Below are 135,620 nucleotides of genomic sequence, written 5' to 3' on the forward strand. Positions count from 1 at the left end.
CCCTGTGCTGCAAGCCCCACCCCTTCCTGGAGCACCGTCTGCCCTTTAACCACTCCAATTTGGGGGTGTCTGCCTTGCACCCCCCACCGTGCACCCCAGGCCCCGCCCTGGAAACGAGCATGGGGGTGGTTTTCCTTTTTGTCACTTGGGTGGGTTTGGGAGCCCTGCTGACCACTTCTGGCTGGATGGACGTGGCCCTATTGACACGGCCAGGCCCTGCTCGCCTCTTCAGCGCCCCCCTGGGTTCCAGCCTTTTCGTGGGGCCTTCTAAGGGCCCACTCAGCTCCTAAAATTCGGTCGCTCTAAGCTATTGGTTCTTGATTGGGGCCATTTGCCCATAAGGGACACTGGGTGATGTCTGGGGACATTTGTGGTTGTCACACTGGGGGTGCTTCTGGAATCAAGTGGGGCCAGAGATGCTGCTCTACACCCCACAGCACCCAGGAGGGCCCCCCACAGAGAGTGATCGGCCCCAAATGTCAGTAGGGCTGAGGTGGGGAAACTCCACTCTCAGTGTAATCATTTTCAGAAATATTTCTTGACCCACCTCCTAACGCCGGGCCATTTGGGGGGATGTAACAGTGAGCAAAACTGACCTAATACCAGTCCTCAGAACTTAGAATGAAGGGAGCAGATCAAACCAGACTATTCATTACAATTATGGTATTTTTTGGTTAATAACGGCTTTATTAAGATATAATTCACATACCATACAATTCACCCATCTAAGGTGTGCAATTCAATGGTTTTTAGTATATTCACAGAGTTGTGCAACCATCACCACTATCTAATTCCAGAACATTTTCATCACCCCAAGAAGAAACCCACTACCCATTAACAGTCCCCAATTCCGCCCCAGCCTCCCAGCCCCTGGCAATCACTAGTCTGCTTTCTGTCTCTATGGATCTGCCTGTTCTGGACACTTCATATAAATGGAACACTACTTAGCAATAAAAAGCGATAAACTCTCATACACACACCAACTTGGTTGAAGCTCTACAGAATTATGCTGAGTGGAAAAAGCCAACGGCAGAAGGCTACATACTCTTATGATTCCATTTATGTAAAACTCTTGAAAGGTCAAAATTATAGAAATGGAGAGCCTATTTGTGATTTCCAGCGGTTGAGGACAAGGGGAGTGGGGAATGGGCAGTGGAAGTGGCTAGAAAATGGCACCATGTGGGAGCCTGTGGTGATGGAAGTGTTCTGTATCTTGAGGTATCAAAAGGAATGATGATATTGTGCTATAATTTAGTAAGATGTTACCACTGCGTAATATGGGGAAAGGTACGTGGGGCCTCTCTGTGTTATTTCTTACGACCTCATGTGAATCTACAATTATTTTAAATTTTAAAAAAGGCAAAAAAAAAAAAAAAGTACGTTTACGGGCCGTGGTGGGGTGGTGTTCTTTTGCCCCTTATTTAAGTAGGCACAGGGCTAATTAATTCTTGGATAGAAACCGGGGCAAGCCCAGGGTGCCAAAGAAAGCCGTATGTGTGATTTAGCAGATGGCATCCTTCCTTTCGTGTCTTTATGACCATGTGTCGCCACGAGGAACAATCTAGTGGCCGCTCTCCCGCCATGCCCTGGCTAGAGTCCAGCGTGGCAATTACACATGGTCCCCCTCCAATTCCCTCAGCTCTCACTAGATAAGAAAGGCTGAATGCTTTATGCAGAAGCAGATCTGTCTTAGTGTTTTCTCTGGATTACGTAATATCTTCTTTCCTGTTATTTACTACAAGCGTTGTGCTAAATGCTTTACATGCACGCTCTTATCTAGTCCTCGCAACAGTCCTGGGGAGCAGTACAATTGATTCTCGTTATGGGCAGCAGTTCTGTTCCGTAACGTCACCACCAACACTGGAATAGCGAATACTCGACCACTGCTTCTAGTGGGAATACAGGACTAGCTTCCTGTGAGCCTCTGATCACATTTTCACCAATGGATCAGCACATAACCTTGTGTTGTGTGTGTATCTGTTTAAAGATACCTTATTGGATATACACTATCTATTCATTAACACTGAACTCACAACCAACAGCACTATAATTCAGCCTGAATGAACTCTAATGCACGTATTTTCTCTGTAAGGTGGATCAGAGCCTTCTTGTGCTTAGAAACAGCACTCCAGCACCAGGCATGAGGACCATTATAAACAACAAAATCACCCACATAAAGCACAAAAATGCAAAAACACTTCACTAAATTGACCCTGGAAAGGGTGCTCGTTTACAGCCTGGACTGGAATAAGAGAGCAGAGCAGCGCCTTGTTCAACCTCAGCTGGGAATATGCACATCCAGCGCTCAAATTTTTCACCGATCTGTGTTGGCTGCAAATGACCCTGAAAGCACTGTGAATGTTGATTTTGGGGTTACAAGTGTTACGAATAAATTCCAGCCAGTAGACAAATTTACAAACAGAGAAACCACACATAACGAGGATCGAATGTACTTGTATCAATCCCCTTTGCAAATCAGGAAAATGAGATTCGAGCAGGTTTAGCAATTTCATTGCCTCAACAAATTTCACTGAGAACTGACTATATTCCAGGCATTTTTCTAAGGCAGGTTTTCTCAACACCTGCACCATTGGTTCTTGGGGACAGATAATTCTCTACTGTGGGAGGCTGTCCTGTGCATTGTAGGGTGTTGAGAAGCATCTCTGGTCTTGACCCACTCAATGCCAGTATCACTCTCATCCTCTAAATTGTCATAACCAATATCTGCAGACATCACCAAATGTCCACTGGGGAGCAGAGTCCTTCCCAAGTGACAACCGCTGGTCCAGGGATTAGAGCAACAGCAATAACAAAATGCAACATCTCTGATCTCATTACATTATGCGGGAATGGGAAAGTGGAGTTAGTGTTTAATGGGGACAGAGTTTCAGTTTGGGAAGATGAGAAAGTTCTAGAGACGGATGGTGGTGATGGCTGTACATTGTGAATGCAATTCATGCCACTGAACTTTACACTTAAAAATGATTAGAGTGGCAAATTTTACGTCATGGATCGTTTAACCACAATTAAAAATAAACCAGGCAAGCGCCAAGCTTGGGTCCCCCAGCCGCTCTCTGGCGGTGGCTGCAGCACCACGGACAGCTCCCCGCGCGCGCTCATGGCGGAGAGGCCGGGACGGTGGCTGCAGCACCACGGACAGCTCCCCGCGCGCGCTCACGGCGGAGAGGCCGGGACGGTGGCTGCAGCACCACGGACAGCTCCCCCGCGCGCGCTCACGGCGGAGAGGCCGGGACGGTGGCTGCAGCACCACGGACAGCTCCCCCGCGCGCGCTCACGTCGGAGAGGCCGGGACGGTGGCTGCAGCACCACGGACAGCTCCCCCGCGCGCGCTCACGTCGGAGAGGCCGGGACGGTGGCTGCAGCACCACGGACAGCTCCCGTGCGCTCCCCTCGGGCCAGGCCGCCCCTCTGTCTCGAACACCTTTCTCCAGCTTCTTCATCCATCCAACTCCTACTCACGCCTCAGGGCCCAACTCGCATCGTCACCACCCCTGTCCCCACCCAGGAAATCTTCCCATGTGCCCCCCAAGCCACTCCACTCCAAAGATGTCTCTAAATCAGCCCAGACTCTTTGCCCATCTGTTTCTCAGACTGAGCTCTATGAGAGCAAAGCCTTCTGCACCTTTGGGCCCCCAGTGCCCAGCACCCACACTCGCTTGGATTTTCCGTTCAGTTAACGCCAGTGTCTCTTCCCAGAGCTCCACTTCCTCCAGGCAGGAGGTGCAAAGTCCAGATCTTGTGCTGGAGTTCCGGGCTCTCCTCCCCCTGCTGTGGGGCGGTTGCCTTAATGCCTTTATGCCCCTTGGAGGGGAACCAACCCTGATGCAGTGAGTGAGGCAGCCACGTGGGTAGAGTGTCGTCTGGCATCCACGAAGGGAGCCAGCATTCACGCATTCTACCTGCGTTTCCCAAGCATCTCCTTTGTGCCAGGTGCTGTCACGTCTGTGGAGAACATTGCGGTAAACAAAATCAACTAAGTCTCTTTTCTCTTGCTTCTAATAACGGAGTCTGAGAATAAACAAGGGAACAAGAAAATAATTTCAAATAGTGGTAAACGCTGTGAAAAAAAACCCACATCAGTTTCCTCAATAAGTGAAACATAGAATTATTGTATAACCCAGCAATTCCACTCCCAGGTACCTACCCAAGAGAATTGAAAACAGGGGCTCAAATAAGTCTGTGCACACCCATGTCCATAGCATCACTACTCACAATAGCCAGAAAGTAGAAACAGCCCAAATGTCCATCCACTGGTGAGTGGATAAACACAATGTGGTCCATTCACACACTAGAATATTATGCAGCCGTGAAGAGGAGCGAGGCCCTGACACAGCCGCACATGGACGGACCTGAACACATGATGCTCAGGGAGGGAAGCAGACACAGAAGGACACACGGTGTGTGACCCCATTGACGAGAAACAGCCAGAACAGGCAGATCCACAGACAGTGAACGGGCTCGTGGGAGCCAGGGGCTGGGGAGGGAAGAATGCGAGACTACTTAATGGATATGGGATTTCCATTTAGGGTGATGAGAAAGTTCTGGAACTAGATAGTGGGATAGTTTGGACAACATCGTGAATGTACTTCATCCCACTGAACTGTACACTTTCAAATGGCTAAAATGGTAAGTTTTATATTGTGTGTACTTTACCACAATTTTTAGAAAATTATACTAAAAAGAAATCTGACTGGGCCATGGGATGGAGGGTGATGGAATGCGAGGCAAGGTAGGATGTGATCAGGGAAGGCCCCTCTGAGGAGAAGACTTCTGAGCTGATACCTGAATAATGTGACTACCTAGGGGCAGAGCACTTCCTGGCAGAAGGAACAGCATGTGCAAAGGCCCTGTGGTGGAATGAAGTTGATGTGTTCACAGAACAGGTTAAAAACCATCGCAGTGAATAAGAGAGGCAGAAGAGAACATCAGACATCAGTTTCTACTTGGGGGTCATGTGTTAGTGTCCTGTGGCTGCCATAACAAAGTATCACAGACTAGGTGGCTCAAGACAACAGAAATTTATTCTCTCAGAGTTTGGTGGGAGCCAGAAGTCTGAAATCAAGGTACCGGCAGGGTTGGCTCCTTCTGGAGGCTGTGAGGGAGAATCCATTCCAGGCCCCTCTCCTAACTTCTGGCGACCGCTGGCAATCCTTGATGTCCTCTGGCTTGTAGATGCATCACCCCGACTTCTGCCCGCATCGTCATTTGGCTGTCCCCTCTCAGATGGCTTCATCTCTCCTCTCCTCTTATAAAGACACTTGTCATTGGATTTAGGACTCATCCTAAATCCAGGATGATCTCTTCTTGAGATTCTTAACAATTCCATCTGCAAAGACCCTCGTTCCAAATAAGGTCACATTCACACATTCCAGGGTTAGGACACGGACATATCTTTGCGGGGGGGGGGGGGGCATTCAACCTGCTACAGATCTAAAAAATAAAAACAGCCTCAGCAAGAAACACGGATAGTCTTTCTCATGCACCAGCACGGTCCCGAGGGCTCTCCCTGCATCCTCTCCTTCAATGCTGAAACGCCAGGACCATAAGGTTTCCATTTCACAGATAAGGAAACTGAGGCCCAGCAGGTAAGATCCCGGTGAACTGGCAGGCCAGGATTCAAACCCACTTCTGGTCTGATTTCAGAGGCTATGCTCTCACCTCTCTATCCTTCCACTGTCTTCCTGAGATCCTCCGGTGGAGGGCGGGGAGGGGCATGCCCTGCACAACTGCAGGGGGCGCCTTTCCCTTGGCGGGCCCCCAGCAAACGTGCCCGAGAAGATCGTGCTTCCCCAGCATGCAGCCCGGCCTCTGACACACGCCTCCACGGAGAGCGAGCGGCCCGCTGAGGGACCCAAGAAACGGGGCCCTGAGGATGCTATTCCCGCCCCCATCTAAGGAATGAGGCCATCGCCGCTGTTTATTTATTTATTTATGTCTTGTTTTTTTTTTTTTTTAAATCTCTGATGCGCCATCAGGAACTCATTTCCGCTCCTGCCTCTGGGGAGGCTGTCGGAGATGCTCTTCGCTCAGCCAATGGAGAGCCCCGGATTCTGGCGAGGGGGCTGTGCTTTTCGGTCGGCCCTGCCCCCACCCACCCAGCCACCCACCCAGCCACCCATCCACCCTGCACACAAAAGCAGCATCTTTCACTGTCTGAAGGAAGCCGAGCCTCCGCCAGCTGCGGAGCTGGAAGGAAGAAAATACCTCGGAGGCACGGGAAGCGGCGACGACAAGGGCGCGCAGCCGCAGCGGTGCGCCACGGGGAGCTGACCGCGGACCGCCGGCCCTTCCCCGGCCCCCCGGACACAAGCGCCCACCTGCACCGGCCACGTTGCTGCGGGTGACCTTCCGTGGATGCGGAGTCCGCCCCTGCGCGCGTCAGCCTCGGATGCTCTGAAGGCCCGGGGAGCGCGCTCCGGAGGCGAGAGATGCTCGGCTGCATCCGCGCGGGGCTCGCCTTTGTTTGCGCCTAACGAGGAGGAAAAGGAGGAGGAGGAGAGGCCGCGGAGGCAACCGGGACTCAGCGTGGAGGTGAGTCCACCTTCCTTCCACCCCCCTACCCCCCCGCCCTGCCGGGAAGGTCTGTCCGGAGGCATCTGCCGCCGCAAACCCCCTTCTGGCAGGCGGGGAGGGTGGGAGCGGAGAAGCACGGTCTCGTGATGCTTGGGGTGGTACCATCCATTTTTCCCCGGGCCGAGGAAAACCATCCTCCCGGCACACACACCCCGCCCCCCAGGGCACCTTCCGTGCCCACCGTTCCCTCGGAAGACAGAGGGCTGCACCATTTTCAAGACCCGCTTGGAGGTTAAGCGGATTAAACCCTCAGCCCCTCTGTCGGGGATGCTTCCTAAGAGACTGACATGTCCAGGTCCCACCTCTGCGCGTTTCCTATTTATAACCCCCTGAGCGGATTTGGAAGAAGGACCCGAGAGATGTTGCGGGTAAAGGCCCGCCTGCGGGGTGGGGAGGAAGGGAGACCGTGCAAGACAGATTCCGCCTTCCTTCTCGGAATTTGTACCTGATGTGCTGGTCATTCGCCAGCGCGGAGCAAAGGGACACTTTCCAGTGGTCCCTCACTTTATTTTATTTGCCATCCTTGAATATAAGTGAGCATCCGAGAGAGGGTGTCCAGGGCCCCTTGGGGACCCACCCACACCCCGCGTTTAGAGGATGGTGGAGCCAACATATGTGGCTGCAGAGTCTGCGCTGTGGGTGGGTGGGGGGCTGGGTGGTCCTTCCCCGGGACTGAGGTCACCGCCCCCCCCCCGACTTGGGATGAGGAAAACAGACCCAAAGACCACTCCTTTCAGATAGGAGACGAATTTCCGCTGACGTGAGCTTTCCCTGGCCGTCAGCTTCTGGGCGGCTGTCGCCCGTAGCATCGTGAAGAGATTTTTTTTCCCTTTCCGGACTGCGTCTTGCTGTCCCTCCTCCGTAAATGAATGACGACATTCAGGACGGTGACAAGAATTGAGTGAGAAACTCTCACCCGGGGGGAGTGGGGGCGTCTAATTTTAGCCATCGCCTGCCTGGTCCCCAGAGGGCCCAGCCTCCCTCTGGGTCCTCGCTCCCTGAGCTACAGTCCCAAATGCAGACCCAGCGTCTCCAGGGACCCAGGCCCAGCAAGGGGCTTCGAATGACACGCCCACACTGGCAGCCGTGCACCAGCTCTCCGGAGGGGCAGCCGCAGCTTCGGGCGGGGGGGGTGGGGGACCTTAGACGCTGGTGAGTGAGGATGACAACACAGGAGCTGTTGGGAGGATGTGATACGATGACACCCTGGGCTCTCCTTAACGACTGCCAAACCCGGGCCTACAATCCTTGCACAAGCGTGTGGATTAAAACAGAGTTTCTCAATCTCAGATGTATAGACATTTGAGGCCGGGTCATTCCTGGTCGTGGGGGGGGCCGTCCTGGGCACTGTGGGGGGTTGAGCAGCATCCCTGGCCCCACCCACTCCATGCCAGGAGCACCTCCCCCCCCAGTTGTGACAGCCGCAAATGCCTCCCAACATGGCCACGTGTCCCCCACGGGCGGGGGGCAGAATCGCCCCCCTCCCCGTTGAGAACCACTGATTTAAAAGCACAGATGCTATGGTGTTGATTGAGTGATAAGATCCTGGAATGCTGCAGCCAGAAGGACCACAGAGATCATTTCTAGCCCAATTTTTTCATCTACAGACAGGGAAGCTGAGGCTGGGAGAGCGAGTGGCTTGGGAGTCTGCCGTGCCCCAGGGTGGACCCGATAGCAATCTCACTCAGTTCTACTTTCGCTCTCGATGGCCCAGCACTTAAGTCACGGCCTAGAATGCTGCCCCCCTGCCCCACGCCTGCTGCCAGCTGGCTCCTCAGAACAATAAAAACAAAACTGGCATTTTGTGGTTGGTAGTAACTAAGATCCTGACTTCCAACCCCGGTCTCTTTCCACCCTGCCTTCGTTAGTCCTGGGGTCAGCAGATTGTCAGGACTTGTTTCTTTGTGGGGTGACAGAGAGGCAGGGCAGGTAGCCTGGAGCAGATGGAGGTAGGTTGGGGTTGACCAGGTCCTGTTTGAATGTGTCAATCCTAGCAAGGAAGCTTAAGTATATCAGTCATTAACACTTTAGTATAAATGACTTTAATTGATTTATTGCTTCCCAGTTGAAGTCCAAGGTGAGGGAGGAATGATAAGCCCTGGGAAGGGTGGATTTCAGAGCTTCAAAGGGAGCGGGGCTTGTGGCTGGAGGTTCAGCCCCTCATGTGGTTCAAACTCCAGACCCACATGAATGTTCTCAACTCTCCACGCCTCTGTTTTCTCACCTGTGAAATGAGAAAGTCTCATGGGACTGGGGAATGATTCAAGACCGTGGACGTGAGAGCTGTTTGCAGATCACTGTGAAGTGCTGTGTGTGTGTGTGTGTGTGTGTGTGTGGTGGGGGGTTGATATCATGATGGTCGTCCAGTAATGCCTCCATCCGTGGCTCTCCTTCAGGTTTGTCTCTGCTTCGGGTCGGCGCCTCTTCCCGGCTCCCATGGGGACCACCGAGGCCACGCTCAGGATGGAAAATGTGGATGTGAAGGAAGAGTGGCAGGGCGAAGCGCTTCCCAGGTGTGGCTTCCAGGTCTCGGGGTCGGCGGAGGGAGCGGGCCCCCTCGCTTCTCCGGGGGGGGTGGTGGTGCAGAGACCCCTCCCTAGTTGACCGGGCACATAATGAATATTTCCTGAATTACTTCAGATTGATTCTCCCCCAACCCCCTCCAAAGAGCCAAAAAAGCTCCCATTCCCACACTGTTTTAAGAATTCTCAACATTTTTCTAAAACCGTCTCACGACTATTGCAATATTTTCGCCTGGGTTCCCATGCATTCAGGGGATGGCGTATTTTTACCTGCAGCAGCCAGAGAGACCTTGTACCCTGCTTCAAACCCCTGGGACAGGGAGCTGACCCCGTGGCCAAGTAGTTAAGTTCAAACGCTCCATTTCGGCGGCCCAGGGTTTCACCGGTTCGGATCCTGGGTGCAGACATGGCACCGCTCGTCAGGCCACGCTGAGCGTCCCACATAGCACAGCCAGAGGGACCTACAACCAGAATATACAACTATGTCCTGGAGGGCTTTGGGGAGAAAAGAGAAAAGAAGAGGAAGATGAGCAACAAATGTTAGCTTAGGGCCAATCTTCCTCACCAAAAAAAAAAAAAAAAAAAAGCCTGCTCAATATAACTGTAAAAAAAAAAAACCCTGGGGTAAATGCCCATCCCACAGAAAATCTGGGGTTCAGCCTCCCCCTTCATCTTTGACCTCACCTCCCATCACTCCCGTCCCCTTCATGCCCCGTTAGCGTCTCCCTTCCTGTTCCTTCGATGTGCCCAGCTGGCTCTGACTTTCAGACTCCCCGCGCGCTGGCCGTTCCCTCCGCCTGGAACACCCTGGCTCCCTCACCCCCTTCAGTCTCTGCCCACAGGCCACCTTCTCAAAGAGGACCTCCTGGCCCCCTCACTCCCCCCTCCCCCGTTCCTGAATTGTTTCCTCACTGAGTAACGTCCCCCCAAAATATCCACGCCTTAATCCCCGGGACCTGAGAATGTTTCCTTCCATCGCAAACGGGACTTTGCACACATGATTGGACCAGCTCTGCCCACCCCTTGATGTCAGTCCGGTGACACTGATTTCAGGCTCGCTTCTGGCGTCTACAATCACAAGGGAGTACATGTGTGTTGTTTTAAGCCACTGTGTTCACGGTCATTTGTGACGGCAGCCCTGGGTGACTCAGACAGTCTGATAGGCGAAAGATTTTACATCCTTCTCTTGTTTATAGACTGTTTCCGCGCCACGGAACCCCGAGAGAGCAGGGACCTTTGGTTCCCTGCCTGCTGTATGCCAGCACGAGGACGGAGCCTGGTATACAGCCGGCGCTCAATAGATACCGTGCGAGCGGGTGACGGTCACCGTAGGAATAAATCGCGGAGGAAGGGAGCTGTGTGTGTTCGCTTCTGAGATGCACGAGCCGCCAGGCCTGCCTCTCTCTCTCTATTTTCTCCTCCCGGAGAGGCGCTGGGTGAGAAAAAACACTGTCACCGCAGGGTCCCCCTGAGCCTGGATCAACTGCTCGTCGCCTGCGTCTTTGAAGGCAAGGCTTTTACCCGCGGGAGACGATGCCCCAGGGTTATCGCATAAGCATCTGGGAAGCGAGAGTCGAAGGGACCAAGCGTGTTGACCCTGGAAAAGAGTGTCTGAAGATCAGCGGTCCCAGAATATCTCCGTCGCAGAGGGTCCCCAGGGCAGAACTAGGCTGATGAACAGGCATCAAAGGGACCCAGATTTGAGTCCAATATAGAATAAACGGGCTCAAATGGTCCAATATACGCTTTATACGACCGGTCCCTCAAAACGGGCACAGACTGACGGGGGCGGTCGGAGCCCCGTGTCCACTGTGCCCGGTAGCAGCCGCGACGTCGGGGGCATCACCACCCATTTGAATCTGAATTTACCCCGCACCCCGAATCCAGTTGCATTTGCTCTCTGCGTTTCGCACGCCGTGCACTGCGGTTCTCTAGCCAGAGGCGCCCGTGCTCAGAACAGCCGAGAATCTCGTCCGCCCGGCGCTGTCGTCCGCAGGAGTTTGTCTTCGAAAATACAAGTATTTCGGGACAGCGGTGGCCCATTCCTTGCTACTGACCTCCCGCCCTTTCCCCTTTAGCATTTTCTCTCCGGGTCACAGTCCTTCTCTTCAAGTCAACATAAGGATGCTGACGTCCGGCTGCGTGGAAAGGGATCTCCCGACGCCCGGATGGGGTCGTTTGGGCAAATGAAGGCCCGTTTCTGAGCAAGGAAGTCCTGACGTGGGTGGGAATGCTCTGAATTTATTTTATTGCACAGCGGGATTAAAAGGGCGCGACCTTGGGAACCGGACCACGGCCGTGGGCTCCGATCCCGGTTCCCCGACAGGCTCGCTCGGCCGCCTCGGCAACCTTCCAGCATCTCGATGCCTCAGTTTCCCTCTCTTAAAATGGAGACCACCGTCCGTCGCTCGCGAAGCTGTCGTGAGAACTCGACGGGGCGCGTGGGGCGAGACGGCTAAAGCAGGCTGTGTAGACGATGACAGCTACCCACATAGACAGCCCCCTCGGGGCTGGTCTTATTAACTTATGTCTTGGGCCTCCAGTTCCTTTTTTCGGCCCCTCCCCACATTTTACAAAGATTTCTCCTCTCCCAAGCCCGGTGGGGACAAAGACGGGGCTGGTGGCAGCTGCGCGGGTGGATTTCGGGGGCGTGTCCCCCAGCTGCGGAGCGTCCCCGGCCATCTCAGTGGGGCAGTGTCTGCGGGATAGAGGCCTCGCTGTGCAGCCCCGGGGGTGAGCCAGCGCCGAGCCATGGCCTCTGTCTTCCTCCTTCTGGAAGAAGTGAGTCCAGCTGCCTCTGCACATAACCAGCTCTGTCTGGGGCCGGACAACGCGCGATTCTGTTCCTTCCAGCTCGCTGGTCCCTTCCCGGGGCGTCTTCGAGCTTCCCCGGGGGGTCAGAGGACCCCCCCGCTGGGCCCCAGGCCCACAGCCCCCGCTCCCGCGGCCACTGTCTTGCGGCCTCTCCCTCCTGCCCTTCTGCGGATCCCTCTGGAGCCAGAGCTGAGGGCAGCCTGGGGAGGATTTCTGTGGCTGCCCCACTTTCTCCATTCGTTCTTTCTCATGATATGCGCCGACTGTATGCCAGGCCCTGAGCGAGACGCTGAGGACACGTGGAGAAGAGCAAGACGGCTGCCCTGGGCTCCGCTCTCAGTCTGGGGCAGAGACAGGTGTCCCCTTATGACCTCACGCACAACCCAGTGTGAAATCGCAGCTGGGTTTTTGGCGCCTGGAGAGTGCTGGGTGGGATCTGACTGGGTCCGGGAGGTTGGGGGTGGTGCTGACCCTGTGCTGTGAAGGATGAAGGAGGATGAACAGGAGATGGAGGCTGGGGGTAGAGGCTGAGCATTCCAAGCACAGAGAACAGCACATGCAAAGGTCCTGAGGCCAGCAGAAGCAAGTTGAGAGACTGAAGGGAAACCGAGTGGGGACACTGAGGACCAGGGCAGGGAAGGGCTTGGCCAGGGTCTCACAGCTAAGGAGAGGCAGGTGCAGGGCGAGATCTCTGCCTGCTGCCTCGGCCCGCTCGTCCTTTCACAGCCCAGTGGGCTGTGGGTTTGGTTTATTTGTAGCTTTTTATTCTGTTGTCGTCCCAAACTTAGCAGAATATCTATAAACCTTCACCCAGATTCGCCAATTGTTACCATTTTACTCCCTTCACTTTGTCAATCGTCCTCTCTCACTCCCTTCCTGCCCTCCTCTGTCTCTCCCCTCGGTCTCTCTGTCTCTGTCTCTCTCCGTATATATATATATACTCGGCTCCTGTTTGCGTCTGTCTGTCCCTGCCAGGGCAGGCCAGTGCCCTCTCTCTCCCCCAGCCGAGTGCACACACAGAGACGATTTTGTGTTGCACAACTTAGCAATCCCAAAAAACATTGTGCACGAGCCATGGGCTCGGGACAAGCAGGGACGGAAGGGCCTGACCATCCTCAGCGTCTCCTCCGTCCTCAGCTCCAGCCACCCTGGGTTCGTCCCCTCTTGTCCCCTCCTCCGTTAGCTCAGCGGCCACACAGCCTCGCCCAGACGGGCGGCTTCATCAACATGCCCTTCTCCTCTCCCGGTTCTGGAGGCTCGAAGTGCAAGCTCAGGGCCCGGCGAGGCCTCTCCTCTGCGCTCGCCGGCAGAGACACAGAGATCTCTCGGGTCTCTCCCTCTCCTTTTTAAGTTATTTTATCGAGGTCGTAACGGTTTATAACATTGTGAAATTTCAGGTGTACACTATTTATCCATTTCTGTGTAGACCTCCGCGTGCTCACCACCAATAGTCTAAGCGTCATCTGTCACCATATGTCTGTGCCGCTTTACCCCGTTCGCCCAGCCCCCAACCTCCTTCCCCTCCGTTCTCTTTGTCCATGTGTTTGTTTATCTTCCACATGTAAGTGAGATCATGCACGGGGGCCGGCCCGGTGGCGCAGCGGTTAAGTTCACACGTTCCGCTTCTCGGCGGCCCCGGGTTCGCCGGTTCGGATCCCGGGTGCAGACATGGCACCGCTTGGCAAGCCATGCTGTGGTAGGCGTCCCACATATAAAGTAGAGGAAGATGGGCACAGATGTGAGCTCAGGGCCAGTCTTCCTCAGCAAAAAGAGGAGGATTGGCAGCAGATGTTAGCTCAGGGCTAATCTTCCTCAAAAAAAAAACCCAAAGGACCACAACCTGGGTGGCCCAAAATGACAGAACTGTATTGTTTCCCCTTCTGGAGGCTGGGAGTCCAGACTCGAGTACCCTCCTTGCCTCCTCCAGCCTCTGGTTGTGGCCGGCCGTCCTTGGCCCTCCGTGGCTCGCAGACGCGTCACTCCGGGCTCCGCCTCCCCGTGCGCATGGCCGTCCCCCTGTGCATCTGTGTCCACATTTCCTCCTCCTTATAGACACACCCCTCTCTGCACGTAGGGCCCCCCTTAATCCAGGATGACGTCATCTTAACTTCCTTACGTCTGCAGCCACCCTATTTCCAAGGAGGTCCCCTTCCCAGGGCGTGGGGGTTAGGACTTGAGTTCTCTTTTGGGGGGGGGGCCACAACTCAACCCACCACCAAAGGATAAAGCCACACCGTCCGCCTTGCCTATTAGGGGGACCCCCACTTTGGACGTGGGTTGCCTGTCACAGACGGGAGCCAGCACCGCGGGGAGCCATCTCGATCCACGGTGAGGTCGTGGAGGGGCTTTGGTGCAGCAGAATCTGGGGTCTCCCCGGGACTTGGGGGAGCAGCTAGGTGTCCCCTGGCCTTGGAAGCCACAGCCCTGTGGATGGGCAGGGCGGCCGTGTGCTCGGCCCGCGTCAGGAAGCGGCGGGCGCCTCCTCCAGGGAGCCTGCTGAATCGGCTCCTCCGGGTCAGCATGGTCTGGAAGTTATGGAACATTCGTGGTGTCCTGGGGGGTTGGGGTCTGTGCCCGGTGCCTCCTGCTCCCACGACATCTCCTCCCCTGGCCCCACCTCCCCCAACCCTCCTCCTCCACCCCTCCCGCTCCCCGATTCCTCTCTCCTCCCCTGCCCCCCACCCTCTGTCCCGTCTCTTCCTATAGCTCGGCAGGCTCATTCCTGCCCCAGGCCCTTTGCCCCTGCTGTGCCTCCATCTGGAACGACCTCCCCGCAGCCAACCTCTTGCTTTCAAGTCTCCGCCCAAAGGTCACCTCCTCAGGGAGGCCTTCCCTGACCACCCTGTCCTCGCGCCCCCTCCCGCTCCCTCATCTTGTTGATTTTCTTTGTTGCCAGCGTCACCATCTGCTCTGCTCATCTGTTTCCTTCATTGTTATATTTCCTCCCTCGTGTGGCACTCAGGGCTCCTCAAAGAAACAGAAGCAGTAGGTTTCCATTATATACGTAACATATATAATGTATATTTGTATTATTGTATATAATATTATTATATATACATTCATACAGCCACCCTGTTTCCGTCCCTATTGGGGTCGGTGCACGTGCACTGGCCGGGCACAAGGGGGCAGTAGCGGGCAGTGACGGGGATCCGATCTGCCGCCGGACCGGTTCAACACCCCCAGCATGAGGGGGAGGCATCCCCTAGCCCAGCCTCAGTTTCCCCGTCTGTGAAATGGGCTTCTCCCTGCCTCCTAGGGTTGCCGCGAGGAGCAAATAAGATGGCACGGTGAACATGCCACCCTGGCTCAGAGCGAGTGCCCCACCCACGGGGCGAGTCCTGATTCTGGCTGATTCCAGAACAGCGGAAATTGCAGCCTCAGGCTGACGGGCCCCCGGGAGGCACCCCAAAGGAGAGAAGGAGCCGGAAGGAAATCCCGACACCCAGGGGGAGCAGGAGTGGCCGATAATCAGCTCCTGGGGGTTGTCACCACTCACGAAGGGCAGAGCCGATTCAAGAAGAGATGGAAATCTAGACGTTTTGTGTCCCAGCTCTGACCTCGCAGCAAATTAAAAATGTTCTTAAATGCTGTGTGGGCAGAACCAGAACTAGGGGTGAGGCGTCCGCTGTCAGTCTGCAATTCGGGGTCACCTTGCCGTCGGGCGGTGAGCTCCCTGTGCCCCAGGACCCTGGGCTTATGAGTCACCAGGCCCGACCGTGTGGGGAGCAGGAGGGGCGGCAGCTACAGACGAGAGGGACAGGGCGGCGAGGACACCAAACGGGCCTCTAAGAGGACGCTTCAGCCCCGCCTGCCTCTTTAAAACCTTCTTCCGAATTTATTTAAAGCTCGCTTTTTTTTCAATTGAGAGGCAATCCGCATAAGATAAAATTAGCCATTTTAAATGCACGATTTAGTGGCATTTGGCAAAGTCACAATGTTATGTGGGCATCACTTCTATCTAGTCCGGGAAACATTTCCATCTCCCCAAAAGGAAGCGCGGTCCCCATCAGCATCACCCCCACCCCCTCCCCAGCCCCTGGCCCCCATGAGCCCGCTCTCTGTGGATCTGCCTGTTCTGGACGTTTCCCGTCCATGGGGTCACACGCCATGTGTCCTTCTGTGTCTGCTTCTCTCCCTGAGCGTCATGGGTTCAGTTCCGTCCACGTGCAGCCGTGTCGGGGCCTTGCTCCTCTTCACGGCTGCATAATACTCCGGTGTGTGGACGGACCACGCGTCTTGTTCATCCATTCATCGGTTGATGGACATCTGGGCTGTTTCCACGTTTTGGCTACTGCGACTCCTGCCGCTATGAACATTGAGTATGAGTTTTCGAGTGGACGTACGTCTTCATTTCCTTTGGGCCTCCGCTCTATTTTGACTTTTGACCTCTGGTTCATCCTGTCCTTCCAAGACCCCCCAGTGTCCTGAGAGGTGGTCGTTACTCAAAGAACGTTCGATGCACGGTGTGCGGGAGAAGGACGGGAGGGTGGCCAAGGCAGCAGCGTGGGGAGATTTGACCCTGCACAGGGGGCCAGCTCGCGCCCTCGGAGGAACAGAGGCGAGGGAATAAGTCATTCTGGAAAAGGAAAGGAAAAAGCGTTCTATGTCCGTCGCTGTCTACACAGCCCCCTTTCCGCTGGGATGAGTGGCAGCGCATCCCCGAGTCAGCAGGCCCTGCGGCGGGAGCCTGGGACAGCCCGGGCCCTCGGCAGGACGTTCTGCCCGGAGCCGAACTTCCCCCAGGGAGCAGAGGAGCCGGGGCGCCTGGGTCAGACCCGGGCAGCAAGAGCCAGTGCTCCACAAAGCAGTGCGGGCATTGCCCCAGAAAAAGGCCTGCTTTTGCAGATCTGTGCCCACAGCCAGGCGTTAAAGAGGCACCAATGCATAGCTGGCTGCATTTCTTTAAAAAAACTGGGGCCGGCCCGGTGGCACAGCAGTTAAGTGCGCATGTTCCTATTTGGTGGCCCAGGGTTCGCCGGTTCGGATCCCGGGTGCGGACATGGCACCGCTCGGCAAGCCATGCTGTGGCAGGCGTCCCACATATAAAGTAGAGGAAGATGGGTACAGATGTGAGCTTGGGGCCAGTCTTCCTCAGCAAAAAAAGAGGAGGATTGGCAGCAGATGTTAGCTCAGGGCTAATCTTCCTCAACAAAAAAAAAAGAAGAAGGTGGGGAGGGACGTTATGGTGCAGACAGCCGATCACACATCTCAGCCAGGGGACCAAGTTGACATCACAGGGGTCAGTCTCGGTGGTGGCAGGACCTTGGGATGATGGGGCGAAGAGGGCCCTTCAGTCCGGGGCCCTCCCAGAACCCACCGCCCCAGCCGACCATGAGGAAACCCAGACAAACCCCGGCTCACATCACATCTTCCTCTACTTTATATGTGGGACGCCTACCCCAGCATGGCGTGCCAAGCAGTGCCATGTCTGCACCCGGGATCCGAACCGGCGAACCCCGGGCCACTGAGAATCAGAATGGCGCACTTAACCGCTGCACCCCGGGCGGCCCCCGTGGTGTCCCTCTGACAGCTCGTTGCTGCGTTTCACCCGAGCGTCTCGTCGAGACCCCACTCTGCGGGGTCCCCTCCACGTGAAGCCGTGTCTGGGCTTTGCTTTCCCCTCCAAAAAAAGAAAAGGCGTAGCATTCGTTAGGTGACGGGAAGGCCGCCAGCCCGCGCTGGTGTCTGAGGATTTTCTGAGCCAATGACGGGGTGTCCGTGGTCCCAGCGATTCCTCTAACTAAACGCATTTCTCGCTGTTTTCTCGGATCTCCTCCCGCGGCTGGATTCGCGGCGCCTGGTGGCTGACTGACGCTCGCTCCGGCTGGTCCACAGGCCGCTCCCGGAAGAGACGGGATCAGACTCCCCCGGCAGCCCCGAGGCCGACGCGTCCTGTAAGTTCCCCTGAGCGCAGAAGTGGGCGCGCTCTTGCCAGGTCCTTAGAAATTTCCGGAGAAATGTTGGAGGCCCTGCCTCTGGGGCGGACATCGGGGGCGGGGGCTGGCTCCTCTGCTCCGAGGCCTACAGGGGAAGCAGCCACGGTGGCTGACAGATGCTGGGACACCGTCATGACGTTCTCATGCAGTGTGGCTGTGTGTCCTCAAGCTGGTTGCTCAGCTTCTCTGTGCTTCCAATTCCTCATCTCTGAAATACATGGAGTGAGCCTCCTGCAGGAGGGGCATGCGAGGATTAAACAAGGTGGTACGTGTAAAGTGGGCAGGGGGTGCCAGGCACAAAGTCAGCCCTGGGCACTCAGGGGGGCTCATGGCTCTGAGGTTCCAAAGCCCCAGACTTCGGGGACAGGCAGTCCCAGGCGGCCAGAGGAGGAAATGCCTTGATGGCCTCTCCTCGCCGAGCCCCGCTGAGGGCCCCTGCTCTGCCTGCATCTCCTCCGTGCAGCTCATTGCTGTGCCCACCCTACAGGGGAAAGACTGACCAGAGAGGGACAGCCACGTCCCTGAGGTCACACAGCAGTGCATCCGGGACTGCCCACCCCTGCCCCACACTGTGCCCGTGGACCAGGGAGGGGGGCCAGCTGGTCCCAGACGGTTGATCACCTAGAGTGCCAGCCCTTCTTCAGGCCTGAGTGCATGGGCTCTGCCTGGGATTGTCACATCCCCGCAGGGTGACCTGGAGGAGTCCCTTCTCCGCTCTGGGCCTCCATATCCTATTTCTGAAAAATGAGGTGTATGTAGGAACTGTACCCTGCTTCCTGGGTGTGGCTGGCTCAATAACAGCCCCCAAAGATCCTGATCCTGGTTCCTGGAGCCTGTGACTGTCCCCTCACGTGGCAAGAGGGACCTTGAGATGGTTACTTTTTTGCGTCCACTTGGCTGGGCCACGGTACCCAGCTATGTGGTCAAACGCTATTCTAGATGTTTCTGCTGAGGGCATTTTTTATACGACATTTACATTCAAATCGGTGGACTCTGGGTAAAGCAGAGGGCCCACTGTAATGCGGGTGGGCCTCATCTAATCAGTCGAAGGCCTTCAGAGAAAAACGTCTCAGGTGTGATTTGTCCTGTCCAGCTGTGAACCTGTGAGACACAGACAAGCTATCTGCTTCCAAAATACATAGGTGGGACAGGCATAGGGGAGATATTCTCATTCCAGAAGGGAGAAATTGGAAGGAAGAAAGGATCTGAGCGAGTCTGAAAGTCGGCAGGACAAACTCCATTGGATTTTTTTTTTTTTTTAAGGGCAAATTCCATTCGATTTTAAGGCTGGAGAATAATCCTCTTTCGCTCCATGCTGTGTCCCCCAGGTCCGCATGGTGACATTACTGACGCCTTGCTTCCCCACTAACGAGAAGTGTCACATCGACACTTTGTCTAACTGTCACCGTGCTGTGACAGTAACAGAGGAAGAGAGCTCAATGTTATGATCGTCTCTGACCCGCTGCTCTGGGACAGGGAAATTCAAAGAAAAGGAAATATGAGGAGCTAGTACATTTAATTGTCGATCAATGAACATCTTCCCGGGAGAGAGGGGCGGGACTGTCCTCCTGGTGTCTATTTTGTCCTCACTGGCTGTGGAGTGGGAGGCCGGCCTCTGGCCCTGGCGCTGGCTTTGGGGAGATGATGGCTTTCCCCTGACGTGACCCCGAGGGGCCACCCTGGGAGGAGAAACCGCCTTTTTCTGGGAAACGAGAGTCCAGGCTAAGAGTCTTACGAGGAAACAGTCACGACCACAGGGGGTCCCACCCCACGCAGCTCCAGAGCCACCTGGAGGGTCCTCTTCCCTCTGTGCCTCCGTTTGCACATCCGGTAAAGCGGACAATCTCGGAACTCGCCACTGTGGGATGTCGTACGGTGGGGACATCAGAAGCCCCGGGGAGGCCTGGCCCGGGTTCCGTGATCCGTACATTTTATTAAAGACTCGAAGGTCCCAGAAATGGAAAAAGTAGGACGTGGGTGGGTGTTCTCTGCCAGCCGCGCCCGGAGGCGACAGTAACCGCAGACACCGGCCAGAGTGGGGCCGGCGCCCGGGGTCTAGCGGGCGGGTCGTCCATGCGACCTTGACCCGGCTCACCTCCCGCGAGCCCCTTTTGCAGATGGGGAAACTGAGTCAAGCTCAGAGGCGCGAGGGGGCTCTGGACGAGCGGACGGTGACGGCGTGAATGTCCAGCACAAGAGGACGTCGCGTGGCGGCCGGGGCGGGAAGTGGGGAGTGGGAAAAAGAAAGAAAAGTCACCCCGTTTTGTCTGATTTTGCTGTTTTTTTTTTTTTTTCCCCACAGCCCCTCCCAACACGTTGACCTTCAACGGGGCCCATCGGAAGCGCAAGACGCTGGTGGCGCCCGAGATCAACCTGTCCCTGGACCAGAGCGAGGGCTCGCTGCTGTCCGACGACTTCCTGGACACGCCCGATGACCTGGACATCAACGTGGACGACATCGAGACCCCCGACGAGACCGACTCGCTCGAGTTTCTGGGCAACGGCAACGAGCTGGAGTGGGAAGGTGAGGCCGAGGTCGCCCACGGGAGCCACCCGGAGCCTCCGGCCCCTCTGGCTCGGGGACGCGTGGGTTTTTCCCCGGGGACTTGGCTTTCTGAGACCGGAAGGGTGTGTCTCCAGCCGATTTGCCCAGAGTCGGCGGGGCGTCCACTCCGGGTGTCCACTGAGGGTCTGGGGGGTCTGGGGGGGATGGGCCGGGAAGAGACGGGGCCCACGGCACACGTGGCACAAAGACGGTGCTGGAAACCAGAGACGCGCCAGGGTCCCAGCAGCTGCGCGTGGATGCTGGGAGCCAAAGGAGGAGGCGAGGGGACAGGGCAGGGTTGGGGGGGTCACCTTTTATTCCCAGTCTGGTGGGAAACTGCCGGGGGACCGACCGGATTGGGGTTCCCATCCTCGTTCCCTAGTGTAGCCTGGCGAAAGCGGGTGGCGGTGGCGGGGATCGGAGGCAGGGAGACCCCAGAGGAGGAGGCGGCGGTGGCCTCGGGGATGGAAGGAACAGAGAGGGAACAGAAGGCGACCGGGATGCCTGCTCTGGGGCTCTGAGCAGCCGGGATGTGGCCGCACCGTTTCCTGAGGCGGGAAGACTGCAGGAAGGAAGGTGGGCAAGACGGGGACATTTTGAGTAGTTAAAAACCTGAGAAGCCCAGAGAGGGACAGAATGCCCAAAAGGCCACACAGCGAGTCATTGGCAGAAACGGGGTCTACCCAGGTCGACCGCCTGACGTCCCCCGCGAGCACTTTCCTGTGTTCTGAAGTTTGAAAAAGACCCGAGTTGTGATTTAGGCGTGATTTTTTGACTCCCAGAGCCGCCGTTTCCCCCAGCAGCACCCCCAGCCCCGCCACACGCCGTCAGTCGGCAAAGCGGAGGACAAAAGGGAGGTGCGGCCACGCGGCCACGGGCAGCGGAAGGAGGCGGGAGGCCGGGACGAGATGCCCGACTCAGGCATCCCCTCTGTCACACCCCCCACCCCGCCTGCTCCCAGATGACACGCCCGTGGCTGCCGCCAAGAACATGCCGGGGGACAGCGCGGATCTGTTCGGGGACGGCGCGGCCGAGGATGGCAGCGCGGCCAACGGACGGCTGTGGCGGACGGTGATCATCGGAGAGCAAGAACACCGCATCGACCTGCACATGATCCGGCCCTACATGAGGGTGGTGACCCACGGAGGTGAGACCGCGCCCCTGGCCCCCTCCCGGCACCAGCTGGAGGCCGGTCAGTGGCCCTCTCTGAACCTCGCTCTCTTCTTCTGAGCCTCAGGGATGTTAAGCCCTGGTCTCGGGGAGGGCAGGGGGTGGGGTGAAACTTGCACGGGGCTGAGGCGTGGACCAGCGGGCACCGACGGGGTGGCCGGCGTCCCGGCTCTCTGCCCGTCTCTGCCTGGGGCCACCCACGGCCGCCTCTGTGCAGGGTACTACGGCGAGGGTCTCAATGCCATCATCGTCTTCGCCGCCTGCTTCCTCCCGGACAGCAGCTCCCCCGACTACCACTACATCATGGAGAACCTCTTCCTGTAAGTGGCTGTTCTCCGTCCCCGCTGGGCGGGCTGGCCCGCCGGCCGACCTCCATCCGGGTCCCCTGGTCACCACTATCAATTTCGGGGCCTTTACTATATGGCAGCCACGAGGCTGGGCGCTCCCCACCCTCCCCGGGACCCCACGGGGGAGGTGCCGTTGCCTCCCATTCTACAGTGCAGAGCCCGAGGCACAGAGAGGTTGGGTCACTTGCCCAAGGACACACAGGCACAGATGGGGAACTCGAGGCTGAGAACGAGGGGCAGGATTTTTCTGGAGTCGCTCAGGAAGAGGCGGGGGACCGTCCGCCATGGGTGCCTGTTTGGGGCCGGGGACACGGGTGCTCAGGCGTGAGAGCTGGGGCTCCCTGACGCTGGGCCCCGCCGGCCGGGTCCCCTGTCCTCCGGGCCCGGTGACCAGGTACGTCATCAGCAGTCTGGAGCTCCTGGTGGCCGAGGATTACATGATCGTGTACCTGAATGGGGCCACCCCGCGGCGGAGGATGCCCGGCATCGGCTGGCTGAAGAAGTGTTACCAGATGATTGACAGGAGGTGAGCCCGGCGGCGGGGACCAGGGACCCCGAGCGCCGAGGTCGCTCTGAATGGTGGCGTGGCCGCAGCAAAGCCCCACGGACATTTATCCTTCCCCGTTTCTGGGAGCCAGAGTCCAAGATCGAGGGGTCAGCAGGGCCGGGGCCGAGGGGGCCGAGAGGGGGAATCTGCCCCATGTCACCCCCAGCTTCGGGGCGCCGCTGGCCGTCCTCGGCTCGTAGAAGTGTCACCCCGGCCTCTACCTCCGTCTTCGCGTGGCCTTCTCCCTGCGTGTCTGTGTCTAAAGGTCCCCTTTTATAAGGACGCCAGTCACATTGGTTTAGGGCCACCCCCCCTCACCCCGGTGTGACCTCGCCTGAACTAATTTCTCCTGCATGGACCCTCTTCCCGAATAAGGTCCCATCCTGAGACCCTGGGGGTTGGGACCTGAACGTATGAATTCGGGGCGGGGGGGACATATGAATTCAACATGACCGTAAGCGATACCCAGAACCGGGGCGCCCAGAAAAGCTTCCAGGACGGGACGGCGGTGTGGCCACGCGGTCGACAGCTCAGACTCTGGATTAAGACTCGGGCGGGACCGGCCGTCAGCTCCCACGACCCTGCGAAGGCGCCCAGCTTTGCGGAGGCTGCACGGCCGCCCCGGAAAACCGGGAGGAGCCTGGAGCCACTGGGAGCTCATCTTTCTTCCTGTGCCCCCCACGCAGATTGCGGAAGAACCTGAAGTCCCTGATCATCGTCCACCCGTCCTGGTTCATTCGCACCGTGCTGGCCATCTCCCGGCCTTTCATCAGGTGAGTGTCTAGAGCCCGTATCTGGACACCCACGGGAGTTGTTGTGTCTTTTTTTTTTTTTTTTTTTGAGGAAGATTAGCCCTGAGCTAACATCTGCTGCCAATCCTCCTTTTTTTCTTTTTCTTTTCTTTTCTTTTTTTTTTTGCTGAGGAAGACTGGCCCTGAGTTGAGATCCGTGCCCATCTTCCTCTACTTTATATGTGGGACGCCTACCACAGCATGGCGTGCCGAGCGGTGCCATGTCCACACCCGGGATCCAAACCAGCAAACCCCAGGCTGCCAAAGTGGAACGTGCACACTTAACCGCTGTGCCACCGGGCCGGCCCCTCTACCTGACTTTTTTTTTACTGTGACTTGATTATTTTATTATTTATCGGGCCGTTATATTCTCTTGGCCTTATAGTTCTCATCCTTAGGGGAATTGATTTGACCTTGAGAAAAGTTGATTTTATGTATCACCAAAATTAGGTTGAAGTTGGTTTTTTTGGAATAACCGTGGGGCCGGTTCTGCTCTGTCCAGCCCCCAGGGGCGCGGGGTGGAGGCTGGCATCGGGCAGGGCAAAAAGCTGGAGGGAAGATGCTCGGGGCGCCCTGGAATAGGGCGCGTGTGCGTTGCCCTGTGCCGTCTCTCCGTGTGGCTTGGGTGCCGCCCGCGGGCTGCGTCTCTGACGCCTGCCTCCTCCCCATCCTGCCAGCGTCAAGTTTATCAACAAGATCCAGTACGTGCACAGCTTGGAAGGCCTGGAGCAGCTCATCCCCATGGAACACGTGCAGATCCCGGACTGCGTGCTCCAGTAGGTGTCCCTGTGCCGTGGGAGCGCCACCCCCTCCGTCCCTAACGCCCCCCGCGCTCCTCACGTCCCCGCTCAGCTAAACATGGCTGCCCGGGAACCAGGCGCGTTGGGAAAACAGCAGAACGGAAGCAAAAACAGGCGTATGTGAGATTAGAGAAGGCAGCGGCCCTGGGCATCTCGGGGGCCAGCGAGCCCCGGCCCCCGGCTCGGTTTTATAAATAAAGTTTTATCGGCACACAGCCACGCGCACCCATTGATGCGTCATCAGTGGCTGCTTTTGAGTTACAACTGAATTGAGTCGCGATGACCGAGACTGGCCTGCCAAGCCGGAAACATCCCCTCTTCGGCCCTTTACAGAAAAACTGGCCTGATGGAAGGGTGTGTAGACCCGCCCACGTGGATGCGGGCCTTGCTTTATCAGGGCACGGTTCCATCGCTGATGCTGAACCGGCAAAAAGGGTCTGCTGAGTCATGTCTACACCCGATGCTGGAATATGCCAACCAAGCAGGGGGCTTGTAAAGCGGCTGCAGGGAACATAAAAGAGAATGGCGGGCTGTCCTGTTGCCTCCACAGCCTGGCGTGTGTTCAGATGTGACGATGAGGTCGTGTCTGTTCCAGAGGGAAGGGAATTCCGGGCACGGGGAGAGGAGGGCTGCGCCCGACGTGCTTTTCCTTCTCCCTTCCAGGTACGAAGAGGAGCGGCTCAAGGCCAGGAGAGAGAGGTCAGTGCAGGGGCTTCGTCAGGGCCGGGTCGGGGCTGGCGCTGAGCTGGGCCCAAATCCGGGGGGGCGACCGGCGGCTTCGGCTCAGCAGGGACCCATGTCATGCAAGCACACGGCTCAAGCCCCTGCCCTTCCCTAGAGGGCTTGGCGTCCGACCCGGGTTCGAATCCAGGCTCCTCCATTTACCGACAGGTGACATTAGGCAAGTAAAAAGTTCATAGCCACCTTGGGCGTCATTGTGAGATCTCAGGAGCAATGGCAGCCATTGTGCCACTTGGGGAAAATGGTGGCTCCGTAAAGACTAATGACGGTAACCAGGATAATATTAATAATAATATCTCCCTTTACAGAGGGGACACAAGCTCCTTACTCTCCCCTGGGAGACCCAGAAACACCCCTTTGCTATCTAATTGGCTCATTTTTCATTAGTGGCGTAACCATGAGAATCCAAGGCTCAGAGAGGGCAAGCCATCCCCCAAGGCCACACAGCAAGTCGGTGAGAGAGTTGGGGCTTTCGGTGGGTCAAAAGCCTGTGTCGTTGCCAGGCCCTGGGCCAGCCTCGTGGGAAACAGAGGTGAATAAGATGGAGTCCTGGTCCAGAAGGTTCTTCAAGTGGTGAAGGAGAGGCACGCCTCACCGAGCGAGGAAAATGGGTCCTGGAGCAGGGAGGGTGATAGCGGCAGATGAGACGCGTAATGAGCAAAAGCATGGCGGCTTCACAGAGTCATTTAATAGTGACAGAGGCCGGACGAGCCGTGGGCCACCAGGGGAGAGAGGCTGGAGGCGGGCGGGACTCACCATCCCGTGCCATTCGGGGACTTTTCCTCCTTCTCTTCCTCTCTCTTCCTTCCTTCCTTCCTTCCATCCTGTCTTTTTTTAAGAAAAAAATTTTATCCTAGTAGAATACACATAATGTAAAATTCACCCTCTTAATCAATTTTAAGCGCACAGCTCAGCGGCATGAAGCACACTCACACGGTTGTGCCACTATCCCCTCCATCCGTCTCCAGAACCTTCCATCTCCCCAAACTGCAGCTCTGTCCCCATGAAACACAGACTCCCACCCCTCCCCCAGCCCCTGGCCCCCCATCCACTTTCTGTCTCTGTGGATGTGGCTCCTCTGGGGACCTCCTGTGAGTGGACCACACAGTCTGTGTCCCTCTGTGTCTGGCTCACGTCCCTGAGCATCACGTCCTCCAGGTCCGTCCACGTTGGAGCAGGCGTCAGGATCTCCTTCTTTTCGTGGCTGCGTAATATTCCAGGCTGTGGCTGGACCACGTTGTGTGTGTCTATCCTCCATCACTAGACACTCGCCTTGCTTCCATCTTTTGGCTGCTGCGAATCACGCTGCTCTGAACACGGCTGTGCAAACATCCCTCCGTTCTTTGGGGTGTAGCCCCAGAAGTGGGATTCTGGATCACATGCCGGTTCTACTTTCAATCTGTCCAGGAACCGCTGGAGTGTTTTCCTCAGCAGCTGCTCCATTTTCCACTCCCACCGACAGTGCACGAGGGTTCCAATTCCTCCACGTCCTCGCCACCCTTGTCATTGTCTGTTTTCATGATAGTCGCCCTCCTGGCGCCTGTGAGGGGGTCAGGTCTGTCTGTCTTGCTCCTTTTTCTCCCTTCCTTCCTCCCCTCTCTCTGTCTGTCTGTCTCTGTCTCTCTGTCTTTATCTCTCTCTCTCCCTGGGTTACTCCCCTCCCCGTCCCAAGCCTGCGCTGGGGACAGGAATAGAGGGATAAACAACACCGGCAGGGTCCACCCTTTGGGGACCATGGCACTGGTGGGGCGACAGCGTCCAGGGAACAAGAGGGCAGATGCCTCTCGGTGACCAGCTGAGAAATGGCTCAGGGCCTGCCCTCCCCGGCCCGCTCGCACCCCCTTCCTCCAGCCGCCTCGTCTTCATTCACCCCGGTGACAGACACCTCCCTCCGTCCTCCGGGCCCCGCGCTTCCCGGGGGACAGCAAAGCAGTCTGCAGACCGCTCTCGGTGACCGGGGAGAGACCCCGCGGTCCACGCCGGCTTGTCATCCTCGTCACCTCTCTCTGTCCCCAGCGCCAGGCCGCAGCCCGAGTTCGTCCTGCCCCGGTCTGAAGAGAAGCCAGAGGCGGCGCCGGCAGACGACAGGTAAACGGGCAGGTGACCGCGGGCGACAGCGGACACCCCCAGGGGCTGCCGAGCCCCCTTGGAAGTTCCGATCGGAGCCATCGTGATGTCACCGCGTTTTCATGACCCCGATGTCGTCGTGACGAGGAAATGAGAACACGGGGGTCATCCGGTGCCCTCTCCATCGTCGATGCTCAGCGTTGGGGTCCTCCCCCTCCCCCTCTGAGCTGCCCCCAACGGGGGCCCCTCGCAGAGGCCGCGATTTCAATTTAAACTAATCAACGGCAAATAAAATTTGCAACTTGGCTCCTCGGCCCCCCTTGCCACGTGGCGGGGGCTCGGCGCTCCCGTGCTGACAGCCTGGACACGGGACGCGTGTGCCATCGGAGCAACTTCCACGGACAGCATGTCCCCGGGCCCCCTTTCCTCCTGCTCCTGAGCCTCCTCACTCATTTATTATTTTGTTGTTGTTGAGGTGACATTCACAGAAGGTGCAATGAAGCATTTTAAAGTGCTCGATTTGGTGGCATTTCGCGCATTCGCAATGCTGTGCAACAACCTTCCTTCTAGTTCTGGAACATTCCGTCACCCCAAAAAGAGACCCTGAACCCGTTAAGCGGTTGCTCCTGTTCGACCCCTCCCCTCTTCTTTTTTTTCAGTCCAGCAAATGTCTACTGAAAGTCTTTAGTGCCTGGGCCCGGGATGTGCAGATGGACACAGCACGGCTCGGGCCCTCTCTCTCGCCTTCAGACCTGTGCTCTCTTCCCGTGGGGTCTGCCTCCTGCCTTTGACCCTTGTCATCCCCTCCTTGCCCTGCCCTTGAGCTCCCTGAGGGCAGTGGCTGCCTCTGGGGACCGTCCCCTCCTTCTCCTCCTCCTTGCAGCCAGCACAGGCCACGCACAGGGACCTCGGGCCACTAATGCGTCCGACAGACCAAGGTCTGCTCTCAGATGAAGGTTCCAGCTGGTGACCTTTGTGCAAGTTCCTGTAGGTGGGTCAGTGTCCCTGGGCTTAGGGGACGCCGAGCAACATTAGTGGTTTTGTTTTGCGTCAGTGAAGGGCCTCGGCCTGTCTCCTCGTGCCAGCCTGTCCTGGCTCATTTGTCACACAGCAGGCACGCGCTGACGCCTGCCTGGTACCTGATGAAGACGAAGCCACGTCAGCCCTCCTGGGGCTCACGGCCAAGGTGCCAAAAATAGGCCAATAATGCTGAGTCTCCTTTGCTCTCCCACAGGTCTGCTCTGGGCGCGGAGGACCAGGAAACGAGGTGGGTGGGAAGCAGGATGAGCTTGCTCCTTATTTTGGAAATGTTCTCAGTGGAGCCCACCCAGGGACAGGTGCCCCATGATTTATCATCAGTGATGGAGATACGGCCCCAGGGAGTCAGGGAGACAGCGGTTCCCACGACAACAGGGCCTCCGCTGTGAATGGTTGGATGGATGGATGAACAGACAGATGGCTGGGTGGATGGGTGGTTGGGTTGTTGGATGGATGGATGGGTGTGTGGATGGTGGATGGATGGATGGATGGTGGATGGATGGGTGGATGGGAGGGTGGATGGGTGGATGGGAGGGTGGATGGATGGTGGATGGATGGATGGTGGATGGATGGGTGGATGGATGGGTGGATGGGAGGGTGGATGGGTGGATGGGAGGGTGGATGGATGGGTGGATGGATGGATGGTGGATGGATGGGTGGATGGATGGGTGGATGGATGGGTGGATGGATGGATGGATGGATGGGTGGATGGTTGGATGGGTGGGTGAGTTGTTGGGTGGACACAAGGCCCCAGAGCTGAGCAGCATGGTCGCCCACCTGGAGCCAGGCCCCCGCAAGCCTGGGACATAGCTCAGCAAAGGGTGCACCATCCACCCAGGGCCTGTCGCGTTCTCTCTGCCTGGTTCCAGATGCCAGGAAAGGCCTCGCCGTGTGTCAGGATCCAGGAGACCCTCCTCGGGTTCAGTGGTTTGCCAGAAGGACTCACAGAATGCAGCAGAGCTGTTATGCTCACGGTTATGGTTTATTACAGCAGAAGGATGGACCCAGAGGAAAATCAGCAACAGGATGGCCCTTAATTCTCCCAACAGCAATGTGGGCAAAGTGCAGGAGGTGTGGCCAACCAGGGATGCTCACCCGAGCTGTGGTGTCCATGGTGTTTACTAGGGGTCAGTCACATATGCGTGGCTGGCCTTAGCCTCCAGTCCCTCTAAATTGCATTGTTAGCATGGACCATGGGGCATGACCCAAGGTCCCCAGGTCAAGACAGGACGTTCCCAGGACTCAGAGGTGACCTCCCAGGAGCCAGGTAAGGGCCAGACCTTTCTTTGGAACTTGCAGGTTGACCCTTGATCACACATTCTCTTCCCATCTGTAACATGGCCTGGACGCCCACTGTAATGCCACCCATGTGACCCAGGGAGCCCCAAGCTGAGAAATAAACAACAAAAAGGATCTGGAGGGGCCAGCCTGGTGGCACAGAGGTTAAGTGCCCACATTCCACTTTGGCAGCCCGGGGTTCGCTGGTTCGGATCGTGGGTGCGGACATGGCATCACTTGGCGTGCCATGCTGTGGTAGGCGTCCCACATATAAAGTAGAGGAAGACGGGCACGGATGTGCGCTCAGGGCCAGTCTTCCTCAGCAAAAAAAAAAAAAAAAGAGGATTGGCAGCAGATGTTAGCTTAGGGCTAATCTTCCTCCAAAAAAAAAAAAGGATCTTGAACCAGAGATGCCTCAGGGACACTGAGTAGCAGCAAGTTCTCGGTGCGTTTCTGACAAGACCATCTCAATCCACGCCTTCTGGAGAGGTGTTCACACCCACAGACACAGAACACGTGAGGAAGTCATCCACCGTAAGGGAAAGTCAGCAGATACAACACACAGCAGAATCAGACTCCCTCCCAGGAATCCCCGGGGAGAGATGATAACAGAAGCGTGTTTAATGATTAGAGACACAAAAAAGGGATTGTGGGAGCAATGGAGGGATGGACACAGATGAGTGGATGTGTGGGTGTATAGATGGATGGATAGGGTGGGTGGGTGAACGGATTGGTGGATTGGTGGGTGGATGGATAAGTGGATGGGTGGATGGTGGATGGATGGTGGACGGATGGATGGATGGTGGATGGATGGATGGTGGATGGATGGTGGATGGATGGTGGATGGATGGATGGTGGATGGATGGTGGACGGATGGATGGATGGTGGACGGATGGATGGATGGATGATGGATGGTGGATGGATGGGTGGATGGATGGATGGATGGATGATGGATGGTGGATGGATGGGTGGGTGGTGGATGGATGGATGTTGGATGGATGGTGGATGGATGAATGGGTGGATGGATGGATGGGTGGGTGGGTTGTTGGATGGATGGATGGATGAATGAACAGACGGATGGATGGATGGGTGAACAGACAGATGGATGGGTGGCTGGGTTGTTGGGTGGATGAACAGATGGGTGGGTGGATGGTGGGTGAATGGTTGGACGGATGGATGAACAGACGGACGGATGGGTGGATGGGTGGATGGGTGAGTGGATGGGTGAGTTGAAGTCTCCCTCTTGTCTGACTGAGGGCACCGGCCCAGGGCCTGTTCTTAGGCTGGACCAAAAGAGAGGTCCTCTTCAGAACCCCATCTGGAAGGTCAGTGGCAGGTGACCGACCCCAAAGGGCAGGTGCCTTTCTTGCTACCAAGGGTGCACCAAAGCCAGATTAGGTCATTCTTTTGGATTCCATGCACCTGCAACAGCATTTTCCACTTTCTTTAAAAACAATAGTAACTTGGCTGTGTTTTACTCTCTTCAGCATGTCCTGAGGTGACGTGAGGACAGAGAAGGACACGAAGAAGATTCCAGACGCCAAGAAACCTCTGTCAGACGCCCTCTGGCCCCGGATCTCGCCCCCGCCTCCTCCTGAGTCCCATCTTCAGAGGGTTCTAGTCTCCATCCATCTCTGAAGCCCAGCATCCTTTTTAGCTGCTTGGAAACATTTTTTTTTAACGATGCGGTACTAGCACGTTCTGGAAAAGGACCCGGTTCTCAGCCCTCCGTCCTTCCACACTCATGAAGTCCCGGCCGAGAAGAGTGAGCAGCACAGGGCGTGGCCAGTGTGTCCTCGGTGGCCTCGGGCCCCTCCCACTGTACAAAGTCCTGGTTCGAGACCCTTCTCTTGCTCGTCACCTGTCCCAGGTTGGAGCCACAGACGCCCACTCCCCAGCCGGGTCTGGATTTGTTCTCGTGCCTTCCTCCCAGAACGGCCCCCGCAGCCCTGGGCATCTGACTGGGGAGCTCAGCCCCCCGCAGGGCGGGGCCCCGGGCACCTCCCGGCCTTCGACCTCGTGGCTTTTCATTGTCCTCCAGTCTCAGAAATACACTCCCGTCTCCATCCAGAACATTCTCAAGCCCCTTTAACTCAGATGCCACACCACAGGGCGACCCCGATCTGTAACGTACCTCCTCCCGAGGGAATGAGCCGTCCCCACTTCCCCGATCCCCCCTGAAAATGGGGTTGGGATGAGCCCCCTGGGGCTCCCACCAAGAGCGGAGGCTGAGAAACCATCTCTAATGTAGGCTTGTGCCGGAAATACAGACCGAGAAAAAGGAAGAGACAGGGTATGGGATTTCGCAGCGTTGCGAAGGTCACTCAGGAAAAGAAATCCTGGTGGCCTGGACACAATGGCCACCTGCGTTCAAAGGAGGCAAATCTCTCTTGGACGGAAGATAAACTTTTTCTAATGCGGTCCAAACACCAGTCAAGTGGCCTCTCGAGGTAGTGAGCTCCCCGTCTCTGGGGGCATTTAAAGAAACGGCTGAATGGCGCTTGCAGAAAGCGGTCGTCTGCGGTCCCCTCCAATCCTGAGTCTTTATTTCTGTGACTCTGAGCGGAATCGAGCTGGCACGCTGTGGGGTCCCTCCAGCTGGCTTTTTAGCGGGTGTCGTCGAGGCTCAGTTGGCCTGCGTTTCTGGGCCTCGGTGGGAATGTCAAGTGCTGCCTGGTCCTGGACATCGAAGAGGGTGTGTTTGGGGCCATGCCATGGCAGGAGGGAGCTGGTGGCGTGAGTGCCGCCGGAAGGGGACGCCCAACTTTGCCATGTGGGAGGGGGTCCTGCCCATTGAGGAATTGCCCCAACGCCATGAAAAATGCCAGGCCTCCCAGCGAGCTTGGGCCAGGCATCTTCCAGGTCCCAGCACAGCCCCCGTGGGGCCAGGGCGTTTGGGGGCCTGACGGGGTTTTTAAATTTGTGTTTCTGCTGTTTCCCAGATGTCAGATGAAGGGCAGGGGCGGTGTTCTGAGCCCAAGTGTGGCCCCCGGAGCCTCACGCAGCAGAGGCTGGCAGACGGGCCCCTCCAGGCTGCCCTCCATCGGGACCCTCCCTCCGGGGCCCTAAACTCTGGGTTCAGGTGGTCAGTGCAGCCCCTCGGAGACCCACGCACGGTCCGGAGGGCCCCAGACGGCCACCCGCAGGAAGGCGGTGACTCCTGGAAGTCTGGGGGCTCACTCCAAGCTCACAGAAGGAGCCGGGATGGAACTCATGCGTTCTCCCCAATCCCGCCACAACTGAGTGCCTGCAGAGGTGACAGATGACACAAACGGGGAGATTTCGGGGCCCCCTCGAGGGGCCTGCAGACTCATCATTCCAACAGGGCCCACCGGGCCCACCCAGCGCCCCTCCGGACCACCAGCAGCCACAGACGACGGGCAAGTGGAACCGAGGACCCCGCTTGGCCACAGCAGCCCCTCCAGGATAGAGAGAGACCCCCAGGGAGCTGGGTCCCCAGGCCTGCCGCCTGTCCTCAGGCGTGAGACCAAATGGGGCCACCATGTCCAGGCAGGCTGCCCCCCGCGTCCCTCCCCCCGCGGGGTCGTCTTTGCGGTAGATTCGTATCCGAGGGCGGTTCCAGCCAAGATGCAGCAGACACCCGGCCCTCGGCGACTCAGGCGGGCGTTGGGCTTTCCTCGTGGGCCCCGTGGGACGTGTCGTCATAAATCCCCCCCACCAAACTCGTAGTTCACACGCCCCCTCCCCCACCCCTGACAGCGAGTTTTGCGGTTTTTAAAAAACGAAAACAGTTGGTTATGCGGACCGTCGTGAGGTTCAGATGCCATTTCCACAAGCTTTGGGGGATTCTTATGTGAAATAAATGTCACTGAGAATGGAGGTCTGTGCTCTTGTCTGTTTCCAGGGAAATCTTTTACGGGGGGCGGGGGGGGGCTGCCCCATGCCGTGCGACCTTGGGTGACCTTGAGCGACCTTGGATGACCTCAGGCTGTCTTCTCCTGCTTCCGTCTCCCGTCCGCAGAACGGGTGGCCGGCTCCATTATTCCCATGACCCTCTGGCCCTGCCGCTCTGTGATTGACATTCATTTCCTGCCCTGATCCTCTCTGGGGTCAAACCTATTTGGCGATTAATAATAATAAGTTAAGGGGGACCCCACAGGTTCAGGGCTCAGATGCCACGTGCACGTAGGGAGTCCCAGGTCACCCGCACTTGTGTCTGATGTGCCTACAAATCAGGGGTCCCCCCCCACTTCAGGTTCCACGGTGGCTCACGGAACTGAGGGGACCAGCACTTGCGAGATCACCTGTGTATTCATAAGGAACACAGGCCAGGATCAGCCAGATGGAAGAGACGCACGGAGCCAGGCATGGGGAAGGGACTCAGGGCATCCACGCCCTCCCCGGGGGCCACTGTCCCGGCACCTCCCGTCTTCACCCCCCCGGGAGCTCCCCGGACCCCTTCATTTAAGGTCCCCTGGGGCGTAGTCACCACTGGTTAAATCGTTGGCCGTTGGTGACGGACTCAACCCCCGGCCCCTCTCCCCTCCCCGGAGGTCAGGGTGAGGCTGAGAGCTCGGGCCCCTTGACCCCATGGTTGGGTCCCCTGGCCTCCAGCCCCGTCCTGTGCTTCTAGGGTCTTCCCAAAACCGCCTCATTAGCATAAACCCGGGTGTGGCTGACGGGCATCTCACAATAGCGAAAGATGCTTCTTTCCCCTCGATGCTCTGGGGCCGTTCCAGGACCAGATGTCATGAGGAAAGATGCACCTTCCGCTCACGCAGGCGGGTCAAGGGTTTTAGGAGCTGGCTGCTGAGAGCTGGGACTGAAACCAAATACAGGTCTTATTACAAATCACAATTATGACGACACTACTGAATAATAGTCTGTCTGACCTGGCACAGCCCCCGTGTTACCAAGGGGGAGACTGAGGCACAGAGAGGTGACGTGGCTTGCCCAGGGTCCCATGGACAGTGAGGGATGGGTCCGCGGCCTGGCCCAGTTCCCCGTCCCTACTGGCCGCCCCATGGCACGGCTGGGGACCGGCGGCCCTCGGCCAGCACAGGAGGGGCCCTCTCCCACGGTCCACGCCCGGGACTTTGGGACCTACTTGTGGCACGGATGCCAGCGTGGGCGTGACGTTCACGCCAGGTCACCATCAGCTTGGTGGCTCTGCCATCCTGGCCCTGTGATGTCAGGTGAGGTGTCCTTCCTGGAGGAGGTGTCTCGAGAGGAGGGGGCGAGACTGCACGGGGCCGGGGGGGGTGGCTGAGGAGGGGGGAGCTGTGCTGGGATCATGGGGTGTCACCCCCAGTTTGGGAGTCGGGTGGGGACCAAGCCCCCCTCACGTGGCTCCCAGCCCAGCGGGGAGGCTTGGCCCAGGGAGCTGGGTCCTCGCCGGGGACCAGCAGCCGGGCCCAGGAAGTGTCTCTGATCGGAGACCAGGGGGGAGGCAGCAGTTAGCCAGGCCAGCGGGCGGGGGCAGAGGCGTCCTGGGCAGAAGGCCCCTCGAGGACAAAAGCCTGGAGGCCAGACAGAGCTGGTGAGCCCGGGGCGGGAAAACAAAGGGCGAGAGGGAGGGGGCTGGGGGCCGGATCGGGCCGGGCGGGCGTTCCAGGGGACCCCAGAGCTCGATGAGGGCCTGGTCGCTCTCTATTTTTTTTTAAATTTACCATTAATGGCATTTTGTACATTCACAATGTTACGCAACCATCAGCTCTATCTAGTTCCAGAACATTCCATTACCCCAAAAGAAACCTCGACCCCACTAGCAGTGACTCTCCAGCCCCCTCCCCCAGCCCCTGGCCCCCACGAACCCGCTCTCTGTCTGTGGATCTGCCCGTTCTGGACGTTTCACGTCACTGGGATCACACGCTCTGCGACGGGATGGTCATTTTTTAATGACGTTGGACCCGTGGCTGTTTGGGGTCAGGCGGGTCTGCACCAGGAGCCTCTGTGCCCCGTGATCCAGCCCCAGGAGGCTTCCCGGTGGTGCCCTGCCAGGGCCTCTATCTGGGCGCGTCACTGTCACCCGTGGCCCAGGCCACGTGACCCACAGGAGGCTCCCTGGAAATTCTTGGCACCGAAACTGGGCCAGAGGTGGAGCCTGGAGCTGGGCATCGCCCCTCTGCCACCGCCACCGCCCGCCCACGGGCGCCTGTCAGAGCTCAGGCGTCACTGGTCCAGCCCCATCGGCAAAAGGGGAAACTGAGACCCACAGGGGACAGGGCGGGGCTGGAGGTTGGAGGAGGAGGGGGCGGGGCCTCATGTACACTCTGCCCCTGGTGGCCGATGGAGGCGAGGGTCGTCTGCCCCGGTGACCTCTCCCGACCTCAGTGCCAGGTCAGTCTTCAGGGGGCCACTCGGGGCCCGTTAACCAGAGTCAACGCCCACCGCCGGCTGATCCTGAGCAGAGACCTTGGCCACTGCGGGTCCTGCTGGCGGAATGGGGACAGGGAGGTCACAGAGGTCATGGGGGGGCCACACAGGGCAGGGCCAGGGGGAGGGCATATGGGGGCAGCGGGAACAGAGGGGGGAAACTCATTCCCAACACAGCCCGGACCCGCGGGGGTTTCCAGCCTCGGAGCCAGCAGGCCAGCGGGGGACAATCACCAGAAGACGCGAGAGGGGCAGAGGGACGTTGATCTCGCGGGATTCAAAGGCCGTGGCCGTGGTGACGGGACCCAGGGTGGGTGAGGGCTGGATGGAAGGGGGGTGCGCCGTGTGAGGTTCCTGGGGCCACCGTGACGGGTCACTCAGACTCTGGCTTAAAACAACTGGCGTTTATTCTCTTGGTGCTGGAGGCCGGAGGGGCACGGCCAGCGTCCCTGGGCTGAGACGAAGGTCAGTAGGTCCCCCTCCTGCTGGAGGCTCTGGGGACAATCCGGTTCCCCCTCCTCCAGGTTCTGGGGCCGCCAGCATCCCCCGGCTCGTGGCCGCATCCCTCCCGTCTCTGCCACGTGGTCCCGAGGCCTCCTCCTCTTCCGTGTGCGTCACTCTCCTTCTGCCTTTTGCTTATAGGGTCCTGTGTTCGCATTTGGGGCCCAGCCGGATAATCCAGGGTCATCTCCCCACCCAAGATCCTTAAGGGAATCCCAGCCACAAAGACCCTCTTGCCACCAAAGGGGACGGGCTCACAGTTTCCAAGGATGGGAGCGGATGGAATCTGGGGCCTGGGGAGGAGGGAGGGTGACGGTGTTTGGATATCAGAGTCGAGAGGAGGGGTAATCAAAGATGAGACATGATGGTTTCATCAAAGTTAACCTGAGGGAGGAAGCCTGGTAAGAGAATGGGGTTCTGGGAAGAGAGATGGTCATGTGCAAAGGCCCTGTGGCAGCAGCTCGGCCGCTGAGGGGCAGGTAAGTGATGGGTGGGGTGGGGCATCCTCCCTCTCTCCCTCTCTTTCCCCACCTGCCTCCATAAAACCACCTGGGGGTGGGAGCATAAAGGTGAGGTCCCCCAGTCACTGGGTCCCGGCAGAACTAAGATTCAAACCCAGGATTGTTTTAAAAATTATTTTATTGAGGTCATGTTGGCTCATAACACTATAAATTTCAGGTGTGCATCATTCTATTGCAGCTTCCACACAGACGGCATCGTGTTCACGAGATTTTTAACCAGCAATTCTCAAATCCATTTTTAAATAGAATCTTTTGTCTTTTTATTATTGACTTGTAAGAGCTCTTTATATATTCTGGATCTCAAACCCTTACCAGATATATGACTTACAAAGACTTTCTCCCATTCTCTGGTTCATCTTTTCACTTTCTTAATAATGTCCCTTGATGCATAAAAGTTTCATTTTTATCAAGCTCACTCCCTAAATTTTTTATTTTGTAAAAAGCATTACTTTTCATAAAATATTACATTTATAATATAATTGTAGTGTATGTCTGATCACAGTGGCTGCCTCAGTATTTTTAAAGGTTAATAAGTGTTCTAAATTTTCCTCTGATTAATCTATAATGTGGTCAGTATTATCAGGGACTATAATCCACATAAAGGAAAGCCATTTGGGGTCCTCAGTCCTTTTTAAGAGTGACAAGGGACCCTGGGACCAAAAGCTTGCATCTGGGGTCGAGGGGCCTCTCGCCCACTGAGGCTGTGGGGCCCAGCCCGGCCGTCTCTGAGCTGCTGTTGGAACTTGGGCCAGTGCCCCCTGGGGCAGAGGGCACAGACCAGGGGGGTCACCCTCCCCCAGCCCCCCCAGGCCGCTGTGACGCTGAGGCCAGACCCACTGGCTCCAGGCCTCCCGTGGGCGCTCTGAACAGCCCCCAGTGTCACCCTGAGATTTCTGGCGGGGCCCGGGCGCCGCAGCAAAGCTATCTTGGGATTCACCCTGCGGACCTTAAGCCCATCTTGGCCGCATCCCCCTTGGGGAGGGAGGTTCCGGCCCAGCGGGGCCTCTGGGGCTGGGGGTGGGGCTGGGGGTGGGGGGAGGGTGAGCTCCCTTCTCGAAGCCTCCAGGATCCATCTTAATGTTGGGGTCAGGCCAGGGGACACACGGCGGGATATTTTTAGGGAGGGAAGGCGTGTGGCCGGCTGTCTGCCCCGTGGGCAGCCTGGCTCGGAGGGGAGGGTGGAGGGGCAGGGAGAGAGAGCAGGAGGAGGGCCGAGGCAGCCGGGGTGACACCTCCCCGCACCCCCCTGTCCGGCTAATTTAGGCAAAAGGTGACTCGAAGCTATTTGCATGGGTGAGAACAGGTGCGGAGCCCCCGCCCACCCGCCCGCCTCAGGCCGCCTCCCCCGGGCCGGCCTCCGGGCTGCCCGGCTTATAAAGGCGCGTGTTCCTCAATGACGCCGGGTCGGCCCAGCGAGGTGCCCCGGAGGGAGTCGGAGCGCGAGTCCCCCCGACATGAAGCACATCGTGGGCATCGGAGGGTGAGCGCCCCTGTGTGGGCGAGGACGTGGGGGAGGTCGGGCCGAACGAGGGCTGCCCGGCGCCTGAGGTCGCGGGGCCCGGCGCCCAAGGTCGGAGGGCCGAGATGGGTCCCTGCCCCGAGGCGGGGAGAGCTGGCTGTGCACGGGGGCCCGATTTTAAATTTGCAAATGGAAATCGCTTTTTGCCCCCGATTAGACTCCTTGTGAACCCAAAACTGGGTGGAGACTGACGACTTTGTAGGGCACAGGCAGCCCCCTAAGGCGCGGGGGCGGACCCGGGGGACGCCTGCTGCAGGGCAGGCCTTGGGGGCAGGGGATGGCCCACCCAGGCGTCACCCGGAGGCCCTTCCTGCACAGGGTTCGACGCTCTGCTGTCACCCTGTTGGGATTCCCACTATATTTGATCAAGGGTCCTGCCACCTCTTCACGGGCTCCGAGTGTGAGCTGTGCCTTTTACGACACCCCAGTGAACGCCAGTCATGTTCCCACCTGTCCCCCTTAATATATGGGGTCCCCTTCCCCCATCGGCCCTTTTTAAGGGCTGCAGCGTCCCCCACCCCTGACCTTCCATACCCAGCTTTACTAAAGTCCCTGACACCGAGAACAGGGACAATGGGGTCACGGGGACACTGGTTTCCCGAAAGCCCTGACGGCCACCCTTCTCTGTCCTTCGTTAGCTCCAGGGGTCAAACGTCCTTGTCCTCTTTGTCATGGGGTGACCGACTGTCCTGCTTTTCCTGGCACTGAAGGGCCTTGGGGACTCGGGAATTTGGGCCCTAAAACCAGAGACATCTCTGGAAGTCCGCCACGAGGGGGTCACCCTGGTTTGCCAATTATTATTATTTTTGTCTGTTCCTTTTTTTTTTTTTTGTCTCTTCCCGGCTACCAACGATGCCGTACCTCGTTTCACAAAGTGGCTACCACTTCCAGGTTCGGCTGGGAAGTCCCGGTCTTCCTATTGCAAACATTTTTTTCTCTCCCCGTCTGCTGGTGACCTAACATTGTGATTTTTTTCCAGCCCCACAGAGGCCAACTCACGCTGGGGCCTCAGTTTCCCCATCTGTAGAAACCAGCTCATGGCCCTACCTCCTGGGTTGGCAGGAAGGCTGAACTGAGGTTAAACGTGGGTTAGCGTTTTTTGGCGAATTTTCAGAGTCTGGGCCTCTTTTCTCTGCTCAGAAAGCCTGCTGTGACCCTCGATGAGTAAAAATGTCCCCTTAGCGCCACTGTTTTGCGGTTCTGGCTTTTGTGTTGGAGTCTGATTCTGGGGGGGGGAGGTCCTCGGACCCGGATGGGGCCGGAGCGGGGGACCCGGGTGGCCTCATGCGATGTTCTGTCTGCAGCGTGACCAACAGCGGCAAGACCACGCTGACCAGCAGCCTGCTCAGATCGCTGCCCAACTGCTGTGTGATCCACCAGGATGATTTTTTCAAGGTGGCCATCCTCGCCCAGGGCTGGCAGGGGAGGTGGCCCCCGGAGAAGGGGACTCGGGGCCCGCCTGCCTGAGCCCTCCCGGGTGGCCCGGCGCTGATGCTTGCCGGGAGAGCGAGGGATGGGCGACCTCCTTGACTGAGCATCTCTTGGATACCTGGCACATCCCCGCCGGGTGGATGGGGGGACCGTGGCTCCCGAGGGGGCGTGCCACCCGGCCTTGGTCCCTCTGCATGTCCCTTTCCCATTTTCTGATTGGGCTCTGAGCCGGCCCTTGGTGCTCTGCAAGGGGTGAGGGGTAATAGGGTGATGGATGCAAAGTCCCATGAGTCAGGGTAGGGGGTCCGAGTGCCAGCCTGTGGCCCGTAGGCATCGGCTGCGGGGGGACGGGGTGGGCAGGGCCCACCGAGACTGTCACCCCGGGGCGGGGCGGGCGGGAAGCTGGGTACTGAGCCCGCGGCCTGGGCCCCTCTGTTCCAGCCTCAGGACCAAATCGCAGTTGGGGAGGACGGCTTCAAGCAGTGGGACGGTAAGGCCGGACGGCGACCCTGCGCCCTGCCCCGCGCGGTGCCCCGGCCCCGCCTGACGCCGCTCTCCCGCCCCCAGTGCTGGAGTCCCTGGACATGGAGGCCATGCTGAGCACCGTGCGCGCCTGGGCGAGCAGCCCCCACAAGTTCGCCCGCGCCCACGGGGTCAGCGTGCAGCCGGACGCTGCCAACACTCACATCCTCCTTCTGGAAGGCTTCCTGCTGTACAGCTACAAGTGAGCGGCCGCGGGTTCGAGCCCTGGACAACCCCGGCTCCCCCCACAGGGGGTCGGTCCGGCTGAGTCCCTGGGTCAACAGACAGGAGACCAGAATCAAGGCTGGGGGGTGGGGCAGAGCTGGCTTCAGCTCAAGGATCGGGGGCCAAGAGCCATGCTTCTTGGGGAAATGGAGTCCTCATTCTAGAATCTCAGCCTCTTCAAGCAGAGCAGGAGGCTGGGCTGGACCCCCAGCCTTGCTGTGTGACCCCGGGCAAGCCATCGCACCTCTCTGGGCCCATCTAAGTGCAGGGAGAGTGGGGCGCCCATCCTTGGGGTCTGCTGTGGGGACGTTCCTGGCGCCAATGCTGGTCCCCTCCCTGACCCCCAAACTCACCGGCCCAGAAGCCCCCAGCCCTCGCCACCCAGGAAGGTCCCTGGAGCCCACGGATGCCAGGCCTGGGGCGCTGACCGTGTCCCTTGCCCCGGCCAGGCCCCTGGTGGATTTGTACAGCCGGCGGTACTTCCTGACCGTCCCGTACGAGGAATGCAAGCGGCGGAGGAGGTGAGCTGCTGGCCCGGGCGGGACTCCCGGGGGTCCGGGGGGCCGGATGGCGCCCACCAGACCCCAGGCCCCCGAAGGCCAGCAGACAGCAGAGACCATCCGGCCGAGGCTCTGTGCCGGGAGCCCACAGCCCGGCGCCCCCGCGCCCCGCCCTGGGCACCCCCTGGGCCCACGGGGTGGCAATGCTGGAAGCGGGGGCACCCAGGCCCCAGTGTGGGGCCTCTGCCTCTGTGGGGTCCCCTTTCTTGGGGGTGCTGCCCCTGACCTAGTTCACGTCCTCCAGGCTGCGCTCACGGCACCACCTTTGGGGGACGTGGGTGTCGCTCATGCTCCCCCACCTGTCTCCCCAGTACTCGAAGCTATGAGGTCCCCGACCCCCCCGGCCTCTTTGATGGCCACGTGTGGCCAATGTACCAGAAATACAAGCGGGAGATGGAAGCCAGCGGCGTGGAAGTCGGTAAGCGCCCGTGGGAGATGAGGCCTGGCCCTGGGGGAACCCGGAACCCAGCCCCTCCCCATTGGGACCATCAGAATCCTGGAAGTCCCTCCTCGAGTCTCGCCACCAGTCCCTCTTGCTTTGGGCCCCGGAGGCCGGTCTGTTCCAGCAGCCGGACTCTGCAGGTCGGCCTCCTCCTGACCCAGCCGTCAGCCGTCGCCTGTGGGCTGGCCACCTCCCTCTTGGCGGCAGCCCCCTGACCCGGCCCTGACGGTGGCGTCTCCGGTTGCAGTGTACCTGGACGGCACCAAGTCCCGCGAGCAGCTCTTCCATCAAGTCCTGGAAGACATCCGGAACTTGCTCCTGAACAGTGTCTAGGCAGGCCGAGGGCAGGGGCCGGCCGGGGTCCCAGGGGCCCATGCGCCACGCCGGCCACAGGGAGGCCCAGACGGGTGCTGCGTGACCGTCTCCCTCTGGGGAAATCTACTCCCGGCTCAGCGTCTCGGGCCCCCGGGGGTCCCCCCGAGATGCCTTTGCAACCTCACGACCACTTCAGGATTAAAGCCAGTCCTGTTTTTTAACCATCGGGGTCCAGCCTGTGGTGTTCCATTGGGTCGTCGGTGGCCTCTGGGGGCGGCACTGCGAGGTCTGGGCAGTTTCAGTGTCCACGCGTTGGACTCAGGCCCATGTGACCCAGGGGCCTCCTGGGGGTCCTGGGGGCCTCAGTTTCCCCAAAGGGGACATTTCCTGCGAGATTTCAACGGACGGTCACACCAGGGGCTGGGAAGTCGGCCACGCCGGAAGCCCCCGGCGTCTCCCCCGTGACTGGAGCCGGCACCTATTTCCTGGGACTCTGGGAAAGCTTTTGCGACCCAAGATGCCCACAGAGGACATTTCCTGCCCAGAAGCACGTGCCCCTGAGCCCTCCCAGAAACCTCAGTGAGAGAGCTGCTCATGCACACCCATTTCACAGATGGGGAAACTGAGGCACAGAGATGGCCAGCGGCTCTGCAGAGCTGAGATTTGACCCCGGGTCACCTCAGACTTCATTCTTTTTGCTCAAGGGAGGCTGGAAGGTCTGGTGGAGACTGGAGCCCCGGGAGCAGGGCAAGGGGGAAGAAAGGGAGAGGACGGGGTGCCCCCTGACCTGAGGGTGACACCCTGCGGCCAGCAGGAAAAACTCGCAGTCCAGACAGGTTTGGACAAAGCTGGGGAGTATAGGGAAATTATGGGGGAAAAAGAGAAAAGAACCAATTATTATATAACCCAGAAATTCCACTCCTAGAAATACACCCAAAGCATTGAAAACAGGTGATCCGACAACAACATGTCCACACATGTTCACAGCAGCATGATTCTCAGTCACCAAAAGGTGGAAACAACCCCAAGTGTCCGCCGACACATGATGGATCCACACAGTGTGTCCATCCACACCCTGGAATATTACACAGCCGTGAAAAGGAAGGAGATCCTGACACCTGCTCCCACGTGGAGGGACCTGGAGGACGTGATGCTCAGTGACATGAGCCAGACACAGAGGGACACACACTGTGTGGTCCACTCACAGGAGGTCCCCAGAGGAGCCACATCCACAGAGACAGAAAGTGGATGGGGGGCCAGGGGCTGGGGGAGGGGTGGGAGTGACTGCTAATGGGGCTTCTTTATGGGGGTGACAAAATTTTCTAAAATCGATTGCACATCCTACAAATAGACAAAAAAAATTCTGAAGTGAACACATTCCATGGGTAAATGTTACGGTACGTTAATTCTATCTCAACAAAGCTGTTTAAAAAGTCCTTCAGGATTGGATAAGGAAAAACAAAATACCCAACGTCAATTTGTTTTATTCAGTGACATTTTCAACATTTGTGACTTGAATAAAAAAAACGCATTCATGCCCATCTACTCATTAACAGCACATTACTGTCATGGTAACAAATCGGGCACGTGGCTTCACAGGGCCCTAAACATTGTTTCATTCAACAAACATTTACTGGGTGTGCAGTCTGTCGATCTGCAGACTGTGGCCTGTGGGCCGAATCCCGTCCACGGCGAGATTTTGCACAGGCTGCCAGCTAAGCACGGTTTCACATTTTTAAATGGTCAGGGGAAAAAAAAAATAGCAAGAAGAATTAAATTTCGTGACACATGCAAATTACGTGGAATTCAAATTTCAGCGTCCAGAAATAAAGCCTTATTGGCATGCGGCCACGCGCGTTTTGGAACGTGTCATCTGCGGCGGGCCCGCGACGGCTGGGCTTGGAAGCTTCCAGAGGGATCTGCTCGTCTGCAGAGAGGAAACTATGTACTTTCTGCCCCTTTGCAGAAAATGCTTGCTGAGCGGCGCCGTGTAGACCAGGTCTGGAGCCGAGGGTCTCAGGGGACAGCTGGGACTGAGGTCGCTGCGTCCCACCCCGAGCGAGGGCTGGGGCAGGACCCGGAGGAAGCCCTGGGGGGCTGCCAAGCCTCGCCCTTTGCCACGGGCACGGAGCGCGGCAAAGGTGATCTGCTGGTCACCGGGCCCAAAATAGTCCAGGATGGGACGGGAACCTGGGAGAGGTGGCTCCTGGCAGCCTGAGCCCTGCCCGGCCACCCGGGCACCTGAGTCCTTTCGAGAACAGTTGCAACAGGGTGAGCAACGTGAAAAAATGGAAGAAAACAAATGTTGGAGGATGTGGAGAAATTGGCCCCTCGCGCGTGGCTGGTGGGAATGACCGGGCAGCCACTGCAGGAAACGATCTGGCAGCTCCTCAAAAAATTGGACATCGAATCACTGTATGACCCCCACAGTCCCACTTCTGGGTGAACATCCAAAGAATTGAAATCAGGGTCCCAAAGAGACAGCTGCACAACCGTGTTCACAGCAGCGCAATACCCAGAGCCAAAACTTTCAAACATCCCCAGTATCTGAGGATGGATGAGGGACACACACAGTGCGGTCCATCCACACCCTGGAATATTACGCAGCCGTGAAAAGGAAGGAGATCCTGACATCTGCTCCCACGTGGACGGACCTGGAGGACGTGATGCTCAGTGACGTGAGCCAGACACAGAGGGACACACACCATGTGGTCCACTCACAGGAGGTCCCCAGAGGAGCCACATCCACAGAGACAGAAAGTGGATGGGGGGCCAGGGGCTGAGGGAGGGATGGGAGTTGGTGTTTCATGGGGACAGAGCTTCCGTTTGGGGAGATGGAAAGTTCTGGAGACGGATGGAGGGGCTGGTTGCACAGCAGTGTAACTTGCTTCATGCTGCTGAGCTGTGCACTCAAAAATGGGTAAAAAGGCGAATTTTATGTTGTTGATATTTCACCACAATTTAAAAAAAGAAAAGATGAGGGCAGCAGCAACGCCGTGACCGCCTCGTCCCGGTTTGCCCAAACTGTCCTGGTTTTAGCACTGAAAGTCCCCATCCTGGGAGCCCCGGGCAAGCTGGGACAGCTGGTCACCCTACTCAGGGTCAACCGCCTCGAGAGATCTGATTGTTCTAGGCCCCATTTCTCTAGGGCTCAGAGAGGCAGACGGACTTGCCCAAGGTCACTCAGCAGAGCTGAGATTTGAGCTCGAAGTCTGTCAAATGCCGACCCCGTGGGCTTCCCCAGCCGAGGAAACACGGCCAGCCCACTCACCCCAGGCCCGTCTGGCCTCGTCTTCCCACCCACATCCCAGAGGAGCTCCCTCGTCCCTCCCAGAAGCACCCAGGGGCCCAGAGAACCCGGCCGGCGGCTGTGGGCGCGGCGATGCCGTCGGCTAGGCTAACCTGCGCCTTCCCGGCAGCCCCTGGCCTCACGGACAGAACCCCAAGATGAACCGACTCACCCCTCACCCCGAGTGCCGGGCGGCCTCCCCGGGACCCCAGGCTGGGACCCCCTGGAGACTGCACAGCCCAGCGTGTGACAGGCGGCCGAACCTTCACCTCTGCGCTCCCCCAGCTCCTGGGGACCCCATCGCGGCCGGCCTCCCGGAAACCCCTCCGGAGCCCTCGGAGGTCCCTCTACAGGGGGGCCGGGGCCGCAGACCCCCCCCCACAATGACTCATGCTCTCTTTATGGTTCTCACTTATTTTATTGATTTGGACTAAATTCGTTTGAAGAGGAAACTGTGGCGCTGGCGTCACCGGGAAAACCTCAGCTTCCTGAGTCACGTCAGAACGAAGCACGTGACCACCGAAAGTTAGAAAGCTTGCCCACGCGCCACCCCGGGACCCCCAGCACCGAGACCTCCACCTTCTTTAAACGTTCAAGGCCACGAACTCTCAGCTAGAGGCAACCCTGCCCCCTGGGGGACACCGGGGGACCTCTGGGGACATCTGCGGGTGTCACACTGGGGGGGCTCCTGGCATCAAGTGGGTGGGGGCCAGGGATGCTGCTCAGCCCCCCTCAGCACCCGGGACGGCCCCCCAGAGATGACCCGGCCCTGATGTCAGCAGCGCCGAGGGGGCACCTTGGCCCAAGGGCAGAGACCGGGGCCAGCCCTGCCGTGTCCCCACACTGTGCAGGCAAGACCTTGGGAAGGGGCTGGGAGCCCAGGACGGGTCCAGACCCTGCCACACGCCAGCGTGCCCCACGTCCCGTGGCTGACACCCTCCCAAGCCAAGTCATCCCCCACCCCAAGGAACTTGGCCGGGCCAGGCCTGCCCGCAGCCCCCCTTCCTTGCTGCCCGCAGGGCCCGGGGCACCAGGGGGCCCACCCCATGGAAGGACCCTGCAGGACTGCTGGCGGCCCAGGGGACAGGGGGACCCCACTGGGCCCCTTGCTGAAACCTGGCTGCTCCTCCGTGGCTCCCCTGCAGTGGGAAGCCCATCTGAGCCCCTCCCTGCTGGGGAGACCCTACCCCACCCCAGCCCCCTGCAGACAGACAGACGGACCGGCGACCTTCGTGCAAATTATCCCACAGGAGCCCCCGCTTGCCCCGCCAGAACTCCATCCCTGGGCCCTGCCCTCAATGTCCTACCAGCCGTGGGAGGAGAGAGGCAGAGGCCCAGAGGTGGGGGGCGAGGCTGCACGCCCGTCCCCCTGCCCCCCTCCGCTCACTCTATTTCGGGACCCCCCCACCCCAAGCACTTGCCACTCCCGTCAAGCAGCACTCAGCCGGCCCTTCCATCAGCACGTCCTCTGCCGGCGCCCCCACCCCCACCGCGTCCCAACAAGGCCAGGGCCGCCACCTCCGGGGGCGCCCCATCCTCCAGCCGCCAGGCCCCTGAGCGGGCGTCCTTGGGGCCAGCGGGGCGAGGAGTGGGCTGACGGGGACAGACGGGCAGCCGATGGCTTCAGACCGCCACACGCCCCATGCTGCCGCCAGGGAGCCCCCCATATCCACCCAGCGCATTCTGGGGGTGGCGCCCAAGAGGTGGCCTCATCGCCTCCCTGTCCCCTTTGAGCTTCTCTGGCATCCGTCAAGGTGGCGGGGGACGGGGGCAGCTCCCAGAGCAGAGGCGTCTTGGGGTTCAATGGACGCAAACGGGGGCTCATTTCCAGACGGGCCTGTAAGTCCTCCCCTAAGGGACATTCCAGATACAAAACCCCAGGGGATGGGGGGACGCCAGGGGCTCCGGGGGCTCCCGAGGGGAGCCAGCCACCGCCGCAAGACACACACGCACTCTGGGGCCGCCTGGCTCCGTCCCCTCGGGGACAAGGAGAAGCCACGAGGAGGAGACCCGGCCCCCCCCTCCGCCTCCTCCGGCCCTCGTCCCCGCCGGGACGCCCCAGCCGCCGGGGACAGTTAGGTACCCGAGGCCGTGTGCCGTGTCCTTTGCGTGGGTGTGTCATTTCACCACTGTTCTGTGTCACTTTGCAGGCCGCCCAGCGAGGGGGGCCGGGCGGGGGGTTGGGGAGGTGGTCTTGGTACTTACTTTTTTTTTCTTTTCACAACAGGGGGGCTAAAGGTCTCGGGGCTGAAGGAGCCGCGGGCGGCTGGCGGGCCTGGCTTTATAGGCGGCCCCCTGGTTATTAATAGCGGCGCCGCTTCTTGCCCCAATATGGTCCGGAGCGCAGGGGCCGCGGGCTGGCCCGCCCCCCTTCTCCGGCACCTGCCCCATGCCCTCTGACCTACAAGGCCCGGCGTGGCAAGGGGACACCCGGGCCCCAAGATCGGACAAGGGGGGCGCCCGGGGTGTGCTGGCCCCCGACACGTCCTTTCTCTCACCCCCGCCGCCACCCTGGGGGGCAGACGGAGCCAGCAGCGTCCAGAGGGAGGGCCATGCTGGCGCCTGGAGAGGTGGCCGCGTCTGAACCCAGGACCGCTGACTCATCTTGCAGGTGGCGTGTGACTTAGTCCAGGCCTAAAATTAGGGCCCAGGCGTAAAGCCGGGAGGGCCTCCGGTGGCCTCCCCACGGCGCCCCCTGAGGACGATGTCCACTAGACGATGCCCTCCTGAGTGAGGGGACCAGGTGCAGGGGCTGCTGATCCGCTGCCGGCCCCATGGAGCATTCTAGAAAGCCAGTGACATCCTCCACCGGGAATCAGGGCCCCTTGCCCGCCGGTCCCTAACACATCTGCCTCCCGCGGCCCTGGCATTCTCTCTGGCCCCGAGTGCACCCCCCGAGGGGTCCCGTGGGGCCTGCGGTGTCCCCCCCTGGGCTGTGAGTCTTTCTCGAGTTTGGCCATCCCCACTACCCCACGCGGGACTCCCGCCCTCTCTAATAGGGTGATCAGGATGCGACAAAACCCCAGTCGCTGACCCCACGGACCCCAGGTCAGCAGCCCAGCCACGGGCAGCATCTCTGTCCCCGTCCAGCCCGGGCGACCGCTCCCAGGCCTGTCTACGTGACCCTGCTCAGGCTGAAGTCCGCCGGGCTTTCTGCTGGGCCACCCAGATACCGGACGCCCCCTCCCTCCTCTGCCTCAGCCCGGGTCCCCGCGCCTCCTGGCCCTCCTCTCTGCTGGCCAAGGGGCTTTCTGCCCACGCGGGGAACTTTCTGGCTGGGTCTCACCCCGAAGGCGGGAACCCGATGGCCAGGTTCCACCGGGGGAGCAAGACAGGGGCTCTGTCGGGGCCTGGGGAGGGGACACTGTCAACCTGGAAACCACAGCAGGGACACTTCCTGGCCTGAGGGAGCCGAGGCTGGAAACAGCCAGGTGCAAGGACTCTAGAAACGGCCAAAAGGGCCAGTCGGGAGACATCAGGCTCAGCACCCGGGCGCGAGCAGCCACGATGGCTTCACTCCCACCTCGGAGCCCCGTATTTGTGCCCTGTGGCTGCCGTGACAAATGACCACAAACTCAGCGGCTTAAAATAACAGAAATCTATTCTTGCATGGTTTGGAGTTCAGCAGTTGAAATCCAGGTATCGCGCTCCCTCTGCAGGCTCCAGGGGAGGGTCCTTCCTGCCTCTCCCAGGTCCTGGGGGCTCCAGCAATCCTTGGGGTTCATCGGCTTATAGACGCGTCACTCCAGGCTCGGCCTCTGTCATCACATGTTCATCTGCTCCCCATGTCTGTGTCTTCACGTGCGTTCTCTCTAAATTTTTTTATTTTTTATTTTTTATTTTTGGTGAGGAAGATTGGCCCTGAGCTAACATCTGTGCCCGTCTTCCTCTATTGTGTATGTGGGACGCCACTGGAGCATGACTTGATTGATGAGCCGTGTGTAGGTCCGCGCCCAGGATCTGAACCCACGAACCCCAGGCCACCAAAGCAGATTTCGCAAACTTAACCACTATGCCACGGGGCCAGCTCCATTCATGTGCCTTCTTATAAGGACACCTGCCAGTGGATTGGGGCCCACCCTAGTCCGATCTGACCTCATCTTAACTAATGACAGCTGCAATGTGCCCATTTCCCAGTAAGGTCACAGACTTCAACATCTCTTTCTGGGGACACACTTCAACCCACAGTGGCCACCTGGTACGTGACCCCAATTTATCCTTCTGCCAACTGGACCCAGGGTCACACTCTTGCTGACTTGGAATGTAAAGGACAACTTTCTCGTTCTCTCCTCTCATGGCCCGTCCGACCCCGAGGTGTGGGGTTTCCGTCCCATTCAGCAATTGTGACGCTGTCTACGCGCAGTGAGCAGGCAGACCCCACAGGTCCAGGGCCCGGCCCCGCAGGACGGCCCCTGCTTCAGACGCCAGCCCCAAGTCCCGGCCTCTTGTGCTTCTGACCGGCCGGCTATAAACCAGGGTCACCAAGACCCCCTCCTCGGGTCCGAGAATTTGCTAGAACAGCTTGTAGAACTTGGGAAAGCTCTTTCCTATCACCCGTTTGTTGACTATAACTCAGGGACAGCCAGGTGGGAGAGATACTCAGAGTGAGGTATGAGGAAGGGGCGTCCACACCCGACCGGGGCCCCCGCCCCCTGCCCCTCCACATGTCCACCCCCCGGAAGTTCTCTGGACCCCTTCATCCAGGGTCTCCGAGAGGACCCAGTACACAGGCACGACTAAATCACTGGCCGTTGGTGATTAACTCAGTCCCCAGCCCCTCGGGGGAGGCTGAGAGCTCTGTCCCTCTGGTCACGTGGTTGGTCTCTTGGCCACCAGTCCCCGTCACTCCACTGGCATAAAGTTAGATGTGGTTGAAAGGGGCTTGTCACGAATAACAAAGGATGCCGTGTTTCCTAACACCCGCCTTTCGTGTGTGTGGGGAAATAAACATAGCGTAAAATTCACCATCTTCATCAATTTTAAGGGCCCAGCTCAGCTGCAAGAAGCACATTCACACGGTTGTGCCACCGTCCCCTCCATCCGTCTCCAGAACTTTCCATCTCCCCAAACTGAAGCTCTGTCCCCAGGAAACACTGACTCCCACCCCTCCCCCAGCCCCTGGCCCCCCATTCACTTTCTGTCTCTGTGGATGTGGCTCCTCTGGGGACCTCCTGTGAGTGGACCACACAGTGTGTGTCCTTCTGTGTCTGGCTCACGTCACTGAGCATCACGTCCTCCAGGTCCCTCCACGTGGGAGCAGGTGTCAGGATCTCCTTCCTTTTCACGGCTGCGTAATATTCCAGGGTGTGGATGGACACACTGTGTTTCTCCATCATCCGTCCACGGACACTGGTGTTTCTTCCATGTTTTGGCTGCTGTGACCGGCCCTGTTTTAAGCACTTTACGTATCTTAATCCATTTCATCTTCAAAACCAACCCATGAGGATGATTCCGTTGTTCCCACTCTACAGAGGGGACAGCTTGCCCTGAGTCGCAGGACCACTATGTCACAGAGCTGGGATTCCAGAGCTGGGTGGCGTGGCTCCAGAGTCACGATCGTGACCACGTGCCTGCTCCCCAACCCCCACCCCTCCCTGCCCCGGGTGTCTGCTAACGTACGTGTGCAGAATGGGCCCCGCCTGAGCACCCCAGCCTCCCGGTCTCGTCCAGCTCAGAGACTCCGATTGGATGAGCTTTACCACTGATGGGAACGTAGCAGCATACGACTGCAGCAGCCTCTACGGCTCCCGCTTAATCCTCACAGCTTCTCTGATGGGGGAAGGGACCATTGAGGCCGGGAGGGGGTAACCTGCCCGAGGTCACTCTGCCATTTAGGGGCAGGGCCGCCCTCACTCGCCACCTTGCACACGAGCCTTGCTTCGTAGACAAACCTAAGCTTTAAACCCCTTCCTTCCTACGAGCCTCGTGCACATGGCCCTGCAGCCAAACCCTGAGCCAACCCGCGGGCAGGTCTGGCCTGACTCCCGCCAGCTGGAGGAGTGGAATTCATGGCCCCCAGTCCCTGTCTCCAGCCCACCTTCAGAAGCAGAGAAGACGACATTCCCATTTTGCAAAAAGCAAAACTAGATGGCAGGGAGCCCCCACTGTGCAGCCTCGCCGAATGGCCCCGTCTGTATCAGCCAGCTACTGCCACGTAACAACGCCCCACAGACTGAGTAGCTTGAGAAAACATACGCACGTTCTCTCGCAGCGTCTGTGGGTCGGGAGTCTGTGCGTGGCTTACCTGGGGCCTCTGTGCAGGGTCCCTCCGGAGGCTGCGAGCCCACTGCAACCCAAGGCAGGGCTGGGTTTTATCTGAAGGCCCGACTGGGGAAGGACTCGCTTCTGAGGCCACTCCTGTGGCTGGCGGGTGTCATTCCTCGCTGGCTGGTCCCCACATGGACCTCTCCACTGTGGCAGCTTGCTTCAAAGCCAGCCCAGGAGAGAGCGTGCCAGCAAGACAGAAGTCATGACCTTATGGAGTCTAATCACAGACGTGACCTCATCAGCTTTATGCTGTCCAATTGGTTAGAACCCGCCAGCAGGCCAGCCCTCTCTCACGGGAGTGAAGAGCAGGAGGTGGGGAAGCTCGGGGGCCATCTTGGGGTCTGCCTGCCGCAGTCGGGGTGAGCAACAGCATATCAGTCCGTGGGCTCTGCCAAGGGGCAGTACCATTTGCCACGTGCTTGCGTGGGCTGGACACCCTCGTAAGGTGCTTTACGACCCCAACGGGGTTCCCTGGGACCCGAACTGACAGACTGAGAAAACTGAGGCTGCACTGAGCCGAGCCACCCAGGAGAGCCCAGCTCGCGAGGGTGGGGCAGAGACCGTCCCCAGAGCAAGGACGCCTGCCCGGCACCCTCTGCACAAATGTGGGGAGCTTGGCCCCGCAACGTGGAGGCGCTCTGGACACTGAGAAGGTAGGCGCTAGTCCAAAGCAAGTTTCGGTTTCTACCCAGTTTTAACCAGAAAGGCTGGAAAGGTGAGGGCCCCTGTCTCTCCCCCAGGAGACAGACGCCGTCTCGCCCTCCCACTGCTGTCTCCCAGCGCCCGACACACGGCTCAGTGTGGCAGGACCAGATGAACTCTGGCCGGCCGAAGGCTGTCTCCTGGCCCCCTGGGGACTCCAGGGAGCCTGCAGCCGCCCCCCGCCCCCCGAATCTGGAGACCCTCGGGCCCTGCACGGAAGGCCCTCCTTTTCCATGGGAGACAGAGGGCACCGCAGACTACAGTCTATTGAAGTCACGTGACTTAAGCCCCTCGGGGCGCCCCTGTCCCATCCCGGCTGGCTGTGTTTCCCAACGTGAAGGCTGGGAATTCGCTGCCCAGAGTCGCATCTGTAAGCCCCAAGGGACCCAACCATCAGACGTCACCTACAGGCCGGACCGGGTCCCAAAAGGACAGTCACAGACCGACCGGGGAACCCTGAGTAGGTCTGACCGTCTGATGAGCTGAACTTTGTTGAAATTTTAAGAGTGGAAGTTGTTGGCCAGAAAAAGAAGGCAAAAAAGGGATGAATTTGACGATGAGTCTTATCTCGATTTTTTTCAAAATTAAAGTAAAAGAACAAACAAGGGGGAAGGCGCCCCTCGGTGTGAACAAGCTAACAGGAGGATGACGGGGCTGCCGAAGGCTCAGGACGCGGCTCCTGGGAAGGAGGGCAGAAGGGCCTCTGGGGGCCACATTCCAGACCGCGGGGCTGCAAGGTCAGCAAGGTCGCGCCCCGCCCCCCCCAGGCGGCCCGAGGTAGGGCGGGGCCACGTGTGACCCAACGGCTCAAAGGGACGGGAAACCCCTCTGGGACTGTTCTGGCTGCTGGAAGCTTCCATCTCACTGCAACCACAAGAACCAGAGGCCAGCTGAGCCCGTCACGGCAGCCACACCCCGGGTGTCCCCTTCCTGCCAAGGAGCACAGGGACAGGCAGCGGACGGAGAGGGAGACAGAGCCTGGCGAGGCCACAGCGCCGGGTGACCAGCAAGGCTGGACCCTGCCTGGCTGAGTAAGGTACAGCTGCAGGTGACGGCCGTGGGGCCATGTCCTGGGACTTCGGGCAGGCATGTGCTGGCAGAGGCGTGTACATGGGACACAGCGCAGCTTGCAGAGGGAAGACCCCTCCGCTGGACCCCAGAGCCAGGTCCCAAGGCCCTGCCTCGGCCCGGCAGCATCCTGGTGGCCCCAGCTAGGGGCCACAGCTGGAACGCCAGCCCACCCGCCCGGCTCCCCCTGCCCTCGGCCTGGCTGGCCTCTGTCCTGAGAGTCGCTCGGGCTCGGGGCTGCACAGGTGGCCCTCGGTTAACATGACCTGCAGCAGAGAAGTCAGCCCAGAGCGGCCACCAGCTGGGCCCCCCGACTCCCGGTTCACTGAAGCCGGGACCTGGGCACCTTCTCTGGGGCCCGAGGCCCTGCTCCAGGGCGGCACCTAGCGGCGCCCAGTGGCACTGCTGCCACCACGGCCCCTTCACTCCCTAGTCCAACGCCAGGTCCCCAAGGCATCCACCTGTTGGAGGTTCCGGCTAGATGTACCCAGGGAAACACCAGCACAGGCCAGGACGGAGCTCAGCTCTCTGCCGAGGGGAGCGCTGGGCCCACGGGCCTTTGCATGGCATCCTGGCTGTGCCTACTCCATGCAGCCCAGCCCAAGGGGTGCTGGCCTGGGACCCTAATGATTCAAAAGGCAGCACTGGGGAAGGGAGCGAAGGAGGGGTGGGACCCCTGCTGGCGGCTGAGGCACGTCAGGGGCTGTGTCCCCAGAGCCTGGACCCGGCACTGTTAGGGAGCCGGAGAGAAGGGCGCTGCTCCACAGCACGCCCGCTGGGAGGGTCACCAGGCAGAAATGGCTCATGACTCCTCGCCCCCTCGTCAGCGGGACCCCCCACCCCCACCTCAGGAAGGGAGGAGACAGTTTCCACAGGTGTCACCTTTACTGCATCTGAGCACCGGGCCCGGCCACACACTCCCCTATGCACCTCCAGACCCACACGTCCTCGGGAGCTGGGTCAGCTAGTCAGCTCTGGCCCCGTGCCCACTGCCAGACCTGTGACGGGGGCGCTGGGAGAGGCGGGCGCACAGCCACCTCCACCGCTGACGCCGAGGGAGCCGCCTCCCGTTTCCAGAAGAGGAGGGGCCGGGGGTCCAGCAGGGGCCCCTGCAGTTCTGAGCCTGAGGCGAGCCCGGGGCACTCGCAGCCCCCTCCCCGAGGCTCCGTGTACTTGGACTCTCCCCTGACCCAGGTCCTAGACACAAAGGCAGCCGCCCGGCCAGGCAGAAGGCACCTGTGTCCACCGTGGCTGGTTCCGTCCTGGCGGGACCAACCCCTTGCAGAGATGACCGAGTCCCGAGGCGATGCTGCCCCGGAAGCCCCCCGAGTCCGCGATGCTGCAGGAGAGGGCCGAGCAGGGGGCGGTGGGCCGTGCGGAGAAGGCCGCCTGGGCCGCCCCGTCTTCCGGGGGCCGAGCCCCTCCCCTCGGCCGTGAACCCCAGGGCCCCGTGGGGGCAGCCCAGCCCAGCCCGGCGCACTCATCACCGCGCCCGCCGGGGCCCGCGCCGCAGCCCTAGCGGAGGCTGCACTCCCCGCCCTGCAGCTTCTCCTGCTCCATGGCGCGCACCAGCTCCTGCACGAAGCGCATCTCGGAGGCCACCTGCTTGGCCAGGGCCTCGTAGCGGTTCTCCAGGCGGCTGAAGCGGCGCTTGAGCCCGCTGGCCCCCAGCAGCGCGCCCTTGGCCTCCTCCTGGGCCTGCCGCTGCAGCGCCTCGGTCTTGTGCAGCTCCTGCCGCAGCCGCCGCAGGTCCTGGCCGATGCTCTCGTTCTCCTCCCGGTACCAGGCCTCCTTCTCCTCGTAGATGGCCGTCAGCGCCTCGATGTCCTCGTGGAACAGGCGCCGGCTGTGCTCGAGCCCGCGCAGGCCCTCCTCGGCGGCCGCCACCTCCTCCAGCACCTTGGAGAAGCGCTCGAAGTTGACGTAGGTGTTGTTGGGGGGCATGCTGGAGTGCGACTTGATGGTGTACTCCTTGAGGCGGGACGTCTTCAGGCGCCGCCGCTCCGGCTTCCTGCCGCTGTCCTCTCGCCGCACGTTCCGGCGCCGGATCGCCTGCAGGCGGAGGAAGGGGCACATGGCGCGAGGGCCAGGAAGCAGAGGCCCGCTGAGGGCCATGTCCGGCCCTCCGCTTGCTTTTGTAAATAAAGTTTTATTGGCACACGGCCATGCCCATTCGAATACCTATGGCTCACGGAGCTTTCTGCTACGATGGCCCAGCTGAGCAGTTACACCCGAGGCCGCAGAGCCAAAAACACTGGCCCTCTGGCCCTTTCCAGAAGGCTGTCCATCCTGACCTTGACCTAGAGATGACCCCTTTCTGGGAAGTTTCACAGAGGGGCCCTGGATTCCAGCCCCCCACCGTCCAGGCCCACTCCCCTGTCACACCCGCCCTCCTCCAGTGGGAGCAGCCCCCCTTACCTTGATCCAGGAATGCTCCAGGCTCTGGGCGATGGTCATTCTCCTCCTAGAAGAGGCCCCCGCGCTGGTTACCCACACGTGTGCCATCTTCCCCCAAGGCTGGCAGGAAGAGCCGGGCAGAGAGCCGGGAAGGTGTTCCAGGCTCTGCCCACCACAGCTCTGCCCTCAGGCCCCTCCCAGGGCCGACCCACAGACCCCTGCCCCTGTGGACCCCCAAACCTCTAAGTCACCCTCCAGCCCAGGGGCAAGTCCCTGAAATGACTCTGAATCTACATGCAGAGAGCATCCGCTCTGCCGGGCCCACCACGAGGAGCCCATGAGGGGCCTGTGGGGTCTCCGTGTTTTCTGAGGGTTTTTATAAACAGGGTCGAGACCTAATGTTGGCGTCTCGCAAAGTCAGGCACCCACAGGAGGGGCTGGGCAGGTGAGAGGAATGGGTGGCACTCAACAGGGAGGATTGCGGCCCATGGGAGCGCCTCCCCGTGAATGAGGGCTCTGCCAGGAGTTTTAGGTTTTTTCTAGAAGAAAACAGCCACCTAGACTTTTACGTGAAACTTATTTTAAACATTGGCAACACATGAAAAGCTTCTTAAGACATGGATGGGGTGGCCCAACCGGCGTCATCCATCGCAGTCTCCTGCCCAAGCGGGAGCCGCGTCTGATTCCCAGGTACAGGGAGGGGCCGGCTCGGAAAGACGAGCTCTGGGCCCCCCGCCCGTTCTGGGGCCCCAGTCCGCCTCCCTGCCAGGCGGCCCCCGCCCCCCGGGGCCCAGGGCGCCTACTTGGGGTCTTTGACGAGCAGCCGGCGGATGAAGTCCTTGGCCAGCTCGCTGGTGTTGCTGAAGTACTCCTCGTCGAAGTCATAGTTCACGGCCGAGATGTTGGTCAGCGTCTCCTGCTTGGTCTCGCCCAGGAACGGGGACGCGCCGCTCAGGCTGGGAGACGGACGCAGGGCTCAGGTCCCCTGCACGCGCTCGCTCCACGACCAGGCCGCGGCCGGGGGAGCCGCGGCACTCTGCCAGGCCCACCAGGGGCCAGATGCCAAGGATGGCGGCGGGGGCCCCGGACACCCCTCGCACCCGCATTCTCTCCCCCAGCCACGCCCTGGCCACCAACGGGAAGGCAGCAGAGTCACCGCCAGCCACCGACACGTGCTAAAGCGACAGCCACAGTCTCCGTGGAACCTCAAAGCATCTCCCCCAAAACGTTTAGTGACTCCAGGGGGCCAACCAGTAACTTCCCGGAGGGCCTCCTGGCCGATACCATCACGGCACACGGGCGGGGCGCCCACCAACGGTGACAGCGTCGGGTGCCTCCCTATGCTGCACTGAGGTGGCCACAGCATGCCCCTGGGACTCACGGGAACAAGTATGTACTGGTCCCCGTCCCTGTCCTCAGGCTCACAGCTGGCCAAACCCTTCAACTTCCTGAGCGATAAGAGCTAAGACGGTGGGAGCATCTAGTATATTCGGCGTCCTGGATTCTGAAATAGCTCCAGGGTGACAAAGATGCAGGAGCATCTTCTGTTATTCCTAACAAGCCCCCTTCAGCCGCACCCGAGCTTATGCTAATGAGGTGACTTCTGGAAAGCCCTAAGGATGGGGCTGGCGGCCAGGGGACCAGCCACGGGATTAGAGGGATGGCACTCTCATCGTCACCCCGACCTCTGACCTCCGACCTCTGGGGAGGGGAGCGGCTGGGCACTGAGCTAATCACCCACGGCCAAGGGTTAATGAACCCTGCCTAGGTGACGGAGAGCGGGGTTCCGGGTTGAACACGTCCACACCTGGAGGGTGGCGCGCCCCAGCTCCACGGGGACAGAAGCTCCGGTGCGTGGGCCCTGTCAGCTGTCACCTTCCATCTGTGCCTCCTCCTCTGGCTGTTCATCTGAATCCCTTATCTCAGCCTCTGATCAGCTGGTCCTGGGAAGTCAACTGTCTCCCCAGGTTCTGCGAGCTGCTCAAGCAAACTATCCCCCGAGGACGGGTCACGGGGCCCTGATCCACAGTCAGTCAGTCAGAAGCCTGAGACGGGAACCACACCTTTCTCTCCTGCACAGGGTCCTTCACTCGCTCACCCAGCCCCCACCCACAGCTCGCTCAGCCCCGTGGCGACCCGAGCCCCTCCTCCTGAGTCTGCGGGCCCGGCGGGGCGGCAGGCAAGCCACCAGGCACTTACAGGATGTAGGTGATGACGCCGATGCTCCTGCAGAGAACACACGGGAGAGACGAGGGTCAGCTCGGCCATGGGGCGCAGCACCCCGACTCCCAGGGCCTCTAGACGGCGGGGGGTCCAGCGCCCAAGGCTCGGGGGCCAGGCGGGAAGCAGGGGTCTGCGCGACCCAGGCCAAGTCCCTTCCCCTCTCCCGCTCCAGGGGTCTCGGTGGGGACACTTCAGCATGTCTGGCTGCGCCTGCCTGTCAAGGCTCCACCGGCTGGGGTGGGGGAGGTCAGCGCATTGCAGCCACAGACCACGCAGGCGTGGGACCCTCCCCGGGGCCTGCTGTGCTCGAAGGCGGAGTTGGCAAACTTTTTCTACAGAGGAGCGAATATTTCAGGCTTTGTGGGCCACCAACGGTCTGTCACACACTCACCTGTTTCATTTTTAACTAACCCTTTAAAAAGGAGAGAGCCACTCCTGGCTCGTGGGCCTGCTCTGGCCCGTGGGCCGTAACCTGCCGACCCCCGTTTTAAGGCAGCAGGCTGGCCCGCCCACACCCCATGACACCAGGACCACAAGGATGGGCTGTGTCCCCGCCTGCAGCTGTGGCCGGGAGCTCCTGGGACGGGCAGGGGACACGCGGGGGAGCAGAGATGCTGCATCCCGGGGTGTGTGTTGGGCCCCCGCTGCCCCCACTCACCACATGTCCGCCTCCAGGCCCAGGGGCTCGTAGTTGACAATCTCGGGCGCTGCGGGCACAGGGAGAGAGAAGGCGCAGGCTCAGGTGCTGGAGGTGTGAGGCGGCCCTGGGGACGCGGCCTCGGGGAGCAGCACAGCCCCACTGGCAGGTGACCATCTGGTCCCCAAAGAAATGAAGGCACAGGCGGGCAGGGCCAGCTCTCAGGCAGGAAGGCCTGGACGGTGACAGCCACCAAGCTGAGGCCTTGAGCTCCCATGTACCCGACACTGGGGCTGGGAGGGGAAACCCCAGGGCAATGGGCCAGGCACCCAGGAGCCAGCCACAAGTCCTCAGGGACCCCCCCCCCGAAGCCGCGAGCCGCGACATCCCCGCAGGGCCTCACCCACAAACTCCGGGGTGCCAAAGATGTTCTTGAACTCATTCCCCGCCTCGATCTTGTGGGCGATGCCGAAGTCGATGAGCTTGATCCGCGGGTTGGGCACGTTCTTGTCCAGGAGCATGATGTTTTCTGGCTGGGGGGGAGCATGGCGGTGTGAGGGGGCCTCTGCGGCTTCTGCCAGCCCCGAGTCCCGGGAACAGCGCCCCGATTTCCCTGGCACCCCCTCACTGGCCCAGGCCTGAGCCGGTCCGTCTCCTGGCCCCTGGCGGCAATGGGTCTGGGGTGTGCGTTCTGGGCCCTGACAGCCAGCCCCTGCCGCTCTGTCCCGAGGGCCCCACGGGGCTCACCTTGAGGTCGAAGTGGGCGATGCGCTTGGAGTGCAGGTAGTGGACGCCGTCCAGGATCTGCTTGAGGAACTGGGTGGCCTCGTCCTCCGTCAGCGACTCCTTCTCGGCCAGGAAGTCGAAGAGCTCGCCGCCCGAGACCAGCTCCAGGATGAGCACGACGTCGGTCTTGTTCTCGAAGATGTCGTGGAGCGTGATGATGTTGGGGTGCCGGATCTCCCGCAGGATGTTCACCTCCCGCTCGATCTCCTCCCGGCTCACCCCCCGCCGGCTGGACGACAGGCGGCGCTTCTTGATGAACTTGGCCGCGTACTCCTTGCCCGTGCCCTTCTGCCGGCACTTGCGCACGATCGCAAACTGGCCGCTGCGGGAGGAGGGCCGGGGAGGGGAGAGGAGGGGAGGGGAGGGGAGGGGAGAGGAGAGGAGGAGAGGTGAGCGTGCGCCGAGAGGAACCGGGCTGCCACGGCCTCCTCGGGCAACACTGTCCCAACTCCTGATGCCAGGCACTGTCCCCACAGCCTCTGAGAATTTTCGTGGAAGGTGTTGCTATGTGAGCGCAAAGCGGCGTGTAACACGATGGCCACCTGACACTCCTGCCACAGTGAGAGGGACAGAAACAGCTCGACGCTGATCAGAAGGGCGCTGGAACCCATCACGGTGGGTCCGGCGGAATCTTATGCAGTCATGAAGAAGAACGGGGTGACTCTCCGTGAGCTGACAAGGACAGCGTCCCCGAGGACCTGCTCAGGGGCAAAAGCTGCAGAACGACACACAGAAAGAGCTCTTTCTGTTTCAAAGGCGTACAGGCTGTACCCATTGGCACAGATGGATTTACATGCGTCCACGTGGGAAAAAAGGTCTGGAGGACACAGGCTGACCTGTTACCAACAGACACTCTGGGGAGTGGTACTGAGGGAACGAGGCCAGTGAAGAGGGGTTTTTACTTTTTATTTGATATCATTCTATTCTGATTCAACTTTTCACAGCGTATTTCATCATTTTGAAAAATCTAACAAAAAAGAAAGAAAAGTCACTGACTTCAAAAGCGCTTCTTGGGGCTGGCGCAGTGGGCAGTGGTTAAGTTCGCACGCTCCAGTTCGGCAGCCTGGGGTTCACAGGTTTGGATCCCCACTGCTCATGAAGCCACGCTGTGGCGGCGTCCCACATACAGAACAGGGGAACACAGGCACAGATGTCAGCTCAGGGACAATTGTTCTCACCACAAAAAAAAATTATAAAAAAAAAAGCTTCTTGTTCACTAGGCAGGCTGAAGGAGGCGCACCCAGTTTCAAAAGAAGAGAGCAGAGCGAGGACGTGGAGAACCCAGCACCCTCAGGGATGGCGGGTGGGAATGCAAAACGGGGCAGCCGCTGTGCGGGACAGAGTGCCGGGTCCTCAGAAGGTTAAACCAGAAGTTTCTGTGTGACCCACAATTCCACCCCTGGGTGTCCACTCAAGAGAAATGAAAACACGTGTCCACACAGAGACTTGTATATAGACGTTCACAGCAGCATTACTCCCAACAGCCCAAAGGGGGAACAAGCCAAGTGCGTGCCCATCAGTGCAAGAATGGATACACAGTGGGTCCATTCACGCCCCGGAATACGACGCAGATGTGAAGAGGAGTGAGGCCCTGACACAGCCGCACGTGGACGGACCTGAACACACGACGCTCAGGGAGAGAAGCAGACACAGAAGGACACATGGCCTGTGACCCCATTGATGGGAAATGTCCTGAACAGGCAGATCCACAGACAGAGAGCAGGCACGTAGGGGCCAGGGGCTGGGGTGCGGTTGATTGCTGACAGGGACAGAATTTTGGGGGTGATGGAATGTTCTGGAATCACTTAGTGGTGATGGTTGCACAACTCTGTGAATGTACCAAAGATCACTAAACCGTACACTTGGAATGAGTGACCCATATGGTATGTGAATTACATCTCCTGACAGCTGTTATTTAAGAGAGAGACAGAAAGTCTGTTGACCGCATGCCAGGGAGCCGTCCAATGTCCAAACTCCTTTGCTGTCTAGGAACTCGGTCATAGTAACTTGCTTTAACTCGACAGTTGACTGAAAAAGGCCAGACTGTAAATACTTCAAGCTCCACGGGCCGCGTGGTCTCCGCCACAATTCCTGTATGTTTTCACAACCCTTAAAAACAAGTCTGAGCGGGCTGGCCCCACGGCCGAGTCGTTAGGTTCGCATACTCTGCCTTGCTGGCCCAGGGTTTCGCTGGTTCGGATCCTGGACACAGACATGGCGCCGCTCGTCAGGCCATGCTGAGGTGGCGTCCCACATGCCACAACTAGAAGGACCCACAACTAAAAATACACAACTATGTACCAGGGGGCTTTGGGGAGAAAAAAAGGAAAAATAAAATCTTTAAAAAAAAGCCAGAGCCCATTCCAGGCGCGTGGGTGGGCCAGACGACACTGACTAGGGTGGGAGTTAGTGCACAGGCCATGGTTGCTGACCCCAGCATCAAGAGGTCACAGTAACACAACATGTCAGTGGACAGACCGATTCCCAGACCGAGAGCACACAGGCCAGGCCAGAAATTGCAACAAGGCACACCAGGGGGCAAGAGGAAAGAGACCACGCGACATCTTGGGGAAATAGGCAACAGCATGTAGAGGAGGAACGGCAGAGACGGGCCCTGGGGACAGGAGGGATCCCTGAAGTTGGTGGCGGCAGAGGGAGGACAGGCCAGGCAGGAGACACAGACACATGAGTGAGGGGTACCTCTGCCAGGCCAGCGGGGCCCTCAGAAAAGCCAAGGGACCCGACTGGATGTGTCCCAGTCTGCGGGTCCTCCTGTGGTGCCCAGGACACCTGCAACTGGCGGGCACCTAGGCCGCTGCCCTCGCCAGCACTGAGGGGCGACAGCGCCCATGGCGGGCTCACAGGTACGCTCCGCACACGCAGGTGCGTGAAGTTCATGGCGGGCACATGGGAGGTGCGAAACCATCTGTGACCACGGTAGCCGAAATCACAACCACGTCCACAGCCCGGGACCCGTGGACGTGGCACCTCACACGGCAGAGGGGACTTTGCAGACGAATTAAGTTAAGGCCCCTGGGATGGGGACGACCCTGGATTCCCGGGGCCCAGGGTCACCCCAGGGTCCTGATCAGAGGGAGGCAGGAGGGTCACAGGCAGAGATGGAGACGCTGCGCTTTTGGCCGTGCGGACGGAGGAAGGGGCCCCGAGCCCAGGACGCGGCGCCTCTGGAAGCTGGAGGAGGCGGGACGCGCTCCTCCCCTGGGGCCTCTGGGAGGGCCCACCCAGCAGACCCATTTTAGAAGCCTGACTCCCAGACCTTTGTGATAATCAATGCGTGTTCTTCTCAGCCACCAAACTACGGTAACCTGTTCTGGCACCAACAGGAAACGCCACCACTAACATAAAAGCCAGGGGCCCAGGTCAGCCCAGTGTTCCTGCTCAGGTCCTGCCCGCCGAACCCAACAGCCCCTGGCCCGTGATGTTCCGGACCCTCTGAGTCTTGGCTAACACTCCCCCCACCTGACATGCCTTCCCCTCCACCCCTGTCTATATCAAGCAAGCGAATTCTTCCAGCTCCCATCCCACGATGACTCCCTGACGACAAGGGCACCAAATGCCGAGCGGCCACCACGTGCCGGGACCACCGGGATGAGCGCTGGACGTGTGGCCTGAATTTCCAACACAAGGATTCTTTTCTGCTAGCTTTACTCTAAGCTGAACTAACACACAAAGAGAAGTCAGAGCGGACTCACGAGAACAGGTAAAAAGATGCTGTTACGGGCTGAACCGGGTCCCCCAAAAGTCCCTAAGTTGAAGCCCCAACCCCAGGACCTCAGAATGTGACTATCTGGAGATGGGGCCTTTAAAGAGGTGATTAAGGGGGCCGGCCCAGAGGCACAGCGGTTAAGTGCGCACATTCCGCTTTGGCGGGCCAGAGTTCGCTGGTTCAGATCCCGGGTGCGGACACAGCACCGCTTGGCAAGCCATGCTGTGGCAGGCGTCCCACATAGAAAGTAGAGGAAGATGGGCATGGATGTGAGCTCAGGGCCAGTCTTCCTCAGCAAAAAGAGGAGGATTGGCAGATGTTAGCTCAGGGCTAATCTTCCTTAAAAAAAAAGAAAAAGCAGCGATTAAGTTAAAATGAGGCCACTGGGGTGGGTCCTGATCCAATAGGACTGGTGTCCTTATAAGAAGAGATGGGGACACAGACACGCACAGAGGGACGACCACGTGAGGACCCAGGGAGGAGCCACCGTCCACAGCCACGGAGAGAGGCCTCTGAGGAACCAGCCCTGTCGACACGGTGATCGCAGCCTCCAGCCCCCACGCCCGGGATAGGATGAGTGTCCGCTGTGTAAGCCGCCCCGAAAGTGGCACTTTGCTCAGGCAGCCGGAGCTGACCGATACAGACGCACACCCCACGCAGGACGTGGGAGCCCGCAGACGCATCAACCACAGGTTTATTTTCTCCAGACACGGTCGATGCGAAGTTGAATTGGGAAGAAAGACCGCCCCCCCCCACACACACACACTCCCAGTTCGCTGAGCCCCGTGACCGCCGGGACAAGAAAAGGTGGCCCAGCCTGACCCTCAGGCCTTGTAATCATGGTGACCTCCGGCAGCTAATTCTCCAAAGACGGTCGAGAATTAGACCCGCGAAAGACACGGTTCTGCTGGAAACCGAATTCCAGCTCATTCCTGCCTCTGAAATCCGGAGTTTACCAAGGGGGCCCACTTCAGAGCGGCAAAGTGCACACCCGAAAGAGGATGGTGTTCTGGGCGTGAGCACGCACTCCCTCCCCAACTGGTGGAGCTCATCTTCGTTTGCACATCTATTGGGCCCAAGCCCAGGATCCGGGGGGCACGGAGCTGGCTGAGCCAGGTGCCCAGCTCTGGCTCCACACAGGGAGGGCCTTGTCTCAAGGTCTGGATCCTGCTTTGCCACTTCCGGTCTGCATGCCCTTCGAGCAAGTCACTTCCCTTCTCTCATCCTCAGTTTATCTAGAAAATTCCAATAACTTTCCTATGTGGCTCTTTTTACCGGCTGCATATTATTCCACCCACGGATGTGGTGTTGCTGTGTCGGCCACTGAAGAGGCTTCCCATCTTTTGCTCACAGAACATCCCCATAGCAACTATTCCATCCTAGGTCACTGGGTCCGTGTAGTACATATTTCCCCTGAATTCACTCCTGGGAGTGGAATCGGTGGGCTAAAGAGAACACACATGTGACATTTTGCAGACTGTTGCCAAGCGACCGTCAGGAAGAGGTCCTAACACATTTTCAACAACAAAGCATGAGATTTCTTCAGAGGCAAGGAGGCTGTATTTGCTACCACTCTAACAGAGAAAATTTCTTTTTTTTTTTCTTTTTGAGGAAGATTAGCCCTGAGCTAACATCTGCTGCCAATCCTCCTCTTTTTGCTGAGGAAGACTGGCCCTGAGCTCACATCTGTGCCCATCCTCCTCTACTTTATATGTGGGACACCTGCCACAGCATGGCTTGCCAAGCGGTGCCGTGTCTGCACCCGGGATCCGAACCGGCGAACCCCGGGCCGCTGAGAAGCGGAACGTGTGCACTTAACCACTGCGCCACCAGGCCGAGCCCCTAACACAGTAAATTTCTAAAGGAAGCCCTTCAGGACCCCAAATGAGCCGCAAACACTCTCTCAGCAGAGGCCTGATACAGGGCTCAGTTATTTACATTCCTTTCTGGTGACATCACGGGGCCGGCCAAGGCGGCTGGGCTGGGGAAGGCCGGCCAGCAGCAAACTCACCAAATAAGGTTTGAGACTCTGCCAAAAAAAAAAAAAAAAAAAAAGGATGGTGCCTGGCTGGTCCGAGGTGGGGGGGGGGGGGTAATTCCCAGGGGGCTGCGAGGCCCGGCCAGGCAGGAAGTCAGCTGCCTGGCTGGAACGGGAAACCTTCTCTTTTTCCCACAAGAATGCTCAACAGTTGGCAGGGGTGGGGGAGACTTAAATGCCTCCCACACGAGAGGATTAAAGAGACAGACAGAGCTTCACCAGCAAAAAACTGCTAACCTCCACGGCGCTCACACCGCAGTTAGTGTCTCCCCAGAGGAAACGCACAGAGGACCTCAGAGCAGGAATTCACGGCTGGGGCTGTCTGGCCCCAAAGCCCAAACTGGTTCCCCCAGCACAGAAGCCTGACTCATTCTCTCTTGGAGAACAGAACAAAGAACAGGAGGAGAGATGCGTCCAGAAAAGCCCCGCCGCGCCTCTCCCACCCCGCCGAGCCCCGCCAGAGGGGGCTGCTCACCTGCCCAGCTCCTCCCCCATCTCATAGTGGTCTTCCACATCTTCCTGCCTGAACGTGGACATGGTGGCCGGGCTGCCTTCCAGCACCTTCCGCTCCAGCAAAAGCCCAGTCACTGCAGCCTGGGGCCGGGACCTCGGGGAGCCCCCCTAGCCGTGAGCCTGGAGGAGACAGAGAAACAAGAAAGAAGGACTGAGATGCCATTACTCCTAGGTAAACGGGGCCACCTGCTCGCCAGAAATAGCTTTCACATCACTCCACGCTCAAGTCCCACGGTCCTCGGAGGGCGTGTGTGGTTTGGCGAGCCGGCCAGCTTCCAGTGGCATCTCATTTAGACACCACGCCACCCACAAGGTCGGTGAAAGCCCCACCGTGCCACCTTCGCCCCCATAACTCCCAGCAGGCACATACCTCCAGCTTCCCACACACCACCCCGGCCTTTCTCTGCCTTCCTCCAACCCGCTCATCGGAGACCCCAGACATTCCTGCAAGATCCCCCACACGCTTCATGCCTCAAACCCCGGCACGCCCTGACTCCCTGCCCCACGTCCTAACTAGTCCCAGGGCCACACAGTCCCATCTCCCTGCCCATCGGGGCCTCCGCCCCTCCTGGTCCTGATGCTGTCGCCCCACGGGCGCCCCGACCTCGGCAGGCCTCTTAAGACCCTCCTCAGCGCTGTGCTCCACCCCATCCTGAATCCCCAAGGACTAGACAACAGCTTCCAGGCTCCTGCAAGCCCCCTCCCCCCACTCCTGCGTCCCCCGGGCCACCCACTCCCGGAAGGCACCCCTCCAGGTATCAGAGCCCCCCACCCCCCCATTCTCCCGCAAACAAAGGGCCCTCGCAAAGGGCCACATCTGAGTCCCCTCCATGGCCTTTCGCCCGCAACCCTCGCACAAGCTCCAAGGAAGAACCCGATGACCCCTCCAGGGACCCTCCAAGGTCTTCCCCAATCCCTAATATCCCCGCTCAAGCGTCCCCGAGGCCGCCACGCCCCTCAAGGCCCCAGCCCAGCCCCTTCTCCGGCCCGGTCACGCCAAGGGTCCCCAAACGTGCCCCCGCGTCCCCCAAGGGCCCCCCGCCCGCCGGCCCCGGGCCGAGTCCGCTCCGCACCCTCCGAGGACCGGTCCCTCCGCCGCGCTGGCCTGCGCCGCCTCCCCTGGTCCCGCCGCCGCGGCCCCTGCGACGGGCTGACCTGCTATGACGTCACCGCGCCCGCCAGTGCCCGCCCCCGGGAGGCGGATCCCACCGCCCATTGGCCAGCGAGCCCGTCGCTCGTGACGCCCCGCCCTCCGCCGCCTTCCCACCCAGGCCCGCAGGCGTCCGGCCCTCCGCACCCGGATGCCGCCTCGCCATTGGCCAACAGACTCCCCTTCCAGCACATGATTGGCTAGATTGGACGCCGGTCAAACTTACGTAGGCCGCAAGACCGACTTCCGGCCCCTGGGCAGCCCCGCCCGCTCTCCTCTGACCGGGGTCCTGAAGCTGGGAGGTGCGATGCTGAAGTCCTGCCTCCCTCTTCCTGCCTCTCTCGGGCGCTAAGGACGTGAATCCAAAGCCCAGCCAGGGACCCCCGGGCCGCCTTAGTCCCTCAGTGGCAGTTTCCTCCTCTGTAAAATGTTACCCATATTCCAAATATGTAAATAAAAATGCAAATGAGGTCAGTCAGGTGTTGCCATTCATTGTTGAGCATCCGACTGTGACTCCTGTTGTCTCAAGACACATGATAATAACAGTTAGCATTTACTGAGCCTTAGTATGTATCAATCAAGAACCTTAGAAGCTAAGACATATTAATATTTCCCCCATTCTATAGATGGGGAAGTTGAGACCCAGAGAGGTTAAGCAGCCCACCCAATGTCACACAGCTGGTAAATGGCAGAGCTGAATCGTTCCCAGATACACCTGATCCTAAGCTAATGCTGAACCACCTCACAGGCCATCGGACACTAGACCTTGTCTTTTGGCCTCTGCCGATGGCCCTACCATCATGATGGTCTCCGCCTTGCTCACTGCAGTCCGCACCCATTTGTGATCCTTCTGGCCTCAGACATCTCATTTCTACCCCAGATCTTGGCATGAGCTATTCCTTCTGCCCGGAGACCGCCTTCCTCTGCTCTGGTCTACCTCCTGCGCGCACTGCATGCAGTTCACAGCGAAAGCAGCACCTTCTCCACACCCGGTTCCCCTGTGATTGCCTCTTACACTAGCATGGTGCATTTGTCACAACGAACAAACTGACAGTCACACGGTATTCTTAACCGAGTCCGTCCTTGACTCAGATTCCGGGTTTTTCCTATTGTCATGTTTCTGTCCCAGGATCCCACTCAGGATCCCACATGACATTTAGTCCTTTCTGCCTTTCCTGTTTTTGATGACCTCCACAGTTTTGAAGACTGGCTGTTTTGTAGAATGTCCCTCAATCGGGATGCATCTGATGGTTCTCTCATGGTTAGACTGGGGTGATGGGTTTTAAGGACGAGGACCCCAGAGGTAAAGCGGCCTTTTCACCCTTTCACGAGAGTCCATTCAATCCATGTCACATCACTGTTGACATTGACCTTGGTCACCTGGCTCCAGGCAGTGTTTGTCAGGTTTTCCCACTGGAAAGTTACTTTTTTTCCCCTCCCCTTTCCATACTGTCTTCTTTGGAAGAAAGTTATGTATGCACAGCCCACACTTCATGAGTGAGGGGTTGGGACACCATTTTTACTCGAAAAGACACCTGACAAACTGTAGCAATTCAGACTTGGGTATTTGGCAGACATTTTCTCAGAAATGAACAAATTGAGCCCGTCAATCACTTCGAGGGAAACAATTGACAATACTTGTCGCTGATAGTCACATTGGAGCTTTCAAGCAAAATATTAAAATTTTTGAAACCTGACAGCTTCCTGACACTTCAACACTGTCCTGATGAAATTGCTATTAACAAATGTGATTTCTGTGTTGTTTAATGAAGTGTGGCAACATGTGCAAGGGCTGCAAACTTGGTTTACTGCTAATATTTCCAGATAACAAATGCACGATGTTACAAAATTGAGTAGGGGGGGAAACCCATTCAAAGTGCAAGATAGACAAATGGATTTTAATGTAACAGTCATGAAAAGCTCATTGATATGGTTTCAGATACCACATTGTAATTAATCTTCAGTAAGCTAACACTTGTTGAGTTTTGGTGTTGTTTCAAAGAATGTCCACAATTATCTGAAAAAAAGTATGAAAATGCTTTCTCTTTTCCGAGTATAGGAATGAGTCAGGCTGGCTTCTCTCCAGACAGTTGAACCAAAACGATACAGCCTTTCAGATTTAATACAGAAATGGATATGACAATCCACTGTCTATTAACCCAGAGATTTCAAAGATTTGCAAAAATGCAGAACAATGCCACTCTTCTGTTTTCTGTTTTGTTTTGGAAAAGTTTTTCTTCCATAAAAATGTTACTTATGTTAAATGAGATGGGTTTATCATTTAAAAACAGTTTTTAAAATTTCTCAATTTTAATTTCTAAATATGGTAAATACCAGTCGATGTAACCCATTTAAACAAAAGCTATTTGTTTAAACAAAAGCTCGGTAATGTTTAAGAGTGTCTAGGGGTCCTGACACCAAAAAGATGAGAACTGCTGGCCTAGAACGGTCACAAAAATAATACAATTAAATCAATAAATGAAATGAACCAAATCTAGGTCGAGAGCAAAACACACACACATTTGTAACATGCCAATGCTCGGGTGTAATTACACAAGAAGCCACGGTGAAGTCATCAGATGTCAGCCCCCATAAATGGCATTGCTGGACGTGGCAGCTGTAAATGCACATTGACCCGGGGGGGCCAAATTAACAAGCCAAGGACCGCAAGCGGCACTGAGAAATTCTTGCAGTTCAACCAAACACAGTTCAGTCTTGTCTCGATTTATAGTCTCATCCCCAGCAAAATTACTTAGTATTAAGAACGCGCTGGGGCGGGCCCCGTGGCCGAGTGGTTAAGTTTGCAGACTCCGCTTCGGTGGCCCAGGGTTTTGCCGGTTCGAATCCTGGGTGTGGACATGGCACCACTCATCAGGCCATGCTGAGGCGGCGTCCCACTTGCCACATCTAGAAGGACCCACAACTAAAAATACACAACTATGTACCGGGGGACTTTGGGAAGAAAAAGGAGAAATCTTTATTTAAAAAAAAATAAAATCTTTATTAAAAAAGAATGCGCAAAACTGGGTGCAATGTATCTGTCCTGCCTCGAATGCGGAAACGGAGCAAAGACCATGAGTGGAACAGGTAACGCCAGCATGAACTCTCAGGCAGCTAAGAGCAAGCTACCGACCTACTTCTCTGTTTTGACAGATGCACAGTACCCATGCAGGATGTTAACATCTCTCCACCGTCTTTGCAACTTTCCTGTAAATATAAACTTAAAAAACTTACGTGTTTTATAAAAACTGCAAAAAACACTTGGTATATGTCAAGCAACACTCGGCCGTTAAGTTGAGATCATTGCAAAGGCAGCTTTCCATCGCCGCCCACAACATCCTGCTGTCTTCCAGGTACTCGGCAGGACCTGAAGGCGAGTGTGCAGCGAGCCCCGGCTTCAGCAATCCTGTATCCGCGTGCCGTGGGGAATCTCCTCGTGCATGCACTTAGGGACAAGGGACTAGGGCCTGGGCTCCAGTGCGGGCTCCCCCACCATCACCACCTGGGGCAGCTGGGTTCTAAGTCTGCTCACATGGCAAGCGGGTTCATGATGACCCAAGGTCGTCAGTTGGACTAGAGATGGTGCCAACGATGGGCCAACAGCGATGGGCCAGCGGCCATCGGCGGACCCTCAGCATCCACCGGCCGGCTGTGCCCAAGGGAAGAGGTGGGTCTTCAGAGCTTTCCGAGGATGAATGTAGGGGACACGAGGATGGCAACTGTCACCTGGATCTGGGTCAGACTCTGATATTAACATAATAACATTCCTCCTGTTACTTTATATTGGGCGTTTTCTCTCCTCATAAACACCCCTCTTCTAGAACTTTCTACGTGACTGGATATGCAGGCAGTTCAACTTCTGTGATCTTTCTTTACTATGAAAAATTGACTCCATTTCCCCTCGCTTTGGCTGGCAGGACGCAGCGCCAGCTACAGCCTTGATTCAGCAACTACAGTGAAATGCCGTGGATACAACAGAGCAAGGGCACCCCAGACAGTCTGGGTGCGCATGGGCCACCCACCTCGCCAGGAGCCCCACCGCTACGGCCTGTCCCCGTCTTCCTGAGGACAGACAGGAACACGCGGAGTGATGAGCTCAAGCCTCAGGTAAGGTCTGCAGCTGCTCACACGCCCACCACACTTCCCGGGGGCCGCCTTCCAAAGGAGCGCCCGCTGCGCTGGTCTGGACCGCGGTGACGGGAGGGAGGCGCTCGGGGTGAGACAGGTTCAGCCACGTGGGGCCGTCCACACCTGCACGGACCGACGGCAGCCCCACAGACTACGGACACGCACTCGCAAGGCAAAGATGCAAACTCCAGCCCTCCACACGGCAAAGGGGACAGAACTGCCGTCACAAGTCCCACTGGAGGGGCCCGGCCTGGATCGCAAGTCTCCTGGATCTCGCCTCTGGGCGCGGGTCTGACGTCTGGACTGACGCCTCAAGGTCCCAGTGAACCCTCTGTATCGCGGCGTCCCTGGTGGCCACGCATGCGGGAACGGGGATGGAGAAAGAAGTCACGTGGACGTGCACGGTCACCACCATATCAAATTTATTACTCCAATGGCACTAACACAGCTGGAGGGGCTCACGGTGACCCCGCTCAGGGTCTCCCGCCTTCTAGCTTCTGTCCAAATGGAAAGTCTACCCGCTTCTTCCTTCCCCCCGTTTCTGGGGGAAAATCCACTACGGGCCATTTCCCCAATAAACCTCTTAATGCGTTTATTTTAAATTTCTTTTTTTAAGGACATGTGAGTCTTCCTCTGAAATGGGGAAAAAAAAAAGTGTTGGGTGTCCCAACCCGCCTCCCCCACCCCCACCAGCCGAACCAGTCCCCGCTGGGAGGGCCTCTCTGCTGCGTCTGAAATCCCGAAATAAATTATCGAAGGGCCGACGTCGCGTGGGCACTGACGGTGGCACGGAGCGGCCCGCCGGGACAGTCTCGAGGTCGGTGGAGGACGGGAGGGCCGGGCGCGGGGGCTGAGAGCCGCCCGGCAGCGGGCAGGGCCGCCTACAGCTTGTCCAGGAAGTTGTCCAGGGCTGGGATGCCCTCCTTCAGGCCCTTGCGCCTGCGTGTCTCGGCCACCACCTGGCTGGGGCGGCTGGTGCTGTCGAAGGGGTCCCCGGGCAGGATCTGCCAGTGGTCAAACACGCACTGCGGGAAGGCCTGGCCGCCCGTGTTGGAGCGCAGGTCGGCGGTGAAGCCTGCGGGAGGGGCAGGCTCGGGTCACCGGGTGGCTCCCTGGTCGGGCTCCGGAGGCGGGACGTCCCCCGACTGTGCCCCTCCCAGGCTCGCTCAGAAGCCACCAAGCTCGTGCCCGGCCTCCGTCTGCCCATTCTCAGAAGCTGCAGCCACAGCGTGGCGGCCCTGGTCGCTGAGCGACACACCCACCAAGGGCCTTCCGGTCAGTGACTCCAGGGTCTACATGGACCCGGGGCCGCCGCCTCCTCCTCAACTATGGTGCCCGCCGCTTCCAGGCGGGGAAGGGCAGCAGCGGGCACACAATACCCACGGCTCCCGCCCCCATCAGGCCTGCCCTGCACCTCCCACAGGGGCCAAGCGCCGGGTCCGTCCCCCAGACCAGGCAGGAGCAGGAGGCTCTCCCGGACGCCAGCACACCACCCAGGGCCCTGAGGGCCGCAGCCGGCTGGCACCTACCGAAGGACTCGTTCACAGGCAGGTAGGCCTTCACGACAAACATGGGGGTGCCGGCCACCTGGGACTCCTCGAAGACGTGGCCCCGCTTCCTGTTCAGGACGCCGTAGATGCCACCAACCACCTGCTCCGGACACTGCGGGGCAGAGAAAGGCGGTGAGCTGCGGCTGCGGGGCGGGCGGGGGCTGCGGGGCGGGGCGGGGCGGCCTGCCCACCTGGATCTCCACCAGGTAGATGGGCTCCATGAGCCGGGGCTGCGCCGTCAGCACGCTGGCGTACAGGCAGCGCCGCGCCGTGGGGATGATCTGGCCGCCCCCGCGGTGGATGGCGTCCGCGTGCAGTGTCACATCGTGGACGTCGAAGCGCACGCCGCGCATGTTCTCCTCGCACAGCGCCCCCTGCAGAGAACAAGGCAGCGTCAGGCTCAGCCTCAGTGTCACCATCCCTCCCGCAACAGTCACCTGTGCCACCTCCTGCTCTTGGCCCACCGGGCCCTGGGTGTCTCGACCAACTCACCCTCCCTCGGGTCCCCTTCCCAGGAGGCAGGAGTCCCAGCCCCACTTCAGCAGAGCAACGGGGCCAGGAGGGCCATCCCCGCTCACCTCCTTGGTGGCCCACTGGAAGCCGGCCACCACGCTGTCCTTGATCTCGTTGAGGTACTGCACGCCCTTGGTGATGTCGGTGAGGATGTTGGGGCCGGTGCCGTCGGGCCCGAAGCACCAGATCTTGCGGGCCTCGGCCACGTCCCACTCGTACTTCTCGGCCAGGTAGCGGGCGCGCTGCTTGAGCTCCTGGCGGGAGGACACCTCGCCCTTGTCGATGTCCTCGGCCAAGCCGTCGGGGAAGGGTCGCGCCTTCATGTACAGCCGGTTGTGCTTGTTCGGCGACTTGGACAAGCAGAGCACGTTCGACTCCTCGCTCACCGTCTCGCGGTACGAGACCACCGGGTCGGATTTCTGCAACGGGGGGGCGCGAGGTCAGGCCTGCCCCGGGGAGAGCAGGTAACGAGGGCCTCTCCCCCTAAGGAGGCTCAGGCGACAGCCAGGCCGGGGGCACAGAAGGCTGTACTGGCTCGGCCGGGCACAGCCATCCCCGGGCAGCGCTCCCGCCTCCCACAGGACCGGTCAAACGGCCACCCGTCCTGCGACAGCCGACACGGTACTGACCAGAGAAAAGCAAGATGCGAAAGCAAGCACAGCCTGACTCCACGTCACCACAAAAAAGCTTTGTTATATAAAAAACACCGAATAGTTGTTAAACAGTTCAGTGAGGGGACAGCCCGGTGGCGGGTGGCACAGCAGTTAAGTGCGCACGTTCCGCTTTAGTGGCCTGGGGTTTGCCGGCTGGGATCCCAGGTGCGGACATAGCACCACTTGGTGAGCCATGCTGTGGTGGGCGTCCCACATATAAAGTAGAGGAAAGATGGGCACGGACATGAGCTGGGGGCCACTCTTCCTCAGCAAAAAGAGAAGGATTGGCAGCAGGTGTTAGACAACGGCTAATCTTCCTCAAAAAAAACAACAGTTGAGGGAAAAAAAATCTGAGGCAGTGCATAACTGCTGGTTTTCCAACAGCACCTGTGCTTATCTGGCAGGACCGGGTCGAGGGGGGTGAAGAGCTGAAGCCACTAACCGAGCGGCTCCTCGGAGCGCCCAGCCCGGCGCCTCCCTTGCCCTCTGTCCCGTGGAGAGGCCCTGGCGCGCCCGCGGCTCACCTTGATGGGAATGCAGGCGTGGTCCTCCTCCAGGTCCTTCAGACAGATCTCCAGGTGCAGCTCGCCGGCGCCCGCGATGATGTGCTCGCCCGACTCCTCAATGATGCACTGCAAGGGAGCCACGTGTCACCGCGGACGCTCCAGGAACCCGGGGGACGCCAGGGCACGGCCGGAGCACCGGCTCCCAGCTTCCCTCCGGCTGGGGAGGGGCCCTGCCCAAACAGGGTTTTCAGGGAAGGCATCAGGAGGCAGGGACAGGCCCCACATGCCGTTACTGCTGGTTCCCAGCACTAACGCCCTACAGAGGCCCAGCACACAGTCAACAGAGCTGCAGAGATCCAAGCAGCCTGCGCGCGAGCGCTGGTGGCGGTGCGCCCCCTGGATGGGCAACAGCTGTGCCCGGGCAGGTGCACTGTAAGAAGCCGCCCCATCTCCCCAGCTCAGCCACTCGGGACGTAAGCCACAGACAAAAGCCATCGCCTCCTGCCGGGGCGCCCACCCACCTGCACCATGGGGTCCGACTTGGCCAGCCGCTTCAGCCCCTCCACCAGCTTGGGCAGGTCGGCGGGGTTCTTGGCCTCCACGGCGACCCTGACGACGGGGCTGACGCTGAACTTCATCACACGCATGTTGTGGGCGTGCTCGAAGGTGGTGATGGTGCCCGTCTTCACCAGGAACTGGTCCACGCCCACCAGGCCCACGATGTTCCCGCAAGGCACGTCCTCAATGGGCTCCACGTAGCGACCCATCATGAGAATTGTCCTGGAAGAGACGCAACAGCTGTCAATACGCCAGCCCCAGAGTGCCAGATACTCACATGGCCGCAAGACAGGCCCCCTCCCTCTAAGCCTGTGGCCGTCCCTCCCGCCTGGTGGCGCTGCCAGCCCCGCCGGCCGCTCACCTCTGGATGGGCTTCAAGTACAGGTCCTCCTTCTTGCCGGGCGTGTAGTTGGGCCCCATGATCCTGACCTTCAGGCCAGTGGACACCAGCCCCGAGAAGACCCGGCCGAAGGCGTAGAACCGGCCTTTGTCGGAGGTCGGCACCATTTTGGAAATGTACATCATAAGGGGGCCTTTGGGGTCACAGCTTTTAATACCTGAGGAACAAGAGACAAAGCCCCAAGGGGGAAAGCGTGAGTGCCCGCAGTTCAACCTGCGGGAACGCTGCGCGCCGAGGCTGGGTGATGCATCACCCTCGTACAGCAGCCCAGGCCGCCCTGGGGCTCCCGCCCGGCGCCCCACGCACCCATGGCCGCCTCGTCGTCGGGGGGCCCCTCGTAGAGCAGCTCGCAGCGGTACTTCTGGGCCGTCACGGGCGACGGCAGGTGGATGGTGATCATCTGCAGCAGAGCGTCCCCGGCGGGCAGCCAGCGGCGCATCACAGCCTGCGGGGCAGACGGGGGGCTCAGGGTCACACGTCTGTCTAAGGGACGCCACCACGCAAGACCCCTTCCAGAAGGACAGAGCAAGCAGACACTGAGGTCTCCCACCCCCTGGGGGACGGGCCTGTGGCAGGTGACGCTGCCAAGAGGGCCAGGGCCCACTAGAAGGGCCGATGGAGCCCGGAGCCCCGAGGGCAGCCGTCCCACCACCCGAGGGCAGCGGGCGGGCGGCACGCACCCACCTTCAGAAGCGGCTTTCCCTCCTTGTCCTTGTCCTCACTGTCTAACTTGATGTCCAGCTTCTCGATCAGCTTTGCCGTCTCCTCTTTCTTGAAGTTCATGATCGCGTCAAACACCTACCGACCCAAGGAGAGCACAGAGTGGCTTTGTGAGCACCCTGGGACCGCCACGGGCAGCTCTGCTGAAAGGGGGCCCCGCAGGAAGCAGGGCTGCAAAGACCCTCAGCCCCACCCCACCACTGCCACCCACCTCAGGCCCGGTAGCCTCCCCACAGTGCTCAGGGACAAAAGCCCACGCGGAGCAGACAACCCCGCTCCGAACCTAGGACTCGACGTCGGGCAAGGCGTGGGTCACCCCTCCCATCGTATCCTGCCCACCCGCCCCAGCCAGGGAGGCCAGCTGCCCCACCGTGTGGCCCAGAGATCTGGACACAAGCTTGTCAGCGTCCAGCGCCCGCGGCTGGCGGCATGCAGCTCTCCCCTCTTGGCAGCCACCTGGCAGGCACGCTCCGTGCAGCCCCACTGCAGCGTGCCCGCCAGCAGGTCCTGGGGAGGTGCTGGGCCCAAAGGCAGCCCGGGGCCACCCGCTCCACCCACACGCAGTGGCCCACCTTGAAGATGGGGTCCAGGATGAGCTGGCAGAACGTCCGGGGCAGCTTCTTCCCGTCAGGGCTGTTGGCAGACTTGCTGAACTTGCCGTTGGCTGGATCAAAGTACCTGGCAGAGCAGGCCCGAGACGGGTTAGGGGGATCCGGAGGAACGAGGCTGGCCAGGAGCACCCAGGCACCCGGCGGTTCTGAGCAGGGCCCCCCACCCCGCGGGCACGCTGGAGAGCCCCGGCCGCCCCGCCGCACTCACCGGTCCCCCCAGAGCTTCTTCATCATGTCCTCCACCTTCTTGGCTCGCTCCGCAGGCCCCAGCTGGCCCTCGCCCTTGGCAGCAAACTTGGCCACATACATCTCCGCGAACTGCTTCAGGGTGAAGGCCCAGCCGTGGAGGCCGGACCCGAAGCCCACAGTGCCGAGGACGGGGTCGATCTGAGGGGACACGAGGGCTGTGAGAGGGGGCAGCAGGACAGCCCACAGCTCCACTGGCCCCAGGCGCCGCAGACCTCAGACAATGGGATTCTTCAACAGACATCAGGTCAAAGTGAAGAAATTTCAGTCATCACATAAACGGCGCCCAACCTGCCTCCCCCCGGGAGAGAAGGGGGTGCGAAAACTGATGGCCCGGCCACAGCACCATCCAGGCAGGGGACCATCCAGCCCTGCGCTCCCCTAAGAGCTCAAGCGCTGGACCAAATCATCTTCAAACATTTCAGCCCCCTTGTCACACCAGCACTCCTAGCAAAGCCACTTCCAGATCATAAGTCCGGGGGGCTGGGGCCCCCGCATGCCAGGCGGGCAGCCGACCTACCATGATGTTGCCCATGGGGCCGCTCTCGCCCTCGCCATAGGTGGAGATGATGACGTTGACGTTCTCCACGATGCGCTGGAAGGTCTGGTAGAGCTCCTCGGGCTCCAGCTGCAGCTCGAGCAGTGCGCGGTCCATCTTGTTCATCATAAGCACAGGCTTGATGCGCTCGGCGATGGCCTGCCGCAGCACCGTCTCCGTCTGCACGCACACGCCTGGGCGCAGGACAGGGCGCCGCCGTCAGCCCCGGGGAGGACGGCCCCAGGCTGCAGGGGCACGAGGGGACCCGCTGCTTACCCGACACGCAGTCTACTACCACCAAGGCCCCGTCGGTGACGCGGAGGGCGGCGGTCACCTCCGAGGAGAAGTCCACGTGGCCGGGGGAGTCGATGAGGTTGATGAGGAAGCCGGAGCCGTCCTTGCTCTGCTTGATGAAGTTCAGGTCGTTCTCAGAGAGCTCGTAGAAGAGGGAGATGGCCCTGGGTGGGGGAGCGACAGGTCGGCTGCTGGAAGCCACCCCCAGCCTGGCCCTACACTGGCCTCCCCATGCCCCCAGGGTTGGCCCGGGCTCTGCCCAAGGGGAGCCAGGACTAAGACCTTCAGCCCCTCAGGAAGGCGGAGACGCAGCAAGAAGCCAGGTGCGCAGCCGGAGCAGCCACTGCCCGCCGTCCCCTCCCCCTGCATTACTCATCCCTGGAGAAACTTCAGACTTCCCACTCGAGCCATCCCACCCAGGGGACTCTGCCTCTGCAGCGCCCTCTGCCAGGGACGCCCCCTCCCTGGGACCAGACAGAAAGCCCACGGGTCCAGCCCCCACCTGTCCCTCCCAGGCTCACACATCTGATTTCTAAGAACACCACCATAACCAGGTGAGACCCACCAACCCCAGGGACCACCTTTCACTGTTCCCTCCCCACTTTCCCCTCTCTCCAGCCCTAGCTTGAGTGACTCTGAGCAGAGGACCCAGAAAATCCCACAACTCGCCCATCGAGAGCAACTGACATTCAGTCACTTGGTTTCAGGCTCTGAACCCTCCTAACACCTGGGGCATCCTGAGCAGGGCCGATGTCCAGCACCTTTAAAGGTCAGTGGCCCCTCCCAGACTTCTCCAGACCTCGTCACCAATCCCTTGGCCCCAGGAAGAGGGAACCACCTGGCAGAACCTCCAAGGCCCCGCCCCCAAGACCTGTCACCGTGCCCCCACCAGTCACAGCTTCCCACTCCCCTCGGGCTGAACTCCATCCTCCTGAGAGGCTTCAACACCAACCCCGAGGCATGTGACTCAGCGCAAGAGGCTGCCTAGGAAAGGATGTCACCTGCCTCTCCCCACACCCAGGGCCGCTCCAGCCTCCCGCAGGCGCCCCCCCCCACCCCCATCCCCAGGACGCGGGGGCTCGCTCACGTCGACTTGATGGTGATGCAACGCTCCTGCTCGTCCTTCCGGGTGTCCGTGAAGCGGGTCTCGCCGGCCCGAGCGGAGGCGATGATGCCAGCCTTGCACACAAGGGAGTCCGTCAGCGTGGACTTGCCGTGGTCCACGTGGGCGATGACGGACATGTTCCGGATGTTGGCCTTCTTGTCCATGATAGCCCGGATCTGGTCGACCGTGAAGTTCACCTGCGCCGGGAGGGGGAGGGAGGAGGAGGCTCAGGCTGGGCCTGGGCGCCAGGCACCAGGCTTGGCAGGGACACCCCGATCGATGAAGGGTGCCGGGCCCACGGTTGGGAGCGGGCAGGTCCTGGGGCTGCCCCAACTCCCACCTCCAGTCCCCTCGCAGACAGCCCTTTAAAGACACCACCCACCCCATCTCTGAGACCCAGATTCCAGCTGTCACTCAGAAATGACAACCCGCAACAGCAGCTGCGGAATCTCGGTCCCCTTAGGTGGGGCACACGTATGGGGGGTCGCAGCGGCCAGTTAAACAACACGGGATGGATGAAGCCCCCCAAAGCCCCCTCCGTGTGGCCCCCAGGTTTCCCCAGACCCAAGGGCCTCCCTTAAAGTCCAAGGTCACCTCTCTGGCTAGGAGAGAAATCAGATAAGGCCACCCACCCCATGAGATCACTACAGACACCAGCCGGGTGCGGGGGAGCCTGCGCAGCCCCAACACGCCTGAGCCACCCCCGCTCCGTGGCTCCGGGGTCAGCTGTTCACGATCAGGGGCACAGAGAGACCAAGGAGCCAGTCCAAGGTTACACAGCGCTCGGAGGAGACAGGAGGCTTCGTAAGCCAGGCGCCCCTCGTTTTGCCCCTTCCCCGGCGCCCCCGGCCCTCGACACAACACGGGTCTCGAACTCCCAGCCCGCGGGTTACATAAGGCGGCCCCCAGGCTCCCCGCTCCCTCCGCGGCGCCGCCATTACGGCGTCTGCCACATCATCACCGCCTACCCTCCCCGCCTGCGCCACCGCTCCAGCCGGGCCCGGGGTCCCGCGAGGCGGCGGCGCCCCCAGAAGCGGACAAGAGGCTCGGCAGGCAGCGCGACGCGCAGACATGGCGGCGGCCACCGCTTCCCCAGCCCCGGGCCCGCCGGCCCCCGCCGCCGCCGCCATGTCTCCTCCCAAGCCCGGCGGCCCCCCAGCGTTCCGAGCCTGGCAGCGCCGACGCCCGGGGAGGCCCCGCCGCCGCTCCAGGCCGCCAGCCGGACGGCGTCGCTCACCATGGTGGCGGATGGCGGTGGATTCTCCCAGACAGATCCGAGCGAAAACGAGCCGCGCCGAGGATGGCGGCGACGACGGCGGAAGAGACCGCTGACGTCAACACCCCGCCTTTTATAGGCCGACGCCGGTTGGGCGGATCCTCTGACTGCGCTGCGGGGGGCGGGGCGAAGCGACGCCGCGCGCAGGCGCAGAGACGCGCTCCTCCGGTTAACCCCTTAGGCGCCGGCGCGGCTGCTCTAGGATCGGCTTTCCCCGGCTGGGTTTGCCCCGGGCGGTGGTCCGCCCACCCCGAGCTGATCACACACCTCGGGGGCACAAAGCGACGAGCGCCGTTTTAACTGAGCATATTCATCATAGCAACTAGATTACCTTTCCATTTGCCCAGCACTTCTATTAGAAGCACATTACTATGTCAATAAGGTTTGTGGGTTATCCCAATTACCTGGTTTTTTGACATTGTCATGGAAGATGATGCTTCACCACTTTACGTGTCTTCACACTAGTTGCTCAGAGTTGTCTGCCTCAGTTTCCTTGTCTGCACAAGGGGGGTAAATCAGGGCCACCTCATTCTTTGGGGGGGGGGGGGAGAGTGAAATTAACTAAATACACGTAAAGAGATTTGCGCCGCGCCTGACACGGTTCTCAATACACGTCAGCTATTTTAATTAGTTATCACTGCTGTTAATTTATTTCCTTTATTCATTTATTTCATCTATTTATAAATGAATTTATTCATTTATTTCAGGGGCTGCTTTGCCGGGTCTCAGGCACGGGGCTGAGCGCTTCTTTCCGTGCGCAATCTCTTTATTCATTTCCTCTCCAGGGGGAGGCGCAGGAGGCCTATTTTGCATTTGTGTCCTAATCTGACCCTAAGAAACAGTTGTACTTCCGATCTTTGGCTCGAGGGAACGAATTGGCATTCAATTCAATAACCTTTTTCTTTAGAAAGAGCCCAGCTACCATGCCTGGTCCAGAAGTATTTCTTGCATCCATGAGATTCTCATGAGCGCAAATCAACGCCCTTCGGTAAATCTTTCCTCTAAACTCACTCTTGTCAAAAGGAAAGAGTTTGCAGGGCTCTTCCTGCGCCGGGAGCAGCGGAAATGCGCCTCTGCAGAAAGCGATGCAAATTTGCGTCTGGACTCTAAAATCAGCGTGTGCGCTCCTCCCTCCCGCAAATGCTTTCGCATTTTGCTTTCTAAGGCGCTGTCCCAGCCCTGATCTCATTTGATCAGAGATTGCTATCACCATCCCGCGTTTAACCCAGGGGGAAACTGAGGCAGATAGGCGCTGCCCAATAAGCATCTACGAGATGATCGAGGCTCAGAATGGCAGAGGGAGTGGCAGGCATCAGATGTCGATTCCCCGGGGCTCCATCAGGCGTCTTTAAACACCTACACCTGTATTCGTGACAAGTTTTATGTTAATCCAGCTCGTTGGAGGACGCGTTTTCAGCCGATGGGTATCCCGTTTCCCATTTTTAACAATGTTTTCAATCAAAAAAAAAAACTCTCTTGAAATCTTTACATGCGCTGAGCACCCACTGTGTGCTGGGCTGCGTGGGAGGCACTCCGCAGCACTTTGCAAACGGGGCATCTCAGAGAAGAAAAGCAAAGGGAGGTTGAATTCGCTCTCAAGTGAACAGAGTGCTTATTGAAAAAAATTTAGTGTAAGTTGAAGAAGGAGGGGAGAGTTTAAGGGGAATTAGAGAGATCGAAGTCTTTTTTCCCCCATCGTTACCCTGCGTGGGGAGGTGTTTCGGCCCCAGGGCTGTAGAGATGGGGCCATATATTGGCAAGGGACCTCTCCCCACCGCGATCCCCAGCCTCATGTTGAGCAGCAGCTTGGGGAGTGGGGAGCCGGGGCTCAGCAGAGACCTACAGCAGCCACAGCCAGCTCCAAGGTCTGCAGCAATAAATACAGGCGGGGCAGAGCGCGGGGAGGAGCCCGGAGAAAGGAGCCACCTCTGCAGGGAGGCTCCGCTGCGCATGCGCCCCTCGCGGCGCGAGCCGGGCGTGGAACCCGCGGCAGCGGCCCCTGCTGGCCAGCGCCCGCCACTGCACGCCCGTTGCATGTGCCTTTGGATGCTTGTTAGCTACCAGCCACCGCCCTTTAATCAATGAATGCCCTTAATCCTCCCGCCGCCCTGGGCTTTGGGTGAGCTCGTTTAAGCTGGAGGAAATTGAGGCTCAGAGATGTTAAGATTTGCCCAAGGTCACACAGCTCATTAGAGTGCACTCGAAAAGGCATGGTTTAGCGGTAGGACAACGGAATATTATGCAGCCCTGAAAAGGAAGGAGATCCTGATGCCTGCTCCAACGTGGATGGACCTGGAGGACGTGATGCTTAGTGACATGAGCCAGACACAGAAGGACACACACTGTGTGTTCCACTCACAGGAGGTCCCCAGAGGAGCCACATCCACAGAGACAGAAAGTGGATGGGGGGCCAGGGGCTGGGGGAGGGGTGAGGAGTCAGTGTTTCATGGGGACAGAGCTTCAGTTTGGGGAGATGGAAAGTTCTGGAGACGGATGGTGGGGATGGTTGCATAACAGTGTGAATGTGCTTCATGCTGCTGAGCTGTGCACCTAAAAATGGTTAAAATGGTAAGTTTTATGTTATGTCTGTTTTACCGCAATGTTTTAAAAGGCATGGTTTAATCAGGGCGCAACTCTGCCACACTAGTATTTCCTAGATGTTTCTCAGATTTGGTTAACCAAAGCCAGACATCCTGGGTTTAAATTCTGCTTCTGCCCCCACTGGCTGTATGGCCTTGGGCATATTACTTAACCTCTCTGTGCCTGAGATTCTGCTTGTAAAATACTGAATAAGAACAGAATCTATTTTATTTTGGGGCTCTTGTTTTTTGTTTTTTGGGGTTTTTTGAGGAAGATTAACCCTGAGCTAACATCTGCTGCCAACCCTCCTCTTTTTTTTGCTGAGGAAGACTGGCCCTGAGCTCACATCCGTGCCCATCTTCCTGTACTTTATATGTGGGATGCCTATCACAGCATGGCTTGCCAAGCGGTACCATGTCCACAACCGGGATCCGAACCGGCGAACCCCCGGCCGCCGAAGAGGAACGTGCTCACTTAACCGCTGCACCACCGGGCCGGCCCCTACAGGGCTCTTGTGAGACAAAGAAATTAATACCTGGCATACAGTTGACCCTCTTTAAGAGTCTGCTCCTGTTATGGGCTGAACTATGTCCCCCCCAAAATTCATGTATTGAAGTCCCCGGACCCCCAGGACCTCAGAATGTGACTCTCTTTGGACGTAGGGCTTTTAAAGAGACAGTTAGGTTAAAATGAGGTCATTAGGGTGGGTCCTGATCCATCGTGGCCCCAGTTGGTGAGATTAGGACACAGACGCACCCAGAACAAAGATCCCGTGAGGACCCAGGGAGGAGATGACCATCCACTGGCCTAGAGAGAGGCCTCAGAGAACGCGGCCCCGCTGCCACCTCGAGCCCAGTCTTCCGGCCTCCAGAACCACGAGACAATAAACGTCTGTGGTTGAAGCCACCGAGGTCGTGGCATTTCGCGGTGACGGTCCTGGCCGGCTAAAACAGCCCCCACGGTGGGATGGAAATGTTAGATCGCATTGCCACCCTTCCTTCTACGCTCATTTATTAGCGCCTGCGACATCCTGGGTCTGGGGTGAGGTATCCAGAGGCCTCCAAAAAACCCTCAGTCAGCATGATAATAATATTTAAATACCTTTTTTTTTCAATCCAAAAGAAAGCCAGAAAAGTCCACGAGGAACAAAACCCCCAGAGTTGAAATAAATAAAGACACGACCAGGATTGCTGATTTTTCCCTGGCTTCTGGGCCAGCATGACTGCAGAGGGCTCTTTGTGGGCAGCGTGGCGTTGAAATCTCCGCCAAACGCCCCAAGGAAGGGGCGCCACTGTCCCCTCAGGGATGTTGAGCAAAGCAGGGTTCAGGCAGGTCTGGCGAGGCTGCCTCGTAAGAACAGGGGATCCAAGGAAAGCCTGGTGAGGCTCGAGTGCCACTGGTGAGGGCGACAGCCTGTTCGGGACCCGCCTTCCGCGGGGGCTCCCAGCACGCCCTTAGGGACCAGATTAGAGACCGCTGTGAGCTGTTTTGCATTTGTTTGCTGCTTTGCTGGCCCTGTGGGACCTCCAGGCTGGGGGACTTCCCGCCAGGCCCCACCCCTCCCCACCTGCAAACACTCCCGTTGGCTTTGAAACCTGGCTCATCCCTTCCGCCTGGAACGCCTCGCATCCCTCAGGCCCGGCACTCACTGGTCCAGCAAATGTTTCCCAGGAGCCTGCGGAAACACAGACTTCCCGCCCTCGGGAAGCTGATGGGCTGCTGGAGGAAAGAGTCAAGAATATTCGCACAAGTTGAACCTTTTAAATCGTGCCGGGAAGGAGACAGAGAAAGAGCAAGGGAGAGAGTAGAAAAGGGGAGGGCTATGATCCAGCCTGGCGGATGAGGGAGGACTGCCTGGAGGAGGTGATTCTTAAACTATCACCTGAAAGATGAGAACGCGTTCAATGGGCAAAAGAGGAGGAGGCATTCCAGGGAAAGGGGACAGCAAGTGCAAAGGTCCTGAGGTAGGAGGCACAGAGAAAAAACAAAACAGTGGGGCTGTCTGTACCACTACCTGTACACAGGGAGGGAGTGTAAAAAGAGAGGAGAGAGCCTTTAGATGGAGTGGCCAGGACAAAAGTCGGCTAACTTTTTAAAGGGCCAAGTAGAAAACATTTTGGCTTTGCGGGCCACACAGTTTCGATCACAGCTACTGATCTCTGCTGTTATAGCAGCCGCACAGCCACAGACATACACAAATAGGCGTGGTCGTGTTCCAATAAAACTTTATTTATAGATGCTAACATTTGCATTTCGTACAATTTTCATGTGACATGACCCAAGATTCTTCTTTTGATTTTTTTTTCCCCCAACCACTTAAAAATGCAAACACCACCTTTAGCTCCTGGGGCCTCCAAAAACAGGCCGCGGGGCAGACACGGCCAGCGGGCTGTAGTTTGTCACTTCCCCTGCTGGAGGAGAAGAGGGTCCTTATAACTTATCATCCAAATCGGAACACTTTTTGTTTGCAACGTTGTGATTACAATTTAACCAATAAACAAAGAACATAGATACGACGTATAAAATCCAGTGGCTCTCACAAATAAGCACGCCCCCATAAGCAACATGAAAATCAAGCTACAGAATAACCAGCCCCCAGAAACCCTGCAAATCTGCCTTGTGTCTCTTCCGGTCACTCCTGCCCCAAAGACGCCCACCGTCCCGTCTTGCAACATCATAGATTCTAGGCGGCCTATTTCCGAATGTCGTCACCGTGGAACCGAGCAGCGTGGCCTCTTCTGAACCTGGTTTCCTGCGCTCGATGTTCAAACGAAGATTTGCGGATGTGGTGGCGGCATGAACTTTGCTCTCCCTGCTGTATCCTCCTCTGGAGACCCTGGCGCACCCGATTGATCCATGTCACTGTGGGTGGGCGTCGGGGTTGTTGCCCGCTTGGGTGCGTTATGAGTGCTGCCGCCGTGGAACATTCTAGCACATGTCCCGCGACAGCCTTTCTGTGGGGGGTGTCCCCTGGAGTGGAAGTGCTGAGTCATACTCTGCCTGGTTCCCGCTTGAGTGGATACAGCCATTTACCAAGTGGCACATCAGGATGTCTTTAAACGCAAAAGGGACATCAGTTTAATTCCAGCAGGATGACTGATGGCAGTAAGTCGGGTTGGTCCCAGGCCCCCAGGGGCCTCCGAGTGGAGACCCCAGTGAGAACCCCCGACACGTCCCGGGCCCACGTGACCCTCATTTGTGAAATGAAACAAACAGGTAATGCTCACCCTACATCACTGGATGGCACCCAGGAGTCATTCTCCCCCCAGGGGACACTGGGCCATGTCTGGGGACATCTGTGGTTGTCACATTGGAGGTGCTTCTACATAGAGTTAGTGGGAGCCAGACAGGCTGCTCAACACCCCACAGGGCCCGCGATGTCCCCCACAGAGGATGAGCTGGCCCTGAATGCCCACAGCGCCGGAGTTGAGAAAAACTCTTTAAGCGATTTTTTTTTTAAATGACACGCTCTAAATTTTTAGAGTGTGGATGGTATTCATTCATCCGACACATATTTAGTGAGCCAGATGTTGAGATTATGGGGACCCAGGACAAGCACCCCTCTCCTGGCGGCGCGTATATTCCTGTGGGGCAGACAATAAAGAGCGGAGCAGAAGATATGGTCTGTGGGATGGTGAGAAGTACTGTGCAGGGGAGTGGAATAGGAAGAGGGGATGGGAGGACTGGGGACAGATAGCTAGTAGTTCCTTTATATGTGTCAGAAGATATCAGAGAACAGACCTGAAGATGGCCAGGGAGGGAGCAATTGTGCACATCTGCAGGAAGGGTGTTTCAGGAGGCAAGAACTGCAGGTGCAAAGGCCCTGGGGCAGGAACGTGCCTGGCGTGTTGGAGGAACAGCAGGGAGGCCGTGTGGCTGGAGCAGAGGGAGGAGGGGGAGAGAGGGAGGAAAGAGGACAGGGAGGGGACCGGGCAGGACGTGGGGGGCCGCGGGAAAGACTCGGCTTCTCCCCCCAGGGAGGGGGAGCCTGGAGGGCTGCGGGTGGAGGAGGGCGGGACCGACTCAGGGCTCCCGGGCGCCCTCTGGTGGGGGCTGCAGGGAGGACAGACCTTGGTGGGGGCGGGGGCGGAGGGGCCGGTACTGGCCCCAGTGGCTCTCACGGAGGGGCTGAGATTTAGGATAGATTTTGACCCCGGAGCCGAGGGTTCGGGCTGACGCGCTGCACGTGAAGAATGAGCGGGAGACGGGAGTCCACGCCGCCTTCAAGATTCGGGGCGGGATGAGGAGGAAGGAGGAGCTGCCGTGCGCTGAGATGGGAGGAGGGCCTGGCGCTCGGGAGGGAGGCCGGGAGACACCGGTGGCGCCACGTGCGGATGCAGAGTGCGGGGAGGCCGGGCTGGAGGCGCCGCTCTCTGGGTCACGTGGGACGGCAGGGGATGCGACCCACGTGGTGGGAGCCCACGGGTGTGAAATGCGCGCAGCAAGCAGATCCACAGACAGAAAGCGGGCTCGTGGGGGCCAGGGGCGGGGGCGGGGGTGACTGCTCAGGGAACGGGTTTTTTTGGGGGGTGATGGAAATGTTTAAAAATTATAAGGTGGTGCTATTAAGATTCTTTAAGTGAACCGTGCGCTGAAACCTCTGGACTCTGTCCATTTCTCTCCATCCCCTCCGCCCCCCGCCTGTCGCTCTGGTCCAGGACCCCATCACTGCTTGCCTGGGTGACGCACCAGCCTCCTCCCTGGCCTCCTGCCTCCCCTCCTGTCTCCCACCATCCATTTTCCACAGCTGCCTGAAGCATCTTTGTAAACGTGAATCCCGTCTTACTCCGGGGTGCTGGTTAATTGTACGCGGCGGCTTGGCCGGGCCGTGCTGCCCGGATATTTGGTCAGACATCATCCCGACTGTTTCTGTGAAGTTGTTTTTGGATGAGACTGACATTTAAATCGGTGGACTGTTGAGTAAAAGAGATGGTCCTTCCTGATGTGGGTGGGCCTTGCGCAATCAGTTGAAGGCCTGGCTAGACAAAAAGATGGACCTCTCCCAGCAAGAAGACTTCTGCCAGCAGATGCCTTTCGGACTTGAACTGCAGCTTCAACTCCTCCCTGGGTCTTAACATTCGGGTGAATCTCTCTCTTTTTTTTTTTTAACTTTATTAGTTTCACTTTCTTTTTCTCAAGGATTAGCACCGGAGGCAACATCGGTTGCCAATCTTTTTTTTTTTCCTTCTTCTTCTCCCCAAAGTCCCCCAGTGCATAGTTGTATATTGTAGTTGTAGGTCCTTCTGGCTCTGCTATGTGGGACGCTGCCTCAGCATGGCTTGGTGAGCGGTGCCATGTCCACACCCAGGATCCGAACTGGTGAACCCTGGGCCGTGGAAGCAGAGTGCGCAAACTTAACCGCTATGCCACTGGGCCGGCCCCAATTTTTTCTTTTTTCATACTTTAAAAAAATCGTGGCAAAATATTCATAACATAAAATTTACTCTCCACTCCATTCCATTGGTCTATGTGTCTGTACAGATGCCAGCACCACACTATTTTAATTACATCACTTTGCAGTAAATTTTGAAATTGGGAAATGTGAGTTCTTATGTTTGTTCTTCTTTTTCAAGATTGTGTTGGCTATTTGGGGTCCCTTGAGATTCCACATGAATTTTAGGAGGCGTTTTTCTCTCTCTGCAAAAACGTCGGGATTTTAACAGGGACAGCATGGAATCTGTGATTGCTTTGGGTAGTATTTACTTCTTAATAATATTGTTAGACGACCCAGGGATTAGGAGAAAATATTTGCAAATCGTGTATCTCATGAGGGGTTAATTTCCACAAGATATAAACCACTCCTGGGGCCGGCCCGGTGGCGCAGCAGTTAAGTGTGCACATTCCGCTTCTCCGTGGCCCAGGGTTTGCCGGTTCGGATCCTGGGTGCGGACATGGCACCGCTTGGCACGCCATGCTGTGGTAGGCATCCCACACAGAAAGTAGAGGAAGATGGGCACGGATGTTAGCTCAGGGCCAGTCTTCCTCAGCAATAAAAAAAAAAAAAAAGGAGGATTGGCAGCAGATGTTAGCTCAGGGCTAATCTTCCTCAAAAAACAAAACAAAACAAAAAAGCACTCCTACAGCTCAACAAAACGAAACACAAACAACCCGATTTAAAAAAGTGATCAAAAGACTTGACTAGACATTTCCCCAAAGAAGATACACACATGGCGAGTAAGCACACAAAAGGATGAGAATCTTCATCACTAACGCTCAGGGAACGCAAATCAAAACCCCAATGGGATACCACTTCACTCCCATTAGGATGGCAATGATCAAACAACAACAAACAGAAAATAACGTGTTGGTGAGGATGTGGAGGGATTGGAACCCTTGTGCCCTGTTGGTGGGAATGGAAAAGGGTGCAGCTGCCGCGGAAAACAGTATGGAGGTTCCTCAAAACATTAAACATAGAATGACCATATGAGCCAGCTAGCCCACTCCTGGGTATCCATCCAGAAGAGTTGAAAGAGCTGTTTGCACACCCACATCCGTAGCAGCAGGATTCACAGCCGCCAAAAGGTGGAAGCAACCCAGTGTCCACTGATGGACGAGAGACACACACAGTGTGGTCCAGCCACAGCCTGGAATATTACGCAGCCGTGAAAAGGAAGGAGAGCCTGATGCCTGCTCCAACGTGAAGGGACCTGAGGACGTGATGCTCAGTGACGTGAGCCAGAGGGACACATACTGTGTGGTCCACTCACCGGAGGTCCCCAGAGGAGCCACATCCACAGAGACAGAAAGTGGATGGGGGCTAGGGGCTGGGGGAGGGGTGGGAGTCAGTGTTTAATGGGGACAGAGCTGCAGTTTGGGGAGATGGAAAGTTCTGGAGACGGATGGAGGGGATGGTTGCACGACAATGTGAATGTGCTTCATGCCACTTAGCTATGACCTTAAAAATGGCTAAATAGCAAATTTTATGTGTACTTTACCATAATTAAAATTTTTTTAAAAAGAAAGAATGGAAAGCCAGAGGAAAGGGAGGGAGGAGGAAGGAAGGCGGGGCGAAATCTAGCCTGACCACTATTTTTGTGCAGCTCATGAGCTAACAACATATTTTTTTCTCCTTTAAATGTTTGATCAAAACCAAAATAATAATGATATCTCAGAACACGTGAAAATTACATAAAATTCAAATTTCAGTGTTTATAAATAAAGTTTTATGGGCACACAGCCATGCCTGTGGTTAACATCCGGTCTGTGGCTTCTTTCGCCTGCCCCTAGATGGCAGAGCTGAGCACTTGCTGCAGACACGCAGGTGGCCTGGAAAGTGGAAAATATCCACTACCTGGACCTTCACAGAACACGTTTGCAACCCCTGACTCAGAACAGCGTCTGGCCTGTAGCAGCTGCAGGATATATGGAGAGATGTCGCTGAATATCTGATGGAAGAGTCTGAAGCAGTTTACAAGCATGGTCTTCTGGCTCTGCCAGTGTCTGGGCAGGTTGCTTCTCATCTCTGAGCCTGGGTTTCATCATCAGAAAATGGGGGTCCAGCCCGGGGTTTGCTGTTTTGGATCCCGGTGCGGACATGGCACCGCTTGGCACACCATGCTGTGGTAGGCTAGGCATCCCATGTACAAAGTAGAGGAAGATGGGCACAGATGTTAGCTCAGGGCCAGTCTTCCTCAGCAAAAAAAAAAAAAAAAAAAAGGATTGGCAGCAGATATTAGCTCAGGGCTGATCTTCCTCAAAAGAAAAAAAGAGAAAATGGGGGTCAATGAGAATGCTGATCACACGGAAGGAGCTTGATCTGGTGGTCCTGAGAGAGCTGAGGGGGCCTGCAGTCTTGGCTACAGAATGTCATGAATCGCTCCTGAGTCCGTGCCCCAGCCTCACCCATGAGCAATTCACAGGCCACTGTGTTTCAGCTCTTCTGCCCCACGACCTCCCTGTTATTTTAAGACAAATCCTATGCCATTTCTTCCATAAATATTCTTGACCAGATACTTTTAAAAACACAGCCATGATGCCATCCTCACGCGCTAAGCCGTGTTGGTTGTGAGAATCTACACGTGTGATCAAATTTCACAGAAGTATCCCCGCCCCCAAGTGTACGTAAAAACTAGTGAAATGCAAATAAGGGCTGTATTGTATCAACATCCATTGCCTGGTTTTGACAACACACCTCGGTGGTTATGTAAGATGTTATCCTGGGGGAGGCTGGGTGAAGGGTACGTAAAACTCTGCACTATTTTTGCAACTTCTTCCGAATCTTAAAACTATTTTGAAAATAAAAATTTGTCATAGAAATAGACCAGAACCCTGCACCGTCGGGGCTTGGGTGAGGTGAACAGTTAGAAAGACCTGAGCGAGACCACGTGTGCCATTGCAGAGCTGGAGTCTGTCTGGCCTGAAAATTTTGGATATTTTCTTCATCCTGGATTTTTTTTTTTTTTGCATTTCTTATTTTTAAAAATATCATATTAACATAATTGATGACTGAGTGATATGGGGCGCACCGTTAAATTTCGCCTAATTCCTGCCCTGAGACTGATGATCTCAGGGGACGGGCCCTGGAATATAAAATTTGTCTTCTCGCTTCTTCCTGCTTTTGACACCAGAATGTTAGAGCTCCGCGGCGGCGGGCACTGGGGAGCCACGGAGAGCTCTTGAGCAGGGGAGGTTGCGGCAAAGGTTTACTGTGGGTGGGGAGGCGGACTAGCGGGGAGGGGTCGCCTGCGGGAGTGAGGGATGCACGAGCTCCGGGGAACCGGGGAGGGGGTCCCGCATTGATCAGCCCGGGGCCAGCAAAAGGGGTGCAGCGCCTGCTCCCCATGTGCCGCGCCAGGACCCGGATGTGCAGCGCGCGGGGCGACCTGGCGGCCGCCGCGCTGGAGCAACCGTCTCCTCCCCGACCCGACGCCGCGGGGCGAACGGGCACACACCTGACGGCCGCCTCGCGCCGAAGGCCGCGGCACCTGACCGCCTTGTCGTGCCCGCCCGCCCGCTTCCGCCTTTTCTGCCCAGACCGCAACCGGCGCCCGCCCAGACTTGTATTGGGCTCGTGCCCCTTTAAGAAGCCAGACTCGGCCCGGGGTGGGCGTGGTCGCCGCGAGCGAAGGGGGGAGGGGGCGGTGTCCGGTCACTCTGATTGGCCCGAGGCCCGGGCGGTGGCCGCGCGCGCCTGCGCAGTGGGCGCCGGCGCGCGACGGCGGGAGGAGGGCGCGCGGGCGCTAATTGGCCGCGGCGGCGGCCCCGCCCACGAGTGGCGGGCGGTCACGTGACGCGACGGCTGGGGGCTCCCGGCGCGGGGACGCTGGTGGCCAAGATGGCGGCAGAGCTGGTGGAGGCCAAAGTGAGTGAGCGGCGGCGGCGCCGGCCCGGCGGGCGGGCGGGCGGACGAGGGACGGGCGCGGGCGGCGGCCCGAGGTCTGCGCCTCCCGCCCGGGGCCCTGCGGCGCGGCCCGCCCGCCGCTCGCCGCCTTCCCCTCGCCCGCCCCCGGTCCCGGGCTCCGCGAGCGGGCTGGGGGGCGGGGAAGCCGGGGGCGGGGCCTCGGAGCCTCACCCCAACCTCGGCGCCCGGGGTCGGGCCTCGGGTTCTAGGCGGGGCCCGAGCGGTCCGGGGCCGGCTCTCCGCAGACCCGGGGACAGGGCCGCGCCTCCTGGCTGGAGGCACCGTCCCCCCAGGCGGCTTGACGGGCCGGGCCGCCCGTCCCCTCCTCGCCCCGGGCGGGGGTCCCTGCTCGTCGGCCGGGGGGAGTGTCTTGGCCTGCCCGCCCCCTCTTCGGGGCCCAGAGGACGGCATCGGGGGCTCAGCCTCCCCGCCCAGCGGGCCGGGCTGGGCTTGGCGACTTCCTGCTCGGAAAGGTTCCCTGACTCTTCTGCCACCGCTTCCCCCGTCCCGGGTGGCGAGCCAGCGTCCGGAGCCGCCCCCCGACTCCGGGTGTTCTCTGGGGGTCTGTACCCCACGTTGGGGTCTGGAGCCCCTGTGCGGCTCCCGCGTGGGTCCCGGGGCCCCGCCCCCCTCCCGACACCCTCCGTCTCGGCCCCGGAGTGGGCGCGGTGCTCAGGGAGCTTGCCCACCGCCCTGGATGGAGCCCGGACCCCTCTTCTCGGTCAGCAGCCTTCTCACTGCGTCCTCTGAGTGTTGGGTCCTGGGCTCTGCGTTCCTCCTCCCTCCTTCCCCTCGGACAGCGTCTGAGAGTCTTTGGATTCTGTTCCTGGGGGCTCTGAACCCCACACTGAGTGGGACCAGACCCCGCTCGTCTAGTCCCTTGTCAGTCTGCTTCTCCGATCAGACCCTCTCCCCACACAGCCCCCGGATCCCCTGCTTTCGGTCCCCTTAGGAACCCCAGCTGTGGCTTCTCGGCCCCCCTGCCTTTCTGCCGATGTCTTGTGTTGGTCCTTGGAGGGGCTGGTTGCGGGTTAGGCCTCTTTTTGGGGATAGCTCCTCGTGCTTCTCCCCCATGCTCCAGTTGGGGGTGCAGGTTCCGCATCTAGATGCCATCCCTTCTCCCAGCTTGTGGCCTCTTCAAACTCTCTTGGAGTTGAGCTAGGAGCATCCTTGTCCCAGAGATGTGCCCTCCTGGAGGTGAGGCTCCAGAACCCTTGCCCCTGGCTGGACTAGGGCTCTCCCTTAGTGCCCTGAGAAGTTTACTCAAGGCCGCTGATCCCGGGGAGGGGAGGGGGCTGGACCTTCACAGGACCGAGGCGTGGCCGTCTCCCCCTTCTGGGCTCTCCTCCCCGAGGTCCTGACCTGTCAATGTTTTCTCTCCCTGGCTCCTCCGTCTTCTTAGATCTGCCATGTCTTCCCACTGGGATCCGAATGCAGCCCTCAAGGTTCTGTGTTTATAGGGCATGACCCCAGAGTGCCCCCCCCAATACCACCCCCCCCACACCTCTGCTCCTCTCCAGGGTTGTGAGAAATTGAGGCTTGCCTCAGAGATGTGGAGGTGTGAACTCTGTAAGCCCAAGGTGGCAGCCCAAGGGCCCAAAGTCCCCCAGCCCTGAAATTTAACCCCTCCCACCCCCCAGTGGGGCTGTGGGCCTGGGACTCCCACCCCCGCTCCAGCGGAGGATAGGGTCTATGCTCCTTTTTACATCCGGGGCCTTGAAACACGATCTGGTGAACTCTACTTGGCCCTCTGCTGGCTGGGGCGCCCCACCCCAATTAAATCAGGTTGACCCTTTTTTCAGGCCGCTGTTCAGGGGGTTTGGGACTCCGCATGACTTTTTCCCTCCTCGGGAGCCTTTTTCTTCAGCTTCTCCATCCCTGCGGAGTGCCTTATGCGTAACTGACATATTCCCTCTTTTAGGCGCTTTCTCAGCCTCTCGTGTTAAGAGCTGGAGATTTTGTCTTTTGGGGTGCAGGAAGGGCTGGTGTGAGAGGGGCTTGTTGATAACCTGTCGATAAACTGGAAATCTGAGACTCCTAGGCCCCCGAGAGGGGTTGAGAGGGCAGGGGTGGCCGCTGGACTCTGAGCTGGCGGGGAGCGTTTTGCACGGATCTCCGGTTTCCTGAAGAGGGGGCCTTGGCTTTCCCCCAACGGCCGCTCCATGGAGCCATGGCCTGGAGAGGGGCCGTGAGGCACAGCAGCTCTGTCCATGCTGCCGTGTCTCCACGCGGCTCCACACCAGCCCGGAGCTGAGCCTCTGGAAGCTGCAGGGGCCTGGCGCTGTTTATAAACAGATCTGAGACCAGGCGGGTCAGGATGAAGGCATGGCAGGAAGTGATCTGCGGAGCGCTGGGGCTGCTTCCTGAGCAGCCTTGCCCCCCTCGAGACGCCACCCTCCCGGTGTCAAGGGCAGGCTCCTTGCTGGTGGCAGCTGCTGAGAAACCCGAGCGGCGAACATATGGCAGCTTGAGGGGTGTGCCCCGGGATGCTCCTGTGGCCACTCCGGATGTGCGCCCTGGTGGAAGGGGCAGCCTCGGTGGGGCCGGGGCTCCGAGGGGCAGCCTGCTGTCAGAAGATCCTTGTGGTCGGGCTCAGAAAGGCCGAGCGCACCCCACTTTGTCTCCATGGCGCCGTCAGCCTCCACACGACGGTGTCTCTCCCCTCCAAGGCCGTGGGCCCCTTCCAGAGGAAACATCTTGTCTGCAAGCCTTTTTCCTCTGCTCCAGGTGGGACGTCAGGCCGAGGGAGGGGAGCCTCTGTTTTCAGAGCCCCGGACTCTGAGGGCCAGCAGATGCCTAGGTCCCCAGGCAGGGGCTGTGCTGGGGAGTGAGCGCCCCCAGGCCGTGGAAGGAAATGCCCTTAGGAGCCCCACGGCCCGGGGTCCGTGTGCCAGCCCTGCCCCTGACTCGCGGGGAGGCCCCCTGGGACCTCAGCCTTCGCTCCTGCAGCGTGGGCGCCAGTCCCTGTGGGGCTGGGCATGTGGTGGACGCTCCATGGCTGTCGTGAGGGAGGAGGAGGAGGACCCTGCGGCCGGAGGCTCCCCCTCCAGGTTTGGCAGGACTGTTATCTTGAGCCTGGATGGCCCCTCCGCCTTCCGCAGGAGCGTATAGCCAGAAGGGAGCTGAGCGCCCCCGTGCACGGACCCACGCAAGTGTGGGAGCCCAGGGCTCCTGAGTCCCCGGCCGCCAGCAGACTCCTCGCCTGCCTCTTAGACAGCCAGGAAACGGGACATGCCAGAACCTTCTGGCACTCAGGCCGCTCCGTAAACACCTGGCAGGGTTCCCGCCCTCCTCCCACTGTCAGAACTTCTCGAGTTGAGTTTCAGCGATTGATGACTTTCTTTAGGTGTCGTCCCGCCCCCAGCACGCCAGCCATCCATCCCCACTCTGGGGACCTGTGCTATCTTCTTCCCATTGCCCCTGGAAGTTTCTTTTTCCCACCACGTTTCATTCATCACAGGCCAGCCTCAGGGCTCAGCTCGGATGGCCCCGAAACCCTGCTGGCCCGTCCCTCGCAGACACACTGCTTAGGGAGCATTTCGGGGAGCCCGCCCTGGCCAGTCTCATGGAGGGCAGGCCACCGCCAGACGGCCCAGGAGAAAACCCTGGCGTGGCTGGGCTCCTGTGTGTGGTTTGGTCTGGTGGGAGGGACCCTGCCAGGTATTAAGTGCCAGACCTCGTTTGTCCCTTTGCCCCAGCTCAGTGAACGGCACCCCCAGCTGCCAGATTCCCAGAGCCTTCCCCTCAGATCTGCGGTTTTCAGTGGGGTTGATCCTACCTCCTGGGGACACATGGTGATGTCTGTGGGATGTGTACGATTGTCACGACTGGGGTTTGGGGTGCTCCTGGCGTCATTGGGGGGGCTGGGGTGCTGCTCCGCCCCCCACAGCGCCCGGGACGGCCCCCTGGAGGCTGCTGGAGTGATCAGGGGACGTTCTGATGGCAGCGCTCAGTTCTGTGTCACGCTGGGGGCAGCGTCTTAGAGAGCGGCTACCCCGGTTTCTGAGCTGGCCTGGCTGAACCTGGGCTGTGACTCGGGGCTCACACCAACCTGGTGGGGGTGTCTTAAGGATCAGGGTGAGTCTGTGATCATGGCTCCCGCTCACTGCCTGGCCCGTGGTCGGTATTAGGCGAGTTGTGGCTCCCGTCCTCTAGAGCAGAGGGAAGTGTGGTACGTCATCTGGTCCTTCCCACATCCCGCTGGGATGGAGCCTGTCCTCCCTGACGAAGAGCCCGAGGGTCAGAGAGGCCATGAGTGCTGGGCCAGGGGCTGGCTGAGGCTGTTGACGGTAGAGCAAGAGTCCCAGTTCCTGCCCTGGGGACGCTTTCAGGCGGAAGATGGGAAAAGAGGACCTAAATTAGAAGGCAGTGGTGTGGGGGGTAGTGGCGGAGCTTTCGCTGCGTTGGCGAGGCTGAGGAAGGTGGGGGGGGGGGCGGCAGCCTGCGTGGAGGGGTGCCGAGCCTGGGCCCCCACCCCGCCGGCCAGAACGCAGGGGGCCTGGGGCAGGGCCGGGCAGCGGCTGCCGGGGTCCCCCCCGTCGGGCAGATGCTCCGGGAAGCCCGGCGCCCCGTGGCGGCCCCCCTCCGGCCGCGCCGCCCTGACCCGCGCGTCTGTGCTTGCTCGTCCGCAGAACATGGTCATGAGCTTCCGAGTCTCCGACCTGCAGATGCTCCTGGGTTTCGTCGGCCGGAGTAAGAGCGGACTGAAACACGAACTTGTCACCCGGGCCCTGCAGCTGGTCCAGTTTGACTGCAGCCCCGAGCTCTTCAAGAAGATCAAGGAGCTCTACGAGACGCGCTACGCCAAGAAGAGCTCGGAGCCCGTGCCCCAGCCCCACCGGCCGCTGGACCCCCTGGCCATGCACCCGACCTTCGAGCGGGCCGGCGCCGTGCCCAGGACTCCCCTCTCGGGCCCCAACCTCGACTACCCCGTGCTGTACGGGAAGTACTTAAACGGACTCGGACGCTTGCCCGCCAAGACCCTCAAGCCGGAGGTGCGCCTGGTGAAGCTGCCCTTCTTCAACATGCTGGACGAGCTGCTGAAGCCCACCGAGCTGGGTGAGTCCGCCCCCCGGGGCACCCACCTCCTCCTTCCTGAGCCTCGGGAGCAGCAAGGGGTGGCGGGGCCTGTCCTTCTGGGAAGCTCGGGGCCACCTTTGGGTCTTTACATTAGTGAGCTGTTGCTGTGTAACAAGTTACCCCGATGACAGCTGCCCACAGTAGCCAACACCTCTGGGCGCTCGGTTTCCGAGAGTCGGCACCTGGGAGTGGCCAGCTGGGGACTGCCCAGTGCAGGGCTGCCAAGAGCTCACGGTCAGGCTGTCGGGGGCGGCCACCCGGTCTGAAGGCTCGGCTGAGGCTGGAGGCCGCATCTGCGCGTGGCTGCAGGCAGGCTGGGCTCCTTGCCGGCTGTGGGCTGGGGACCCCCGTTCTCGCCATGGTGGCCTCCAAGACGGCTCGAGTGTCCCCCATCGTGGCACGGTGGCTCACTTCCCGTGGAACCAGTGACCCAGGGCAGGGAGGGGAGAGCGAGTGTGTGCGCATGTGCGTGTGTGCACACAGCCCAGCTGGAGCTGCAGCCTTCTCCTCGGCCGAGCTGGCAAGTGCACACCTTGGTTTCTGCCACATCCCGTGGGTCACACAGGCCGCTCTGAGCAGGGTGGCCAGTGGCTGCGCCAGGAGGTGGGGGCCCCAGGGGCCCCCGGGAGGCAGCTTCTGCACTCTTACTCCCTAAGGCAGAGGGGCCAGGAGGTGGAGATGACCTCTCTGCTTGCCCGCAGGGGCGTTTCGCAGCAGGCGGCCTGTGGGAGGCTCTGGCCAGTACGGCCGACCGCTCTGGGCATGGCCGGGCGAGCTCCCGATGGGGCACCGGCAGGCGCAGGAGAGGCCAGGGCTCTGAGGCGCTCTGTCCCCACATTGATTGAGCGCCTGCTGTGTGCTGGGCCTGTGTAGCAGCCTTGACGTCAGGGCTGGTCCCGGGCCTCCCGTGGACCCACGGGTTCCAGGCCCTGAGTGTCCTGGGGACCCCCAGCGCCTCTTCTCCCTGCATCTTTCCTCTCTCTTTGTGTGTGTTTTCACTCGTCACTTACTCATAGTGCACGTCTGGGTGCCTGTGGCTGGGTGCCCGCCGGGGGCCGTAGCAGTTGAAGCCCCCGGCCTGGTGGGGAGTCCCTTCTAGCTCCTGAGGGGGCCCCAGCCCTCTGGCACTGTGGGTCCTGCCCTGTCCGGCCCGTTGTCCCATCTCCCGTCCGACCCCTACGTCCTTGCTGAGCCCCACCTTGCGCCGGTGCGGGCTCCGGTCCTGGTTGTCCTGTGTGCCAGGGCAGGGGCCACAGTCCCCACGACCCTGCCCGCCGTGCCCACTCCTGTCCTGCTGCTGACCCAGCACTGTCCTGCTCGGCCGGTGCCCTCCGCGCGCTGCTCCCTTTCGTCCTGGTGGGAGGGCTGGGCAGTGGCCAGGGCGCTGCGGTGCCAGGTGAGGCCGCAGAAGGTGGAGGGGGCGTAGCGGGGGCCCCAGCTGGGTCTGCGCCCCCCCGCCCTGTGTCTGGCACGCAGAGGGGCTCCTCGTCCCCCAGCTGAGAGGCAGGCAGCCCAGCAGCACGTGCCAGGGCTGGTGGCAGCTGGGGACCGGGCCCTTGCTGGCTTCCTGCGACGCCTTCCCCACCTCGGCTCCCCCACCTCTCTCTAGAGGCGGGACCCCGCCCCCAGCTCCTCCGCAGCTTTGGGGTCAGACTGGCCGGCTGGCTGGCTGGCGCTGAGGGTCGAGCAGGCGTTTGAGGCTCCTGAGGACGTGAGAGCCGTCTTCATCCCAGGGCCGGGTTTCCACCGGGAGGCAGCAGGGCGGGCTGGGTGCAGGGCGGGCCGGGGCTGGAGGTGACAGCTCAGGCCACCCTCCGCTGCCCACCCCTGCCCTGCCCTGCCCTGCCCGGACCAGGCGCTTCCTTGCCGCACGTTCCTGCCCACAATGCATCGCCGCCCTGAGCCCCCGGGGACCCCGGTCACCTGATCTCCGGGAGTCTGTTCCCCATCTACACCAGGAATGACTCTGCTGGCGGCTCAGAACAAAGAGGCCGACCCCACCCTGTCCCTGCTCCCACCCCCACCCTGCGCCATCCCAGGGTGGCCCCGTCCTCGGGGACCCAGGGCTGCCCGGGCTCCTAGGAAGTGGTCGGGGCACGCGTGTCCTGGGCCCGCAGTCCTGTCCACTGCCCCTCGCTCTGGGGGTCACCCTGGTGGGTCCTGTGGGGGGTGGGGCTCCAGTGCCACCAGCTGCCCCTGCAGCCCTAGCCATGACCCACCGACCAAAGCGAGGCCCAGACCCTCTGGTTTGCTTTCCCGGAAGAGCTGCCGGCCGGCTCCGGGCTGGAGCCCGCGCCAGGCGGCCGGGAGACATAAATCACGCGGAGTGGAATGCTCGGCTGGGGGAGGGGAGGGAAGGGAATAATAGAGCCACAGAGCGGAGCCGGGACCTGAGGACACAGGAGCTGCTCCAGCGGGAGGTGGGACTGGTGCCCAGAAAGGTCAGGAGACTGGCCCAAGGTCACACAGCATCCCGAGCAAGGGGCTCCAGGCCGAGTGCTCAGCCACCCCCCCGAGTCTGACCCCCTCCCTGCACCGTTGGTTCTGAACCACATGAAGGTTCTAGAGCCCATCGCCCCGTCCCAGCCGAGAGTTCAGAGGCCGGCGGCACATGCCTGGGGCAGGGGCGCTTGCTTCCCAACTGCCGGCGGATTTAGGGGGCCGGGAGCGCTGTGCGGGTCACAGCCCATGGTTAGGGGCTCCCTGGGCATCTGATGGCCGCTCAGGGTGACGGCAGCCAGGACCCAACTGAGGAGGACCTGAGCTCCTAGTCAGGGCGCGAGTGGGGACAGGAAGGGCCACCAGGAGCCCATCGGGCGGGAGGAAGGACACATGGTGACCTGATGTCCTGCAGTCAGTGCCTTGCAGGTGGACCACTCGGCCTGTCCCCGTCCTGTGCAGAGTGAGCGAGCACGTGCCCCGGGTCCTGACCACAGGCCCCCTGGAGGTGGGGACTGTGGCACAGGGCACACGTCTGTCTGTCAGCCAGCCTCGAGGCCCTCTTGCTCGTATTGCCCAAGGGACAGCAAGGTAGTGGTGTCCCTGGCCTGGCACGTTTTCCAGGAAGCTGCGCTAGAGGCGGGTAAATGGTCCTGGGCGAGGAATGCCCTGATCGGGGAGTGCAGGGTCCCCAGGGGGGCTGTCGGCACCAGGAGCCCCTTACTGCTCGTTGTGGGGAGGTGGCAGGCAGGAGGGCTTCCTGGAGAAGGCGCATTCGTTCTTGCCCCGGGGGTGAAGAGCGACAAGCCGGACAAAGAGGAAAGACCAGGGCAGCGTGTTCCAGGCAGAGGCCCGGTGGTGGGAGAGCGCTCGTGAATGGAGGCCATTGTGACCCGAGCGTGGGGTGGCACGGGAGGAGGGGCGAGAGCGGCCTGGGCAAGGCGGCAGAGGCCACTGGGAAGAGTGGGGACAGACTGACCGTCCTGAGGGTTTTGGAGTCACCCAAGGTCCAGGGAGCCTTCCCAGGTCTTGTTTTCTTGAGTCCCGTCTGAGCTCAGTGTCATCCACAAGGCTCCAAGAGGCCGCGTGGCCTGCCCGCCGCCCCACCGCCGGCGCATTGCCCAGCCAGGCTCCTCAGTGTGTCTGCAGGCCCGCCTCCTGCCAGGGGAGCCTGGGTGGCCCTGGTCATCCTGTGTCCCATCTCCCAGCACCAGGGACAGGGGGCCTGCCCCCCTGGGCAGCTTTGGAGGGGGCCCCGGCTGTGGGGAGCACCCAGCACGACCTGCGAGGGGGCCCGCAGATGGACGGGGAGGTCCCAGGCCCAGCCTGCTGGCTCCCTCTGTCTCCCGCGGTTCCCAGCCCCAGTTTTCGCTGTTCAGCTTCCTCCTTGTTTATTCCCCACACAGCAGTTCACTCTCCCCCAGTAGCCAGAGGAAGCTTTCGAAGAGCAGGCTGGTCACGTCCCTGCTCTGCCCCGTCCCCTCCCTTCTCCCTCTCTCCCCCTTGCTCCCTCCCCTCTGCTCCAGCCGCATGGCCTCCTTGGCCTCCTCGCTGTTCCTCCAACACACCAGGCCCAGTCCTGCCCCAGGACCTTTGCACGGTCTGTTCCTTCTCTCATCCTCCTCCCCACACGTCCACCTGGCCCTTCCCTCCCTGATCGCTGTGTCTACAGCTCGTCTCCCTCTCCTGCTTGCCTTCCCTCACCACCCTCTGGTCCTCCACGGCCTTGCTGCCAACCCCAATGTTGTTTGTTCATTTGTATGCCTGCCTCTTGAACACCGGGGTCTGTGGGACTGGCTTGTTCTCCGCTGCATCCATGGGATGGAGGGCCTGGGGGGGCACCTGCGTAAGCAAAGGCTTGGAGCTGAGAGGCAGCCTGGGGGCCTCAGTGAGGCCCCCAAACTAAGATCCTTGAGCTCCTGGCCCACGTTGGTAACCCCACGAGTGGGAAGTCACAGGCCCATCGGACGGGTGCGGGCACCCAGGTTCCTCGCCCCTGTGAGTGGACGAGCTGGGACTCGAACCCAGAGCCCCTGACACGGGGCTCATGGTGCCCGTCTTCTGCCTGCTGGGGGCGAGGCGCCCAGCACCCGGCCCGGGGACTTCCCGCTGCCGCCAGGACACCACCCCAGCAGCACCCACGCCCCGCGCCATGGCTCAGACCTCGACGTCACGCTGGCCTGACTCTAGATTTGGGGAGCTGATGCTGGATCTCTGGGCAGGGAGGGGTCAGAGACCCTGCGGGCGGGGCGTCGGCCTGGACGAGGGGCCTTGTCCTCCTCTGTCCCCTGAGGCCCCTGGGGCTTGGGCAGTGGGAGGGAGAACGTCCCATCCCGTCGACCTCTTGAAACCCCCTCTTCTTTCCTCGTCCGAGCTTCTGTGGAAGTCCGTGTTGGAGTTAGGAACCCGGGCCGGCAGTGGGGACCCCACGGGAGCCTTCCTCCCCCACAAGCGCAGCCCGCAAGGAGGCGGGCGGCTGTGTCCTGGCCGCGCCCGGGTACCTGCGCCGTGAGCGTCTGCGCCGTCGTTACTGCTCTTTGCTGGTGGCACTTCGCATGGCGGCCTGCAGCCCAGGGTGGAGCTGGTGTCCGGCCCCCGTCGCTTCTTGGATGGCGCCCCGGGCCTGGCTCCCAGTCTGCCGGGTTCCCTGGCTCCTCCAGGAGTTCCAGCCCCGGGCGCACATCAGCGCCCCCCTCGCCCTGCCCCACAGCCGCACAGGTGACAGCAGGAGTGCTGGGGACTGGTTCAGGGTCTGCGACGACACCAGGATGCTGGGAGGTTGTGTTGGATGCTAGGAGTAAACGTGTTGGAGATGCACTGAGCGGGGAAGGAGGTGGGGAGGGCCAGAAGGGGGGGTGGGCGCAGTGTTTAGATGAAGGCGCTTGTCCTGGTGGCGTTTGCACAGAATTAAAAGACACCAGGGCCATGTAGATGGTTGGAGAAGGAATGTTCTGGAAGAGGGGATGACCAGTGCAAAGGTCCCGAGGCAGATGTTCTTGGCGGGTGGGGAGCATGAGGAGGAGGCCTGGGTGGCTACCATGGACTCAAGGCCACCAGGGGTGGGCACAGAGCATCACCCCAGGCGCTGAGCTGGGGGAGCCGGGAGAGCAGCGAGGGGTCTGCGGGTCGATCAGACTGAGCCGGGTACCGGGCATGGGAGGGGCCGCCCTGGGTGCGGTGTGGAAGCAGAGCTAACAGGACTGGCCAGGCAAGTTGCTGTTGGGGTGGGGGCACGAGAGTCACCGACACCACACACGACCGGGCCCTGAACAGCTGACGGGGTGGAGCTGCCCCTGGCCCAGAGGGCGAGGGTCTGGGTTTGGGGGATCCCCAGCCGCCTCCCGACGGGGTAGGTCGTGCCGTGTGCCAGCCGAGGTGGCGGCTTGCCTCCTGCCTGCCTGCGACGTGGCTTGCCGGAAGAGCCGTTGGCCGCCCGGGCTGAGGACGCAGCAGAAGATTAGAGCGTGGGCGCATCCCCTGTCCCCGCAGCAGCCTCGGCTGGAGATGGGAGCCCTTCCAGGGAGGGACCACGCAGTCTGGTCTTCCGACAACCCGGCTCCCCTGCCTTTCTCACACTGTCTGCGGCAGAGCTCCCTGGCGAGCGAGGCTCCCACACAACCTGCCGGCCCCCCGCCACCCCTGGGGACACTGCAGGATGGGGCTTACTTTTGACCTCCCACCCAGCCGTCACAGCCCAGCTTGGATATTCTGAGCCCCCCACCCCCCAATAATTGTCCCCAGGCTCTTCGCACAGGTCTGGGCGTGTCTGCAGGTGGTCTCTAGGCAGCTCTCCTCCAGGACCCCCCCAGGACCCCGCAGGGACCAGCCGGGCCCACAAACATGCGTGATCGGGGAGCAGAGTGCCGATGACAGCAGCCCCCTCTCACTGAGCGCCAGCTGCAGACGGAGGCTCAGGCGGGGCTGGAGGCGTGGCCCCGGGCAGAGCTGGGGTACCACCCCAGGCGGCCTGGCTTCTGAGCCTGAGCTGGTTTGAAACTCACATCCTGTTTGCCTTTTAAAGACATTACCCGTTGTGTTTTGGAATCCAGAAGGTTCGAAAGCGGGGGCTGGCTGAGGAGGGCCAGGGGCCAACCCCACTGGCTACCTTGCCTCGTAAAGCAGGACTTGCTGACACGCAGGCGCGCCTGTCTGCGTGCTCAGGGGCCCTGGTGGCTTTGGGGTACAAGGCAGAGTGGGGACGCCGAGGCAGAAACCAAGCGGCTTGCCAAGCTGAAAATACTTACACCCGGGCCCTTTATAGGCCCAGCCTGCCCGCACTGTCCTGAAGGGCTTGCGGTGTAGATAAAGCCCGCTCCTGCCCCCCTCGCAGCCCTCCGAGGCCGCACCTGTGGCCACCGCTCGCCGCCTCCCCAGGGACGGCCTTGGCACCGACGAGCAGGGCGGCGTCTGCGCAGGCGTCCCCCGGGGCGCTGCTCCGCACCCGCTGTTTGCGCCTAGAGACTCTCGGAAGGTCCTCCTGGTCGGAACGCAAAGGGCCGCTTGAGCCTTCGTCCTCCGTTTGCCCCGTTGCCTAGTGCTCCTCGGACGGTGTCCGGGAGCGCGTCTTCGCCAGGCCACGTTGTGGGCGTTCGGCTCGCTGGCAGTCTGTGGCGGAGGTAACGGGTGGGGTGGCCGTGGCCTCCGCCATCCCGTGTGTGAGCGTGTCTGCAGTTGTGGCTCCTCAGCCACCGGGAGGCCGGCTCTGCGGCTGTGTGCGTGATTTTGATGATCTGCGAGGTTGCCCCCTCCTCCCCCTCCAGCCGCAGCCTCGTCAACTTTGTCAGACTTTCAGTCTCCTCCAATCTGTCGCTCAGATGGTTTCTCAGTGTGGCTTTAAATCGAGGTGTAATTTACACGCAACGCAATCCACAGATACCGTAGCGTGCCGTTTGAGTGGTAACAAATGAGCGTACCCGGTACCCCAGATGCCATCGAATACAGAGCATTGCCATCACCGTGATGGCCCGCCTGCCCCTTCCGGGCAGTCCTCACCCCCTCCAGAGGCGACCTCTGTTCAGATTCCTGTCGCCACAGATCAGCGTGGCCTGTTCTAGAACACGACGTGACACGCCTGCCTCCTTTGGCTCAGCGTGACGGTGTTGAGGTTTGTCCACGTTGTTGTGTGGATCTCAGGTTTTGTTCCATTGCGTGAACATACCGCAGCTGGTTTACACGTCTGCCATTGCCGGGACCCAGGTTGTCTCCAGTTCAGGGCCGTTAGGAATAAATCTGCCGTGAATGTTCCCGTACAGGTTTTTGTAGACGTATTTCCATTTATTTGGGGGGCAGATGTCCAGAGGGGGATTGCTGGGTTCTGGGGTAGGTGTGTGTTTAAGTTTATTAGGAGCTGGCCCACAGTTTTCCCAAGTGGTCGTACCAGTTTATACTCCACAGCAGAGAGAGATGGCTCCACATCCTCGCCAGCACTTGGAGTTGTCTGTCTTTTCATTTTAGCCCTTCTAGTGTGAATGTCAAAGTTGCGGTGTTTTTTGTTTTTTTTTTTTTGAGGAAGATTAGCGCTGAGCTAACATCTGCCACCAATCCTCCTCCTTTTTTGCTGAGGAAGACTGACCCGGAGCTACCATCCATGCCCATCTTCCTCTACTTTATATGTGGGATGCCTGCCACAGCATGGCTTACCAGGCTGTGCCATGTCCACACCCAGGATCCGACCTGGTGAACCCTGGGCCGCCGAAGTAGAACATGTGCACTTAGCCGTCACGCCACTGGGCCGGCCCCTTGAATGTCGAAGTTTTAAACCAGTCTTACATCCCAGGACCATTCCCAGGGGCCCTGGATATTTGCTAATGTTTTAAGATTTATTTATTCATTTATTAAAATTTTATATTTTTTTCCTTTTTCTCTCCAAAGTCTCCCATTACATAGTTGCATATTTTTTAGTTGTAGGTCCTTCTAGTTGTGGCGTGTGGGACACCGCCTCAGTGTGGCCTGATGAGCGGTGCTGTGTCCACGCCCAGGATCCCAACCAGCAAAACCCTGGGCCGCCGAAGCAGAGTGCATGAACTTAACCACTTGGCCACGGGGCCAGCCCTGCTAATGTTCCGTTGAGGGTTTTTACGTCTGTGTTCAGGAAGGATGTTTGTCTGTACCTTCCTTTCTTGATGCGTTTTTGTTTGGTTTAGGCATCAGGGTTATGCCGACTCGTGAAATGGGTTAAAGAGTGTTCCTCCTTTATTCTCTTCATTTACGTCAAGTTTGATTGGTTTCTTCCTTAAATGTTTGATAGAATTCACTGATCTGGGCCTATATTTTTCTTTGTGGAAAGATTGTTAATTACAAACTCAGTTTCTTTAACCGATAAAGAACTTTTCAAACTTTCTATGTCTTTTGGTGCTAGTTTTGGTAATTTGCACCCTTGGAAGAATTTGTCCCTTTCATCTAAGTTGTCGAGTCTCTTGGCATGGAGCCATTCGTTATGTTGTCCTACTAACCCAAAAGGCTGTAGGATCTGTACTGTTGTCCATTTTTTGTTCTGATAGCTTGTGTTCTCAAGATCTTTTTTTTCCCCCTGAGGAAGATTGGCCATGAGCTAACGTTTGTGCCAGTCTTCCTCTATTTTGTGTATAGGACGCTGCCTCAGTGTGGCTGCCGACAAGTGGTGTAGGAATCAAACCCGGGCCACCCAAGCAGAGTGTGCTGAGCTTCACCACTAGGCCATGGGGCTGGCCCCTCGACATCTTTTTCATTGCTGCCTCGCTCACTAGATGTCTGTCAAAGAACTGTGGCTTTGTTGGTTTTCTCTGTTGTTGGCTTTCTGTTTCACAGGCTTCCATTTTTGTCTTTAATTTCCTTCTTTCTAATGACTTTGGCTTTAATTTGCTCTTTTTCTAGCCTGTCGTGGAGGAAGTGTGTAAGTCATTGATTTTTAACCTTTGTCTTTTTTGTTTCTTCTTCTTTTTTTTTTTTGCTGAGGAAGACTCGTCCTGAGCTAACATCTGTTGCCAATTTTTCTCTTTTGTGTGTGGGCCACCACAGCATAGCCACTGACAGCTAAGTGGTGTAGGTCCACACTCGGAAACCAAACTGGGGCTGCGAAAGCACAGCACACCGAACTTAACCAGTGGGCCTCTGGGGCTGACCCTTCTTTCTTGTTTGATGGGGGCGTTTAAAGCTATGACTTTCCGTCTCGTGACTGCTCTAGCTGCCTCCCCCAGTTTTGGCGTGCTGTGTTTTCTCGTTCAGTGCAGAGCATCTCCTCCTCCGGCCGGGGGTTCTCAGTGCAGTCACAATGGAGAGTGAAGAGCTGGCTTTTTGCCACCAAGGTCTCCATCCTCTGGCTGACTTTCCTCCGCCTTCTGCACCCAGTGGGTGCTTTGTGGTGGCCAGTAAGGCTCTGTGTGTGGCGTCCCCACCCCTACTGTGCGCCGGGCCCACCCTGTGACTCTTGTCTTGTGCACCTGGAGGTTTGCTGCCGTTTCCCTTCCTCGTCTCCTTGGCTGGCTGTGACCGCCCAAGGCACCCCTTCTGTCCAGTTTGTCCCTGTCCCCTACGGCAGCACCGTGCACGGCCCACTGAGGGCTCTTTAGGTGCAAGGCCTGTGCCGAGCGCTTCTCAGTCTTCCTGAACAGATGCCTGAACCCTGGGGGCCGCATGGCTCTCAGCAGGGCACGGGGTGTCCTGAGTGTTTCCTGAACCACAGGCTGTGGCGAGCGGCCCCAAGGAGGGCCAGGGTCCGCCCCCATCCCCCATGTCTGCCCGCCCGGCAGGGGCTCAGCCTTCCATTTCCTGCTTCCCAGCCTGAAGAGGGCCAGGTCTGTAGAGATGACCATGGTGGGCGCCCTCGCTGGGGGACCAGACATGACCCTGACCCCCCGTTTGTCTTCAGTCCCACAGAACAATGAGAAGCTCCAGGAGAGCCCGTGCATCTTCGCGTTGACGCCCAGACAGGTGGAGCTGATCCGGAACTCCAGGTGCGCTGTGCCCTGCCGTCCACGTGTCCCCAGGGCCGGCCCTCTGTGTGGGGCAGGGTGCCGGGTTGGCGTGTTCCCATGGACCTGCAGCCCCGGAGCTGGCTGGCTGCCCCTTTAACAGGGGCCCTCCCCTGGGCACTGCGACGTTGGGCCTGGTCACCCCCAGGGGGCTGTCCTGGGCGCTGTGGGGGCTAAGCAGCATCCTGGGCCCCACCCTCTCACTGCTAGGAGACCCCCAGTGTGACAACCACAGATGTCCCCAGACGTCGCCTGCTGTCCCTTGGGGGCAGCATCGCCCCAGCTGAGGACACTGGGCTGTGACAGATGGGGGACAGAGGCTGGTCCCAGGGCTTTGACTCTGCTCTCGGTGGCCCCTCCGTCTCCAGCTGTGCACAAGTCACCGCCAGAGCAGCCCCGTGTCGGGTGCTCGGCACATGCGTGGCCACACCTGCCACCCACGTCCTGTTCCCACCAGCTGCCCCGTCATCCGGGAGGGGCGGTCATTTGTCTGGGTCACCAGGGAGTCAGTGGTAGGAGAGAACATTCTGGGTGGCACCTGTCGGCCTTCAGTGGCAGGGGAGGCAGCGGGCCGGCCGGGCGGCTGGTGCGGGAGGGGCCCACAGTCACCTGGCTGAAGTGGCGGCTGGTGGCCGGGCGCCCTGCTCCCTGACGCCCCCTCTCTCCCCTCTGATTCCCTCTGCACACAGAGAGCTGCAGCCCGGGATCAAGGCCGTGCAGGTTGTCCTCAGGTGAGCCCGGTCTGCCCCACCTGCGCCACAGCCCCTCTCCCTGCGGCAGCCTCTGGGTGCCCCGGCAGGGGGCATGGGCTGCTCCTCGCTCCCTCCTGCCGTCTGCCCTAGTCCGTGGGTGCCCCACCCCCACCCACTCCCCCGCCCCTCCCGGCCCGCGGCCCCACGGCCCTCATTTTCGTTGCAGAATCTGCTACTCGGACACCAGCGGCCCTCAGGAGGACCAGTACCCACCCAACATCGCCGTGAAGGTCAACCACAGCTACTGCTCGGTCCCGGTGAGCGGGGCCCCGTGCAGCCCGGCTCCGCCATGGCACAGGCTGGAGGGGCGGGGGACGCGGAGGGCGAGTCACGGCCTGGCCCCGGCGGTGGCCTGACCGCGTGTCTCCCCAGGGCTACTACCCCTCCAACAAGCCCGGAGTGGAGCCCAAGAGGCCGTGCCGCCCCATCAACCTCACCCACCTCATGTACCTGTCCTCGGCCACCAACCGCATCACTGTCACCTGGGGCAACTACGGCAAGGTGAGTGGGCCGGGGGCCGCCCCGCCCGCCGCCGCCCACCCGGCCCTGACGCCCCCCTCTGCCCCCAGAGCTACTCCGTGGCCTTGTACTTGGTGCGGCAGCTGACGTCCTCGGAGCTGCTGCAGAGGTTGAAAACCATCGGCGTCAAGCACCCGGAGCTGTGCAAGGCGCTGGGTGAGTGCGGCCGGCCTCGCGGGGCCTGGGCACCGTCCGTCACCGGAGGCCAGGGCGCTGGGGGGCCCTGGAGGGCACGGGGCAGGGAGCCAGGCCGCAGAGCCTGCGGTGCCGAGGCCCCGAGGCCGGGACGAGCAAGGCCTGTGGGGGTCCCGGTGGCAGCAAGAGGCCTTGGAGGGCTCCCCGGAGGGGAGGACCCCCCCTCCCGGGGTGATGGATGTCTAGGCAGGGAACAGGGCGGGCGGGGGACGGGCACAGAGAGCAGAGCCGAGGACGGATTCACAGGCCTCGATGCAGGTCTGACCAGAGAGGGTGAGACGGTTCATTTTTCTCTCTTCTCCCTTTAACACCCAAAAAAGGTGGGGGCGATGTCTAGAGCATTAAGAACCCCCCCACTAAGACTGGCAGGCAGCCTGGCCCTGTTTCTCTTCCTGCGCCCTTGCACCCAGGTGCTCAGGAACGCAAGGATCCCTCTGCGGTGCAGCTGTGTGGCCGCGGGCAGCTCACTGGCCCTCTCTGATCACCCAGAGGCCCTTGTGGGGCGCCTTGTGGCAGTGACCCTGGGCAGTCAGGCTGGGCCATGTCTCCATCTGACGAGTGGGGATGCTGAGGCGCAGAGTGGCAGAGTCAGGGCTGTGACCCCAGGGCCTCAGCCCCCCACCCCACCACCTCCCTTTCCCCTCAAAGCCCTTTCTTCACCCCTCACCTGCCCGTCTCCCTGCGGGGACAGTGCCAGCGTGCCCAGAGGAGGCGGGCTCCCTGCAGGCACCCTGGCCTCGGTGCCTTTGGGCCGGGGCAGGGGGTGGGGCAGGAGCCCTGCTGCCCCGGCCCCTGCCGGCCGAGGGGCAGGGTGTCCCTGTAGCCAGCTAGCCCCAGGCCGGCATCTCGGCCGCTGGCTTCCTCTAGTCGTGACTGGGAGGTCCTGTGCTCGTCTCGAGGGACCCCTCCTGCTGCACGTGCCGTCCCCCCGTCAGCTCGGGCGGTGAGGCCTCGCTCTGCAACCTGGTGCGCTGCGTCCGGTCCCGGCTGCCCGGGGTCTGCTCGCCGGCCAGGCCTCTGGGCCGCCGTTAGCACTGTCAGCAGAGATGGGAGCCGCGGGGCGGAAGTTCACACTGAGTTGTGACTGACTGACTGGACTTTGGGGACAAGCCAGCACGGTCACCCCCAGCCCCGTGCGGGAGGGGAGAGGAGGCTTCCTGGAGGAGGGCATGCAGGGGTGGTGTCGAGGGAGGGGGCAGTTCTGGGCTGCACGAGGGGGGCCTCCACCCAGCAGGGCGGCATCGGGCCACCTGAGCCGTCTGGGGATGGAGTGGCACCGCCTGCTCCGAGTGTTGCCGGTCCCCAGGGCCTCCCGTGGCGTGTGAGCGTTTCTGCAGGGCACATGTGGCTTTGGGGGCCCCCGCCATCTCTTCCTGTTCTGAGGAAGTGACACTCGGCACGTGAGGGAGCTGTGCCCGTGGGTTCATTCCTGCCCCACGGGGTCCGCATCCCTGCCGTGTCCTTTGGAATGGTTCTCATCAGAAGCCACAGCCGCAGCCGTGGCCCTGCTGGCAGCTCTGTGTCGCCTGGATCTTTCCAGAAAAGTTCTGGGGGTCATAAGGAGCCACAGCAGGCGGGCTTGTGGGGGGGTTGGCTGGCCCCTTGGGCACCCAGGGCCTTTGCACAGATGCTCCTCATCCCCTGGGCCCCAGAGCACAGCTTGTACCCCGTCGGCCTGGGGGTGGACATTGGGGCGCTCGCCGGGTGCCCGTTTCCCGGAGCCGGGGCTGTCGAGAGCGCTCGCTACCGGAGAGCACCTCCCCTCAGCCCTGGCCCTGCGGGCGCCCCGGCCCCACTGCTGATGCCGGCTGCCCCCTCTCCGCAGTCAAGGAGAAGCTGCGCCTGGACCCCGACAGCGAGATCGCCACCACCGGCGTGCGCGTCTCCCTCATCTGCCCGGTGAGTCGCGGTGTGCGGCCCCACCCGCCCGTTGCGGCCGGGGCGGCTGTGTGGCCCCGCTCACGTGCCCCTCCCCGCAGCTGGTGAAGATGCGGCTGTCCGTGCCGTGCCGGGCGGAGACCTGCGCCCACCTGCAGTGCTTCGACGCCGTCTTCTACCTCCAGATGAACGAGAAGAAGCCCACCTGGATGTGCCCCGTGTGCGACAAGCCCGCCCCCTATGACCAGCTCATCATCGATGGGTGAGTGGCGGGGTGCACGGGGACCGCCCTGCCTGTGGGGCTGCGCAGGGCTTGGCCCTTTACTTCTGTGGCTCCTGACTACCTGGGGTCACCAAGCTGCCCAGCAGCAAGTGCCCTTGGGCAGCCCCGGGTTACAGAGAGAGGTGTGTCGTCCCTGCAGGACTTCTCGGGGCCTTTGCTGTGCGGGCAGTGGCAGTGTGGCTTAGGGTTCAGAAGGGGTCTCTGGACCCTGGAGGTCCATGGGGCTCCCGTATGACTGTGCGCTCTTGGAGTCGTCTTTTCCCACATAAAATGGGGACTCCAGAGCCCCAGCCTCAAGGTCGCTGCGCGAGCCAGGGAGCCGCTTCCCAGCAGGCGTTGAGCACAGCCTTAGTCACGCTTTCCGTGTAGAAAGGTCAAAAGGACACACGTCTCCCCCAAGTTCTGGTCGCGTCCCGCTTGTCCCCTTCCTAGGGGCCCTGGCCTATGGCCAGGCTGTCCCCACAGCCCGACCAGCAGGCCCTCCCCGTGCCACAGGGAACCGAGGGGAAAAGGCTCTTCTCTCCGGAAGGGAGGCTGTTCGGGTCTTAGGTTTCCAGAAACTGAGCCGAGCACCTGACTGACCAGCTCCCGCCAGGCGCTGGCCACACCCGCCTCCTGTCCCCAGCGCCAGGCGGGGGCGAGGGAGGTAGTGGCCCAGGCAGGAGTGGGCATGCGGGCAGCCACACCCTGGACCCCCAGCCTGTGCAGGCGGACATCCGGCAGGGGCCATGTGCGTCTGGGGACGGGATGGGCCCGACCTGCAGGGCTGGTGTGAATTTGTCCCCACCAGTGAGCACTGGTCTCCGTCCTGTCACCGAACTCAGGGTCCTGCCAAGCCCTCCCTCCCAGCCGTCCCGGCAGGTGGGCCTGGATCATCTCCACCTTACAGATGAGGAAGCTGAGACTCAGAAGGGACAGACGCCAGCCTCCGGCGCCCCTAGCTCATAGGGGGCCGGGATGGGAACCCAGGCCTAGCCAGCTCTGAGCCCAGGCCCCTCCCTTGTGGGCCCAAGCAGGGCGGCCCCGGGTGGAGTGAGGAGGCCCCTGGGGCCGGGCATGAGGGCTGGCCTGAATGGCGTCCCTGTCCCCGGCCTGGCAGCACGGCGCCATCCTCCCCCCAGGCCTCGAGCAGGTCCCTGAGGCGAGGCAAGGCTGGCCACAGCGATGACGGCTCCAGGTGCAGCTGGCACTGGAGAGTGTGGCTGTGCCCCCCACAGACCAACATACCACATGCCCCTGGGGCCTTGGTATAGCCGGGGAGCCTCCCTGGAGGAAGAGTCCTTGATTCATACTTTTATTTCTTGAGGTTTTGCCACCTTGTCATCCCTGGCCCTGAGCTGGTGATCCAGGGGTCCCCAAAAGGACCCAGTCCCAGATCCCACGCCAGGAGCTCCCACTAGGCGTGGGGGTTGGGGGTAACTGAGCCAGACGCACACCTTCCTGTTGCTTGGGCCGCGCATAGAGAGGAAGAGGAGCTGTCAACTGGGGCTTTGGAGAGCGAATAGGAGTTTTCCAGGGGGGGGTAAGCATGTTGCAGGCAGAGCTGTGTTCTCACCACGGTGACCCTGGGCTGGGGGTCTGAGTGGTGATGGAGAAGTCTCAGGGTGGGTGGGAGCCAGAGGGTGTCTGGAGCAGGACAGGGTCTCTCTTCTCCGTGACTGACTGAGGTGGTTGAAGGCACCTGGAGACAGGTGTGGCTCTGATGTTGAGCAGATGCTGGGGATGAGGTGGGCCTGGGGCCACTGTGGCCAGTGTGTCCCCTGTGCCAGGCCTGGCCTGGCATGGACACGTGGCCGCTCCTTGGATCCCGTGGGCGTGGCGCTCACCTCGTCCTGCAGGTGGGGAGACTGAGGCCCCGAGGCCAGGCAGTGGCGGGGGGCAGGCCGGGAACCCAGGCGTGCTGCCGCCTGGCCTTGTGGCCTCGGAGAGCTCACGCCTCCTCCTCAGGCCTCAGTTTCTCCATCTGAAATGGGTTGGGCTGGCTGTACATGGCAGAACGGGGCCCAGGCCTATTGCCGTGGGCGCTCTGTTGGGGATGCCGTCGTCTGTGTGGGAGTGAGGGGGCCCCCCTTCTGCTCTGCCCCACTCGGGCCACATGCGCCTGCCCTCCGAGCCTCAGTTTCTTCATGTGTACTGATAGGGGCAGCACAGACTCGAGGTGGGAGCTTGGGCAGCTCAGTTAGGGGCCGGAGAGCTGGACTGTCCTGCGGCGCCCCCAGGCCCCTGCTCTTGAGCAGTTGGAGGGACGCCACACGCTCTCTGTGCTCGCAGCCAGCTGTCACCGCATTAGGAGTGTAGACCTGCAGGCCCCCGAGCGATGTGGCGGACCCTCGGGGCCCAGAACGTGCAGGCCCCAGCAGCCCGGGTCCTCAGGCCGCCAGGCCTGGCCGTGCTTCCTGGAGCCACTTGTGCAGACGGGAGGGCAGCTTAGTGAGCGCCCACAGAACCTCGGGGAGCAGGGTGGGGACAGGGAGCACCCGGCCCAGGAGTCAGCCCTGCTCGCCCCCCAGGCTCCTCTCCAAGATCCTGAGCGAGTGCAAGGACGCTGACGAGATCGAGTACCTGGTGGACGGCTCGTGGTGCCCAATCCGCGCCGAGCGGGAGCACAGCTGCAGCCCCCACTGCCCCATCCTCGTGCTCGGTGAGTCCGCCAGGCCCCCGGTGCCCCAGCCAGCACGGCTCTCCCTGAATCCCTGCTCCATGGGGTTTGCAGTTTCTGAGTGTCTGTGTCCTGCCGTGTGGAGGTGGCACAGTTATCGAGCGCTTGCCATTGCCAGGCCCTGTACAGGGTGCTGGGGACCCAGTGGCGTCAGGCCCAGCTTGGCCTGTCTTCTGGGGCCTGCCACGTGATGAGGAGGACAAGGTGTCCTAGGGCCCCCCTGCCCCGCGCTGGCCTCAGTCTCCCCCTCTGAGTCAGCAGCTGTCCTGAGCGTCTGTCCCTCTCACCCGCAGGCACCTCAGATGCCAACGGGCTCCTGTCCACCCCCAGTGTCAACGGCAGTGCAGTGCTTGGGGGCACCGGCAGTGGTCCCGGTGTGGTGGGCGGTGTGGAGAATGGGAAGCCAGGAGCCGACGTGGTGGACCTCACGCTGGACAGCTCATCCTCCTCGGAGGAAGAGGAGGAGGAGGAGGAGGAGGACGAAGATGAGGACGAGGAGGGCCCCCGGCCCAAGCGCCGCTGCCCCTTCCCGAAGGGCCTGGTGTCGGCCTGCTGACCGCTCGCCGCCGGCCGGACACTCGACTTTCCTGGTGCTCACCACGCGGCGGGGCGCAGGCAGGCCTCGGGTACAGCGGGAGGAGTGAGATATTTTTCTTCTTTTTATTGTTCATTTTGTTTTTCCACCCAAACTTTCCCCGACTCCTGGCACCTGTACCTCTGGACTCTCCTATCGGAGGATTAAAAAAAAAAAAAGTAAAATGACAAAAAAAAAAAAGTACAAAAGAAATGCAACAAGCAAACAAAAAAAATCAAACTCTTAACAAACAGGGCAAGCCACCCACACAGCTGCTTCCCCAGCCGGAGTCAGAGCCCCGAAGACTGAGCTGACCCTGGGAAGGGGCGGGCGGGACCCAGGAAGCCGCGCCCCCCGACGCCCGCCCTGCCTTCCGATGACCATTCCAGCCGGTGCAGAGGGACCCAGGCCGGGCGGGGCGGTGGGGGCAGCTGGGAAGCCAGCCCGCCGTGTGCCCCCTCCCTGGCGGCAACCGCGACTTTGACATTCGTCTGTTCCTTTCCTTTTTTTCTCTCTGCGAACGTGTCCTCTCACCCAGGGACCCTGGAGCGTGCCGCCGAGCAGCAAGCATTTTAGCCAAGAAGCCATGGAGTGGGTTGGGGCGGGGAGGGGGGTGGCGGGGGCACGGGTGGGGCGGCAGGGGGTGGGGGAGGGTGGGGCTGGGAGGGTTCAGCCACAGATGTGTTGTATTTTTTGAAAGTGCAATAACTTGGTATTTTGAAGACCCGGCATGTGGCCAGGACCCCCTGCGGGAGGTGGGGGCCCCAGAGTGTGGCACCGTGTGGCGTTGGGGGGGGGGGGTGTCTCAGTTTTCTAGCCAGCTACCTCGGTAACTCCAATTCAGGTTAATTTCCCTACGGAACAGCGCAGATCCCACAGATGCCACCGGCCCCTCGCTCAGCGGGGCAGGGAGGGCGTCCACTTCCCAAGGGGCGGCAGGGCCCCCCGCCCCGGCCTCTCTATTTGGGGTGGTTCCTTGCCCCTCTTCTTGCTCTTGGGTTTTCCAACGGGTATGAGGCCTGCCCGGCACCCCCTCCCCGGGAGCCCCTCTCGTCTTCCAACAGGCCCCGGGCAGGGGCTGCCCTTTGGCTCCCAGGCACCCAGCCCGGCTTAGGGGGCCAGGGACCCCTGAGCTCCCACAGCTGCCCCAGATGTCTCCAGGGACCCGTGGCCGCGTGCCCGCCCCCTGCCCAGCATCCTTGGCCCCGCCCCCCCCCACCGACCATGCTTGGTTCTCCAAACCACCTCTGCCCACCGTTCGGTCTTTGCTTTTGATTCCTTACCCCCACCCCACTCTGCCCAGCCCCAGAATAATTTCCCTTTGTATAAACAGAACTCTCCTAGTCAGGAAGCAATATCCTTTCAGGTCTAAAGAAGAAAGGGACAGCAATCTGGTCGAGGGCAAATTCAGTTTTACTGTATAAACTCAGTCGCGCAGTTCGGCCCCCTCCACCTGCACTGGCAGCTGAGGGCCGCTGTTTTCTAATATTTGTATTCTAATTTAATTGTTTTTAAAAAACGCAAATAAAAAAAGATCAAGGTGAAGCCACTGAGGCGTCTGCTTCTCTGTGCGTCGGGGCGTCGCTGGGGTGAGGGGAGCAAAGGACTGCGGCTCTGTCCCGTGCCCACTTCCTCCCTTTGGCTGTGTGACGTCCAGGATTCAAAAGGCACAGCGTTTGGTCCAATGAGGAAGATGTCACTTGAAACTGCTGGGTCTGGTGTCTCTGCTGGGCTGGGCCAGGAATTCAGACAGCCTCGAATTCTAGGATTGTTCCTGTCCCCCCGGGTGGCCCAGAAGACACACAGATGGCCAATAAGCTCCTAGAAAGATGCTTGACATCATTAGTCACCAGGGAAATGCAAGTCATAACCACGAGCTAGCGCCCCACCCCACCAGGACGGTGGAATCAAGACAACGGCAAGCGCTGGCGAGGACGGGAGAAACCGGAACCCTCGCGAACGGCTGGCGGGAACGTGAGCCGCTTGGAAAGAGTCTGGCGGTTCCTCAAAAGGTGAAACGTGGAGTTACCGTCTGACCCAGCAGGTCCACTCGTGGGAGAAATTTCACTCCGGAGACATGAAAACATAGGGTCATAGAAAACTTGTGCACATGTCTTCATAGCAGCATCATTCACAATAGCCAAAATATCCTCAAATAGTGGATCCATACAGCTACACACTGGAATATGACGCAGCTGTGAAGAGGGGCGAGGCCCCCACACAGCCGCACGTGGACGGACCTTGAACACATGATGCTCGGGGAGAGAAGCAGACAGAAGGACACATGGTGTGTGATCCCATTGACATGAAATGTCCAGAACAGGCAGATCCACAGACAGAAAGTGGGTTCGTGGTAGTTGGGGGCTGGGGAGGGGACGGGGGTGACTGCTGGTAGGGACGGGGCTTCTTTTTTGGGGCGATGGAATGTTCTGGAACTAGATATTGGTGATGGTTGCGCAACTCTTCGAATATGCTAAAACCAGTGGTTTTACCAGGCTGGATTGTGTGTGAATAATACCTCGATTAAAACCCAGAGGGTCTCTCCCTCTTAGCACAGGGGACATGGGGACGTGAGCGAGGAGGTCCCCATGGGCTGAGTGGCTGTCAAACCCGCTTCCTTCGCCGTCCTGATCAGAGGCCTCTGCGCACCCTCGTGGCTAGCCCCGCCACCCCCAACAGCCCAAGGTGGAGACTTGGGTTCGAATCCCGTGTCTGCAGCCACGTGACAGGTAAGGGACCCACCCACACACACCCCCAGAGCCGTCACCCCGTGTCACTCCACAGAGCCCCGCTCGTCCTCTCCCAGGCTGTGCCGTGACCATCTATGCCCTCCCTCACCCACCCCCACCCTGGACCCTGCTGGCCTGAGTCCGACTGGGGGCCCCTGGAAATGGCCACGTTTGGTGACCCTCCAACCCACAGGAGGGGGCCTCAGCCATGACCCCCCGTCCCAGTGAGTGGCCCCCGGCCTGACTTCCTCCCGGGGGGTGTAGCAGCAGCCAGCTCGGAGGCCCGATCCCACGTCACCGGGGCTCGGCATGGGGCGGCCCCATGGGGGCCTCTGGCAGACTTGGGGTTTCCCGGCCAAGGCCACCTGCCCAGGGCCCCTAAAAACCCTGGAGCTGGTGACCGAGGAGCCCACCTGCACCCCTGCCCCCACCTGCGCCGTCCGTCCCTGGGGCCCCTGCTGGCGCTCGGGGCCGTGGGCCACCTCCTCCGTGGGCGACCTGCCGCCGAGTCAGCGCGTCCACCCCCTGCCCCAGGCCTGGCGGAAGGGTCAGGCTGAGCTTCGGGACCTCTCCCCAGAACCCAAGCAGGGGGTCGCGAGCCGTGTGGACGAGGGGCCCCCCAAACCCACCCTCCCCGCTCCCCAGCGCACCCCCCCAAACAAAACACAAAGAACGTCGAAATCAGGCAAGTGAGGCAGCAGCGGTCCTAACAGGCTGTGTTTAGTGGCTTATGTACAAGAAAAGTCATTTTTTTTGTCTGTTTTTTCATCATGTTTTGTCTTTTTGTTTTTTTTTTTTATTACTTTTAAAGCTTCTCCCCCCCACCCCCAAAAAGTGCATTTTTATCCATTTTTTTTTAATCTCCCACACGTTTATAAAGACTCTCAGATACAGTCTATGGAATGTCTGCTCTGTGCTCTGTGCCCCCCGCGGGCGCCGCCCCCACCCCCGCTCGCCAGGCCTGGCCCCCCAAAGTCCAAGGCACCTCGTGTCTGGGCCGGGCAGGGGCAGGCTGGGCCTCGAGACCCCCAGTCGCAGCCTCCAGGCAGCCCCGGCCACGGGATGGGGGGCTCCCCAGCCCCCTCCACCTCCTGGCCCTGCCCCCCGCCCCCCTGTAAATCTATGTATTTAGTGCGAGCTAGTCTGAACTCTGAGGTTATGGCTCCCGGGGTGCCCGAGCCCCAGGCCCCTGACCCGTCCTGTGCCAGCCAGCCCCTCCTCCGGAAGGCTGCTTCCTCAGCTTAAATAACTTTTTAAAATAAAACTGCAAATATAAATATCTTTCTTTCTCAAAAAATAGGATTTTTGCTTTTTTTTGTTGGTTTTTACATTTTTTTCTTTTCCTGCTTTTCCTCTCCCTCTCTCTGTCTCGCCTCCTACAATCCCGGCTGCCCGGGTGGCCTTGGTCCTGGGGGTCCCCCGGCCCCTGCCTCGGCCACCCCCCCCATGTGCCACGCAGCCACTCCCGCCACGGCCGATGGGTCTCAGTAGTGCAAAGACCCCCAGAAGACCCTGGAAGGGGCTGGGGGACCCTCCCCGCCCCCGAGACCCCTCGGAGGGAAGCGAAGGGACAGCCATGTACAAACACGGTGACAAGACAATGGCCACAGGGGGTCTCCTGGGCGAGCCGCCCGAGGGGGGCAGACTTTGGTATGGCCCGCGGGAGCCCGGCTGGGCGCAGGCCCACAACCGTGCCAGGCTGGGCCGGCTCTTTACATTCACTGGTTTTGAAAATTTTTTTTTTTATTATTTTTTTATTTTTTTTTGCCTTTTTTTTTTTTCTCTTAATCTCAAAAGGCAGGGATGGGGCGGGGGGGCTAGGCAGGGAGCAGCAGCGAGGGTGTTCATCTCTGTCCCGGGTCCTGCAGGCTGGCACCCATTCCAGGCGAGGGCTCCGGCCTCCACATCCTGCCGGGGCCCCCGGAGCCCCCGCCCGGAGACCCCGGCCTGGACCTCACTCGTGCACACGCGCGCACACACGCATCCACGCAGCTTTACCAAGATGATGGAAATCACAATTCCGCTTTGTTTTTCTTTTTTCTTTTTTTTTTTTTGTACCAGGCAGTTAAAAAAAAAAAAACACCCCAAAAAAAGAAAACACAAAAAAAAAACCCCAAACAACCAAACAAAAAAACGTTTTCCTGTGTCCTTTCTGACAGGTCAGCACGTTCCCCCTCAAAGATTTTTTTGTTTGTTTGTTTCCTGAAACGCGAGAATTCAGCAGTATCTTTGGCAACACGTGATCACAACCTTAATTTAAAGAATAAAAATAAAATCGATCCACGTCTATATACAGTATGTGATTGCGGGGAGCTGGGGGGGCTGGGGGGGTGGGTGGGCGTCCCGGCGCTGGGCCCATGCAGACGCTGCGGCCCCCGGGACAGGCTGGCGGGCAGCGGAGGAGGGTTAAGGCGGAGAAGGAGGGTGGGGCTGGCGGAAGCTGAGCGCAGAGCTAGGCGCAGGGGTTTAGTGCAATTCCCGAGGAGGTTCGTGTTAAAGTGTGCTCGGCGGGGTTGAGCCCTTGCCCCCGCCATAGTCCTCGATCCCCCAAGTCCGGTCGCCCCCACCGGCCAGGACGACAGCTGTGATTTTTCAGTTGGTTTTATTGCGAGGGGGTGTGTGGGGCAGGGGGAGAGGGCCGTCCCTCAGGAAACCTGTCTGGGAGCCGGGGTGGGGCGGGGGGGGGGGTCCCTGGCCTGGGCGCTGAAGCTCTCTGCTCGGTTTCCAGATGGTTGTCCGAAAGAGCTCGCCCCGTGGTGCTGGGGTGTGACGAGGCCACCCGGCCCTGGGCTCCCCTGCCACCCCCTCAGGAGGGGGGGTCCTGAGACATTGGGGGGCTGACGGGCTCGGGGGGGGGGTGGGAAGGAAAACAAAACTATCCTGTAGAAACAATGATGAAAGTTGCCTGCTTACAAAGCTTTCCCTTTAAAAAAAAAAAAAGAAAAAGAAAAGACGAGAAGATGGGGTTTGTCACAGAGCAAAGGGGTCCCGGGGGGACGGGCTGGAGCGGGGGACAGGGGCGCCCCCACCTCGGGCTCTGACGAGGAAGGGTCTCAGCTCAGCGGAGCGTCTATTTACAGGGTCCCACGCTAGGCGTTGCATATGCGAGAGGGGTCGGGGAGAGGGTGCCCTGGCCTCTGGCATCGTGGTCCCCCCAGCCCTGGCCCCTGTCCGTGGCCTGTGGCTCGGCCAACGCCGGGCCTTTGGGGAGCCAGTGGCTGGGGGGAGGCAGGTGCCGGCCCCCAGATTACAGTCAGTGCCTTTGAGTAAAAAGAGGGGTACCTGGGGGGGGTGTAAGGCCCTGGAGGTGGCGCCCCCTGTCACCCACCTCAACGGGCATGGCATATCCAAGACGGCAGCTCCGTGGTGGCCACAAGGAAGGGCGACCATGTTGGAGGGCGGGAAGCCCGGAGGTGGGCGAGGGGACAGCGAGGGTGGGGGACCGGCGGGGGACGGGGTGCTCCGGCTGGTTGGAAGGCCAGCCCTCTCTCGGGCCCATCCCTGAGCTGGGGAGTCAGTAAGGAGGGTCCCCACGGACACGGGTGGCCGTGGTATGGCTAGTGGGTGACAAGACATCTCAAATCGGAACCAAAAAAGGGACAGGATGGGAGGGAAGGGAGGGGAGGGGGTCACGGCAGAAACACAAAAGCCCGGAGTCCTGCCTGGAGGCGGCGTCCCCGGGAGGCCCCCGCCTCGCGCGCCCTGCCCGCCTGCCTCGCCTCGGGGAACAGAAGCGGATGCTCCGTCTGTGGTGGGTTTGCTTTTTTATTATTTTGTACAAAAATAAATCAGCTTTCAGGAATTTCTCTTTGCTCTCTCTCTCGCTCTCTCTCTCGCTCGCTCGCTCGCTCTTTTTATTTTTATTTTTTTTTGTCTTTTCGACTTTTTCATAGAAGTTGCTTGCGATTTGTAAACACGTTTTTAAATTAAGATTTAAGAGAAAGTGTAGTACCCGTTCTGTTTTCAAAGTGCCGAGACTTCTATTGGTGGTCGGTGGTCTTTTTTTTTTTTTTTCCTTTTTCTTTTTTGTGTGTGTTTTCGTTTTTCCTTTCGTTTTGTAAAATCTGGGTTTTATTGCTTTTGTGACACTGGAACTGGTGGACCCTCTCCCCTCACCCCTGCCACCCGGAGACCCTGGGTTCCCTCTGCGGTCGGCTAGTTCACCCCACACCCTCGCCTGCTCCTCTGAAGAAAAGTATATTTTATATATATATATATATCTATATATAAATTTTGTTTTTAAGGAGGAAAAAAAAAATCTAAAAAGTGCTTTAAAAATTGGGCGGGGGCTCGGGGCTGGGGAGGGGGAAGACCGAAAGTTTTGAATCTCCAAACGTTTTGGGGGGGTTCTGGGCGGCCTGGGGCCGGGGCGCAGCCGGGGGTGGCGGGGGCGCCCCGCGCGGGCCCCAGGGGGTCCCGCGGGGGTGTAAGTGCCATGAAGGGGGCGCCCCCACTCCCCCCTGGGCTCGTCCCCTTCTTCTCTGCGCCTGGCAATAAATAGATCCGTGTCCCAGCGGCCGGGAGATCGGGGGCCACAGGCGGGGGGATGGGGGGGAGGCGGGGGGCCGTGGGGAGCCCCCCACTTAGTAAGTGCCCTGAGGAAGGAGGGTGGGCGCGGGGCGGGGTGCGTTTTAACGTCCGCTCACAGCAGACAACCATCGTTTAAGGTCTTGTCCCAAAGACTCGGAGAGCCCAGCGAGGGGGCGCGGGGCAGCCCCCCAGTGCCCGGCCCCCTGCGCCCCGACGGGGCCTGGGGCGCGCGGGGGGGTGGGGCCTCGGAGGGGCCCCCAGCCCCGAACCCTCGTGTCCCTCCAGACCCCCCCAGCGACCCCGAAACCCATGGCGGGGTGGGGGGGAGGGGAGCCGGGGCTGGGGGTCCCGGTGGAGGGCAGACACGGTGGAGGGGAAACGGAGGAAAGCGCTACCTAGAGTCGGTGCGGCGGCATATATATATATCTGCATATATATATATCTCGAGATATAGGATCTGGGTATAGATAGATCTGGGGGGCGCGGGGGGCCCGCTCTCTCCCTCCCGCCTGCGCTTTTTTGGTTTCAGGCGAGTCCGGCCGCGAAGCCCCCGTCGGCGGGCGCCCCGGGGGCCCTGTCTGCGCCCCCGCCGCCCGCGCCCGCTACATTCAGGCCGCCCGGGCCCTCGGGGCTGGCCGCGTCCTCGTCCTCGTCCTCGTCCTTAAAGTGCTTCTCCTGCCCGTTGCGCCGGCCGTCGGGGGAGCCGGGCGCGGCGGGGGCGCCGGGGGGCGCGGGGGCGCCCGTGGGTGCGTCGGGGCCCCCGGGGCGCGCGCGGGGCTTGCGGCCGCGGCGCGAGGGCACCCCGTTGCAGCCGTCCTTCTTGAGGTGTCTGTGCAGGTGGTCGGAGCGCACGAACGTCTTGCAGCAGCTGTCGCACTGGTAGGGCCGCAGGCCCGTGTGCACGCGCATGTGGTTCTTCAGGTCGTAGTTGTGCGCGAAGGCCGCCCCGCATTGCTGGCACAGGTACGGCTTCTCGCCCGTGTGCTTCCGCATGTGCACCTTCAGCTTGTCCTGCCTGCGGACGGGGCGGGGTCAGCGCGCGCCCGGGGACGCCCCCCACCGGCCCCCCACCCCGGCCTGGCGCCCCCAGGCACCCGGCGACGGCTTTGGAGCCCCGCGTGCTGTGCGGCCTCCGGCGAATGGCACAACCTCTCTGAGCCCTTTTCCTCAGCCGTAAGTGGAGGACAGGCTGCCCCGCCTGGGGTCCCGCCAAGTGGCAGGAGCGTTCATTCAGGAGCCCCTGCTGAGTACCAGACCCCGTTGCAGGTGCTGAAAATATTCCAGGGGACAAGGGAGGACGCCAGGGGCTTGGGAACTATGCGACCAGCCGCCCTGCTTTGAGCACACAAGGTCCTGCGTCCCGGGAAAGCCCTGGAGGGAGAGTGGGGTCCCCGCAGTTGGCCATGATCATAACCACTCGCCAGGAGCCAAACGCGCCCGAACCTCTGCCTCTCTCTGCTCTGCACCCAGGCTAGGCCCTGGCTGTCACCCCAACGTGCTAACCGCGAGCCCACCTCAGGGCCTTTGCACGTGCTGCTCTGCTGCCTGGAGCCCATTTTTGCTCCCACATCTTCACAATTCCACTCCGGCCCTTCCACGCACTCCCACGCCACCACCATCGGACTCTCTCCTCTGTGTCCCAGCTTCCTTCTTTCTCGTCTGTCTCCCCGACCGGGCTGTGAGTCCCGAGGCAGGAGGGACCGGAGCGATGCCAGGGCCCCGCCGGCCATCTTGCCCCACAGGAAGCAGAGTGGACTCAGCGCAGCCTGGGGCCGTCGGCCCACAGAGCTGGTCACCGCATCAGCCACAGGGCGACTGCTCTGTCCCACGCGGCAGCCACCCCCACATGTGGCTCCTGAGCCTCGAAATGTGGCTGGAAGAGCAAAAGGCGCCCGGATTCTGAAGATGCGTGTGCTTGACAGGACGTGAAACAGCTCATTTGTAACCATGCACACGGCTTGCGGGGCGACATGTGGCTACGGGGTCGAGGAAAATGCGCTGGAAGTTACTCTCCCCTGATCCTTTTACGTCTTTAACAAGCAGCGGCCAGAAAACATGCGACACGGAACTTGGTCACGTGATATTTCTACGGCTGTGCTGGTCCATACTCGTGGGAGCAGATTCCTGCTTGGAATCCACAGGGCCGGGGCGGGGACCTGGGTCTCCTGGCGTCTGCCCTGCTCCTTGCTGCAGCCACCTGGGCCCCACGTCTGAGCCACTAGGTCTCTTCCTTCTCACACCCACCGGAAGGAGAGCTTCTTCAAGGTAAGGAGTGACAAACTCCTATTCATCCTTCAGAGCCCCACCTTGATTGCCCTGCCTTTCCCAACTGCCAAAGACTGGGCTCTCCCCAGGCTCTGGGTCCCTCCCTCTGGCACCTCCCACAGAGCTAGGGTTCCTACTTGCTGGAACCTTCTGTGGCTCCCTATTGCCCTGAGGGCCAAAGCTTGGCCCTGTGCAACCAGACCCCTCCCTACACTCTGGCCTTGTTACCCCTCCCTGAACCAAAAGAGCTCGGGCCACAGTGGGCTTGCTGCTCCCTGAACCAACCGGGTCTGTCACCAGGGAGGCGACAACACTGCTAGGAGCTGCCTCCCAGGGCCCTGCCCAGAGGCTGGCCTGGGGCCGGGTCACGGTGGGGACAGCAGGGCCTCCGATGGTTTCAGCGCTGTGCAGAGATCCCCCCAGCTGAGGTTCGGAGGCTCAGAGAGGGGAAGTGACTTGCCCTGAGCGGCACAGCGGGTCAGGGGCTGCGCCCAGGTGGGGTGGGGGTGGAGGCGGCCCCAGTTTCGTCACCCCGAGCCCCGTCCGGGGTAATTATAGCCCGGGCCACCACAGGCCCGGCTTACTCAACTCTCTAGTGTGACTCAGAGGGGCCCCTGGCTCCCCGGCTGGGAGGGCGGGGTGGGGGGCCCGCAGGGGGAAGAGGCCTGGCCCAGGGCCGCTTTCTATGCCTCAGTTTCCCCGCCTGGCCAACGGGATCGGCCCCAGGTCGAGAGTGGGGTGACCGAGAGAACTAAGGTCAGAGTGAAACGGGGCTCCAGGCCACCATCAGGGGTGGGAGGCCCCAGGCCTCTGTCCGGCCGGGTCACCTCTCCAGAGCCTGGCTCGCTGGGCCGCCACCAAGCTGGTCCCCCCGGGGCCCAGAGACCCCAGCCATCTGGGGACCCCAGTCTGGAGGAAGGGGGTCCCCCAAGACTCCCAGTGCCCCCGAAGTGGGGGGCAGGCTGCCAGCTAGCCCGCCCGCCTCCAGCCAGTGCCCTTTGCCCCCGCCTGGCCCGGGTAGCTGGGGCCACACCCTCCTCTCCTGGCCCGCTGGGGAAGGGGCCGGGGGTCAGCCCCCAGATCCTGTCCCCGTGGGGCGGGGCCGGGAAACTGGGACAATGGCCTCTTTCTTCAGCCTGGGTGGGCGTGGCTGGGGAACCCCAGGGCAGGCGGGGGTACGGGGTGATGCTGAGTCACCCGGCTTGGCCGGGCCCCTGCACGCCAGCCCCCCGCCCCCAACCAGGCTGGCCCACAAGGCCCCGCCAGCCACCTCTGGACTCCTAAGATGGAATCCCAGATTCCCCCCAGCCTGGCCTCCAACTCTTCCTGTCCAGGGACCAAGCCCTGCGACTTGGTGTTTTTCCTCCACCGGCCGCGCCATCCCCCAGGCTGAACTGGCCTCAGGGCCTTTGCACAGCCCTGCCCTCTGCCCTTGCCCGCGCCTTCCTCCCTCATCTCCTTCAGGTCTCGCGGTGTCTAACGCAGCAGCCTCGGCCGCTCCCCAACCCTCCTTCTCTGCTCTCGCTCTCTCTCTAGCACTTTCCACCAACGACTGTTATCAGTCCTGAGGTTTTCCCTCGCACATGCTCGGTCGCCCCCACGGGGATTTGGGCCCGGCTCCACTTCTGCATCCCTGGCACCTAGAACGGGGCCTGGCACCCAACAGGCGCTCCATCCATGTCGGGCGAATAAATCAAGCTGCCCAGGCTCACGGGGGACTTCGAGGGACCCGGCTGCGGGGGCTCCCGGCGCCTTGCGGGGCTGTCACCCGCTCCCAGAGCAAAACCCCTCGGATCCCAACGGGAAGAACCACTTCCCGGAGCAGAAGAGCGACTCCTGCGCCCTCCTTCCCGCCTCCCGCGGCCCGTATTCTGGGGGTCATCGCGGTCAGCGCCTGCGCCCCTACCCGCAGCCTGCTCCCGAGGGGCGCGCGGGGTGGGGGTACCCCAAATGGAGAAAGCGCCACTGCAGAGCAGGGCTGCGCTGCTTCTGCACGTGGCGGCGGTGTGCGTGCGTGTGTGCGTGTGTGCGTGGAGGGGACACGGTCCGCGTGTAGCTGGGATGCACAAGGCCGACCCCCGTGGCCCTGCTCCTACAGCCCCACCCCCGTATCCCCCGTGGCCCCGCCCCCTGCATCCCCTGGACCCTTCTGCATCCCCGCCCCCCAGTATCCGCCGCAGGCTCCCCCCCTGCGTCCCTCCCATCCCCTGCGTCCCCTGCGTGCCCGCCCCTCGCATCCCCTGCGTGTCCCGCATCTCCGGCTCCCCCTGTATCCTCTATGGCCCCGCCCCCCGCGTGTGGGCCCCCTGCAGCCCCCGCGTCCCCATGCCCTGCACCCCCTGCATCCCCGGCGCCCCCTGCATCTCCTGCACCCCCTGCATCCTCTGTGGCCCCGACCCCGCGTGCGGGCCCCCGCATCCCCAGCGCCCCCTGCATCCCTGACGCCCCCTGCATCCGCTCGGTTCTCCTGCATCCTCTGTGGCCCCGCCCCCCGCGTCTCCTGCATCCCCGCCTCCCCGGCCCCTGCATCCCCGGCGCCCCCGCATCCCCGCGCGCCCCCTGCACCCCCCGCGCGCGCGCCCCGGCCTCACCTGGTGAAGCGGACCTTGCAGATGTTGCACTCGTACGGCTTCTCGCCCGTGTGCGTGCGGATGTGCCGCGGCAGCTTGCCCGCGCCCTGGATCACCTTCTCGCAGATGGGGCACTTCTGGAAGGCCTTGGCCCGGATCTTCTTCTCCACCTTCTGCGACCAGGCCGGGTAGACGTCGCCGTCGTGCGCGCCGCTGAAGTACTTCAGGTAGTAGTCCACCACCCCCTTGTCGTCCGCCCGCGACTCGTCGTCGCTGTCGCCCGCCGCCGCCGCCGCCCCCGCCCGGCCCACCGACGACATCATCTGCTGCAGGAGCGTGCTGGCCGCCAGCCCGTCCGCGTCCGCCCCGTCGCCGTCCTCGCCCTCGGCCGCGCCCGACAGGAAGCCCGGGGAGTCGCCGGGCTCGGGGGCCGCCTCGGACAGCGACGCCGCCTCCTCCTCCGCGCCGCGCCCGTAGTGGCCGTTCTGCGTGGCGGCGGCCGGCGGGGCCGCGGGCGGCGGGAAGAGGCCCCCCGCGGGAGCATCCTCGTCCCGCTCGGGCCACAGCCCCGGGTTGCTGTCGGCCTCGTCCCCGTCCCCGGCCGAGGGCCGGTCGGCGGGGGGGCCCGGCCCGTAGAAGTCCAAGCCGTTGCAGTCGCCAGCGGCCACGGCGGCCACGGCGGCCGCCACCGCCTCCTTGGTGGCCTCCAGGTCGTCGTCGGCCGCGCCGAAGGCGGACCAGGGGAAGGTGGCGGCGGCGGCGGCGGCGGCGGGGGGCAGGCTGTTCATGGGGTTGCTCTGGAAGAACTCGAGGTACTCCTTGGCGCGCAGCAGGTTGCGCTGGTCGATCTCCTCCACCAGGTCCAGCTGCCCGGCGTCGGCGCCCGCGTCGGCCGCCAGGATCTGCCGGTCCAGCAGGTCGGCGCACACGTGGCTCACGGCCGGGATCTCCAGCAGCCGCGCGGCGCTCAGGATGTCGCCCACGTTGGCCGTGCTGACCGTGAGCGTGGCCGTGTAGGCGAAGTCCATGAGCGCCGTGAGGGCCTCGGCGCTCACGAAGTCGATCTCGTACACGTTCTGCTGGTCCACCACCGCCCCCGACGTGAACAGCTTCTTGAAGTACTGGCTGCAGGCGGCCAGCACCGAGCGGTGCGTCGGGAACTCGCGGCCCTCCACCAGGATCACCACGTCGCACAGCAGGCCCTGCGTCCGCTGCTCGTTCAGCCCGCTCAGGATGTCGCTGCTGTGGTCGGGGAACGGGATCCCGATGGGGCCGTCCACGCCGCCGGCCATCTTCCGCGCCGAGACCTGCAGCGCCGGGGAGGGACGGGCGGCGGTGAGCGGCGGGAGGCTGGAGAGCGGAGCCCCAGCCTGCCCTCCACCCCCCCCCCCACCCCGGCCATCCGCCGCCGGCCTCAGTTTCCCCAGCTGAGCTGCGGGGTGGGGGAGGGCCCGTTCTGCATGATGGACACAAGAGGATGCCGCAAGACCCACACTGGGCGCTCGGGAGCTGAAGTCGGGCCCCCTCCCTCCAAGAGCCCCGGGGAGCGCACAGTAGGTGCTGCACCCATGCGGTGGCCCTCTCGAGGCACCCACTATGCGCCATCACGCTGGAGCGCCCGCAGTCCCACCGCAGAGCCAGCAGGCAGGACGCAGGGTTGGCGGGGAGGCCACGTGCTGAGGCCCCACGGCGCCCAGACTCAAACCTGGGGCGGCGGGTCCCGCAGAGCCAACGTCCCCGCCTGGTCATCCAGCCCCTCGGCCTCGCGACCCTTACTCCTGCCTCCCAGGGACGCCCGGCCTCCGCGGGGACTCTGAGTCAGCAGGAAGGGGCGAGGCTGGGCCGGGCCGGGGGCATCGGACTGTGGGCGTGCCCTGGGGGTTGGGGGAGGTGATGACACTGCAGGATAAACCCCTTCCTGCCCCGCGGAGCCCCCAGGATGTGGCTCGGCCGTGACACGAGTAACGGGGAAACTGGGCCAGCGCCTGGGCCAAGCCCCCAAGCAGGAGCCAGGCGGCCGGGGGCCTCTGCCCATCTCCTGCCTGCCCAGCGCCCCCAACTCTTGGCCACCCTCTGTGCTGTGCAGCCAGGGACGAGGCCCTGCCACTCTCTGGGCCTCAGTCTCCCCATCTGTCAAATGGGCAGAGGCCTTTGGAAGAGCCAGGCGGTGGGGGACGCTGGCTGTCTGTCTGTCTGTCCCGCCCCTCTCCCCCCTCCCTTTTTCCGCCTGCCCCGGGCCGTGACTCATCCACCCACTCCGGCTTGTGCAACCCTCTGACTCTGTCCCGCCCCTCCACCCTCCCCAGGGAGCCCCCGGCTGCCCCCAGCCGCCCAACGCAGCCCTCCGTCCTCCAGGCCCGGTCAGTCGGCCAGCTCTCGGGCCAGGGCATCTGGACATCCCCAGGGACAGGCGCCCAAAGGCCCCCGGGACCCCCAGCCCCCAGCGGAGCGGTTGGCCCGGCTCTACCCCGGATCGCTCCCTGGGCCAGCGGGACGCGGGGCCAGGGCAGGACTATCCCCACCCCGGCGCGGGGTCCAGGCCGCGGGGCTGACTCTGCGCCCCGCCCACGGGACTACAGTTCCCAGGACACCGCTGCGCCCGCCCCCCTGCCCGCGGCCGCACCAGCTGCCGCCTCCCCGCTCCGATGGGGCTGCCGGGAGCAGAGGGTGGGGGCGCGACCCCACTGGCCCGGCCCCGGCGGCTCCCACCCCCTGGCACCATCTGCCGTCTGGCCCGGGCCCCGGGGAGCGAGTGGGCAGATGGGCTCCGGATCAGACCAGCCTCGGCCCCTCCTCGCGCCCCCTCGGATCCGGGCCACCGAGGCCTCAAGATGGCCCCCGGGCCTGCTTGCTGCTGAGCCCCCAGGGGCTCCACGGGGGGACAGTGGTCCCAGGTGGCCCCCTCCCCGTGGCCACGCCGCTCCTCTTCCCGCTGGGCCTGGGGACTGGCACAGCCCTACTAGCCGGGAGCCACCAGGCTGGCAAGGAGCAAGCCCGGGCCTTGAGCCTGGCCCAGGGCACCCGACCAAGCCCTGGGTCTGAGGCAGCTCAGGAGTCCGGGATCCATGTCCCTGTCCTCCCCAGCTGGGGCCTGTATTTCCCCAGATAATCATCGGAGACTCTACCCCCAAAAGGGCCGGGCCTGGGAGGTGCCGGCCGAGGAAGTCCCCGCGAGAGTGGCATAACCCCACATTTCACAGATAAGAAAACTGAGGCCCAGAGACGGCTAGCATCCTCGCCGAGGGCACCCAGCACGGCCGGTCCACAGGCCTGGGGTCCAGGGGCTGATGGAGGCCGGAGGCTGGCCCCCGGCTCCCCACCTCCCCCCACCGCCTGGCAAGCCGTCGCCTCTGCCCTCGCCCTGCCACCCAGACTGGCTCTGCAGCCACCTGACCCACACCCTCTCTCCAGGAACACATGCCACCTGCCCGCCACGCCCCGGGCCACGGCCACCCCTCCCCCAGGCCTCTCCCTCTGCGGGTCGGGGGCCCGGCTCGCTGCAGCCCCACTGTGCGCCGCGGCAGCTTCCCCCAGAGGAGCCGGGGGCCCCCTCCATCGGAGCCCCGGCGGCCCCGGGCGCCCAGTCGGTGCCCGGCACGTGGCGGCTCACTGGCAGCGAGGACCCAACAAGGCCGCGCTCCTCCAGGAAGCCCCGCCCCCGCGCCGCCGGGTCCCCACCCTCAACGGCCAGGGTCCCCGGGCGCAGGCCCACACCCACCGGCGTCTTTCATCACAGCTCCGCCCCCGCGCTCACCCCGTGGGATTTCCGGGGCGCCCGGCGGTGCTGACTCGGCAGCCGGTGGGGACAGGCCCCGGCAGGCGCCTCCAGGGCTGAAGGGGGGCGCCCGGCCTGCCCCCGGCAGCGCACAGTAGGGACGCAGGGCCCCCCGGATGAACCAAAGACCAGAGGGCTCCGAACTGGGAGAGCCCACGCCCGGCCCTGCCCACCCGGCTGGCGGCACACCCGGTCCCACCTCCGATCTAACCTCGGGTCACTTATGGCTGGTCCTTTCCAAGGCAGCCGGGCCCACGCCTGCTTTCGGCGCCCCCCCAACAGCCTCCTCTGTGCCCCGGAACTTTCAGGAACTAACTGGGCAGCTTTATTTTCCATCTTCCCCACTGTAAAGGCCTGGGCTCGACAGCTGGGTAGAGGCTCAGAGAGGGCATGAGATGTGGGCAAGGTCACACAGCAGACCAGCGGCCAGGTCAGGACTCGGACTCTCTGACCTGAGCTGGCCTGAACTGCCGCCACTCACCTGCTGGGGCCCTGAGGGGAGGTCAGGAGCACCCCGGCCTCGCCCTGGGCACAGCTGGTGGTTCCCAGGAAGGCCTCAGGATTGTGGGAAGGATGTCCCCGGCCTGGGGAACAGCCGAGGCGAAGGCCTGGTGGTGGGCACGCGGGAGAGGGGCCCAGGGAAGGAGAAGGCCACTGTACCAGGAGGCTCCCCAAGATCAGGGGCGAGGTGGGGGCTGGGGCCGGCCCCCTCGTCCCACCCACAGGCTTCAGGAAGGAGAGGGGGCTGGGCAGTCGCTGCCACCCCGCCTTCCTGGAGGAGTGTCTGGGGTCCACTGGCAGCTCAGTGAGGGGTTCAGGCTCCTCCGCCCTCACCCACAGAGCAACGACAGGAAACCAGAGAAGGGGCTCTAACCCCTACTGAGCGCCATGCACAGCAGCCCGGGTCCCGGTCCTGGCCCCTCCGCCTCCAAGCTGTGTGACCTTGGGCAAGGTGCAGCACCTCTCTGTGCCTCAGTTTCCTCGGGAGTCGTGAGGGTGGCAAGGGTGGCAGCTGGGGCTGCTCTAGGCCATGGTCTCACTCTCGTCCCTTGAGCAAACTTAGCCTGAGGACCTACTGTGTGCCAGCGCCTGTGCCCAAAGGCCCGACAAGGCTGGTCACCACCCCCCTTGTGAATGGCGGCCATTGAACTTGACCTCTGAAGGCCGTCTCCAGGAATCCAGCCCCCTCCCCACCTACTATGTGCCAAGGAAGCAGGCGGTGGGGCCCCAGGGGACAGCCGGGGGAGCGCAGCCACTGTCTGCAGGGGAAAACCAGGCCCAGAGAGGGTGGGCGGCTGGCCCAAGGTCACACAGCAAGTCTAGCGCCCAGGTGCAGCTGCCAGGCCCTCGCCCAGCTGCCCCTGCCCCCTCCCAGCCTGGCGGCCTGTGTCGCAAGGTTGGTCCTGCCTGGTTACCCCGCCCTGACCTGGTGCCAATCCCTGCCTGGCCCGGTCCCCGGCCCGGGGTTTAATGGGACAGGAATGCAGCGTCCCGATCGGGGTGCGGGGGGCACCGAGGGCCCAGGGTGGCTGCCGGCCGCCAGCTGCCGGCCCGGCCCCTGCCCGCCTGTCCCCACAGGCCTCCTCCGGGCCAGACACCAGCACACAGGCCCTCGGCCATTTTCTGTGTCCATTTATTGCCCTAAATGGGGAGGGGCTTCCTGCCCGGGCCTTAAAGGGCCAGAGGCAGGAAGGCCGCAGGCTCGGTGGGAAGTGTGCGTGTGCGGGTGGGGGGGGATGAGAAGGTCATGGGGATCCCATCTGACCCCCAGCTCACGGGTGGGGCCGAGGCCCACCCTGTTCCCACGCCCTGAGTGCTGTCAGGGGCCAGGAAGTCCAGCCCCGACACCACTGGCGGGTTCCAAGCGGAAGCTCCGGGAAGACACAGCCATTCCCGGCGACGTGGGAGGAATGAGCTGCCCGTCGCCGGGGGTAAGCAAAGCCAGGCTTCGCAGAATCCCATCCCCGTGCTCCCGCCCTGGCTGCGGCAGCACCTGCTGCTCCGAGATGCCCCGGGGAGGCCCTGGTGACCTCCACGAGGCTGCTCGTCACCTGGAGCCTCCTATGCCACTCACACTCCCGGCCGAGCAGGCAGAGGGCTCAGCCTCCTGGGGCCCGTGTCCCGGGCTCACGAACCCAGCCAGTCCCCTCCCATCGCACACATCCTGAGAGGACGTGGGACCCGGCCTTGTTTTCCAGTCAGACCAGAAAGGCGTGGGTGGGGACGCCTCCACCGAGTGGCCGTCCACGGCCTGCTGGGGGGGAACAGATGGAGGGCCCGGTCACCTGGCCACACTCCTCCCGAGCGCCAGGTTCTCCGCGGGGCACCTTCTGCGCTCTGGCGTGCCAGATTCGGGACTCGGGGCCCCGCGGCCAGGCAAGGGCTGCCTCTCCACAGGGCGCGGGGGACCTGGTCCCCGTCATCTCAACATCCATCCCCCCAGCTCTGAGAGGCAGCTCTGTGACCAATGCCCCACTTCGCAGACAGGACACCGAGGCTCAGAGAGGAGAAGCGACTTGCCCTGGGTCACACAGCAGAGGTACATGTGAACACAGGCCATCTGGCTCTGTTCTGCCAGGGTTCCCTCCTCCCACCACCGCGCACGGCCCCAGGCCCAGCAGGGACCACGTCCCCCACCCCAGGGGCCTTGGGGGCTGGGGACAAGCTGAACCTCCAGCCCCCACAGAGCCCCCTTAGGAGGAAGTTGGCCTGAGGTCACACAGGGAACCCATGGCAGGGTCCGATCCCTCGGTCATCAGGACAGAAATGCAGGAGGGGCCTCCCCCAAGCCTCAACACAGCACAGCAGTCACTCAACAAACATTCCTGGGGAACCTGAGCAAATCCTTGGGTGACGCTTCTGGCTGAAGGCGACCTCCCCGTGGCACCGAGGGCCAAGGCGAGGCGGGCAGCGGGGACGTGACCTCCCCGGGCGCACCTCAGGTGGAGGGGAGGGCTGGGCTGGGATGGGGCCACACCGGCCCCCACCCAAGCCTGTTCCTCTGGTCCCCGCTGCCCAGGGCTGTGGCGGGGCGGTTTATGGTCCCTCCAGGGCCTGGAGCGCAAGGTGACAGGTGGGGGGGCAGAGTGGCTCAGGCCGTGGGACCTCTGCTGTGCCCCGAGAACAGCAGGCGGGAGGGAAGCACACAGGACACAGGGAGGCCTGCAGGCAGCGCCCGGGGGGACCCCACAGCACCCCAGCTACAGAGGGGGACGCTCAACTCCCAGAGGCCAAGGGGCTTGTCCAAGGCCACGGAGCTGGGCGGGCATTCCCAACCCCAGGGGACGCCCTCCTCGGGCCGGCCCTGAGTCTCGGCTCTCCAGAGGTGACCCGGGCCTCCCCGGGTATAGTGGGTCATAAAACCCAGGGCCCAGCCCATCAACAGGGGCCAAGATGCCAAGGTGCGCAACCGTGGCTCCGAGGGGGGCGGGAAAGGGCCTTGCACGCTATAAAAGCGCCTGCCACGGAATGCTGGGAGGCAGGAGGACTGGGGCTCGTGCTGTGTGACCTTGGGCACCTTGCTGGCCCTCTCTGAGCCTCGCTGTCCTCTTTGAGCCAAGCGTTTCCTCGGTCCCGGGGAGGCTGCGTTTGGCCGACAGGTCCTGCTGTCAACCTCTGGGCCTTCTGAAGGCAGGTGGGCAGGCGCCCCTCGGCTGTGACACACGGAGGACTTTGAACGAGGCCTGAGCGCGCAGGCAGGGACCACGAGGGTCAGACTCAGCTCCGGCCGGGTGACCTTGGGCTGCTCTCCGCTTCCCCCTGGGCCTCGGTGTCCCCTGCCCAGCCCGACATCCACTCCCAGGCTTCCTCTGAGCCCCCGAGTTCCCACACTGCCTTGGGCCTCCCCTCCCGGCCTCTGTTTCCTCATGTGGCAGTGGGGACGGCCACCAGCCTGACCCAGCTGTGGGTCACAGGGCCCCAAGGAAGAGAAAAGAAGGACACAAGTGAACACAAGGCCTTGCTCCTGCCGGGGGACCTTCCCCACCCGGCGAGGGCCGAGCTCCGTGGGCCTCAGTGTGCCACACGGAGCAGAGGGCGCACGGGCTCCCCACCGCCACCCGAGCCACCGCTCCTCGGGGCCTCTGCTGGGAGGTGCGTGGCTCCCGGCTGGGCCCAGGGTGCTGACTGGCCGCCACGCAGCCAATCAGGACCGGATAATAAATACCCCCCCAAAGTGACCCACGAATTAAAATTTCAGTGTCCCCGTTGGCTCCTCTTTCCTTCATCAGACAGACGGATCCCAGGGCCTCGCTCGCGCCTCCAGCCGCGGCTCCCGCCCCCCCTTCTCCCCCAGGCTCCCGTCTCCACAGCGATGGCTGGCGGTAAACAGAGCCCCGAGCCCGGCCGAGGAGTGCAGGCCCGGCGAGCTCCAGGGGCCCCACCGGGGCTGGCCCCCGGGGAGCGTGCCCCCGGCCTGGCGCCCTGCGCCGGGGACCAGCAGCAGGCCCAGCCCTGCGCCCCGACCTCTCCCCAGCCCAGCCCTGCCAATAGGAAGTGCTAGTCCTGGGGAGGGCCCCCCAGGGTGGGAGCGGCCACCAGGGTGACGCCCTGGCCCCGCTGGGGGGGGCTGACATGGAATCCCGGACACCCTGTCCGCCGGCCCCGCTCCCCCAGGCAGCTGGCAGGGGCGGCGGGTGCCAACCAAGCCCGCCACCCTTGGGTGAGCCAGGTGGGCACGCCCGGGGAAGGGGCACCGGGCACCTCTCTCACTTCCGCCGGCTGCCTGGGGGGAGAGGAGGTGCCCGCCTCCCCCGGCCACTCCGCCAACTGCTGGCTGCAGTCCCCAAACATTCAGTGGGTGCCCGGCCCTGGCTGGACAGCAGTCCCTGCTGCCGGCCACCGCACTCCCCCCCCAGGCCCGCCGGCCAGCGCCTCCGGAGCCCGCAGAGGCCTGGGCCCGGGGGTGCACGGCCCCGGCGGCGGGCCGGCCCCCGCCTGGCGCCCAGGCCCGGGGCTGGGGGAGGGGGCCGGTGCCAGGCCGGGGAGGGCGGGCGCGCGCGGGAGGGGCACGGATCCCCAGCGCACCCCCTCCCCTGCCCGGGCTCCGCGATCGCACGTGGTGGTGGCGTCAAGGGAAGGAGGGGGTCCGGGCCAGAGAAGACGGGGTCACGCGCTCCGGGGGCGCGGGCGGCGGCGAGGGCTGCTCTGCGCCCCCTCCCCGGGGCCGGGCGGCCGCGCGCGCAGGGCGAGGGGCCAGGCCGGTCCCCCCCGCCCCGGGCTGAGTCAGGCCCGGGCGGGGGCAGGAAGCGGCCCCCTCCCCCGCCCCGGCCGCAGCGCGCGCCCCCCCCGGCCCGCGGGCCCCGCCGCGCCGGCCGCGCGGGGGCTCCTACCTCCTTCCCGGGGCAGCGGCGAGGGGGCCCGGCCCCGGCGGCGGCGGTGGCGGCGGCTGCGGCTGGGCTGGCTCCCTCCGAGGGGCCGGGAGGCGGCAGTGAGCCTGGCCCCGCGCCACCCCCCGCCGCCGGCGGCCAATCCCCACCCGGGCTGGGGGGAGGGCGATGCAAATTACCCCGGATCTGGGTCCGCCCGCCCGCCTCCCCCACGCCCGGGCCCGGCCTGCGCTAGGCCGCGCATCCCCGGGCTCGCCTGCGCCGCGCGGCCGCCCCGGCCGCCGCCCTCCCCGGGGAGCGCCGGGTGGGGGACCCCCCCCGCCCGGGGCGGGGGGCCGAGGGGAGGGGGGCTGGGGACGGTTACACAACCAGGCGGGGAGGGGCCCCGGGGCGGGGAGGGGGCCGGCCCGCGGGCCGCGCAGCCGGAAGCCGGGGACCGCCACCGGCCCCCGGCGAGGGGAGCCCGGCTCCAGGCCCCGCCCCCGGGCCGGCTGGGCCCGCCCCCGCGCCGCGCCGCGCGATCGGCCCGCGCCCATTGGCTCGCCGGCCCGCCGCTCACCGCCCCTCCTCCGCACCGCCCCTACCCGCGGGCCGCGGCGGGCCGCCGGCGCGGGGCACCCTGGGACTTGTGGTCCGAGCCTCCCGCCACCTGCCAGCCGCGAGCGGCGGAGGGACTACGACGCCCAGAGGCCCCCGCGGCCGCGCCCGCCCACCCGGACA

The 135,620-nt window shown here is 60.9% G+C and overlaps 6 protein-coding genes, 2 long non-coding RNA genes and 1 other non-coding gene across 11 annotated transcripts in view; 3 read left to right on the forward strand and 6 right to left on the reverse strand.

Annotated features, from left to right (window-relative positions):
- The first annotated feature begins 6,035 nt into the window (after window positions 1–6,035).
- On the forward strand, window positions 6,036–33,030 carry ATCAY (ATCAY kinesin light chain interacting caytaxin). Its single transcript, XM_070624712.1, has 13 exons — window positions 6,036–6,552; window positions 8,991–9,107; window positions 17,766–17,824; window positions 20,169–20,390; window positions 21,373–21,558; window positions 21,799–21,901; window positions 22,323–22,454; window positions 23,162–23,248; window positions 23,944–24,042; window positions 24,730–24,765; window positions 26,824–26,895; window positions 28,109–28,141; window positions 30,678–33,030. Exons 2-13 carry the CDS (start codon window positions 9,031–9,033, stop codon window positions 30,685–30,687), a joined length of 1,116 nt encoding a protein of 371 aa, XP_070480813.1. The 5' UTR covers window positions 6,036–6,552; window positions 8,991–9,030; the 3' UTR covers window positions 30,688–33,030.
- Window positions 8,632–47,120, reverse strand: LOC139084070 (uncharacterized). Its single transcript, XR_011541334.1, has 3 exons — window positions 47,057–47,120; window positions 9,387–9,611; window positions 8,632–9,190 (listed from the first exon to the last, which is right to left on the reverse strand). It is a non-coding gene; the product is annotated as an uncharacterized lncRNA (long non-coding RNA).
- LOC139084071 (uncharacterized) lies at window positions 32,949–34,416 on the reverse strand. Its single transcript, XR_011541335.1, has 3 exons — window positions 34,259–34,416; window positions 33,843–33,973; window positions 32,949–33,267 (listed from the first exon to the last, which is right to left on the reverse strand). It is a non-coding gene; the product is annotated as an uncharacterized lncRNA (long non-coding RNA).
- On the forward strand, window positions 37,744–41,783 carry NMRK2 (nicotinamide riboside kinase 2). Its single transcript, XM_070624714.1, has 7 exons — window positions 37,744–38,028; window positions 39,372–39,462; window positions 39,940–39,988; window positions 40,066–40,222; window positions 40,695–40,766; window positions 41,117–41,223; window positions 41,495–41,783. The coding sequence occupies exons 1-7, from the start codon at window positions 38,003–38,005 to the stop codon at window positions 41,578–41,580; spliced, it is 588 nt and encodes a 195-aa protein (XP_070480815.1). The 5' UTR covers window positions 37,744–38,002; the 3' UTR covers window positions 41,581–41,783.
- Window positions 47,121–53,754: 6,634 nt separating the features above from the next.
- On the reverse strand, window positions 53,755–66,389 carry DAPK3 (death associated protein kinase 3). Its single transcript, XM_070624711.1, has 9 exons — window positions 66,283–66,389; window positions 65,172–65,329; window positions 58,893–59,253; window positions 58,549–58,678; window positions 58,167–58,215; window positions 57,485–57,511; window positions 56,089–56,241; window positions 55,307–55,352; window positions 53,755–54,940 (listed from the first exon to the last, which is right to left on the reverse strand). The coding sequence occupies exons 2-9, from the start codon at window positions 65,231–65,233 to the stop codon at window positions 54,404–54,406; spliced, it is 1,365 nt and encodes a 454-aa protein (XP_070480812.1). The 5' UTR covers window positions 65,234–65,329; window positions 66,283–66,389; the 3' UTR covers window positions 53,755–54,403.
- A 4,498-nt stretch (window positions 66,390–70,887) lies between these two features.
- On the reverse strand, window positions 70,888–79,571 carry EEF2 (eukaryotic translation elongation factor 2). Its single transcript, XM_070624715.1, has 15 exons — window positions 79,419–79,571; window positions 78,164–78,378; window positions 77,059–77,240; window positions 76,765–76,976; window positions 76,207–76,385; window positions 75,960–76,065; window positions 75,352–75,465; window positions 74,974–75,112; window positions 74,629–74,824; window positions 74,231–74,489; window positions 73,728–73,835; window positions 72,616–72,969; window positions 72,229–72,411; window positions 72,017–72,149; window positions 70,888–71,562 (listed from the first exon to the last, which is right to left on the reverse strand). The coding sequence occupies exons 1-15, from the start codon at window positions 79,419–79,421 to the stop codon at window positions 71,369–71,371; spliced, it is 2,577 nt and encodes an 858-aa protein (XP_070480816.1). The 5' UTR covers window positions 79,422–79,571; the 3' UTR covers window positions 70,888–71,368.
- Window positions 76,459–76,523, reverse strand: LOC139084388 (small nucleolar RNA SNORD37). Its single transcript, XR_011541731.1, has one exon. It is a non-coding gene; the product is annotated as a small nucleolar RNA SNORD37 (small nucleolar RNA).
- An 11,600-nt stretch (window positions 79,572–91,171) lies between the features above and the next one.
- On the forward strand, window positions 91,172–115,249 carry PIAS4 (protein inhibitor of activated STAT 4). The gene is made up of 11 exons (XM_070624719.1): window positions 91,172–91,338; window positions 96,009–96,435; window positions 106,742–106,826; window positions 107,534–107,575; window positions 107,763–107,853; window positions 107,969–108,097; window positions 108,166–108,271; window positions 110,136–110,209; window positions 110,290–110,450; window positions 112,982–113,112; window positions 113,424–115,249. The coding sequence occupies exons 1-11, from the start codon at window positions 91,312–91,314 to the stop codon at window positions 113,684–113,686; spliced, it is 1,536 nt and encodes a 511-aa protein (XP_070480820.1). The 5' UTR covers window positions 91,172–91,311; the 3' UTR covers window positions 113,687–115,249.
- A 1,886-nt stretch (window positions 115,250–117,135) lies between these two features.
- The window catches only part of ZBTB7A (zinc finger and BTB domain containing 7A), a 19,579-nt gene continuing 1,094 nt past the window's right edge, over window positions 117,136–135,620 (reverse strand). Inside the window, exons 1-3 of one of the 3 annotated variants that reach the window (XM_070624718.1) lie at window positions 134,904–135,359; window positions 125,820–127,105; window positions 117,136–121,978 (exon numbers count right to left, since the gene is read on the reverse strand). In XM_070624718.1, the coding sequence (XP_070480819.1) occupies window positions 121,489–121,978; window positions 125,820–127,090 (1,761 nt within the window). In that variant the 5' untranslated portion in view covers window positions 127,091–127,105; window positions 134,904–135,359 and the 3' untranslated portion in view covers window positions 117,136–121,488. Of the gene's footprint in view, window positions 121,979–125,819; window positions 127,106–127,503; window positions 128,013–134,903; window positions 135,360–135,620 lie in introns of those variants that run through there. The other 2 variants (XM_070624716.1, XM_070624717.1) reach the window with 2 other exon arrangements.

Source organism: Equus przewalskii, chromosome 6 (assembly GCF_037783145.1).
Source record: "Equus przewalskii isolate Varuska chromosome 6, EquPr2, whole genome shotgun sequence".
NCBI classification, from domain to species: Eukaryota; Metazoa; Chordata; class Mammalia; order Perissodactyla; family Equidae; genus Equus; species Equus przewalskii.

Bases quoted from the DNA above. Each gene is read 5' to 3' on its own strand.
- ATCAY (XM_070624712.1), top strand. From the start codon at position 9,031: ATGGGGACCACCGAGGCCACGCTCAGGATGGAAAATGTGGATGTGAAG. The intron at 9,108-17,765 runs GTGTGGCTTCCA...GCTGGTCCACAG, and splicing joins CAGGGCGAAGCGCTTCCCAG to GCCGCTCCCGGAAGAGACGG. The intron at 23,249-23,943 runs GTGAGTGTCTAG...CCATCCTGCCAG, and splicing joins ATCTCCCGGCCTTTCATCAG to CGTCAAGTTTATCAACAAGA.
- NMRK2 (XM_070624714.1), top strand. From the start codon at position 38,003: ATGAAGCACATCGTGGGCATCGGAGG. The intron at 38,029-39,371 runs GTGAGCGCCCCT...TTCTGTCTGCAG, and splicing joins CACATCGTGGGCATCGGAGG to CGTGACCAACAGCGGCAAGA. The intron at 39,463-39,939 runs GTGGCCATCCTC...CCTCTGTTCCAG, and splicing joins ACCAGGATGATTTTTTCAAG to CCTCAGGACCAAATCGCAGT.
- DAPK3 (XM_070624711.1), bottom strand. From the start codon at position 65,233: ATGTCCACGTTCAGGCAGGAAGATGTGGAAGACCACTATGAGATGGGG. The intron at 57,512-58,166 runs GTGAGTGGGGGC...TGTTCTCTGCAG, and splicing joins GGCCTGGAGGCGGACATGTG to GAGCATCGGCGTCATCACCT. The intron at 54,941-55,306 runs GTAAGGGGGGCT...CTCCGCCTGCAG, and splicing joins TGGAGCATTCCTGGATCAAG to GCGATCCGGCGCCGGAACGT.
- EEF2 (XM_070624715.1), bottom strand. The intron at 74,825-74,973 runs GTGCGTGGGGCG...CTTGTTCCTCAG, and splicing joins CGACGACGAGGCGGCCATGG to GTATTAAAAGCTGTGACCCC. The intron at 72,970-73,727 runs GTGAGCCGCGGG...CCCCCGTTGCAG, and splicing joins ACGCCTGCATTCCCATCAAG to AAATCCGACCCGGTGGTCTC.
- PIAS4 (XM_070624719.1), top strand. From the start codon at position 91,312: ATGGCGGCAGAGCTGGTGGAGGCCAAA. The intron at 108,098-108,165 runs GTGAGTGGGCCG...CTCTGCCCCCAG, and splicing joins CCTGGGGCAACTACGGCAAG to AGCTACTCCGTGGCCTTGTA. The intron at 108,272-110,135 runs GTGAGTGCGGCC...CCCTCTCCGCAG, and splicing joins GGAGCTGTGCAAGGCGCTGG to TCAAGGAGAAGCTGCGCCTG.